Raw genomic sequence first — 115,853 nt, forward strand, 5'->3', positions numbered from 1 at the left:
CTGCAAATCATTTACTGTCAAAGCATGGAGAAATGGCTTGTTAAATAGCATTCTGAGTTTTATAAACACACGCATACTTAGAAAACAGAAATACTTAATAACCAAAACATTTTCAAGTAAATAAGCCCGTTGCCGACTGATGAGCCCCTTACGTAATTGTGTACATTCTTTACAGCTGTAGTTAAAAGAACCAAACCCTTTTTTTCTACTTTTGTATAGATTTTAGTATTTTTCTGGGAAGAAAAACTTTAAAACTCATTTGAAAAAAAAAAAAAAAAAAAAAAAAAAAAAAAAAAAACAATCATTGCTCACGCTGGGTGGGAGTGCTAGAGACATATCAGTTAAGGGTGGAATTGGTTTATTGGGGAGTCTGACCAAGTAACAAAAGCTACCAGCCGATCCAGTCCTGTTCAGTTTTGAACAGTGTACGATGGGCCCCTGGATTGTATGTTTACTGCAAGGAGGTACAGAATCGATAGCAATGGGTGGGTGCATAGTAAACAAAGAACTCAGTAAAGGAAGACACATTCTGTCATGAATGAACAGGTGTGTCAGTCACTACAGCTTGTAAAATTCTCAGCATTAGTAAAGGGAATAAACAGAAGGTGAGAATTTCATGAAAAGAAACATAACCAGTCAATGCTATTTTCCATTAAAAAGTGATGAAAGCCCTTGTATAGGAGAAGGTAAAGAGTTTTGGTCAGGACGTTGAAGAACAACAGGAAGAGTGAAGTTCAATGCAAAGGAAATTGTGTTTGGAAACATTCGTGAAGCAGAAGGGAAAAGGCAAAGTGGATACATTTACATAAGAAATTCTTTCCAGTTTGAAGTATAACTAGCTTAATTGAAGGAAAGAGAACCAGCAAAATCCTCCAGGATCTTCTGGTGCTGTGTGAATCTTGGCAGGGTAAGCAAACATTCCCAAGAGCCATCTTTTATTTTGTCTCCCTATCCAGTAGATGGTACAGGTTCTGCCAAATGAAGGTGGGACTCAGGTCCCTAGCCCAGGGAGAGAGAAGAGAATAGGGCTCAGAAACAAGCTAGTGGGAAGAACCCTAGGGGGAGGGTGGCTTTCAGATGACTTGGCGGAGAGGTAATACATTCCTTCAGCTCACTGTGGTCCTGCACCAATCAGCAGCTGAGCCAGTGAATTCAAAGTGCATAACCCCCCTCCCCCCAACCCATCCCACCAGAAGAGCAGGATGCCATAGTCCGAAGACTGCAAAATCCAAACAATGTAGCAACCCACAAAGCATAAGTGGGGGAGGGTACTTCTGTGGGGAGATATTTGGGATTAAGAGGGGACACTGTCTTTTTGGGGTTCACAGTCAACAGGACAATGCTAATCCCTGAGCTGGGGGAAATACTTTTCAGTCCCCAAAATGTTCTTGTGACTTCCTTTCCCAAGAACCTTTCTTCCTTCCTTCCTTTCTTTCTTCCTTCCTTCCTTCCTTCCTTCCCTTTTTCTTTCCTTCCTTCCTTCCTTCTTTCCTTCCTTCCTCTCTCTCTTCCTTTTTTCTTTGTCTTTTTTTTTTTTTTTCTGTTTCTTGATACCTTGTTTTCTATTACACAAGGCCTAAGAGAAAAGAGAGCAAGCTATGTTCTTCCTCTTGATTTCTCTCTGAGTAGAGAAATGTTTGTTGGAAGGGGCAGTATCATGTTCTAGACTTTACTCCAAACACATTTGAAAGAATGAAGGCCTTTGGTTTCTAATTCTTTCTCTCTTAGATTAGTTATTCATTAATTCATTAAAAAACATTCACTCCAAAATCAAGGTGAACCAAGAACACAAATTTCCAGATTCTGTGTGCACTAGATATGCATTGCTGTACTGTTTTTGTTGTATAAACATTTTAAGGAAATTTAGCATTTGAAAATATTGGACATTGGTGATTATAGAATATTCTATGCTAAAGTTTGGTTTAATAAAATATAATGTTTTAGTTCACAAGTAAAGGGCTATATAAAGTATCATTTTTCTAATGGTTTTACTCATGATAATATGATCCACTTTGTTCTAAGATTGACACATACAAATTTGAGGCCCGGAAAGCAATTATACCTGCTAGGAATATGTTAGAGTTAAATTCAGGGCATTTCAAAGACACCACAAGCATGAAGGAAGCCTCATCATTGAGCTTGAGGACCACTTAAAAGTGGTGCTGATGGTGTCACATCAAGTAGTAATGTATACTGCCTCATTTGCGTCTTCTGTACAAGCTATAAAAACTCATGGCATAGTGTCATTACTTTCTTTTTAAAGCATTCATGAAAAAATTCATTATCTATCACTCTGATTTTAAATTCAATTTTTATGTCATATATATATATATATATATATATGCAATATATAAAATCTCTTCATACAATACAAAGTGTGCCAATTCTCCAGGTTAAGTTTTAGATATGCTCCCCTGCCAACTTTTATATAAATTCAAGGAGAGGATATGTGGCCACAACTACATGTGAGTACTGTGTACGCTATACCCCCACCCCCTTCCCTTATGTATTACTTTTAAGAAGTCTTGTGTAGGGCCGAGTTGCTCAACAGTAGCAAACTTAATCAACTTCTTTTAAATTAAAGAAATTATACTCCCAGATATTAGCTTTGTTTACTTATTTTTGGCTCTTATTCCACAAATGACAGCCTGGTGCCATCTCCCTGACAACATAGATTTAAGTCATGGCTCGGGTGACCAAGACAAAATTCTTAAGAGTCATGTAAAATTAATTTAAATTGAAAAGTATAGATAAAGCATTTTGCTGTTCTATGTGACTGAAAGAACTTTTTTAAAACCTTTAAAATGAAATAAAAACTAATTTTGTGTGGTAACGTATGGCCCTCCTTGTTACATACTTTTTGATGTCACTACTTTGTTAGATGAGGTAGTTTGCCAGCAGTGCTTTGAGTAGTGCTGTTTGGCCTGATCTTGTGTTGGCTTCTGGACACACCTTTAGTCTGCTGAAGTAGCAGGTGCTTCTTTTGACTTACTTAGGGTGTGGGATGGGAGAACAGCAGTTGACAGGTGACAAAGGTGAGACCCAGTTTTACCTGGTTGGGTTTTCTCTATTCCAAGTAACATCAAACAGGGATTTTAGCAACACACTGTTAACAGCCAGACTTTAAAAATCAAGTGCTCAATTGTTAGATGATTCTAAGTGATTGTTCAGGGTCTTTTCCTGGTACTATTTGGTTGCCCTGCTGGTTTTATGTTTTCCTCTGAAGAACTAAGACCTATGCATGGAAGAAGTGGATTAGGAGTCAGATGGGCAGACACTGTCAGAGCTAATTTACTAAATGTAAAAGATGAACATTATGACTGTTTGGAGCTGGGTGTGGTGTTGTGCATCAACAATCCCAGCACAGGGGTGTTAGCGACAGGGGCATCACAAGTTCCCAGCCAGCCTAGGCCACAGAGTGAGAAAGGCAAAACAAGTTCACTTTTGTCTTTGAAAGGGCTTTATGGCCAATTTCTCATGATGAAAATATCATAGTAAATTATGTAGATCAGATTTACTTTACCAGTGTTTGAGCTCAGCCAAATGAATCTGAGATGAAAGCAAATAGTATGAACAAGTCAGGATTTCCAGACAAGAAAATGTCGTTTTTTCACTCCAGTACTAGGTGCTGGCATGGTTTCTGTGATTCAGGCAGCCTAGGGTGGGTAGCAATTTTGAAGGAAAATGGTAGCTTAAGGTGTTGAATAAACACGGGGCTTAGATTTGTCTCAAGCATATCTGAAAGACATCATATTGATTTCTAGGAAGTTCCCATAGGCTTAGTTGCTGATCTAAGACATAATGAGGGGAGAAAATTTTCAGGGCAAATGTGACAATAGAATCTACAACATTTTAGGCAGTTTTCATGAGTCCTGGGATTACCCTATGCTGTGGGCGATGCTGAATACCTCTTATTTTCCTATGGTCTCTTTTGACTTTGTGAGTGATGAAGTAGCCTTGAGCCAGTGACTGAGACAGGAGTTTTCCTGTCTGCCTTGCTACTAACTGCCTAGCTCTGCCTGGCCCCATCTCATAGTACTGAGAGCTTATATCAAATTGTTAAGGTTTTATCACCTTCCCAAGACACTTAGGATCCTTGGCAGAAAACTTTTGCTGTCAGTGGCTGTTCAAATTTCTTTTACACAAACAGCTTCTTAACATTTGATTTCATTGGAGAATAATATTTACATTTCACGAGTAATATGATGAGCAAGTCACACAGTCTCGGGAAAGGCATTGAGTTGGGGGAAGGTATGACTTAGGATCATGAGGGATCTGGTGAGAGGTTCATATCTTCTACTGAGCATTCTGTAAGTCTCATTCTTAGGAGAAAGGGATCTTCAGAAGGCTCCATAAGCATCTCCTCGGGTAGTCACTGCAAATGTAGGGTAGACCTCATAGGCTGTATATGCTGCTAAGTCTTGTCCAAGTGTCACTGCTTGCTTGAGTTGGGCTGCAGACACAGGGGCAGTGGCACTGGGGACAGCATATCCTGGAGGAGGAGGCAGAGAACATTTTTGAAACAAATTCAGATTTCCTCCCTTTTTGGCACATCATTTTCTTTTAGCAATATGAAGAATTAGCATATTGCTTAAAGCAAATGATATGTATAATGAAAATGCACTCTGAGAAGATATAGTCTGTCCACTCAGTTGTGTAGAATAGCATTGGGTTTTTGTTTGGTTTGTTTTGATTTTTCTCTTTTAGGTTTTCAACACAGGATCTTTCTTTGTAGCTCCTGGAACTCACTTGTAGACCAGGCTAGTCTGAAATTCATAGAGATCTGCCTGTATCTGCCTCTTGAGTGCCAGGATTAAAGGCAAACACCATCCAGCTGGATTAAAAGATGGAAGACTGAAGATGACATTCTACAGAGGGAACCAACTTCCCTGTGTCAAGCTTACTTCACATCAGCAAATAGAGACATCAGAGAGAGGGTTCAAAGAACAGAAAGTACCGTATGTTGCTGGCCAGCAACACAGAACTTTCCCAGGGATGCATATACAGAAATGTATACATGAGGCAGGCTGTTGAGGAGTTGGCAGGCATAGGAATGGTTGGTTCGATGGGTCTGGTTCTGCTGAATACTATACTGTCCTGAAATCTCACTCTTAAAATATTAAAAATGTCAGGGCATGATGGTTCATGCCTTTAATTCCAACATGCTATGGAACTGGGGACAATGGCAGGAGAATCTCTGAGTTTGAGGCAGCCTGACCAACATAGAGAGTTCCTGGATAGCCAGGGCTACAGAGAGAGACCCTGTCTCAAAATAATAATAATAATAATAATAATAATAATAATAATAATAATAATAATAAGTAAAAACTTTCACACAAGGAGAATAAATAGAGTCAGGGTATACCAGTAGAGGAGATATTGTACTGTTTTTAGGGTGGCTTAATCATCACCATAAAACAAGTAATTTTTTTTTTAAAAAGATTTTTTTTGTTGTTAAAAACTGCCCATCACTCCTCCTTCTCTAAGAAAGAAATCATAGAAATACCACCATGCACAATAGCCACAAACAACATGAAATGTCTTGGGGTAACTCTAACCAAACAAGGGGAAGACCTGTATGAAAAGAACTTTGAGTCTTTAAAGAAAGAAATTAAAGAACATACCAGAAAAAGGAAAGATCTCCCATGCTCCCATGCATAGGTGAGATCAACTTAGTAAAAATGGCAATCTTACCAAAAGCAATCTACAGATTCAATGCAATTCCCATCAAAACTCCAGCATAATTCTTCACAGACCTCGAAAGAATAATACTCAACTTTATGTGGAAAAGCAAAACACTCAGGATAGCAAAAACAACCCTGTACAATAAAGGAACTTCTGGAGGCATCACCATCCCTGATTTCAAGCTCTACTATAGAGCTATAGTAATGAAAATAGCTTGGTATTGGCATAAAAACAGACAGTTAAAAAAAAAACCTGCAATCTGGTTTATTTCTATCTATTACAGATGCATAAAAGATCTTTCATCACATGAATCCTGAGAATTACACTTTTGGTTTGCTTTAGAAAAGTAACGCAAATCACACTATAAAAAAGTCTTTGGAACTGGCACAAAACATTGTTGTCATGTTAAAACATCAGTAACTAATGGGAGTAGCCTTATATGGATACATGGAGGTTTTTTGTTTGTTTGTTTGTTTTTGATAAAAGTTAAGCATGCTTTTCTTCGCTCTCTGGCCTTTCTTACTTTTTTCTGCAGGAGTCTCCCTGCCCCCAATTGCCTTTGCCAAGTGGCTGTATGGACCTCCAGAGCAAAAGGCATGGCTTACTTTCCTTTTCCCCTATATCCCTTTTGGAAGCTGTCCAGATTTACAGCTTGCTTACATCTATCTATCTATCTATCTATCTATCTATCTATCTATCTATCTATCTATCTATCATCTATATGTTCATCTTAATATCCAAAGTGACCGTTCTCAAGCTTTCTTTTGAATCCATTTCTAAATTCTCAGATTAAACAGACTTAGAACCCTTAATGGGAACCCTGAATTTCTCTGGTAACACCAGTCTTTCAGGGAAAGACTCTGTCTCAATAGATGAAGTAGAGGGGTTAGAGAGATGGCTCTGTGGTTGAGTAGGACAGACTTTGATTTGCAACACTCATATTGGGTACCCAACTGCATCAACTGCAGCTTCAGTGGATTTAACACCTCTGGCCTCTTCAAGAACCTGCACTCATGCACACACACACACAAACACATACACACACACAGGTCCAAGTAAATCTTTATTAAAAAAAAGAGATAGAATGTTGATGGGAGATGCCATTCTGTAAATATGTTTCTCTTATTGGTTAATGAATAAAGCACTGTTGGCCAATAGGAAAGCAAGATAGGTGGGACTAAAAGACTAGGAGGAGAGAGGAGGTAGTAGGGAAGAGTTCCAAGATGGAGGATGGAGAGAGAAGAATGCCAGCCTCTTTCTCCTGTAAGATAAGACAATGTGGAAGTACTTAGATTAGTAGAAATGGGTTAATATTTAAGACAGAGCTAGCCGATAAGGAACTAGTAATCGGCCAACTGAATTATATCAAGTACAGTGTCTCTGTGTATTATTTGGGGCTGGCGCAGCTGGGCCCAGGTCAGCAGGAAAAAAAATACTCGTAACAGAATGTGATAGAACAAAGCAGCTGACCCTGACCTCTGGCCTCCATAAACACACTTGCACACAAACACATACATACACATAAATGCACACATTTGCATGCACATACAAGCATATAGACACAAATAAAACATAAAAAGTGGAAATAAACTCCAAACAACAACAAAAGGTTAACCAGTAGTGGCCAAATTGCTTATCCTTCCCAGTCCTAGGCTTCTGTATCTGTAATATAAAGGGATTATGTTCTTAAACAATAGTAAAGTGCCTCAGGTGTCACTGGGGAAATATAAAGCTTGCTGAGCACTTCAGTGGGTACCCAGCTCGTAGCAAGACCTGTTAAATACCAGTTAATAAAAATACCAAAGTCTCTTAAGGGGAGGGGTAAAAACTGCACCAACCCGGACTCAGGGGGTGTTGACTCAGTCAAGGTCACACCACTGCTTTATGCGGAGGCAGATGGGAGCCGGCTTAGGCCGCTCTCCTTCAGTTTCCCATTTCTTTTCTGTTGGAGGATGGCACAAGTCTGACTTATTGTAGGTGAGCTCCCTACAAAGAAGGGATCCCCAGACACTCTGCAGCTTCCAGTTTCTGGCACAGCTGGCCCCCATCCCCAGTACCTGGGAACACAGTGGCAGGTGTGGCTGTGGCTGCTGTAGTCCCAGGGTCACCTCCTTCTGTGGGGATGCCTAGGGTCTGTAGAGTGTGCTCCGCAGCATATGTCTTTGCTTCATCCACGTAGGCGCTGAGCTTCGGAGGTGTGAAAGGGTGGCTAGAAAACACAGCCAATCATGTTAATTATTCAGAAACATAAGCGCCCAGTCAGTTAAAAAAAAAAAAAAGATAGCCAAAGGCAATTTTAGCTTTTAATGATAATCGGATGATGGGATTATATATATATATATATATATATATATATATATATCCTTCTGTTTACTGTAAAAAGCTTCTACATATACATATACACGATACACGGGAATATTTGTGAATTGATCTAGCACCTTGGTAGTTGGTGATATTCCTGGGGAACACTTGTAACTTTTACTAAATGACTCTTTTAAGGTTTGAGTGGTCCCTAAAATATATAAATGCAGCCTGGAGGTAAATCCAGAAGGTGATAGCCACTAACAGATGAGATCTTTGATATAAAATTTGAAAGGTGGGTCAGAGGGTTATGTAGTAAATGACAACTTCATGAGGGTCACTTGTATCGACCTAAATGCTGCGGGAAGGAACCTGTTATAGTCCTTTATTCCCCTTTGATCTCTACCCAGCCTTAGTCAGTTATCCTAGAGTCTTCATGTCCTATGAAAATGCTATCTTACAGCCGGTTAGGTGAGCATCTTGCTGTCTCATTCAATTACAAAGGAGTAGGTAGCAGATTTGAGTATGCCATTTGAGTGATGATCAGATACACTTAACACACAGGCTAACCTCACTCTAAAAGTTCTAGTACTGGGAGCTGGGAAAAGGTACCCACATTGCAGGATTCTGGCTGGCCAACGCTGGGATAGTTACTTTGTATAGGAATAACTGTCTTTGATCTTGTCCAATGGCAGAATGCAGCTGGTACACTGGCTGTCCCCAGTTATTTTTCTGACAGATTTCTTCTAGTATCTACAAGAGTAAGAGAGAGAGAGAGAGAGAAAGATTTCTCCCTCAAATGTCACATTTGCATTACTTCTCTAACTTTTAATCTCCGAGTTCTGATCTTCGGTTTCAACTAATAGAAAAGAGAAAATGTCATGTGGTTTAACAACTCATAAAATTTAACTTGAACTCAATCTGAACTTCACTGAAACCATAAGCATCTTTTATAGTTCATAAAATCATTTACACACCGTTTACTCCAATAGTTTTAGTTCATTTCATTACACATACATATCAGACATACACACACTTACTAAGAACTTAGTAATTCTTCATATTTTTTTTTGTGTTTTTATTCCAGTTTTTAAGAGATTGGTACTATAGCACTGTGTGGATGGATTTGCCTATTATCCCTCTTCCCCCAAGCCCTTGCTCACAGCGGCTTAGGGAAGTTAATTAACCAGAGACTCTATCTTTACTTTGTGCCAATTGTCATAGAGTTTTTGACTTCACATGTTTGAAAAAAATTTTTTTTTTGATTTTGAAAAGTTCCCAAAATTTTATGTTCTGACCTTATTTCATTTATTTTTGTTTTATGTATATGTTTTGCTCACATGCGTGGTGCCTTCAGAGGCCAAAATATCTGAAACTGGAGTTGTAGACAGTTGTGAGCCACTATATGGGGATCAGGAACCTGACTTGTGTCCTTCACAAGAGCAGCAAGTGTTCTTAACCACAGAGCTATCTTTTCAGGCACCAGTATTTAATAATAAACACTAATAGCTATTCACAGTGGTAATTTTTAAAAATTACTTGGTGATGTGCACTTTTATCTATTTATGAGAATCCATTTTTATTATCCATCTGCATGTTTAGTTTTTCCTGCTGTAATCACCCCAAACTGAATCTTTTCTCAAAAGATTCATGTGTACTTTACCCTAAAGCCAGTATTGGTGGAGGGGAGGTCCTGATCTTCTATTCACAAACAGATTCAATATCAAGAAAAGAATGGTACAACAGAATACTAGAACAATGCCTCCTATCTATAGCTCATTGTTCTCTTGTTAACCCAGCTGCTATCTGCCACAACATTTCCATGTTATTAATTTGAAGATTGTGCTTATTTTTTCCATCATTAAAAAGCACTTGGTATCATTGTCTGTTGTTTATAGAGCATGCTCTGCAATAGCCAGCTTTTGCTGGTAGATCAGCTGTCTGTCCCTTTATGCCAGTTGAGCAAACATACCAAGGACCATGGCCTACTACAGCTGCTGGCTGGGCAGGGCATTTCTGAACCCTGTCTACTGGCTAGAGATTCCTACCTCTGTTCCAGGGGTTAGTCTCCAGCCACAGTGGCTGGGATGGCATGGTCTTCAATTTTCCAACCATGGTTATAAAAATTCAGAGACAAATTAGTTAAATACCTCCCATTATGGCCAACTCCCTACCTCTATTCAATGTATTTTTTTGTTTATATATCTGTATTATTCCACTGGGTTGCCATATAATTTATGATTGCAAGGATTTTTGTTATATTCTTTTTAGCATCTCTAGTGTCTCCCACTCATGGTAAACTGGAGAAGCTCAAGAAATGCTATTTTTTAAAAGAATATTTTTCTCATGGACCCTCAGACTGATAGCTGGGAAACCAGCATTGTACCAACTCAGACCCCCTGAACGTGGGTTTCAGTTAGAAGGCCTGGGCAGTCTAAGCGACCTCTGACAGTGGAACCAGGATGAATCAATCTCTGGTGCACAAAAGGACTTTAGAAGCACATTCCCCATGGAGGGATACTACCTTAGCCTAGAGGCAGGAGGGAGGATCTAGACCCTACTCCAAATGACCTGACAGATTTTGATGATCCCTCCTGGAATGTATCACCCTCCCTGTGGAATGGAATGGGGGGAGCATGGGATAGTAGGGGAGGTTTGGGATCATGGGAGGGAGGGACAGAGAGGGAACTGAGATTTTATATATATATTTTGACCAAATGCAAAAAATAAAATAAAATCTAACATTTATGTAATTTCTTTAAAAAAATACTTCTCATTTACAACTGCAATAGACATTCTCCTATTTATTGTTTTCTTAATGCCTGAGTAGAGTGTGAAGAAGCATTGAAGAAGCATTATTTAAAGGAACATGAAAGAAAAACAGCATCAACCCACTCTTTCATTTTCAGACCAAGTTCTTGGACAACAACTTGTCCCCTTGCTCACAGCCTGAGGTTCTTTCTTTCAAACTGTAGCTCTGCAGCAGAGTCCTCTGCACCTACAGACTGTAACTCTAGCCAGTCCCCTAAAGTGTCTTCAGAAGGAACAGCATGTGATGCACACTAATGAGATAACCTGGGCTTACTTAGCAGGGACCAAGTCTGTTTTAATTTTCAAACATGGTATTTCACTTCCCTGTTGGAACAACCTTTAAAACTTTCAGTGTTTCCCCTAATAAAACAACCACAGCCACACAGACATGTGGAAACACTGCCTATTAAATGAAAGCAAATAGCAGTTACCATCATGACCCTGCCCAATGAAAAGCACTGTAGAAGACTCTATATGACTATAGTTACAGATTTACCGAGGTTCCATGGTAGAATGTTCTCTCTTTTCTTATAAATTTTTGAGATTATAATATAATGATAACATTTTCCCCTTCCCTTTCCTCCCTCCAAAGCACTTCCACATGACTCTCCCTACCGTTCTTCAAATTCATGACCTCTTTTTTCATAAATTATGTGTGTGTGTGTACACATACATACATACATACATACATATATATATTCCTAAATAACCTGTTCTGTCTGTATGATGTTACTTGCATGTATGTTTGCAGGACTGACTGTTTGATACTGCACAATCACATTGGTTTTTTCTCCCCTGGAGAAGGCTACTTTTCCTGCTCCCAGCTTTACTCAGGAGGAGGTTGAGGTACAGGGGACTTTTCCCCATCCACTTTGCTGTGCTCACTGTTGTTGTTCCTTTAATGCCATGCTTCCAAGGAAAGCCCTAAATAGTTCAAATGACTCCTCGTCTCTTTGGTTGTTGACCAACCCGCTTTAATAAGTATTTATGTTGAGCTGCAGTCTTCTTTTCATTTAAGATTTTGGTTGACATTCTTTTTAAAATTTTTTTTGTCCATTTGTTTTGCATTTTGCTGGGTTGTGATTAAATGAAATGAAAGTCCATTCAGTGCCAGAGTATGGCAGCAGCCTTGGCAGCTCTCCTGAGAGTGTTAAGCTGATTGTCACAGAACAGTAGCCCAGGCAGGGATCATTTGAAGGATGGTTCCTGGCCCAACTTAACCACCTCTGGAGTGATATTACCTACCTGAGGAGCAAGTTTAATTCCTTGTGGCTTTAAAGAGACAGGATTCATCGGGGTGAGTTCCATCCCAGGAAGAAGGTCATAGAGTTTGTCTTCTCGCTTGTCTCCTTTGACCTGGTATCCACGACCCAGGCCTGTGTATGCCAAATACCCACGGCTGCCCAGTCCTCTCACTCCCGCAGCCCCTACAGGGACATTCATGTAAATTTCTAGGAATGTAAGAAGGCATTAAACCGAATCAAACCACCAGAAAATCACCCTGAATCTTACTGTAATGGAAAAGTTAGCCCGAGTCACACTGATTACTGCCCTGAGGATGGACAGATAACTAAAGATTCTAATGCAATGAAACTCAACATCAGGTAAGGCTCACTGCAGACTCTCACTTTATTAAAGCTACTTGAGAAGAAAACAGTCCCTTCCAGGAGACTGAGAAATACACAAGTCATTTAAAACTTTGTCAGAGAGAAAAATATTTTAGTATCCTTTTATTAATATTTTTTTGGAGATTCACTAAGATTCACTATGATCTTATTAAAACACCCCAACATGATATGACCACTTAAATTATAGTTAGTCTGGTATAGTATAGATTATTCTATTACTGACATTCTGTCAGTAAACCAGAATGAATTTGACTATCACATCACCAATGAAGCATCAGAAAAACATTTAGAAATCATTTTTTTCTTTTTTAAGTTCACTGCTCTCTCTTTCTCTCTCTGTTATACATTGTCAATGTGGGGCTTACATTTCCATTGAGTTTCATACATAGATTCCTTTTGATTTTTGTTTTGCCACATTGCTACATTGATTTCCTATTGGTGACATAAAAGAATAAACCATTAAATTGATCACTCTTCACCCATAAATATTATTCATTGATTACTTTTTTATTAAGGCTATATATTATTTTCCCTTGGAATGGAGTTTGGTTTTTTTCTACATCACAACTGGTTGACAACATGTAAGATATGTGGATTAATTAATGATGTATTATATATATGCATAATGTTTCGGTGGCATAATTTGTTATAATGTATAGAAAGTATTTTGGATAAAACCTTAATTATTACTTTTACAATGCAATTTTGGCAGGGGTCATTGTATTGTGAGCGTAGAACTTTTAAGTCCATTGAAGAGGTCTTTAAATGCTTAATTCGTTTTTCCCTGAAAAAGAATGCAACACAGTAAGGTACTTGTTTCTATAGTAATCTGGATGGGCCTCTTCTAAGTTATACCCAAGAGTGGATTTAAATTCATCATTTATTCCTATTTTCCTGATTGCTGTCATATGGGGAAAATAAGATTGGGATCCAGATGATGTTAGCCATAACCATGAAAAACTACAGTGGAAGATACCACAAGGCAGAGAAAAAATAGCTTCATATATATGTATGTGTACATATATATGCATATATATGAATTTACTGAGCTCAGTGAGATCTATTTGAATTTATTTGGCTTCTTATATGCGAAAGAAACATTAATTGTCTTAATAGTTTTTTTTTTTCAATTTCATCATATGCAGCCAGAGGTGGTACAGTTCTTAGGAGGCAAAGGCAGACATTGTGAGTTCAAGGCCAGCCTAAAATATATAGTAAGCCCTTGTTACCAACATATAGACAAACAAATGGAACAAGAAAGGTATAACACACATATCTGGAAGAGTGTTCAGATGAGAACACCTTATATGTATGAAACATATGGTTGTTAATTTGTGATTGGCACACAGAGGCGGTGTTCATAAAGTCAGCATCAAGTACATATATGCCTTCAAGTGATTTTGCTATTTGAGGTGGTTTCCGTTGGGCCATACTTCTCTCCCTTAAAAGTTCTGTAATCAGTCTAATCAGGAACATATTAGTGCCAGACAATAGTCTAACAGAGAGGAAGAAGCGATGGATGTGGCATTGGGTTCTATTCTGTGCATATTTCAAGGGTCCGTGGAAGGATCTAATTTGTATAGACACATTCATACCAATTTCTGACAAGTATTTTTCAATAACCAGTTGTAATGTGAAAAAATAGATTCCTATAACATAAGAGATACTGATATATTTGATTTTTAACAGTTTTCTAGTATTTTTCTCCCAATGAATCCATCCAATCTATCTAGGCTACCACAGCTATAGTCTATAATTCATTTGAACTAAGTTTATCAATCATTTGAAATTTAGGAGTCATGGTAAAAACCAGTACTAAATAGCATTACCTCTTACAGAAGGGGCCCGGACGAAGGCCCTGTTGCTGAAATGTCCTTTGGTAGCTGGGAAATGAAGACTTGGAATGGCTGCATAGGCTTGTGGGGTATAGAAGACAGGAGCTCCAAGGTAGGCTGTGGTGGGGTCATAAACATGGCCCAGAGGGTAGGTGTATTCTTGCATCATGGTGTTCCTAGCGCCTGTGCCCCGGGTGTACCTAATATAACTGTCCTTGTCCACTGGCTTGGCTAAGGTTACTTCAATTGGGGAACCATCCAACACCTGTTGTAGACAGCAAGGAAAACACAAACTGAAAAGCCATTCTGACAACTCAGTGTCACACAACATGTCTACTATTTGCTGTATTTTCACTGACGTGCAATTCTTCACGTTTTTGTCTCTTAATTAGGTTCATGCTTCTGTATCAGTTGACTATTCTCTGAGTGGTTTTGTTGCTAATTGCACAAGATGACAACAGGTTTAACAATGCTAGGTTGACTACTGAATTTACAATGCAGAGACAACCAATGAGTTAAAATTATTCAGTGTGTTCTGTTATGTATGTTATATGTGTTTAAAATTACATAGTTACATAAATAGAAGTTGGTGATCTTTATGGTTGGAAAACACATTACACAGCACAATCAAAAGAAGATGATGGAAACCATTAAAGATATTTTATCATTTATCAATACCAGTATAATGAAATCCTGTCAGGCCTTTCCAAATGGCTCATTAGAACAGCTACACAATCAGTTAGTATAGTTAGTATTTCCTGGGGAGGGAGAGAAGCCTAGGTAGATCCTACTCAAGGAAGAGGAATTTACTAAACTGTTGCATTGTCCTTAGAATGCAAATGTTTGCCTTGCCAAGAAATTGGGAGCTAAGGAGCAGTGGTGGCAGTGTTTGGGATATTGGTCAAAGGGAGACTGAGAACTGTCAAGTTGGGTACAACTTAAAATATACCCCCAGGAATTATTGCAGTAGCCAGGCAGGCAACATACACCTTTAATCCCAGCACTAGGGAGGCAGACAGGAGGATCTCTGTGAGTTTGAGGCCAGCCTGATCTATAGAGTTCCAGGACAACTAGGACTACATAGAGATAACTCTCTGTCTCAAAATCCAAAATAGATAAACAAATACATAATTAAAAAAGAAAAAAGAAAATGAAAGAAATTTTGTAATACCTGGATGAGAAAAAGGCCTTGGTATGGAGATCAGAGAAAAATTCCCTTTGTTAGCTTTGTGAGTCTTGAAGATTGAAATAAGATCACCAGACTCATTACACGTACTTTTACCCTCTGAGCCATCTTGCTAGCCAGCCTGTGCCATTTCACTGGTCTTCTTGAACTATAAATATGATCAATACTTTACAATAGACATTCAAAGTCTCACTTTGTCTAATGAGTATAAATACCCATAGGTATACTAAGAAGCCTAGGAATTTTTTATATTATGCTTAAACAGCAGTTATTAGTATTTACTAATAATATTTATTAAATGCATAATGAGCTATACATTTATGAGCATTGTTATAGAAATGTTTGTATACACTGGACACAATTTGACCAGCCACCCCAAGCTTCTGTTACTGTCTTGAGCTACTTTGGAAGAAAGCAGTGTATTCAAGTTTATTGATAAATATACAAGCAGTTTAAAATTTTTTTTTGGGAAAAGGCATTTTTAATTATCCATTTGTTAATATCTGTAGGTTCACTAAGGTTCACTAAGCACTAAGTATATGCTTATTAGAACATGGAAAAGTAATATGACCATTTGAATCACAGTTAGCTCTGGTATAGAGATTGTCACAGTGAATGCCAGTAAGTCAGAATAGAATTTGACTATCTCATCCCCATACCTTCCCCCACCACGATGGACTCTCTTAAACGCTGAGCCAAAATAAAGTCTCTTTTCCTTGCAAACAAAACAGAACAAAACCAACAAAAAAATGGCAAGAACTTGAGCAGTTTCCCCCACTGGAAGTATTGTGGTATATTATTTAGTATTGGGTTTATGATTGCTGGATCTTCTCAATAGAAACTATGTACATTTAGGCATGTTTACTAAGAGAAAGCTAGCTTATGAATGGTTTTAAAGAAGTAAGATTTTATATATTTTTGAGATCAGCCCTTTGTCGGATATAGGATTGGTGATCCAATTTGGATCCCCTTGATCTCCTTTTGTTGTCTTATAGCATTAGCTAGAACTTCTAGTACAATATTGAAGAGATATGGAGAGAGAGGGCAACCTTGTTTTGTTCCTGATTTTAGAGGAATTGGCTTAAGTTTATCTCCATTCAGTTTGATGTTGGCAGTTGGTTTGCTGTATATTGCTCTTATTATGTTTAGGTATGTTCCTGTTATCCATGACCTCTCCAAGACCTTCATCATGAAAGGGTGTTGAATGTTGTCGAAGGCTTTTTCAGCATCTAGGGAGATAATCATATGGTTTTTCTTTTTCAGTTTGTTTATATGGTGGATCACGTTGATAGATTTTCATATGTTAAACCATCCCTGCATTCCAGGGATGAAGCCTACTTGGTCATGGTGGATGATTTCTCTGATGTATTCTTGAATTCAGTTTGCCAGTATTCTATTCTGAAAACAGCCTGGTATTGGCACAAAAATAGACAGGTAGACCAATAGAATCGAATTGAAAATCCTGATATTTACCCACACACCTATGAACACCTGATTTTTGACAAAACAGCTGAAATTATACAATGGGATGAAGACAGCATCTTCAACAAATGGCGCTGGCCCAATTGGATGAGGGTATGTAGAAGACTGCAGATAGACGCCATGCACAAAAGTCAAGATGAAATGGATCAAAGACCTCAACATCAATCCAGCCACATTGAACCTCTTAGAAGAGAAAGTAGAAGGTACCCTTGAACAAATTGGTATAGGAGACCGCTTCCTGAACATAACTCCAGGGGCACAGACACTGAGAGCAACAATTAATAAATGGGATCTCTTCAAACTTAGAAGCTTCTATAAGGCAAAGGACAGAGTGGACAAGACCAAACGGCAGCCCACTACTGGAAAAATATTTTCACCAATCTTATATCCGACAAAGGGCTGATCTCCAAAATATACAAAGAACTCAAGAAACTAGTCAACAAAACACCAAATAACCCTATTAAAAAACTGAAGAAAGAATTCTCAATAGAGGAAATCAAAAAGGCTGAAAGACACTTAAGAAAGTGCTCCACATCCTTAGCTATCAGGGAAATGCAAATCAAAACAACTTTGAGATACCATCTCACTCCTGCCAGAATGGCTAAAATTAAAAACACCAATGACAACTCATGCTGGAGAGGATGTGGAGAAAGATGAACACTACTCCACTGCTGGTGGGAGTGCAAACTCGTACAGCCATTTTGGAGATCAGTATGGCGGTTCCTCAAGAAAATGGGAATTAGTTTACCACAGGACCCGGCAATCCCCCTCTTAGGCATATACCCAAATGGTCCACATCCATGCAACAAAGACATTTGTTCAACTAGGTTCATAGCAGCACTATTTGTAATAGCCAGAACCTGGAAGCAACCTAGATGCCCCTCAATTGAAGAATGGTTAATGAAGATGTGGCACATCTACACAATGGAATACTACTCTGCAGAAAAAAATAATGGTTTCTTGAAATTCGCAGGCAAGTGGATGGCACTTGAAGAAACCATCCTGAATGAGGTAACCCAGTCACAAAAAGAGGAACATAGTATGCACTCACTCATATGAATTTTAGCCTTAGATCAAAGGATCACCAGCCTATGATTCACACCACCAGAGGAACTAGGATACAAGGTGTATTCTAAGAGATTCATATAAAGTCCCTCACAGAACCGGGAAGGGACAAGTCCCCCAGAGTACAGGAGAAGTGGGGGGGGGTTGCGCAGTGAATGGAGAGAGAAGTAGGAGAAAACGAGGGGGAGGGAAGGAAAACATGTGCGACCAGGAAGATTGAGCCTGGTTAGGAATAGAAGACAGGAGAGAGAGAGAGAGAGAGAGAGAGAGAGAGAGAGAGAGAGAGAGAGAGAGAGAGAGAGAACATAAAAGAGGTAGCCAATATTGGTTTGAAGATAAAATTAAACACAAAGAAAGGTCTAGAGAACTACAAGACTGCCACCAACTAACAATTTGAGCTTCTGTGGAAAGACTACCATAAATGCCCTTCCCGGAGAGTGAGATCAACAGCTAACTTATCCATGGAACCCTCAACTAATGCCTGTTGGAAATAGGAGCAAACACCCATACATAAACACTGAGTCGAAATAGAACCCAGATGCAGATGGAGAGGACAAGACCAGGTGGCAGAAACACATAGAGTCAGCTTACCTGAACAAGGAGGAGTTAACGGGCCACCAGACTGATAGCTGGGAAGCCAGCATGGGACTGACTCAGGCCCCCCTGAATATGGGTCTCAGCCAGAAGGACTAAGCAGTCTAAGGGACCTCAGACAGTGGAGCCAGGATGTATCCCTGGTGCACAAAAGGACCTTGTGAACACATCCCCCATGGAGAGATAACTGCCTTAATCTAGAGACATGAGAGAAGCCCTAGTCCCTACTTCATATGACCTATCAGATCTACATGACCCCAACTGGATGGCATTCCCCTACATATGGAATTGGGGTGGGGGGAATGGGAGGGGAGGGTGGTTAGAGTGCACGTGAGAAGGCAGAGAGGGTAAAAGGGAAGGAGGGAAAGAGGGATGGAGGGAGGGAGGGAGGGAGGAAGGAAGGGAGGGAGGGAGGAAGGGAGGGAGAGGGAACTGGGATCGACATGTAAAATAATAAATTAAATAAAAAAGTGCTTTGACTCCAAAATTTAAGTTCAAGGACAAGAAGTTACTGGGGAAAAGGATTTCTATTTTTCTTTCCACAGAAAATGAAAAGATGTGGATTCCTTCCAGACTAATGTGGTTTGATCAAGCCAGACCGCCTGAAACAGAGTACCATGTGATCCTACATTCAAATCATCTGGACAAAGCAGCCTTACAGACTACAGCCAGGATTTCTGCATCTTCTTAGAACCCCCCATGACAGCTCCCCTTACCAGCAGGAAGTAGTTTGGGAAGAACGATGCCCAAATTCCCAAATATTGTCTATAAATGTTTGTTTTCATTTAAATGGACTTGGTTATATAAAATAAATAAATAAAATAAAAAAGAAGTAACATTTTTATGACACTAACATGATAATCAATGAAAAGTTATATTTTGGTCATAGGTACATTTAAATAAGAATTGATTTTACTTTATAATCTTAAAGTCCTTTTTTTTTTTAATTTTTTAGAGTAACCACTTTCTTCAATAGAGGACTTAAGAAGTTGATAGTCCCTAAGGCTGCACATGCCCCAGGCTTCCCTGTGTGTGAAGGAATCTGTGCTATGAAGCCTTGCCCTTGTCTTCCAGATCCAATCCCCGCCAACCCACCAATGTCCAGCCTGCACCCTGCTCTGGTGATTACTCCATACAAAGCACTCTGTAGTGCTCCTGGGCCTCAGTCATTGGATTTCAACAAGTAACTTTGGGTGAAAGGATACAGAATGAGAGAACAATGAATTTAGGGTGTGTTTTCCTGGTACCCGCTCTGAGAGGTCATCTTGGGCCCACTGTATTTCTTGACCAAAGGTGTTTCATATAAAGTCTCAGGGTGGCATGACTCTAGATCAATGTTCCCATCCAAGGGACCAGTTCTCCACAGTTCTGTGTCATTTCAGTATTCTACTAATTCTCCGACTTTTTCCTGTGCTTTTACTGTAAGAATTCTGTGAGCTCTAGCATCCGACACTACATTTTTGCATCCCCTTTCCTCACATTTCTGGAGTGAATTCCTTGCCACCCATCATCTACCAGAACCTGGACTGAGAAGATTCAGTGGGCACAGCAGTCTTTGGTGCATTCTACTTTCACCTAATTTGTTATCCTCAGATTTTCTCCAGATCTTCTCAAATTCTGCCATGAAGACAGATTTGTCTGACTGTAATTCGCCTTTTGAAAGTGTATCCAATTTTCATAGGTTCTTTTGCACATTATCTCCTCATCCATGATGGTTTTCTGAATGTTGATGATCCGTTTCTTCATTTAAACTTTATACTTTTAAATGATTTCTAATAACATTGAGCTGACCACTTTGCAGAGGTGTTTATAGCCCTGTCCTAGTTCTCTAGACTCTCAGCTCTTTGATAAACATCCTTTCTTTGATTAGTTTGCATCCTGGACACTACTAGCAAATCAGTGGCCCATAGACAGCTCTCTCTCTCTCTCTCTCTCTCTCTCTCTCTCTCTCTCTCTCTCTCTCTCTCTCTGTGTGTGTGTGTGTGAGTGTGTGTTTTGATTGGACTGATGTAATGTACAGGTTTCTATAGACAAATGAACACAAGTAGTACAGAAGTTGATTTTTCTCCCACACCCCACTCTTGACAAGGAGAAGTATTCTAAGCCTCCATTTTGGAAAGATCAAATACTGAGCGCAGAATGACAACTTCCTTGACATTTTTCTGACCAATATCATAAATTGCTGCATTATAAAATACAGTAATTTAGATAATTGGAACTTGGGGGGTATGGTGGGTTAAATGAGAATGCCCCCCATAAGCTCATGTGCTTTCATGCTTAGTCTCAGTTCATGAACTGTTTGGAAGGATTAGGAGCTGTGGCTTTGTTGAAGGAAACATGTCACTGGGAGTGGCTTTGAGGATTGAAAAGCCCATGCCAGAACCAGTGTCTCTCTCTGCCCCATGCCTGCAGATCAGGATGTAAAGCTCTCAGCTACCTCACCAGAACCATGCCTGCCTGCCTGCTGTATGTTCCCTGCCATGATGATAATAGACTCACTTCTGAAACTATAAATAATACCCCAATCAAATGCTTTCTTTTCTAATAGTTGAGTTGGTCATGGTGCTTTCTCACTGCAACAGAACAGTAACAAGGATGGGGAAACATCTTGAAAAACTTTAATCCTCTCTTCCTAAGAAAATTGGAGGCTGGTGATGACTTGTCCAAGTCAGAAAAAAAATGTGTTAGGATTTGCTACTTAGCTACCTCTTTGCTCTCTTTATCTTTTTTTATGTTATTTCTCTTTTGTGCATCCTCAGAAGACAGATGTTGGAGATGAGCAGAGCTGGAGTAAAATGGACTCTTGAGATCACTCTTTGGTATAGGATGTCCATACCAAGATTGGATGGGATCTGTATATATTTTCTTTTCTCCTACATTACCTTGCCATTTAAAGCTTTCATAGCTTCAACCGCATCTTCTCGGTTACTGAAATGCACAAAAGCATAGTCTCGAATCTTCTTCACCCTTTCCACAGAGCCTGTAGATATAAAGCCAGCAGCATTGTTAGCAAACTTGAGACAGTGATGTGATGATCTTCTAAGTGTATAAGCACCTTGTGAGACTCCTTTGTGTATCAAGGTTTAAAATTCTGTATCATCAACATGAGCTTTTGCTTGCCATAAAAATACTTATAATCTTATTAATTAGAAATAGTCATGCTTTATGTTTTCTAATTCCTAGATTATAAGAATGGTATCTTTTTTCATATTACAAAATATAAAATATAGTAGTCTACAAAGGTAAAGCATTATTACATTGACTTGAATCCAATTTTTTGGTTGTCATAATCATACACATATATTTAATTCATTTACTTCAAAGTACTGTTTTATCTGAAAGGTTCAAAGAAAGGTATAGGAGTAAGAAAATGCGAGTGGAGCTAGGCAAGGTGCATGTAGGTATTACCGCATGCATGGAGAGGAGAAGCAGTTATAGCCACTGGCTGCTGAAGTCTTTCCCTATATTCCGTCATAGAGACAAAACATTGCTGTGCAACAATTCATGGGAGTGAGGGAAGGTAGAACTTCTCAGTCTATCCCCATTAGTCAAATTTTACCCCAGGAGTGTAACCCTTGCCTCCATGTCTGGGTTAGTGTGGTTATGTGAAATGCCTGATGCCAAGTTGTAGCATGGATTTATTTGTTAAATCATAAAATACCACCCCACCAAGTCCTGTGCTAGAGAATTCATCCAAGTCTGCTGGATGGGCAATGTCACAGTGAATCTGATAGCAATCTGTGACATCCTATACAGTTCAGTACTGTTTTCTTTATTTCCAAAATGACATAAAGAAAAATGTTCAGTGACTTTTCTCAAGTTCATTTGCTGGTAAGTGATCATGATTTCAAGTAGTCCGATTCTGGACACTGAGGAAGACTGAGGTAAGGACTAACTTGCTACCATTAGAAATTTTACACTCATACCTCTGAAAATACCCTACTTTATTTTCTATAAAATGGTTTTGGATTTTGGGGAGACGTTAGCAATGTGGCACATTAATTTTTGTTTAATTAATTTTACTTTACTTTTATGTAAATATTAGGAGACTATGATTTGGACAAAAGTAGATTGATAATTCACAAGGCACACAGCTAAGGTCTAGAATTACATGTCTTATATTCTTTATTAATAACTTTAAGTTAAAAGATTGTTGCTTCTGGAAGAACATCTGAAGTCTAAGATAATTTCTGTCTGTATAAAAATGTTGGGAAAAGCTAGATGTACTAATTCTAACTTGTTTCTGCATATACCCAAGGATTTTCTATAGACACCAGTTACACCACTATAGAAATAGCAAAATAAAACAAGATCCATTTTCTCAGAAATGATTACATATGATACATTTACACAAACTCCATTTAGTCTTTAAAGAGACCAGAGCAGACTTCCATCTGCTCATATGGAAGGATTCAAACCCTATTGTCTGTTTCTAAAATCTATAACAGGATAAGATGAGTATCTATTTAAAGTGTCTCAATTCACACACAAATGCAAGTACTCCTGTATCCAGAGATACCTGGAAAGGTGGAGATCAGACTGCTAGAAATGGTTACTTCAGGAATGGAGAGATGTATCGGGGAGAATGTAAACATTTCAAATATTTATTCTATTTTTAGTTGCATGCATACGTGTGTATGTGTCTGTAGTTATTTGCCAGTGAGTGCAGATACCTGTGGAGGCCAGAAGAGGCTGTTAGATCCCAGGGAGCTCAGAGTACCCAATGTGGAAGCTGGAAACGGAATTGGGGTCTTCTCCAAGACAAGAGCAGTACAAGCTTTTACCACTGAATCATCTCTCCAGACCCAGGAATGAAAACATTTTAAGTGGCATAGTTTTATAAATATTAGCTATTTTAATTTAGTTTATCATGTAAAAACATCCAGAAAGCAGCATACTCCATTCTTAACGTGGAATGACTGCTGTGTATGTTGATGGTAATGTGTGAAAAAAAAAGAAAAAAAGGTAGTTATACCAAGATGCTGGGTGCTACCTTTTAATTGTAGCTGATAACTTGGTTTTTAAAACAAACTTTTTGTTTAGTTGTTGCTTTAGTGGAAACTTGTTTCTCTATCACTTGAGCATGCTGATTATCTTCCAGCTTACATTAACCTGGGTGTCTTTTAAGCATCTAGGTTTTTTTTTTTTCACTTAACCATAGTTCTCAGGGTCCCTGAGATGTCATGCTATTTTCAGGAAAAAGAGGAAGAGGAGAAAAATCCATCCTCTCCCAATCAAAATACACTTCTCTCAGACTCAAGGCCACTAAAGCATTTAATGCTGGCACTTCTACCACCTGGTCCAATGACTACAAATTACCTTCCTTTGGGACAATGGGTGGCAAGTAATCTAAGTCTAAAATTTAGAACTTTGTAGTAATTTGCTTCTCTCTTCTCTAAGTAGTCAGCCCTTAGCTTCTATGACAGTCATTACACAGAGCAAAATCACCCGGCTAGACTGGAAAAATTAAATAAAGGCATATGAGCCCACGAAGCACAGGGTGCATAATTAACTAAGCTTTTAGGTCTGTCTCTTCATTCCTTCTCTGTGGCACAGAGTGATGACAATGGCTCCATTCCATGGCTTGTCTTGGTAAATGAGAAGAAAGGAGTTAGCCAGGATGACCTTCCATTCCATTCTGCTCCCCTGATCTATCTATAGTTTTCCGAAGTGGGGGGGAGGTGGATGGGTAAAATGTTTGCTTCAGCCACAAAAAAAATATCACCTTCATTTATCTCCTGCCTAGTGCCAAGGACACAAGAGCTAGTCTCTCAGTAAATACACACAGAACCAAAGTATTATCAGTCCATTTCCATATGCTCCCAACACTCACATTAGTCATGTAGCATTTATGTTGATAATTGGTTTGGGTGTTTTGAAATTTTTGCTAATGTTTCCTGTTTTGGAGCGATAATATTCAGACACCTCTGCTTATGGAAAGCTTCCTTTGTGAACCTCTGATCACTAAAAGTCAATTAGAATGTATGGGTTTGAATATCATAATGTCGGTTTCTCCCACATAAGAACTAACCAGACCTAGCCATACTTAAAGGCCAAACAAGAACCAGCACATTCAGGGTTATATGGTTATAGCTTCTATATAATAGCAATGGCAATATACCTCACATTAGAGCTTGCAATCATTTCCCGTGGGAAGTCCATCAGCAAAGAACTAGATCTGTGCACACAGGAATAAGAAAAACAGACTCAAGGTATAGTTCCCAATCCACTAGCGTTAGCTTCACCTGGGAACTTAAGAAATACAGATGTGTAGACTTAACTAGGTGGGTGAGTAATCTGTGGTTTTAGCAGCCCACCAGGTGAGTCTATTATTGCTGAACAGTTTAAGGAATCAGATTTTGTAGAATAACAACTTAGACTACATGAGAACAAAATATCGATGGTCCTGGGTTTTTATGGCGATTGTCATTTGTTTTTCCAGAGTATTGATGTAGAATTTTCCCAGAGCAGTCAGGATTCAAATTATATTCAGGAAAAAAAATATTTTCAGGGAATATTCAGGTTCCTCCAAAAGACCTAAACTTTAAAAAGAAAATTTTAATAGTTTTTCTTTTTCTTCAAATGTTCTAGTATAGCCTCAGTTTACCAGATCCTTGCACTGGAAAAGAAATCTGTGGCTTTAATTGTTTTCTCTTTGTAGGACAGATATCTTCTAGTTGTTCCTATTCCTTTGTAGCAGGTGAAGCAGGAAAATCTATCTATCTGCACATTGTAAACATCATAAAACCCTGAGGGTTGTGCCACTGGCCCAAAAAGTGCCTTAGAAATTAGGAAACACTTTAGACTGAAGATAAAGAAGAATAATATAGTAATGCTGGTGATGGTAGTGGTTAGCGACATGGGAAGAGGAGGAGGAAGAGAGAGGAAGATGCAGGGAAAGGATAAGTTAGTATTCATTGTTTTTGTATAGCTTCTAGTGTACCAGTGTCTAGTAATAAATAAATGCAATGATAATAAATAAATAATAAATATCAAATATTAATAAATAAATAATAAGTAATAAATACATAATGAATGTGCAGGCTGGACCAATAACCATTCACTGTAAAAAAAAAGTCAGTCTTTGGCGGTTTCTCATTCCAACCTCTTTGAACAGAAAAGCAATATTTTAATTAGACGAGAAAATAAGTATTGTTCATTCTGCGGAAACAAAACATAACCCAGAATGGGTGAAACCTACACATACATACTAGCTCCTAGGCCTACACAACTCCAGTGCCTTCCAGCACTTCTCTTTCTATATGTGACTTCTCTTACACACGACTTTTCTCTTCATTCCAAGAGTAGGATGACTTAGCTATCACTTTTCTGTAAATTCCTTCCATGCACAGCTCACATCTGTTAATTCCTCCCACAGTGCATGGCATGTTGGAGCTACTGAAGGGGCAACAGCTGCATGAATGAATAAGTGAATGGAATGAGGATGGGTGTGGGGGTTCATAAAGCTGTTAAATCTGGGGTCTTCCAGCTGCTAGCTGTGTGACTATTCGACTGCTCTGGGCTCTGGTTTTTGTGTGTGGAAAATAATAGACACCACGAAGGAACCTCCACGCTAGGGTCATTATGATGAATAGATGGCATGCAATGTGAACACACCCACTCTAATTCTAGTGGATTTGTTTGTGCAGTTTCTGTATTAGTTATGGATTCACAGCTGTTGGTATGTAGCCACACCATGATACTAAATGTCAGGAAAGTAAGACTTCTTGAGGCTGAAGGAAGATAAATATTTGAGAAGTCTTTAAAAGGAAAAAAAAAAAAGGCTATCCCTGCCAATTATCTGCAGAGCAAATAATAAGCTTATCATCCTATTGTACATGTAACATTGTATCCACTTACATTTAGAAATAGACAATCTGAGAATGCGAAGACTGTCAGAGGCTTAACATAACAGCACCACAGCCCACACTTGTCAGCATCCTATAGAACTTGCCAGAAGCCCAAGAAATTCTCAGTTGTGGGAAGATGTTTCTATAATAAACACAGGCTGGAGTGACTGAGTATGTTCTCAGGCATACTGATGGACATGACTGGAGATAATTTTGGCTGTTTTCTGGGGTAGGCTGTTATAGCTGGCATGTATAGGAATGAACCTTGCATTTTGCTCAATACTCTGAAATCTACTGGATTGATTCTTATGACCAAGGATTATTTGTTCCAAAATTTCAGTAGCAAAGAATTTGGGAAACCTTGTGTTGGTTAGTAAGGGGCAGACATCACTAACAGTAAATATTTACCTAGTTCTTAGTCTGAAGGTCTGGGGACAGAGGAGTTAATTAAAGGAAGAAGAATGCATAGAGTTTAGTTTTGCATAAGTAATATGTTACTCATTAAATAACTACAAAGGTAAATATAAATCACAACATTCCTAAATGCTGTAGGACCATATATCTCTTTCTGATCCAAAAATGGAAAAATAATTGAACAATATGCAACCAATTAGGAGAAGGGACCTAATGAAAGATTTTTTTTTTTTTTTTTAACATCATGGGTAATAGCTTCTGGCCCAAGTGCTTTTAAAGTTCATTTTGAAGAAGTAATTACACATGTTTCCTACCTGGTTTAATACTGTTGAATTCTTTTTCAATTGTCTCTTCTGAGGTAGACAGCATGAGGTTTCTTACGTACAGGATTTTCACTGAAGACATTGTGTCTTCATCAACTTCGACTTCTGGCTCTGCCCAGTCTACTGCAATAGGATGTCCCCACAACTGAATTCTTCCTGTTGACAATGATCAGAAGAATGATTAATTATTTAGAAATCACGACATCATCTCAGCTCACACTGATGGCCTTTTAAAACCGAACTGACCGTTAAGGTCTTAAATGACTAAGACCACTAAAAAAGATTATTATTGATTTTAAGGCATTCAAATAATGCAAGAGTCGGATAGAAGAGACTTCCGTGTGACTAGTGGCTTATCATAATGGTTGAATGCAAAGAGAAGTAGGATGTGGTTTGAAATGGAGGAGTGAGGAAGTGGTGGGCACACTGGACCCTCAGGACAGCTTTTACAAGGAGGGGGTAGTTTATAAGGTGAGCTAATAAAAGGGAAGAACAGCTAAGAGTGGATTTAGTGCCCAGACAAAGAGTCTGACTGTGAAGCATTAAGAGGTCATTGGGACAGCATCTGCTGCATCTGCTGTAGTTGAACTATATTGTCTATCAGCCAGAGACCACCAATGATACATACATACATATATATTCATATGTATATGAATATGAGCAAGGGTGGGTGGGACCAAGCATTCTTTGTTCTCTCTCTTTCATATTTGATCCAGGGCTCAGACAGGGTTCCTCCGTCTGAACACGTGGAATTTAGGCTCTCACAGATAACTTATTTGTGAAAATCCTGATTCAGAGAAGACTAAGGAAAAGTTGATGGTAAGAAACTTATCTCGCCTTCAAATAGCAGTTGTCCAAGTCAGCACACATTCCTGTACTCCTACAGTGGTAACTTCCTGGATGTTCCTCACTATATTGTGAGCCTCTCAGCTCTTTCTTATCATGACCTTGTGGAAGGAGGGGCAACACCTGGTTTTACAGCTTCAAAGTGGATCACTTGACAGTGGAATTTCCTTTTATTACTTCTCTCCCCTTTGAACTTTGCCACCCAGCAACCATGCTCCTGGAGGTTCCATGTTGAAGAGGTGGGAAAAGATACCAACTTGATTTTCAAATTTTATGGGAAATCTGGTTTTTTTTCTTTTTTCTTTTTCTCCATTCATTGATTGGAAGCATGCTGTATCTTGCAGAGAGCACAGAACTTGAGAGGGGAAGTAAATATCCATCGTTTTATTCCTTGAAAACCAATCATGATTTTTGACATAGGTGCCAAGGGCAAGCAACACAGAAAGTATCGTCTTTTTAATCAACGGCACCAGAGAGAATTGGGCATAATCGTACTTTGTGAGGCTGAGGCAGGAGGAGCTCAAGTTTGAGGTCAGGCTGTGCTAAATAACACATTTAAAAAACACAACAAAATTAGTGGGTAAAATGGATATACCAATCCACATGTAGATATTAGGCCTTTATTCTAAGATGTATAAAAACAATAAGCCAGGGGTAGAGAAATGATGTTTACTACTCTTCTGGAAGGCCTGCTTTCAGCTCTCAAAACCTACAGGGTGGCTCACAGCTGTCTGCTAACTCCAGTCCCAAGGGATCCAGCACCCTCTTCTGGCCTTCACTGGCACAGGGCACTCACTTGATACATAGGTATACTTGCAGGCAAGCCCTCCCACCCCCCGCCCCAACCCTGGACACACACACATAAAACAAATAAATAAAAAAAAATACTAACTCAAATGGATAAAATACCTACATGTCAGAATTGAAACTATAAAACTACTAGAAGGAAACACAGCATAAAAGTTTCTTCACATCAGTGTGGGCAATGGTTTTTCCTTTGGCAATGATTCCAAAAGGTGCTGGTAATAAAGTAAACAGAGCCGAACAGAGTCAGATGAAACTAAAACATCCGCCCGGCAAGGGAAACAAGGTGTAAAGAGACAACCGAGACAACCTAAGAAGACTTTTCAGTAGAGGAAAAAAAATCTGAATTAAATGGCAAAATATTAAGTCCGGGCCACTAAGAGGCTCAGATGATCTCTCTGTGAGCCTTGGTCACTGGCTGGCACACTATGGGAAAGCTGCAACACAGAAAAGATCCATCACTTTAATAGATTTGGTAATTTCTAGATCTTACACAGTCTCTCTCAACTCAGAAGTTGGCATCTAAATGTTGAAATCTTCTAAAGGACTAACCCTGCTACTGTTTTGTTTTGCATTTAAGAATGCATGCAGGAATTCAGGACCCAGAAATAAACTGACATACTCACTCATTGGTACCTAATTGTTGACAATGGTGTCAAAGCACCTTAAATTGGAACCTGAAACTACTAGTGGAAAACAGGGAATACACCTCGAAAAGAACTTTCAGAATAGAGCTCCAATGGCTTAGGAACTGGCTCCAAGAATCAGCAAATGAGTTCATAAGAAATTAAGAAGTTTCTGCATGGCAAAGGAAACTATCAGCAGAGCAAGCAGGCACCCTCCCCACCCACCCGGGATGGGGGATGGTAAAAATTGTTACCAACTATATTTCAGAAAGGTGGCTAATATTCAGAATTTGTAAAGAAAAGTAAAAAAACTAAACACTCCCCCAAACTGACAGTCAGCCAAAGTGATAACAAGCAGAGACAGTTCTCAAAAGACAAAATAGAAACAAAACAAAATAAGACAACAAACAACAAATGGCCAGTAACTATTTTTAGAAGTGTTCAACATCCCTTGTACCAGGAAAGCATATACTGAAAGGACTTTGACATCAGGATCTGATAGTAAATGGGGGAAGAGGGATCTTTATTCACTGCTGATGGGAATACAAACAAGATAGCCATTATAGAAATTAGTATGGAGGTTTCCACATAATTTAAAAGAGTACTACCGTATTTTTCAGCTACAACACTCCCAGGCATGTACAAAAAGGGCTCCTCAGTCTACTGGAGGTTCTGGCATGTTTATTACTGCTCTCTCTATTCATGATATTAAGGAATAAGAACGAACCTAGATGTTCGTCAACTGACGAGTGCAGTTATGCGATGGAATTTTACTCAGCTGTAAAGAAAAAGGAAATTAGGGAACTTGTAGAACAATGGATAGATCTGTGTGCTGTTTAGTTGACAGAAACTAGAGACACCTGGGAAGAGGGTGTCTCAATTAAGAAACTGTCTCTGTCACATTGGCTTGTGGGCATGTCTAGGGAGAATTTCCTTGATTGCTAGTTGATAGAGGAGGGACTAGCAGCCCCTTGTGGGTGGGGTGACACCTCAGGGCATGTGGTCCTACGTTATTTAAAAATGGTAGGTGGACATTAGTCAGCAAGCAGGCCAGTATTTAGTGTTCCTTTGAGATCCCCCATTTCCTTTTCTGCCTCCAGCGTCCTGCCTTTGATGGGAAGCTATGAGCCAAACGAACCCCCCCCCCCCACCAGTTGGTTTTGGACAGTATTTTATCACAGCAGAGACAGAATCTGGAAGGTTCGGTATTAAATAGGGGGACCCAAACTCAGAAAGGCACAAACTGTGTATTTTCTCACATGCAGATCCTTGGAATGTGTATGCAAGAGTCTGTAAATGGGTGTAAATGTGGGTGAAGTTTGAAAACATGAAGAGAGAGAGAGAGACAGAGAGACAGAGAGACCAAAAGAAGGTTACAAAAAAAGTTCTGAGGAGTATGAGTAGGGTAAAAGGTCACATGTGATGAAAGAGTGGATAAAAGGCTAAAGTGACATTATGAAGGGGAACCAGAGGAGATTAAAAAAAAGAAGATGGGGAGAAGGTTCATCAAACACTCTGAAAATGCCACACTGATATGTAATGCTTTGTATGCTAATTTAAAAAGGCATGTATAAAGGGCTAGGACATAGCTGCGTGGTAGAATGCTGGATTCTAGATAGCTTACTCAGTTCACTCAACAGCACCTTTTAAAAAACCACAGCCAAGGAAAACTGTATGAGGGCAAAATAAATCCAGAGTTTTGTTGTTTTCCTCTAATCTGATGGGTCTCCAGTTTTCATAGGAAGAGCGGGACATAATGCCATGCTAGGTTAGTGGTTCTCAACCAGTGGGTCAGGCCCCTCAAGGGTCAAATATCAGATATTTACATTACGGTTATTAACAGAAGCGAAAAATTGTGGTTATGATGTGCCAGTGAAATAATTTATGGTTGGAGGTCACCACAGCATGAAGAGCTGTGTTCAAGGGTATCAGCATTAGGGAGTTCGAGAACCACTGCTCTAGATAGTTTCTTCCATTAGCAGGAATTCATGTTAGCACCTGACTGTGTACGTTTTAATGAATATTTTACAGTAAAACAAGGACCTTTGAGTGTTTGCCTGTGTTGGTCTGATCCAGGCAGTGTTGCAGGGTTATTAAACTCAAGAATTGATGTGGGTGCCCATACATGTGGCTGGAGCACTGAGCAGGTTTTTTTTTTTTTTTTTTTTTTTTTAAAGAAGAATGTTTTTGTTTCTTCTCTCCATTTTGATGGTAATGTTTTAGAAATGGAGAAACACATTGATAGCGTGTCTGTCAGTTGTCCTTGGGATGGTGTACTACAGGCTGCTGCATGTCTACACTATGACGGGTTGAATATAGGCCAGTTCTGACTAGCCTGTGCATTTAATCTACATGGGGTTATATCCAGGATGAATCAGTTTAATTTTTTACCCCTTTTTAATTTTTTCTATTAATTTTTTTAAGATTTATTTAATCTTAAGATTTCTCACTGAGGATTTTCTGTAGGATGGCTATTGATCAGAGTTCTCCTGATGCACTGATGTGTAACTTTCCAAAGCACATCTGGGAAAACTTTAGGGAACTAAAAGAACCATGAGAAACATGAGAAAGACAAAGGGCTTAAAGACAGCCTAGAAAACGAAGCTCAAACACTACATATGGATGCCTGCAGTCTGCACATCTCAGGAGGGTGGAGCACAGCGTAAGTCAGGAGGGATGCTCACCTGGCAACAGCCTCCTCCTAGCCATGGCGGCTGCGCGGTGACTCTCATATTCCACAAAGGCAAATCCCCGGTTTTTGGTTTTATCTGCCGCGCTTGGGTAGACGATGACGTCAACAACTCCTTCCGTGATCTTTTTCATCTCCGATAAGATTTCTTCTCTCTTTTTGGTTTTGGGGATTCCTCCCACAAACAATCGACAGTTGTCCACACTGGCACAGACTCCTAGGAGACGTCCATTCCTAAGGGCGAAAAAGGAAGCTTTTTAGTAGGTGAGAATCCATGTGTAAAGGAGGGTGGTGGAAGAGACTGCAAATATGTACCACTTTCAAAAACTGTTTTCTTTAGGGGGCCGAGGATGTTTCAATACAGACTGACACTCCTTACCCCTTTTCTTTGATGGCTTCAAACTAGGGGCTTGTGGTGCCTCTTAGATTTGGCCACTAACCTATATATATATATATGCAGTCCTGACCTCTGATTTTTTGTTTTTTGTTGTTTTGTTTTTCTGAGACAGCGTTTCTCTGTAGCTTTGGAGGCTAGCTCTTGTAGACCAGGCTAGTCTCAAACTCACAGAGATCCTCCTGCCTCTGCATCTTGAGTGCTAAGATTAAAGGTGTGCGCCACCACCGGCGTGACCTCTGAACATTTTTTAAATATATATTTATTATTTTTTCTTATTTTACATATAGATCCCAGTTCCCTCTCCTTCCCACACCCCCTGACTCCCTCTCCCATCCCATTCTCCACCCACTCCACAGGGAGGGTGATGCCTTCCAGGAGGGATTGTCAAAATCTGTCAAATCATTTGGAGTAGGATCTAGGCCCTCCCTCCTGTTTCTAGGTTAAGGGAGTATCCCTCCATGGGGAATGTGGTCCCAAAGTCCTTTTGTGCACCAGGGATAAATCCTGGTTCCACTGTCAGAGGTCCCTGAGACTGCCCAGGCCTTCTAACTGAGACCCATGTTCAGGGGGTCTGAGTCAGTCCAATGAACTTTTTAAGAAAGAAAAGTAGACAAAAAGCTTATCATCACCTGGTCTCTTCAGACTGGATGTGGGTTCACCACTTGCCATACTAGGCCCTGTTCCCTACTTCTCCTACTTACCATGTGCCACTGGGGTTTGCCACACCTAATGATTCATGTACATTGTCACCAGGCAGACAAGCTGTTCTGATTGATATATGATTACTATTAACTCCCCCTCCCAATAAAAGCAAAATTGAAAAGAGCCAGCAAGATTGCTCAGTGGGTAAAGGTGCCTGTTAATAAACCTATTGATCTGAATTCTATCTCTAGACTCAATGGTGGGAGGCTAGAACAGATTCCCATAAGCTGTCTTTGACCTCCACACTCATGGTGCACATGCACACACACAAAGTAAATTAAAAAAATTAAATAGAAATAGTCTCTTGTCTATAACAGAAGATTTTCCTATGCTATCTTAGTTGTCTCATAGAAAAGAGCCAGCAGGATGAGCAACATAGGTATTATTTCTGTTTTATAGACAATGAACTCGAGATTCCAAGAAATGAAGTGATTTGGTTAAGGGCCTTATTGATTGGTTCTGAGAGGTGAAATTGGCCTCAGGGACTCTTGGGGACTCTCTTTATTCTACTTTGAGGTTTTGCCTATTATGGATGGAGGGTACCTTTGCTGAAACAGATAGCTGACAAAAGACTAAATAGTGCTCTAGCAAACAGAAATGAGGCCCAAGCCATAGGTAAATCCGAACTGTAAATAAGCAGTGTCTTGCGGCACTGGCATGTTCTAAGGCAGCTCAGTTGAGATGATATTTTTTTGTGCCTGGACATTGCCTCATTGCGTACCACAGTACATTATCCCTGGCTCTTTTAAATGCCTTTCCAAGTTTTATGTGTATGAGTGAGTATTTTGCCCACACCTATGTGTGCAGAAGATGGTTTTGGATCCCCTGAAACTAGCATTTCAGACAGTTGTTAACCACCATATGGGTGCTGGGAACAAAATCAGATCATTAACAAGAACAGAGGTGTTCCTAACTGCTGAATCATCTCTGTCTCTTCCTGACCCCTGGCATTTGATCACTTGGTGTGGATGAACAATCGTCAAGTCATCCAAAAATGTCTTCTTTCTATGTGACTTTTAAGGGTGGACATTGTTGCTTCTGACTGAGAAACTGTAGTAAAGGGAAGATGGGCTTTCACATTGAAGGATGCTCTGCAGCCATTAACAATAGTAACATGGACACGTTTGGCAGTTAAGAAGCACTCCACATCACACTGCTCAGTTTTTAAAGAATATAAGAACAAATATGTGGAGCCATTCTGTTTAAATAATATGTAGAAAATCTGAAAAGACAATTGCCAACATAGTATCATAGGCACCAATGTTGTGAATGAATAGTTTTTTGTGTTTTATTTTTTTGTTTGTTTTGTTTTGTTTTGTTTTGTTTGTTCTCTGTGTAGCAGCTCTGGCTGTTCTGGAACTCACTTTGTAGACCAGGCTGTACTCAAACTCACTGAGATCTGCCTGCCTCTGCCTCCAGAGTGCTGGGATTGAATGTGTGCTCCAACCACCACCTGGTGTGGATGAATATTTTAACTTTTATACTATTTGCTTTTTTGATGTTTTCTATGTGTTAAATATTAAGTTGTGGCTTTTCTAAATAACTTGAATTACTGGAAACAATGGGGTATCTTTAACAAAAATTCTTTGTCCTGAATAAAAGTTCTTCTCTAGGCAAGTGGGAGACTGGTCTGCTTTTCTTGGAACTAGTTGTTCTTGATTGTCAGGGGACACTATCTGACTATTGCTTATCCTTTACAGAGGAGCCAAGGGAAGGAGTCAGAATCGACAAACCCACCTCATTCTGTTGACATTTCCCAGAAAATGTGGTTTCTTGGGTGGGGGTGGGGTTTATAAAGTCATCTTCCTGTTGGTTTTGTTTTATTATTTCATTCTGTTTCATTTAGGCAGAAGCTCAGACTGCCAGTCCCAAACTCACTATATAACCAACTAAGATCCTGAACTCCCAATTCTTCTGCCTCCCTTTCTCACATGCTGGGATTACAATTGTATACCACCATACTGGTTTATATGGTCCCTGGGTTAAAATTCAGGGTTTGTGCATGCTAGGCTCTAGCAAATGAGTTACCTCTTTAGCCCTAGTTATGTGTATTTTAAATTTTACTTAAAAAGCATAACTACATCTCCCACTTATTTAGAGATCATATTTTTGATGGGATGTCCTGGTATCAGTTGCTAGCAGGAGGAGTCTAGAATGTCTACATTGTGTGACTGGCAATATCCTTTCCCAGAACTGCTTGGAGACAAAATGCAATTTCTCACAAGCTTAGGACATGACTTTAACATCTGCAGAAGCCAGGCACTCAGAGGATGCTCCCTGAATATTTGATGGGGAGGAAGATGATGCGATAACCGTGGACCTTTCCTGGGCAATAGCCTCATCCATCCCCTGAGAAATAGTGGCTGACAGCACAGTATAGGTTCTTGTTCCTTTCTGGAAGAAAGGTTTTCTCTCTAGCAGACTGACCAAGGCAGAGCGGAAGATGTGAAAGAAGCTCCGGATCTCTTCCTGACTAGTTCATGTTGAATTCACCCCCCCCTCCTAATTTGTAAAGGTCCTCTGTTTCTTTACCTTGCTTCTGGCTTCCAGTTGGAGATTGGCCTGTGATATTCATTACTTTCTCTTTTCAAATTCTTTATCTTTTTTTTCCTTTTCTTTCCTCCCCACTTCTCACTACTGTAATTGCCAGTTATCCTACAGAGCACCTGGTCCTTTGAGGTGCAGCAATTTAAGTATATTGTCTTAGTTTCCTTTTATGACATCCTGTAAGTTTTATAGAAAAGACAGTGAGATTCAGGAGGAGACTGTTAATGAACAGTCATCCCAGTAGTATTTATTTTCCAAACCTTCTCTATTTTCAGTAGTATTGGCTGGCCCAGTGGGTAGCCATGGGGTGAGGGGATATAGCAAGCTGTCAATCTCCTACACAACTAATTCCATGTGCATTTCAACTCAAAAGACACTTTGGGATAGCCCTTATTGATAATGTGTCCATATTTCACAAAAGACCAGGGAATGGGAATCTTCCCATTGCTGAAACCATATAACTAGGGCATGAATTCTGCTTGAAGGGCTACCTTAAACTAGCTGAGCTGTTTCTAAAAATAGTTTACCCTTTAATATTTTAAAATATTTGTTTTTTTAACTTTATGTATATGTGTGAGTACCTGCATGTATCATATTTGTGCCTGGTGCCTGTGAGGCCATGAGATAAAGTTGGATCCCTTGGAATGGGAGTTACAGGCAGTTGTTCTTCTCCATGTGGGTGCTGGGAGCTGAACCCAGGTCCCCTGCAAGAACATCAGGTGCTCTTTAACCACTGAGCTATCTCTCCAATCCCCTGAATGCTTTTATTTACGATTTCATTATAACTTAACTTTTTATAATTCTGATATTAGAAAGCAACTTTAAATTATAGCTTTGCATAGGTCTTTGCACATTTGTTAGTGTATATTATTTTTGTATGATGTTTAGAATGCCTCTGTGTGAAGGGGCCAAGTGCAAGGATAAAAGTGATGTTCTGAGAAGTCAAAGGCTTTTACCAAAGGGAAAAATATTTTAGGTATCCTGATTGTGAATACAGTCTACACCCCACACAGATTTCTTTTGAGTTTGTGGAGATATGTGTGAAAGAAAAGGTATTTGCACTTCCTCTCAGACTGTTCCAGAACCTAACCTTAGGGCTGACTAGCTAGGCAGTAAAGGTTGCCACACCCAGTCATTCTTCATGTGGCTAAAGCTGGATTTTGGGGGTGCACACCTTTAATTCCAGTACTTGCAAGGCAGAGGATGGCAGATCTCTGTGAGTTCAGTGCCAGCCTGGACTACAGAGTCCAGGATTGCTTCATAGGATTATAAGGATGCTTGTGACCTAATGTACTTTCATATAAATGGGGAAAACATTAAAGAGAAAGCCACTCTGTCAGCATTTATCAGATTTAGGAGTCTGCCAATTTTAAGTTTTACCTTCATTACAGAAAAGGGATAAATGTGGAACTCTGGATCTTTAGCTGTGGTAACTTTTATCATTGTTGGCTGTGACATTCTGATGTTTTCAAAATTCCTTGAATTATCTCTACAGTTAAACCCAGGAAATGAATATAATCTCCATTTTATAGATGAAAGTTGGGCTGGAGAGATGGGTCAGTGGTTGGAGCATGTACTCATGAAAAGGACCCAATTTGATTCCCAGCATCCATGTAGGATTGTTCACAACCACCTGTAAGGTCCAGCCAAAGTAGATCAGATGCCTCTTCTAGACTTTTGAGGCATGCAGGCATGCACATATGCGTGCACACAGACAAACATACACTAGCTAAAAAGCTAAACTACTTGCTGACCCTTAAGTGAAGCTTGGTTGACCCAAAGATTGGCTGTTTCAGTAGTCCTCCCCAGGTGGCATGGGGCTTCCTTTAAGAAAGGATTTATGGTTTTGTCTCAAGTGAAGTTTAGAACCCAGACAGTTTTATAAAAACAGATTATTGGTTCTATAGCACCAATTATATCCATAGAAACGCTGTAACTGTGACTCTTCTCCTGCTTTCACTCCCATACAGTCACACTAGATCTTGCCTGGGATGTCTAATGCACATCTTTGAGGTCAAGTATCTCAGATAGAACATTTCATATGCTTCCTGCTCTCCTCTGGTCTCTCTATCCCAATAGCACACCCACTCTCACGGATACTTGAACCCAAATCCCATGTTATATCCCCCAGTTCTGGATGTGCTCACACTTTACATGCCATATCTGGTCATGATGTTCCCCTCTTCCAGCTTCTCCAGTATGTCCAGTTCTTAACCCTTCCTGTCAGTTTTGCTGGTGATCCCTCATGGAGCGTTCGTCACTCCTTGTCTAGGTCTAGAATGTACTTCGGCCTTCTATGTGGTTTCCCTCTTTCAGCCCCAGCTTGACAATAGTTCTCTGTCTACCCAGCAGCCATGACAATGCTTCAAAACACATAAAGCTAATGAAAATTCTTTTCTGCTTCCACATCTTTATGTTAATCAATTCTGGTCCTTCAGCAGGGCTGATGTTCTCCAACTATACTGACTTTAGCCATCTTTTCTGGTTAACATTTTCTTCCTGTCTTTCAAACATATCAAACATCAAATCTGTTTTGATTTTAGGAATTTTGTACTTTCTATTTCTTGCTCCCCCCCATTAGTAATCTTGTTTGGATCTGACTATCTTGATTGAATTTTTTGTTCAAATATCAGGTTTAATTTTACTTTCTCAGACAGTATTTTGTTAAAACAGCCAAATTCAAGTAGCAGAATGCAATCTATCCCTCCTTAGTTTTATGTTTTCAACTTCTTTATTTCATCTTTTGTGTTTGTGTTCCATGGGAACAATGAATACTTTGATATATTTCTAACCTCTTGAGCAGTATTCAATACATATTAAGGAAATTAGTTAACTAATAAACTATATCTCTGTGAACTTTAACACCTCACACAGTAATGAGATTAAATAAATGTTTAGCCCAATCATTTTCACCATGGAAAGATCTAGCATTTTATTTCCAGTTTGGCTAGCTTGTGCACATAAATTTGATAGGAAACAGACACAGGTGAATTCCTAGATTCAGTCTTAGTCTAGAAGATGAGGAACTTACCTAATTTCATAATTATTAAGTTGCTTGATTGCATTCTTGGCTTCCTGCTTATTTGAGAATGTTACAAATGCATAGCCTCTGTTGTTGCCATTAAAATCCATCATCATTCTCATTTCATAAATTTTACCAATCTGTAATGAATAGAAACAAAACATTCCTATTTACAGAGTTATATTCCCAAATGTACATGTGGACACACACACACACACACACACACACACACACACACACACACACACACACACGATGTTTACTGAATTGTCTCCTGCAATGTTTGACACTTGTATCCACGGGAGATGGTTTGCATTCTTTCATGGTGCCTTCAGATTAGTTATCTAACTCTTGAGGAAAAAAAAATTTTGTTTTTTTGAGACATGTAGTGAGATATTCCCTTTGTCTGCTTCTGTGGCACTGACCACGCCCATTTGGGGGTGGAGCCAGGGGCGGAAGTGACCTGTGGAACTAGGTCTCAGGAGGAGCCTGGGAGCACTCTTGCTGGCTTGGTAGGGAGAGGAGAGCATCCGGTAGAACTTGCTGGTGTTCATCTGTCTAGGTTGTAAGTTATTTCTCCCTGAATAAACATCTATTCGGCCTATTTGTTTATCCTGACCCTTATTATACCACGATAGAGACAGGGTTTCTGTGTGGCTTTGGAGGCTGTCCTGGAACTACCTCTTGTAGACAGACCAGGCTGGTCTCAAACTCACAAAGATCTGCCTGCCTCTGCCTCTTGAGTGCTGGGATTAAGGGTGTACACCATCATAGTCTGGCAGGAAAAGCCAAGTTAAATAAAGAAAATATAGACAAATGGTATTTCAGCCTCAGCTAGTGAAATATGCTTTTGAACAAATGACCTTTGTCATACAACTATCTGGAGATTTATGTAATGGCTTAGGAGCCCAAAATGCATTTGTCATCAGAAGTACATTTTCTTGCTAGATTCACCCGTGCCTTCTGAGTTGTCTTCTAATGTCTCGTGGATTGACCTTTACTTGGTTATAGACTGTCACTGACATTTCAAACAGGAAACAAGGATGCTCATTGGGGACCTGCTAAATTAACCTCCTGGTTGTCTTTTTCCTGCTGTCACGATGTCAGAATGAATATAATGTACCTAATATGGAAGTCTCTTGTTTTAGCAATTTCTAGGTTGAAAAGGAATGCTAACCTCAGTACAACTGACAGGTCAGAACTTCATAGCTCTCCATCCGTTCTATTGTCCTTCTGCTTGCTCTTGCTCTCCTGCTCCTGTACTCCAACTATCAAACTAATCCAAGCTAAGCTGTCTATTACCTGTAACTTTTGTAAGCAGGGTGGTTCAAATACATTCAGTAGATATGTGAGAGGAGATGTCAGGAAGCCTGCACATTCCTTCTGTCTTGGCTGCCCTTGGTTTAGCCTCACTCTACTCAACTCCAACAAACTCATTGAAGAGCATCTATTTCTTCTTGGTGAAAGAGGGAACATTTCTTCCAGTTTTATGTGTCACCCATTCTCATTTTCGTGTTAAGAATAAAAACATGTGCAGGATTTGTGCTATGCCATCTGAGATTCTGTGTATAAAATCGGTGGCTTTGAACCACAGACTGCACATGGTGACAACTTATTTTCATCATTTAGGGGAAGAGGCAAATTCTCATGCTAAATGTGCTTGCTAGACAAATATACCTGGCAAAGTATGAAAAATTAACTTTAAGATTGTATTTTTTCTAAAATTTTGAGAATAGTGTCAAAATGCCATTTGGAATAAAGGAAATGTTTCCCTTAGTAATCATATAAGGATATTGAATAATCATGTTCTTAATCTGTTCAGTGCATTAAGTAAGATAACCTTACTTAATCAAGTCTACTTGCAGAAGAAAATTTTATTTGAATAAATATGTACAGGCACAAATTTAAGCCATGACAAGCATACATAATTTCTTATATGAAATGCTGCACTTTATAAAGTCATATTAGGATGTCAAGTTGGAGCAGTATCTTATATTTGACAATTGCTACACTGTTCTGTATTGTTAGATACATTGAATTTGCAGTGATTCAGATGCCAGGAGAGAGATGGGGAAGAGAAATGAACTTGAGAGTTGTCAGTCATTATTGTTCAAGTTATCAGTTCAACATGGCAAAGAGCTGGACAAAGGCATCAATAGTAAAGGGGCAATGGTTAACAGATGGGAAGGTTTTAATGCTGTCCATATTTGATGTGAGAGATATGGGAATCATCAACCTGGGCCCTGGGGAGATGGCACAGTGGGTGAAGTGCTTGCCTTATAAGCACGAAGACCTATGTGAAGCCAGATGCAGTAGACGACATCTGTAATCCCAGGGCTCCTACAGTGAGCTGGGAGTCCTGCACAGGAGAAATCCGGAAGCCCAAGAGCTAGCTAGCTTTGATTATGCAGTAGTTAACAATAAGAGACCCTGACTCAAACAAAATAAAAGGTGAAGTTAGACACCGATGCTGTCTTCAGACCATCACAAATGTGTTGCCTTAATCCATACCCACACACATGGGCATAAATACACACCACATTGTATACATACATACATTTTACACAGAGCTTTAAAAAAAGTTGAAAAATAGTAAAAGCATACTAAAGAGAATAATATTTTTCTCCTGAAAGAAAAAAAATCTAATTTGGACTCACCTTTTCACACAATGGTATGAGTTCATCCTCAAAAAGGTCCCGGGGAAGTTTTCCAATAAAAATCTCACAGCCCCTTTCTGGGGGTGTAGCATCCCAGCCTGGTGGAGGACCTCCATATTTTCTTTGCCCATTTTCCTTTGTCCAGGGAAGATGATGGAAGAGGGAGAGAAGAAAATATCAAAATCTTTAGTTTGTTCTCCTTATTTTTTAAAAAAATATCACTTTAGTTAAGGACTATTTTAGGGAATATTTGTCATTGTCAAGTAATAGTAGTTGGCTTGTAGAAAAAAAATGTTAAAGACTTGTCTATGAGAATCTTAACACTTCTCTGCCTCAAAGGCTTGCTCAAGATAAACGTGACTGACGCTTGTAAAGTACTGAACAATACAAGAAGTTATTCAAGGATGCCTTTATACAGCGTCTCATGGGCCACAGTGTTTTAGAGTGAGTGTGCACTCTAATACAGAGAAGTGATCCAAACCCTATGGGTCTACACAAAGGCACAAGCAATTTTTTTTTGTCATTTCATCTTACTGTAGTAAAATACTGAACTCAGTCCCACCTTCTTAATGATTAAAGAGATAGGTTGTCCTATTGTTGTATAAATGTCCCAAGGTAGGCCATCACGTGATCTGACTGTCACTGAGATCTGGGCTCTGATTTAGCTTTATGGTTGTGTGTAGTGGCAGCACACTTAGACTCCATTCATTACTCACTAGCTGTGGGACTTTGGGCAAATAACTACCTCTCAGAACCTCACTTTTCTCATGTGCAAAGTAGCTGTAACAACTGCCTTTGTCCAGAGGGTAAACTGCATTAAATAGGCAAGGTTGGCCCTTGGCCCTTAGCCCATAATCAATACTCAGCTATTACTGATTTCCTTCTTCCCTCTTCCATAAGCCAAGCAATATAGAGGCCATGTGAATAGAAAAACATGAAGTTAACACCTAGGGAGGTCAACTGGATAATTTTGGGGGGGGGTTGCTGCTGCTGAATGATTTAAGTCTGTTTCTAAAGGTGACAGTGTGGTAAGATGTTTCCTAATGCTGTTTATGGGGGCGGGCAATGATGTTCTCAGTTCAAAGAACACTGACTTCTCTATTTCTCTCAGACCTCTTTTTTTTTTTTGGAGAGGAATGGCACTAACATTTTCCTTCAGTGGCAACAACCTGTTTTCCTAGGGGTTAAAGACCAAAGTGCGGGCATAGTCTGGTGCTGCTGGTCTGAAGTTCATCTGTTGAAGGAAGATAAACAAGCCACAATGCACTTCAGCATAGGTGGAATACCAGATCATTATGTTTTAGTGTGACTATTAAAGGTTCCAAATGATGACATTCATTACAAAAGTCACCATTAATATATTAGGTAGTTTTGTGCCAGGATGCATGGTGTTGTGTAGCAAACATAATATACAGAGTGGAAAGGAAAATGGCCCAGTGTATCACTCCTGTCGTCCTCAAGAGTAATTGCTGGCAGAAAATTTAATCTGCCTTACCAGCTGTTTTCTGTGTATACTTTTGAAAGGTATCTTTTAGTTTAAGAACATCATTTTGTGAGGCAACTGCTTATCATTAAAAGAAATAAATAAATAAAGCAGCTTGTAACATCACTTCTAGGCTCTGTCTATACCAAATCATTTTAGAAATGATTTATTTACTTTTATGTGATGAGCAATGCCTTGTTTTCCTGCATGAATGTCTGCATAAGGGTGTAGAATACTCTGGAACGAGTTAAACAGTTGTGAGCTGTCATGTGGAAGCTGGGAATTGAAGTCGGGTCCTCTGGAAGAGCAGTCAGTGCTATTAACCGCTAAGCCATCTCTCCAGCACCAGTTTTCCATTATTTTGTCAGAGCTTTCCCTAACAGTATTTAAAAGATGTCTGCGGTCAGATACACCTTTTTATTTTGAGTTAACTTATATGATGTTGTCTTAAATAATACAACAAAGGATGTATTGCCCTGGTTACATTTTGCTTCAAGCCACAGGACATGTTTCATCTTACTAAATCTTTAGAGCTTCTCCTAGAGAACACTTGTAATTTCTTATCCTATATTCTTAAAGGGTTATCTAGCAGCAAAACTTTAATATCACCACCAAACCTGAGAAATGACGTATTTTATCTTAGTAAAACAACAACTCCCCTGACAATAATGTGGTATCTGTGCCTCAACCAAGCGTTTTCTAAACATGTCAATTTGAAATTTGTGAAGCTGGTTTTCTAGCTAATGCCTGGATATCAGCTCCTGAATGCTACATAGTGTTCTAGCCTCAGAGCTGTGTCCTGGCACAGGAACGATTGCTGTCCCATTTTACAGAAGATACAAAGTCCCAGAGTGATTTGCTGAGGTCATAGGGTGGTTATGCAGAGAAGCCAGGGTTTGAACACAGAAAATCAGCCTGAGTTCATCAGCTTAATACCTACATATTATGGCCTTGATGCTGGAATGCCTAGGAACTTACAACCGACACAGACGTTAAACTCAGTGTATGAAAATGTCTGTCTTGCCATTAATCAGAAAGTGATCTGCCTCACATAAAACTCTTTCCAACTTCCAATCATTCAGTTACACAAAATTTTGGGGAGAACGTATCTCACTCTGATTGTATAAAAAAGGGTATATACCCTCTGTAATCAATCCCCCTCCCCACCCGGGGCCAAATCTCGCCATTTGGGTGACAGCTATCCCTCTTATATTCTTTCTTGTGCATTTCAGATATTTATAATCCTAACTAATTGTTAGAACACACAGCATAGATTTGTTCAATATTTTTACCCCTTAGATTGAGGGAATCAAAGTCATGTTCCACAATGGTAAAGCAACTCTTCTGGAATCTTTGATCACATGAGTGTTTTTTTTTTAATTGAAAATAAATAAGAAGTGAGTAGAGTGACCTTTTAAGGTTTGTTCCCATTGTCTTGGTTGCTGTAGTTGCAGAAAATAATAATGTATATGAGTATGAGAGCTCCATTTGCTTATGTGATTAAAAACTTATTAATTATGTTTTTATGGTTTCTATAAACACATGAAAAATGTCCAATGATAGTCTTAGGGATTGCAGAGTCCAACCAGTCTAGAGATGCTCTGAAGTTCAAGCAATGGGGAACATTTGCCCTGGGAACCACCCACTAGGCTTGGAATGCACCAGCAGAAGTCCAGAGCAATTTGAGGCAGGCTCTGGGCATTAGTCACAGGGTCAGAATAGCTGTCCATCACTCTGCAAGGACAGTGGACTGATATTTCAGGCCCTATTTTTATAGCTGAGGAGTTTAAAATAGGTAAAGCCAGACTAAATCTGTGCCTTTCTCTCCTGGCTGATGCCCTCAGGGCCTTACTCTCCTCACTAACCCAAACATATTCATAGTTTAGAAAAACAGACTAGAAATATTTTCTTAGAGATTTTTCTTTTTAAATATGAGAGAATGTTTATCAAACTCTGGGAATTTTACCTTTCTTTACAGCCACGTTTTTCAAACCCCTTTCTGTTTCCACAGCCACATAAATAGGCAGAAAACTTTGAACTGTCTAATTGAAAACTGAAGACTCACCCTAGTTATAAATCCAGTTTCTTTTTTAGGTATTGCATGCTGAGGCTGCCTGGTAACTTAGCTTATGTCAACAGTGTTTAGAATTCTCCTCCCCACAGATATTTCAAGTTCTTCATGATGAAATTATGGCTACCATCTTCTCAACTTTGGTTAAAACCAGATAACTGTTTAATAGGTCATTCTGAGCAATAAATCTTAGAAATAACGCTGAAAACTGTTTATTTTGTCCATCATGTAGCAGAATCTATTGTACACTGGGAAACTCTATCTTCTGGAGGCTTCAAAAATGTCAGCTATTTACTTTTCTAGCTTTTGTTGCAGCTTGGACGGCCATGGCTTATAGTGTAATAAAACTGAGTTCTGATCCAAAATCTGTAATAGTTCAAAGTTGAGTGAAGGTGGGTAAATTTTCTCATTGTTATAAATTTGATGTGATTTTGGGTATCATTCATAAATTTTCCCTTAACCTCGTTCTCAAAATCCAACTTTCATCAGCATCTAGGCATGGAGCCTTGTAAAATTTAAATACATGTACAATGCATGTTATATATGTAGTATATGCATTTATAGTATTTATAATAAGGGATATACATGTAATGTATAACATACTGAGTCCATGTAGAGTTGCTTGTATGTATGTATGTAATAATAACAAGGAAGAAATCATGAATATGAGAGGGAGTTGGAGGATGGGAAAATTTGGAGGGGAAGAGAGAGGGGTGGACATGATGTCAATACAGTTATGAAATTCTCAAAAAATTTAAATGAAAAATAATCCAAAGTTTTAAAGATTTAATACCATTTTAACATAAGACTTTCTGTTTGACTAGCTAGAATTGACTCCTGTTATTTGCACATAAAAATAATGTCAACAAAGCAGTAGTTGGCTATCAATAAGCCAGGCATTACATAAGTCCTCGAATGCATCAACTCACACAGTCTTCCTCATGTGTGAATGACATACCCTAGACACAGAGTCCACCTAAATTCATGCACATAGTATTAATGGCAGAGACACAAGTGAATCCTAAGACCACGCTTTTAGTTTCAATATTGTTCTTCATGGTTCATACATTATTAGCCTGTACTCTCATTTTATGGGTAAAAATCAGAGGATTGCTATGCTCTGCCCACCTATGGTTCTGGACACTCATCTTGATGCATTGCTCCAATATCTAGGTGCCTGTTGTATTTTAGATATAAACTGGGAGGCACTTGGCAGACACAGTCATGTGTTTTGGGCTTTTACCATCTGTAGTTTAAGCAGTAGCCTCTGAGTATAAACTACCGATAGTGACTTCCATGTAGGGTTGCATCAATAAACATGGAGTACTGAAAAATTTGGTGTCAACAAAAAGTTTCTTGACACTCAATGACCAAAAAAGAATTCAAAAGCAAATGCATGATGGATCCCTGTTTCTGGGAGGGCTCGCCTGTATTGCATCCTGAAACTTTGCTGCAGCCCTGTTTGTAAACAGGCAGCATGTACGCTGTCCATTGTGCATGCCAGCATGTGCTCAGTGCCACTGGGCATTACCCAATACACCTGGGCTCAGATTCAAAACTGTCATATGTCACAAATTACAGTGTTTTGTACTTATGCACAAAAACTTCTCGTTTGGCAGAAACATGGGGAATGACAATATTTTCTTACCCTCATCCCTCAGCATGTGAGCGTTAAGTTAGTATATCTTTGGATTTTATTATGCTAGAATGTTTGATTTTAAAAATTTCTGTTTGAGTTACTGACTTGTCACGTTTCATAAAATAATCATTAGACGAATTTTGGCTTGGTTTTGGGACGCAATTTCCAACCATTTCTGAAATGGCCTGTCCTCTGCTATTTTGTACTATATGTGTGCATGACAAGGCATTCTCAGCGTGGGTGATTACAAAATCAAAATATCAATCAATTCTCAAAACCATTAATGATGCTCTGTGCCTTGCAGTACCAGATTTTCGGCCAAGAAGATTTAATTATTGATGCAATGCAAGCACACTAGCTCAGAGATATGTTTGCCTTCATTTTTGATCAACGATGAAGTTGTGTGTATATGAAGAATACTTTTTGAAAAAAAAAATAGCACTTAGGAAATTCTTTAAATTGTCTTAAAGCAAAGTCCAAAGTTAAAAACTCCCATCTGTGTTTCTGAAACCCTAACCCTAACCCTAACCCTAACCCAACCCTAACCTGAACATTTGGGTCATGAAGTTCATACTAATTTTTAAGTTGACAAAATAGAGCGCCTCTGTGCTTCTTGTCTGAGGAAGCGTACCACACTGCCTAGCTTGTGCTGATGCTGATTCTTCTGCTGAAGATCTCTTGTGCTAAGTTTCTGTTAGGGGATTTAAGGAGCGATTCAGTGCTATTTGAAAACAGCGGCAGGAGCGCAAGCATTTCCTTGGATGATGGAGTTCCCACAGATGTTGGACCAAGTGGTTCATAGAACTCTCCCTTCATTTGGAGGCTTACACCCAACACCGGCATCTTTATCTAGAAGAAGCAAGTCTCCTTTGAGCTTTGAAATAAAATTGCCCCGTGAGTGGCTGCAGAAGCAAGCGTGAATAAGCTCCTATCTCCAAGAGTTTGACTTGTCCAACTATGTATTCATAAGATGGACACAGATGATCTAAATCCTTGAATAGCCCAGGAAGGAGCGGGTGGTGAGAATACACAGCAGAAGAGAAAGGACGAAGAAGCTGTGTTTTATCATGAAGTCTAGTTTCTATCTCTGTCTTTAGGGTTTATGTGCAGTGACAGAAAAGACTAAGTCAATGCTACCCTGATTTTTCTGCCTGCCTCTTTTTAAGCCAGTGCAGCTAAAGGAAACTGGTCACCTCAGTGGTCCCCACGTTGCTCTTTGCAGCCTTTTGTTGAGCTTAATTCTTTATTTGATAACCTTTGTCTTCTTCTACAGTTTCTGCTTTCATGTGTGTGTTAACAGGTGTCTGTGCAACTTCTTATATGTTCTTCCTATGCCATGTGCGTGGGCATCTCCTATTGTTTTACTTCAGTTTGTATACACCCTTCAGTTGACGTGAATCTCTGCAATCAGTATAGTGTTGGGTCTTCTGTTTTTGCATCTAGACTGTCTTTTAGCTGAAAACTCAGTTCATTTATATTTAAGTTAATTACTGATTTTTAAATACTTATTACCTTCATTTAGTTGCTTTGTAAATTACTTATTTATCCCTTCTTTTACTGTATCCCCTTTGGTTAAATAGTGTATCTCTGATAGAGTACTCTCATTTCTTTGTTTTTAAATGTATCTGTAATCAGTGTATTTTTTGTTTATTTTGTTTTGTTGAGATAGGGTTTCTCTGTGTAGCCATGGATGTCCTGGAACTCACTCTGTAGATCAGGCTGGAGTTGAACTTAGCGATCTGCCTCCTCTATCTCTCACATGCTGTGTAATGAGCTTTAAAAAAGATTAATTTTAAATTTATGTGTATTTCTAAAATGCCCTATGTATATGGGTCTTTTACATGTAACATGTAACATGTGTGTGCCTGGTATCCATAGGGACCAGAAATGGGCATTGGATGCTCTGGAACTGGAGTTATAGATGTTTGTTAGCCACCATTTGGGTGCTGGTAATCAAACTTTAGTATTTTTAACCACTGAGCCATCATTACCTTTCCAGCTTCCTGCAATGAGTTTTTACTTTGTAATTAGCAAGAGGCTCATAAAAACAACTCTATGGATTTAACATATTATTTTTAACCAATAACTGTGATCATGTTTTTAAAAGGTAATTGCTAATGTTACTATTTATACCTTGGTGTTACATATTACTCATTGCTATTATTATTGTTATTATTACCATCAGTAGGACCATTACTATTTTTTGTAGAACTGGAGGTGGGTTAATCTTCTGGAGTATTCTGAATTGGCCTAGTATTTACCGGCGAGTTTTTAAAATTTTTTAATGTATTTACTTTTTTTCCTTCAGCAGTTTTCATGTCACTCTTTATCATCTTTTTGTCCTCAAGATCTCTCTTTAATGCTTCTTCTAAGAGAAGCCTGATGATCATGACTTCCATCTGCTTCTCCCTGGGACACCCTTGACACCTCTGTCTGAAGGCTGCTTTTACTGGACACAGTATTCCTGACTAGCAGTTTGTCCCTTCAGAACTTTGACTATGTTATATAGTTTTATTCTCTCTCGGCTTGTAAAGTTTCTGATGCTAAGCACAACTGACTCTCTTGTACTGCTCTTCTGTTGATGCTCTTTCAGGATCCTCTTTTTGCCCTACCTTGGCGGTTTGATGCATCTAGCTGAAAGGAGTCTGGTTAACTTAGGTTGGGTTGCCTTTCAGAGGGCATTGTTATTCAAATGAGATAGATTTATGCTGACATAATGCCATTCTTTTTACTTTACAGCATATATATATATATATATACATAATATATATATACATACATATATATATAATATATGCTTATTATTGCTTGAAAATTAGAATAAAAACATATAATTATTTGGGAACCCTCTTAACCAGAGAGCCAACATGTAAAACTTAAGGGTAAAAAATAGATGGAGGATTGTTAGCTAGGTGTTGGTGGTGCATGCCTTTTGCCTTTAAGGCAGAGCCAGGTGAATCTCTGTGAGTTCAAGGCCAGCTGGGTCTACAGAGCTAGTTCCAGGACAGGCTCCAAAGCAACACAGAGAAACCCTGTCTTAGGAAAAAAAAAATAAAGATGGGGTATTGTTACAGTAACTAGACACATGCATGCCCTATTAAAGGGAAGTGAGGCCAACTTGCATCATTTTAATGTGGCATTCTTTGAAACAAATGTCTTCACTTCCCAAACATGTTTCCCATTTGGTGAATATTTTGGTTAAGGTGCAGTTCCCTGTGGCAGCAGTGATGGCATCTTCGTGGCTCTTTGAGATGTTCTAACAGTGACATCTTGTCTGAAGAAGGTCACCTGCTTCTGTCATGCAACCTGGTTTATGATTCAAATCCTAGGAACTGACAATCTTTGATTGCCGCTGCTTTTCTTGCTTGCTTCCTGTTTTCCAATGAGAATAATCTTCACAAAGGTAGACACCACAGTCCTCTTTGCGGAGTCAATCAATGTATCAATAAGAGGCTAGGTACTTGAGTTAGCATAAATGGGGGAAATAATAAAGGTTGCATCTACTTCCCAGAACAAATGGCTGATTGGGGTGTCTATTTAACATACCAAAGCAGACTAGACTGCCAGCTTCTCCCAGCATCCTTCAGTCCTTATCTGTTACAGGAGCAAACCTGCCTCCTACCCTAATCTTCTCTAGCCCCAACCCCTCAGGGAGTGAGTGGATTGGGCTTCCCTTTCCTCAGTGACTCTTCCCTATATAATCCAGTCATTTTGCCTATTCTAGTGTTAAAAAACCCTTTCCCCTCTTGGCCTCTTGGCCCAGACAACTCCTCCTGTTTTGTAGTGATTCCTCTCTTGCTTTCCCTTTCTTTCACCGTCTGGGTTAGTCTGCCAGCCACGTTACACTTGAACTCTTCCTCTACCTACTCTCTTCCTTATCTCACAATAAAAATCTTCTCCACACTTTACAAGTGGTCATGTTATTCTCCTTTTTATTTCTTCTCCTCCTCCTCCTTCTTCACTGCTAGTTTTGGACATACCACTTTTTATTTATGTTGGAAAAATTTTCTTAAAAATTGTGGTTTAGTTTATGGAACAGAGTTCTAGATTAAGGTTACCATTTGAGATCAGAAAACACATCAGATAGTTGACATTTTAGGCTTTTAAACAAAATATTAACCCTTTGAAATATAAAGCCCATTTGCGTACAATGTTGAGTTTAGATACAGACTATAGCTACACTTGACTGTTCGCCAGTCTATGGTGTGTAATCCTAGGGCAGTCTTAACTGTGAAGAGAAGGTTTGGACTCTTTCAATATGAAACAAATATTAAACAAAGATTTGCTCAATAACTCCAGATTAAATAGTGAAATTCTCTCTATGAAAACTGTTCAATTTTCCCATGAGTAATTATTATAAATTTTTCTACTTTAGGGTACTTTCCCCCTCAAATAATCCATAGTCACTGTGGAAAGACTGGAAAATAAAGAAAATATCAGACATGAAAAAAAATGTACTTAGTCAGAGAGAATATTTTCCAGTTTTAAATTCATGTATAGATAATTTCTTAAATGTTATCTAAAACATTCAGGTTATAAAATTAAATGTTAAGGTATAGACACTTTTCCACGTCACGTTATTCTTAGTTGCTGGAGTCAGTTTATTGAATGACCTGTTCAAATCTTTTCTTGACTATAGGAATCTGAAATCTCCTACTCTTGGAATGCAGGATATTTTCCCTTGATTCTCCTAAAAACAATATTTGCTGGCTTTTGAAATCTAGGAAATATAACTAGGTGTAGAAAATAGAAAAAAAAACAAAAAAACCTCAAATAACCTCACCACCCAGAGGCAAAGGCTGTTTAAACTGTAACACTGCAGCACAATTTCCAGATATTTCTATATCACGTAGTGCTGCTATGGAGTTTAAAGTTTAACTCGTTACCTTTATACAAAAGTTTTGAAGTAACAATTATTTAAATCTTTCTGTTTTAAGAATGCAGCATTGTGTTTCTTAGTCCCCAAAGGACTTTGATGAAATGTTCAGACACTAATATCCAAGAATATTCAGTTATATAAAGGGAGATGTTACAACTTCTGCTCTTAATCCTCATAAGCACGCGTTGTTGCATCAGTTGCCACATTAAGGGCTAGCTTATGTTATTAAGTAACTTGTAAATTCTATTTTTGATAACTGTGTTTGTCCTACTGGTGATAAGAAAACACAAACCCGTCACCTCTGTGCTTTGAATGTGATACCATACTGGAAAGACACAGAAAAGCAATTCCTTCAAGTCAGGAGTTAACTAACACCTTCATTTTTTGTTCAGAGATTTAAAACAAACAAAAAACAACAAAAAGCTGAGGCTGTCTTCTGACTTTTTGGTATCAGTCATTCTTTTATCCCAGCAGAGGAATGCTGAAGTATTAGGAAGATGAAGGAACTTTTCTTAAATCATAGAGCCTGAGGTTTTGTCTTGGTACACAGGTCTATTCTTTCACCTAAAGAATTCAATTAGCTGACCATGAGCACACTCAGACAAAATCAAGGCTAAAAGTGTAGGGTTGGACCTTACTGACTTTAGGGGAAGTTAAGGTCTCCAGAAACTAGGAAACTTGTTCATGATCATACACTTCACATTTGATAAGGAGTAGGTGAGCTTATAGGCCTTCTGATTGTGTCATTTCTATATTCTGCAGCCCAAATCAGGAGAGATTTCTGATTCAAAATGATTTATTATGCATGTATTTACATATATCACATTTATTGGAACTATTAGGACTAAGCAACTAGTTTTTTGGAATGCTAGCCTTCCATGTTATTGGAGAACTTCAGACTCAATAATCATTCTGCTATCAAAACATACTTCAGTAGAGCTTCATTAAGTTCCAACAAGGTAGTTTTTGAAGGCCTAGATATATGTACTTCTAAAATGACTATCATGGCTTATCTTCCATCTTCTCAAGAGGTGGCTGCTATCTAGATGAACTCAGTGGAGGAGAGTCCTCTGGCAGGGAAATTGGGCTGTGTCTGTGATCATACAGAGGGTCACTACAGCTATAGTTCCTCAGATCCCTGGGCCAGAACTGGTGAAGCATAACCCCCTCCCTGCTCTCTTTTGCTTCATCCATCCTGCTGCTTCAAGGCCAAGTGAGAACTTGTAGTTAACAGAGAAGGACTAGACCAGGAAATAGAAATTCTTTCCTACTCTGATACCTATAGGAAGGGGCAGAATGTTGACTCATAATAATTATATTTGACGGAAATATCATCATTTTCACAAGGAAACTCTTATTACATAAATATTACTAAAATATTATGAGGCTTACCTAACCCTATGTGGGGGGGGGGTGTGCCTGCTTAGAGAATAAAGTTAAACGGGCAGTTTATGATGTAGGAGTTTCCACTTAAATTTTGCTTGTTGATAACAGTGGCTATGCAGTCATAATTTATTTAAGCATTTCCTTACTTTCATCTGCTTAGGTTTGTGATAGCAAGGTATTCTATGGTGTTTTTGACAGATTTTTACTTACTTCTATCATGTTATATACCACCAGAGAGGTGAACTACTCTTATGTGCCTAAAGATTGACTAATAGGTTCTAAAAGTGGTCAAATCCCTGAATAAATGTTTCAGGCCTGAGGATATATATGATATATATATATATATATATATATATATATATGTATGTATATATATATATGCATGTGTGTATGTATACATAGATATATGTATATACATATATATGCATGTGTGTAAGTATACATAGATATATGTATATACATATATATGTATGTATTTTAAAATATTTATGGAAGAATTTATCGATAAAAATTATGAAAAACCATCTTATTTTTTAAAAAAGTGAGACCATCTTTACAGTTAACTGTGCTTGAAGACATGTGAAAAACAAGTTACATTAAACTTAATTGCTTTATAGACTAAATTCTTTAGCACTGTCAGTGATTGTTTTAGTGTAATATAAAGATACATAAATATTTGAATTATCCATTCATTTTAGAGATAAAAACTTTTACAGTTCATTGATTCTAAAATAGCTCAGCTTTTGGTAAGTACTATAGCAAATATCTCAGTGTCTCCCTTGACTTAATGAAACTTTAAAAAGCCAACCATGGAATAACAAAAGCTCATGAAACATTTAAAAAGAAAAAGCTTGAATAGCACTCTTTATTGGAATGAAAAATATAAATCATTGAGGCATTGTATCATGCATAACAATGCATATATGATTTATAGTATTAGCATAAGTAAACCTAGGACATTCTTAATAATCTAACAATAGCACAGCTAATAAAAAGCAGGACTGGCATGTTTTATCCCTACTTAGATGTACCATTTGTGTTGATAATGGTTGGTGGATTTGAGTTTGTTGGAAAAGTATGTGGGTGAAAATCAGTGGTTGGTGAATCCACAGTGTTTCACTACTAAAGGGGCATTGTGTATTCTGAGATAATTTTTATGTATCTAACACCAGACAACTCCTTAATGTTGCATATATTCCCTAAAAGAAATTACCACAATGACAATGAGCATATGTAAATAATTCCTAACAATTAGCATTTTGTGGCCCCTGTTTTGTTTTTTCAATGGGCCAACATGGACAGACATTACTGTTATATGCTCTAGATTGGACAAGCTGGAATAGCTCAGCTGACCAAATGTTACCTTCCTGGAAGCCACATCTTGGAGTTTTCCTTCATGTGCAAGGGCCTTTGTTCTCTACCAATTCCTATAACATTATCTGAGTTCACCCTCACTAGGAACTGTGGGTTCTAGCTGCCTTTTCACATGGTAAAATGTCCTTTCAAAACTATAATAGTCTCTGTGACTGTGGATAATGGTTCAATTTTTCAAGAAACAAGTTAAGGTTGAGTGTATAATCTAGGGGAGAAAGAATTTCATCTACAAGGTCACCTTCAGAGCTGAAAAGACAGCTCTGTGAGAAGTGTGCAGGGACTGCCTGAATTCTGCATCAAGGGACACTAATGTTTCCAGGACTTTGAATTCAGTGTCAAGTCTCAGCAGACATCACAAGAAGTTCCTACCTGGACCAAGCTATATCCTGTGCGCTGGACCAATGCGCGGAGGGCTGCTTCCTTCTGGGTGCCGCTCAATCCATCCCCGGATTTGTGATTTGATTCCATTGACAGTGATTATCAGCAAAAAATCAGGTTAATTAGGGTTGCTCACTGAAACCAAATTTAAGATAAATTAAGTAAATTGCTATAGCCAAGTCCACAACTGTCCTTCATGTGAAGAGCATCTTTAGGATAGGCCTGTAAGTGAATCATTAAGGTTATAGCTGCCAGGAGCTTCATTCAAACAAGCCTTGCCAAAAGTATTTAAAATTATGCTTTTATAATTATACATAATTTTAAAATGTTAAACTTTTAGAAACAAAAACTGAAGAGTACCCATTCTCTAAAACACAGTACATTCATTCTCAATTCAGTTACCTTAAGATGTTGCCAAATATATAACCAAATTAGTTTGTGCCAATTAAAAGGATGCTAAGGGAGATGGCATGAAAACCTGAGTTCAAGTTCCCTGAACCACGTACAAAGTTTGTATCCTTAGTACCATGCTGGCATCTCTGGAGCTTGCTTGCTACTAGCCTAGCTCTGGGTTCAGCAACTGACCCTTTTTCTATAAAATGAGGTGGAGAGTAATGGAGCAGGGTGCCTGATGTCTTCCTCTGGCCTCAAGTGTATACTTGCCCATTATACACCTGTGCATAAACATGCATATAACATATTCAGATAGAGAAAGAGAGAGGGAGAGAAAGAGAGAGAGACCGAGACAGAGAGAGAGAGGAGGGGGAGAGGGAGAAGAAGAGGGAGAGGAAGAGAGAGGGAAGGAGGGGAAAAGGGAGAGAGGGAGGAAGGAAGGCTATGATATATTTGAGAAGAAGATGCTATCACTAAATCAAGTGTACTAAGGTAGGAAGTCAAAATTCTGAGGTTGAGCTTCAGTCATCTATTCCAGATGACACATGTGTTTCCAGAGACATTTGCCTATTGATTTTATAAACAAAACTGGATAAAGGACTTTAAAAATCACTTGTATACATACATACTATCACATTTTTACATATATAAAAATTTAGAACAAAGGTTTCAGTGCTTACGACTTATAAAAGTGTTGTTTTATTTTTTAAGAATTTAATTGTGTGTTTGTGTGTGTATACATACATCCATGAAGCACACACAGAGGTCAGAGGACAACTTGCAGAAGACAGTACTCTCCTTCCACCATGTGGGTCCTGGGGATTGAACTCAGGAAGTTAGACTTGGCAACAAGTGCCTTTACCTATTGAAACATATATACAAAGGTTCTGCCCTTGTTTTTAATCTTGATTTTCTATCTTGGTTAGGAAATTAGGGTCTTTAAAGCATAGTTATGATTTGAGATTATCTGGCAATTTAGGTTAAGTCATGTGGCTTTACTACCACAGTTAAAGTACATACTGTTCTATGGATACTAAAATATAGGTGAAACTGTTGGTGGATACAGCTATAGAAATTGCTATGAAGTAATCTTAAACATAAATAAAACTGTAAAAAGTATTTTGAAGTCTTATAAACTATTGCAAGTGTTACATTTAGTCTAATGTTAGTTTCTTTGTAAATGTTACTAAATTTGGTTTCTTGTTAGTCGTCCCCCCCACCCTCCCAGATGGGGTTTCACTGTATTGTTTTGGAGTCTGTCCTGGAACTAGCTCTGTAGATCAGGCTAGCCTCGAACTCACAGAGATCTGCCTGCCTCTGCCTTTCGAGTACTGGGATTAAAGGCATGCGCCACCAATGCCCAGCAAATGTTAGTAAATTTGCTAAATGTCACTAAAGTTGCTGTTTAATCAAGAAGCCCTCAGATCCTTCTGTTGTGCTTTGCTTATCCCAGAGGACCAGGAAAGACATGGAGGATCAGATCTGGTGAAATTATTTCTATGTGTGTTAATAGCGTTAATAGCTTTGAAGGCAAAGTCTACAGTCTGTTTACTAAGTTGTAGGTTTTCCTTTTCTAAACTTCAACATTTCCATCATGATTATGTAATCATGATGACTTTGCTTTTTTCTTTTTCTTTTTTGGAAAAACCTACCTTCAGTTTGGGTTAATAATTACTAAAAGCAATGAAAGGAATTTTGACATCGCCAAAGCCTCTCACTCTGTGGGAGTTTACTATGAAGTTCTGAAAAGTTCTTTACAAGGTCTAAATCTCAAATCCCTGGCTATCAGTACATCAGAATGAGAGTCACAATTTGCACTGAAAGACGCTTTATGAATTGGGTGTATTTTTAGTGGCATAGAGCTTGATTAATATGTATGAAATCCTAGGTTTAAACACCAGAACTCCCAAACAAAACCCAACACAACACAACCCAACACAACACAAAAAAGAAAGAAAAGAATAGGGTTGAAGAAGTTTGTGAAAGGAGCAGAGGCCTGGTCATGGGGACTGATTTTCTCAGTGCCTGTATCTATCCAAACAGATGAATTCAATGGCAGCTAGACAGATAGCCCAGTCTGAATTTCAAGGGAGAGTTCCACTGGGGAGACACTGACTTGGAGCTGATGCATGACAGGGTTTAGTCTTAAGACGGAATGAGCTTGTGTGAGGACTTGGTAGAGGTGGTATATGTAAGGTGGATCTCTAGGTAACTAACTTCTAGAAGCCAAGAAATAAGGAAGATTCAGCAAAGAAGACCTAATGGAACAGTATAAGGGCAAGAGAACCAGGGGCTGAGGTGGTTTAGAAGCCAAGAGTTCCGAGAAAGGGGGAAGTCAGCTGCCCAAGGCTCACTAAGCAGGCACACAGATCTAGGAGGAACCTCTCTGGTCTCTTTCTGATTATCAAGCTCTTTGACTATGTCTCATCTGCAGCAATGATATGCCACAGTCACCCTGGGCGTAATGAGAGTAACATACTGACCCGGGTTTGGAAAATCTCTGTGCCAGCTAGAGTATCACTAGGCACAGGATCACAGCATCTGTCCAGAGGAGGCAGGAGAGGCAATGTGATTGCCAAGCACCTCCGCTCTCAACTCTCAGGTTCTGCGGTGAAAACTTACATGGTTTTGTGGAACAGTGCTGTTACTCAGTTCAGATACAGAGAAGAGTGAGATACAGCAGAAGTTGATGGAAGAGAATCACAGGTAGCATTATGAGGAAGAATCGTACATTTAGATGTCCACTCAGAGAATCAGCTTTTCATTTGTGAATTGTGGTAAGGAGTAGTCTGCGGACAAGTGGCTGTAGTGAAGATGAATGAGAAAACGCTTGCGATTTGTTTTGTTTAGGTCTAGCATATGTGTTTCAATGTGATTTAATATTCCTGCTAATAAGTCATAATGGAGGACAGCTGTGAGATGGAGGGGCAGTGGAGTTATTCCAGAAAGGCCTTACCCTCATTTACTTTCTCTTACAGTGGTAAAACCATGACCAAAAGTGATTTATGAGAGAAAAAAGGGGATTTATTTCAACTTACAGGTTGCATTCCATCCTTTAGGGCAGTGCTTTTCAACTTTACTAATGCTGCAACCCTTTGATACAGTTCCTCATGTTGTGCTGACCCCAACTATAAAATTATTTTGTTGTTACTGCTTAACTGCAATTTTGCTACTGTTACGAATTGCAGGATATCTGATATGTGACTCCCAATGGGGTCACAACCCACTGGTTTAGAACCACTGATTCAGGGATTTCAGGGCAGGAACTCAAGCAGAAACCATGGAAGAGTGCTGTTTCCTGTTTAGCTAGATTTTTTTATACAGTGCAGGCACAACAGCTTAGGGATGGTGCTTCCCATAGTGGACTGGCCCCGCTCATATCATTTAGAAATCAAGAAAGTGCCCAAAGGACAAGCTGGTGGAGGCACTTCTTCAAATGAGGTTCCCTTTCCCCAGGAATCTAGGCTGTGCCAAGTTACAATAAAAACTAACATGACAGACTCCCTGGACAACCTTCCTTTGACAAATATGGTGAAGGGAGACAATGATATAAAACCTCAAAAGTCTTTGCTTGCACTACCTAGCTACCATTTAACAGTCTCTGATGGATCATTGTCTCCACATTCCCTAGGACTATATTTTTCTTAGGAATGAAACTCTTAGCTCAAATGTATATTGCCTACTGAATTAACTATTTAAAAGTGGGCTCCCTGATCTGAGTGTGGTGGTCATATCTGTAATCCAAGTCTATTGGGCAGGGGGCTGCAGCAATGAGAATCATGAGTTCAAGGCTAGCTTGGGCCATGTAAGGAGAACTTGTGTTTAAAGAAATAGAAGCATCCCCCTTTACTCTTCTGCTTCCATGCCAGGAGAAGCCCTTTGAGCCTCATTGTCTATATAGAAAATTAGGATAATAGTATTTCTTATTTCATAGTTGTTTTGAGGATTAAACATTATAATAAACATCAAATGCTCAAAATGGTCTCTGGCATTTAATACCCACACAATGTTGGCTATTACATCTCTACATATAGGTCTTATGTCATCGGCATGGCACACCAGCATGCTTCCTTAGATTTCCAGGCTCACTGCTTACAAATTTCCTTTTCCATGTCTTCCAGTTTTGCTGGCCTTGTTGATCCCATCTAGATGTGGTTGAAAGCCATTTGCTTTGTGCTGTCTTTGACAGCCTCCATGGAAAGCCTGGACAGCTTTGTATTTCCACACACAGTGATGTAATGCTCCCTTGCTAGCATTCTCACTGAACTCTAAGCTTGCTAAATGAAAGGGCTATCTTGTGTTTGTAGCTTGCCCCAAAGACTTGATGTTATGCCAAGTGTTCAGTAGACATTTAATGAATAAACAGAAGAGTTGGGATGAACAATTTGATAGATTATAGTGACTTGTGCTCAATCAGAAGTAAAATGAACATATCTACCAAACGTTCCTGTAGTTATCAGTTCTCATTATTTTGAGTAGCATTTTGTAGTTCTACCCTAGAATAAACTAGTTTTATGTAAGAAGTTGATTTTTTGATTATTTCTGTGTGTGTCATACTTATGATAGAGATGAGAGTAAATATTTTTCAAGGGTAGAGTAATTAAAGCTAGACATGTTTTGTCGTCTAAGAATTTATTACTTTACTTCTACCATATTCATTTTCATTGATCTAGAAGGACCTAGAAATTGTTGTTCAAGATTTCTGCTACTCTAAGAGTTGAGGGAGGTTTGGAATAGGACTCATATCACCTAGCTGGATTGCTTAATACAGTTCATACAGCGTTCACTGCTGGGAGGGGTCAGAGCTACAGGCTGGCCACAAGGTCTCTGGTGTCAGTGGGACTTGGGTCAGTGAAGGTGAAAGTAGGGAGCAGAAAGAGAAGGAATGGTATCATGGAGAAAATGACTTTTTAAAATCTTTACCTCTCAAACAGAGATTCATGCTGTTAAGCAGTTATAACTCTGGCCCATAGTTACTGTGTCGCCCACTTATTTGATGCTTTGGGAGAGATTGGATGAGGGAAGTGAATGGGGAGAAAGACAATTTATGATCTGGTCAATAGTGGTGAGGGATCCTTCTCACTGAGTAGGAACTTCAGGGCTGTGGTGACATCAGACCCCATGTGCATTTGAAGTTGGGGAAGGTTTCACAGGCTGTTTGGATGTCTCTAAGCCATATCCATCTTTCTCTAATGTTCTCTTGTGACCCAGTCTTGCATGTCATAACTGAGACTTACATAGTCCTTATGAAACATGCACAACTGGTTTTAGCAAGAAATTTAGCCTTTTAAAATACCTCCTGAGAATTTCACAGGGTTCCAGATTGTACAGAAAAGAAAGGTTTGTGATAAAAGTCCGTGCACACTCTTGGTGATGCAAAGTAAATATTACTCAATGAAAAAAGCATAAAGGAGTTCCAAAATTCAACCTAGAAAAATGTTCGCAAATGCAAGCAATAGTTCATTTGAGTATAGTCATGAACCACAGAAAAACTATTAGAGAGTATGCATATACACACATATTCATATATGCATACAAAAGGTTGCAATAGTGATTATGCAGATTAAAGAAATAGAGGCCATGTATTTGGTATTGGGAAGGACTGGAGGGAGAAAAAGGAAAAGGGAAAAATTATATAATTATATTTTAACTTAGAAAACTCAAAAGCACTTTTAAAAGTCTTTATATGTCATCTTATTATTTACAAAAATGTATCAGTGAATTTATCAGAACCATATCCCTATTATTAAGACATCAGTTAAAATGGATGATGCTTTAGTTAGTGCTCAGATAATCTTAAAATAAAAAAATAAAGATGTTGTTTCAAAGATCATGCTCATTGTACTTGTAATGGACAAAACCTTGTCAGAAGTGAATTCCATATTGTTTGAGAACAACATATTTTGATTTCTGTTCTTCTACCATGATTTTAACTTTCTGGATCCCAGTTTTCTTTTTAAAAAAAATATAGTATAAGATCATTAAAACCTAACTGGACGGTTTAAAAAGCAAAATGACTGAAACAGCAAAATGATTGAACAGATGGGGTGTGAGAGCCTGTAATATGGCTGGCATTTGAGAGATGCTCATCTGATATTTCTTTTCTGTTCCTCAAATACTGCTTTGGTTGACTCAGACACCTTTTGTGAATTTCCCATTGGTTAGTGTCCTTGCCAGTCATTGTCAATTGTGGGAGAGACGTAGTCCTGGGTGTGTAATGCTGAGTTCCTTTAAATTGCTTCAACAATCAGTACATTGTGCTTTTCTTTGTTTCAGGAAAGTCTCTAAGTCCACATGAATGTGTTTTCATCTCTCACAGAGCACATTAGTGTTGTAAGGAAGCTTAGACATTTCTCAAATATTCAGTGATGAAGAGATATTTGAATGGACAGTGGTACAGATCAGGTTGATAGTCTAGAAAAGACAACTGAGGTAGATTTTTTAAAAAATATAATTGAAAGCTAGGTTATATAAACAGTGTGTGATCAAATTTCATTTACGTTAAAATTATATTCCTAAGGTCTTTGATTATAAAAGGCTAACTGGTTAAACTGGGTGGTAGGGAATTTTTTTTTAATTTATTCGTTCCTACTTATTTGGCTGTTTTTACTTTTCTGTATGTATGGCATCTAAAATTTAAAATATGAAAAATTCAAAGTATATGAATACTTGGGGAAATGGAATTTTCATTATGAAATTAGGTCAAAATTATAACCTGAAATTTTTGCTTAAAACAGAAATCACTGCAAGTAAACACTCAAGGGAAGAAGCTAGGAAAAAATCATGGACTAATAAATAAAAGCAGAATTAATAAAGCAAAATCCTATAGACCCCGGCACTAGGGTAAACGATTATGGGAAATATGAGTCTGCAGGAGTGCTGCAGGCCGTCCAGGTAAAGAGAAGTGAATTCTTACAATGAGAGGAAAGTCCATAGGCCCAAGCTAAGAGAATATATCCTTTAGTAATTTGAAAAATACAGATACATTAGGTACTTAGAAAACTATGATTTCCTTTACAAAATTGTTTCAAGGATAAATGAAAGTTCTAGATAAACTAATAACCATTAACTTGCAGTGAAACATTCAATGCTATTTTTAAATAACACCAGAACCAGATAGTTTTATTAGGCATGCTTCATGTGTTATCAATGAAACTGGGCCTGGAGAGATGTCTTAGTGTTTGAGAGTATTTACTGCTGTTGTAGAGGGCCACAGTTCAGTTCCCAACACCCATGTCAGGATGCTCACAACTCCAGAGAGATCTGATGCCCTCCTCTGGGTGTGGGTGTTCTCACACATCACAACATACGCACGTGCACACGCACGCACACACATGCACACACACGCACACACATGCACAACACACACTAATAAATAAAATAATTGTAGAAAAAGACAAAGACATAATTCTTTTATTACAGGAAGCCCTTTGAAGAGTAGAAATGTTTGAAGGTGCCTCTGTGGACATACCAGAGCTCTGACATAAACCATACAAATGTAAAATAAAATAGAAAACTGGTAGAAAAAAAAGATTGCACGTGAGTGTAAATATGAACTCACAGCACTGAGATTAGAATGAGATAGCATCATTATAAAGGTGCAAAGATTACTGAACATTAGGGATTCTATTAATTTAATTCTCTTCACTAATGAAAACACTGATGATTTTCATAGTAAATGAACAAGTGGTACTGAGGAAAATGATATCTACATTAGTTTAAAAATAATGAAGCTTTTCATGAGTGAGGAGTAGAGCCCCAAATCCTTGAGTTGGTAAAGACACAGCAATCATGTCACATTAGAGCAATGCAGCATTCCTTCTTATTCAGAAGCAGTAAATCAGCTCTATAAAACTGTATTGCACTACTCAAAGCACGCTGCAAGGGAAAGTGGACATGTTCCATAAGAGCACAAACAAGATGCAAGGAGAAAACTACCAATAAAGGGAAATAAGAATAAACATAATGAGAAATGCCTGAAATCATATGAAAAAAAATGATAAAATCCATTAGAAAGCCCTAAAGATTTGTTTAAGTAAAAAGTTTATTATTCAATGAAATCCATTCTTCTTCATTTTTTAATATTGCTATTCCAATTTAGATTTCATTATTTTATAATTTGAGAACTCAATTCCATAATTCTTTTGGCAGTAAGAAACACACAATGAATGTCACAAGTTGTATTGAACACATGGAATGATCTGGAACCAGTCTAACCAACAATCCTAAGAATAGGAAATCAATGGCGCAGAGTCAAAAGCCTTGAGTCATAGTTGTGTTTAGATTGCTTTTGCTAATAGGTGATATTTCAGATCACAGGGATGTCCTGGACAATTTGAGAAAGAGATAAAGTTGGACTATCACCTCATAAACTATGCTCAAGTTCTAAGAAGATGAAAGAGATAGATAACCTTTAAAGGCATTACATAACTACTAGGACACAGAGAACATTCTACTCTTGTCTTTCAAAGTAAATGTAAAAATTTACAACAAAAAGGCTGGCAGATTTATCTGTATAAAGATCACAAGTGCATGTAATTGCAATGTAACCTCAGCAGAGACTAAAGTAAAATGATTGTCATATAAATAGTAGACACAAATGATATTTGTAAATACCAAGAATACGTTTAAATCATTAACAGAGAGACTCACAAATGAGTGGGCAGATGAACAAAGGGAACAATGGGTCAAAAGGAATAAAGATAACTTTAAAACTTATAGTTTACACATGACAATCTTTTTTTGTTTGTCTTTCAAGGCAGGGTTTCACTGAGTAGCCCTGGCTGTCCTGGAACTCACAAAGATCCACCTGCTTCTGCCTCCTGAATGCTGAGATGACAAGCATGTGCCATCACTCCCCAGGCTTACACCTGATAATCTTTAGTGAGCAAGTTAAAACAATAAATTACTTATTTTTAGCTGTTACATGGCAAAATTTTAAATGATAAGTAAGAATAATAAGCAAATCCAACACATGCCATGTTTCATGTTTAAACATTATTTACTTGTTCTCTGTAAGAACTCTATGAAATAGGTGTTAACATTTCTATTATTAGGGAGAAAATAGTAATCCCAGGAAGAGAGAAATTAGTTGATATGTGCAAGATGCCCTGGGTAACAAGTAATAGACAAACAATCTAATAAATCTAAATGTCCAGAGGCTCGGAGTCTGTGCCTTTAATTACTGAATTTCCCCCCAATTGTCCTATTGTTTTTCTGTATTAAAGATGTGGGTGAGGTTTGAGCAGAGCATACAGTCTACCTTGCTTCTTACAGAGCATTGTTGTGAAGAACACAGATATGCAGGAAGGGCAATGCTGTGAGTCTGCCTTCTCCTCCAGAGACACAGGGGCTTGTTCAGCTAGAGCATTATGTAATTTGACCCAGACTGAAAATATGCTATTGTATTAATTCTTTTGACTAGGCCATAGTAGATTGTGTGATCCTTTGCATATGATCCACTGTGAACATACAGTCACTATCAGCCCTCTGTTAGACACTGACCATTTCTCATCCAGATTCTAGCAGGCTTTCATGGTTTACCCTGGGGTATATCATTTGGCAGGATGTAATTATCTTTATTTTATTTTATTTTATTTGTTTTTTTTTGAAACAGGGTTTCTCTGTGGCTTTGGAGGCTGTCCAGGAACTAGCTCTTGTAGACCAGGCTGGTCTCGAACTCACAGAGATCCACCTACCTCTGCCTCACAAGTGCTGGTACTAAAGGTATGCGCCACCAATGCCTGGGTTATTTTTATTTTTCAGTTTGAATTAAAGCATTAATTTCCTTCCATGACTCCTGAGCTCTTTTGGACTATAGGAAATCAGATAGAAGGAAGTCAGCTAAGGGCTAAATACTTGATGCAGTAGTATGATGTTGGGTCACCATGACCACAGGACCTTTGCACAAAACCAGACATGACTGCTTTGATACTGTTTTTCCTCTAATGTCAGCTGTACTGATAACTCTTCTTCCTTACCCTGCCTCTTGCTCCAGCTCCAGCTCCTTTGCTGATTCTCATGGCTAAGAAGTTACTTATTCCATTTTTGGGGAGCAGTGTTGAGAGACACAAGTTTCTAAGGAAACATTATTATTAATTATTATTATTATTTGCAGAGATGTTTGGGCCATTAATACTTTGTTTATTGCTTGCTAATGAATGCTTAAGATCCGTAGTCTTCCCTGGAAGAACTTGAGCTAACTAAACCAACATACTGAAGAATTAGCTTAGTAATAAAATATCTACAGAGAAAGATAACTATATGGGGTAACCACTGGAGCTATTGACCTAGAGGTTATTGGAGAAAAATAATAAGCAGATATCTCATCAACATGGTATTTTGTATATATTTTATATATGAACCAATGTGTGAATGAATATATATATACACATTTGTTCTAAATCAAGGCTTAAAGCATGCATAGTGAAGAGAGAATATATTTTCCAATTTTTCTTTAAAATTTTTACTGTGTCAAAATCAGGAATAAGAAACAATGTAATTCCAAAAGGTTACCAGACTCTTGAGAAAAATTAAACATAACCATCTAGGCAACTGATTGTCATTTTGCAAAACAATCCTGGTCGTAGAATTTCCTTTTTGTTTGGGGATAAATAAAACTTAGGTAATAAGATTAATCTCTTTCATTAAAAAAACTGTCTAAAATTATTTATTCTATGGTCTAGCAGAAAAACTTCTTAAATCATAGTTTCATTAAACAGATATTATAGAGACAGGCTTTATCTGCTTCAAAGACATCTCACTGCTTATCTGTTTGAAACTTCCTTTAGATAAAAAGAGAGAAACCCTTTAAATCCCTGGGAATTAACTTGAAACTAAGTTACACAAGGCAAGACAAGAAGAGGAAACATTAACTCCTACACATCTCAAAACAGGACTTTGAGATTTAACTGTGTTCTTAAAGGTTAGCAAGTACCATTCAGAACGCTGAACCTCAGCCTCCTCCAAATTTATCTTGCTCTAGGAAACAACATCACCTTAATCATCTGCTCAAACAGAGACCGCCTAGCCTGAATGAATTCTTTAACTGTGACTTCCATTACTTGCTTTAAAACCTTATCCTCCTACAGTTAATTACACAGTATCTATCTGGTCCATTCTAGCCATTAAAGTGTCACTGCAATAGAAGCCACCCAACAACACTTATGAGATAGTGGGGATCTGAGAAGAAAGAACAGACTCCTATTTGGAGTTAACTCTGCTCAGGTGTTATCCTGACTCACCGTGTGTGTGTGTGTGTGTGTGTGTGTGTGTGTGTGTGTGTGTGTGCATGCAGCATACTCGGCATTAGAATGTAAAAAGAACGGAATTTTCCTGCCTACAGGAAGCCACTAGTTTACCATAGTTAATAGGCATACAGTTTTAGGAAAATGAGAGACTTGTGAAAAAAAAAGGGTGATTATTTTATCTCAGTTTGCAAAATCTGGCAACAGTTCCATTTATATGTTATATGGTAACCCCAACTTCTTCAAGGGTGAGCCCAGCATTGAGATCTAACAGAGACGTTGGCACCCACATGCCATTTAGAACAGGGGGATCAGCCTTTTGTACTTGTTTACAGGAATGGTCAGCTGCTAATTAATGTGGAACTGGGAATGGAATGAAGATGGCTCGAGACCGTGTTTCAGACTATTGGAACGAGATAAACTGCTAGAATTCTCCATAGCAGAATGGCACCACATTGTTTCACATAGAAGGAAGCATTTTCTTGATTTCCCTTAGTGGATACTCTTCTGTATTCTTTTTTTTTTAATTTATTATTTTACATGTTGATCTCAGTTTCCCCTCCCTCCCTCTTTCTTACCCTCTCTGCCCCCTCACATGCACCCTGATCATCCTCTCCTCCCCTCCCCCACCCAAATTCCACATGTAGGGCAATGCCATCCAGGTCGGGTCATGTAGATCTGTCAAGTCATTTGAAGTAGAGACTAGGACTTCTCTCCTGTCTCTAGGTTAAGGGAGTATCCCTCCATGGAGGATGTTTCCACAAGGTCCTTTTGTGCATCAGGAATACATCCTGGTTCCACTGTCTGAGGTCTCTTAGACTGCTCAGTCCTTCTGGCTGAGACCCATATTCAGGGGGGCATGAGTCAGTCACATGCTGGATTCCCAGCTATCAGTGTGGGGGCCTGTTAGCTCCACCTTGTTCAGGTCAGCTGTCTCTATGTGTTTCTGCAACCTGATCTTGTCTTCTCCCTCTGCATCTGGATTCTAGTTCAATTCAGTGTTTAGGTATGGGTGTTTGCTTCTGTTTCCAACAGGTACTAGATGAGGGCTCCATGATGGTGGATAAGTTAGTTGTTGATCTCACTATCTGGGAAGGGCATTTATGGTAGCCTTTCCACGGTTGCTCAAATTGTTAGTTGGCGGCAGTCTTGTAGGTCTCTAGACCTTTCTTTAGGTTCAGTTTTCTCTTCAAACCAATACTGACTCCCTCTTTTGTGTTCTCTCTCTCTCTCTCTCTCTTTCTCTCTCTCTCTCTTCTGTCTTCTATTCCTATCCTGACTCAATCTTTAGAAACAGAAGGTTCATTGCCAAACTCTTTTTACAAGGCCACAATAACCTTGGTACCCAAGCCTCACAAAGACACAACTAAGAAAGAAAACTACACACCAATATCTCTGATGAACATTAATGCAGAAATACTCAATAAAATACTGGCAAACCGAATCCAAGAATATATCAGAGAAATCATCCACCATGACCAAGTAGGCTTCATCCCTGGGTTGCAGGGATGGTTTAACATACGAAAATCTATCAATGTGATCCACCATATAAACAAACTGAAAAAGAAAAACCATATAATCATCTCCCTAGATACTGAAAAAGCCTTTCATGATAAAGGGCTTGGAGAGATCAGGGATAACAGGAACATACCTAAATATAATAAGAACAATATACAGCAAACCAACAGCCAACATCAATCTGAATGGGGAGAAGCTTAAGGCGATTCCTTTAAAATCAGGAACAAGACAAGGCTGCTCTCTCTCCCCATATCTCTTCAATATTGTACTTGAAGTTCTAGCCAAAGCTATAAGACAATGAAAGGAGATCAAGGGGATCCAAATTGGAAAGGAAGAAGTCAAACAGTCTTTATTTGCAGATGATATGATAGTTTACATAAGCGACCCAAGAAACTCTACCAGCTGATAAACACCTTCAGCAAACTAGCAGGATAAGACATAAACTCAAAAAAAAAAAAAAAAAAAATCAGTAGCCCTACTTTATTCAGATGACAAAGAGGTTGAGAAAGAAATCAGAGAAACTCATCTGTATTCTCTCCTTGTAGTTCCAATGCTCCACTTAGCCTTCTTCTGGCCCATCTTCCACACTTAGTTTTATCTTCTGGGGTATATACTTCATGAAGTTTCTATGCTTGTGCTGGGGACTGATCTGGGGGCAGGATAATGTATTTAATGCCTGCATTGTTACCAGACTTATGACTAATATCTGCTTCAACAATAGCCTGAAGTTTTATAAGCGGCTTTGGTTGCTGAGAGTGTTGATTTTTCTGGTTGTCACCATGTAGATAGCAAAGCCTGCGGGATTTGTTATTCTGGTGTAAAGATTCATCTTTCCACTTTGCTTGCTTTAATTATTACCCAAAATCCTTCAAGTCACTGTATGCTCAACAATCTAGAAGTCCTGTCAGTGGGAGAGGGCATTTATCCCTTGGGAAAGCTGCCACCGAACTGTGGGAGGTGGCTACAAGCTCAGATTTGCAAACTGGGGAAGAGGATTCTCTAAGTTTCTCAACCTCCTTATCCCATCCTAAAAACAATTCTCAATGTTCCATCCCATCGCCTGTTTCTCCTAACCATTGAAGCATTGTGTTCTTGGCATAAAATGTGAAAAGAGTTATGGCTTTAATATCTAAGGCTGGCTCACGCTTGATATTGTCTTACACAGTTCATATATATTTTTTGCTCTCCTTTGCAAAACAATCTTGATTTTAGTAGAAGTTAAGTAATTGGCCCATAGTCAGATGAGTGGGCCAGGATATGAGTCTAAGCCTTCTCAGTCTAGAACTTTCCATTTTAACATAATATTTCCCTCTGAAATGTCAGCTCTATGTATTACTGGACTTTAATCCTTTGAAATTCTGACATAAATGAATGATTATTGTTATTATAGAACATATTTTATTTTATGCATTATTTCAGAAAGGCAAATAAGAATGAGTTTGTAGACATTATAGGTTTTTTAAATTTAATTTTATGGGTATTTTTCCTCATGTATATATGTATATTTGCACAGGCCAGAAGAGGGTATTGGATCACTTGGAACCAATGTCACAGATGATTGTGAGCTGCTGGAAATTGAACCTGGATCCTTGGGAAAAACAAACAGTGCTCTTTGTGTGTGTGTGTGTGTGTGTGTGTGTGTGTGTGTGTGTGTGTATGTGTTTTGACACAGTGTTTCTCTGTATTGCTTTGGAGTCAGTCCTGGAACTAGCTCTGTAGACAAGGCTGGCCTCAAACTCAGAAAGATGTGCCTGCCTCTGCCTCCCCAGTGCTGGGACTAAAGGTGTGTGCCACCAAAACATAGCCAGCCAGTGCTCTTAACTGAGCTATTACTCTAGCCCCATTATAGGGTTTTGAATGAGTGTGTGTGTGTACAAGGTGTATATTTGTTATGGTATGGGTGTGGAATCTGAGGATGATTATCAGGCATCTGTTCATCCTGCCATCTTTCGCAATATGAACATCAAATTCACATCAGTTGAGCCCACAAATGCTCTTGCCAGCCCTGCTATACGTTTTTTCCACTATAGTTTCTTAAAGGACTACATAATAGCATTCTCTGCACACGACACCTGTGTTTGCTATTGCAAGAGAGTGAGGGACATGCTGGGTTCAATGTCTGGTATATGTGATACAACCTTGACAAATAAGAAGTATCACACAGACACCTGCTTCAAGTCCCTCATTCCACTCTCCCCTCATGTCTTCTCCACTATCCAACTTTCCTTTTCCTAATTACCATTCGCACAAAGCTTTATCAGACTTGTTTCTGTTGAGGCTTTGTGAGCTACAAGCCACATTCTTCCTCCCAACTAATTTGTTTCTCCAGAAAACATCCGACAGAAAATTCACTCTTTTGCTAAATGAACCATACTCTATTCAGGTCAATGGAGCTGCTCATACTTGGGAACATTTGAGTCTCTATGTAAAGTCCAAAATTAATGTGGTCTCATCCAGGATTAAATGTGCAGACATGGGGCCAGTTATTCTTCCTACTGTGAAAAGAGCATGTTCTCCTGGGAGATGCTACATCATCTTCTTCCAGACACTACCAGAATGTATGGCAACTGCTTCCTGTTTTCAGTGATGGCTCTGTGGCTGGTCCTGCCACTGTGTTAACAGGACCTTCACACACACACACACACACACACACACACACACACACACACACACACACACACACACACACACCTTCTGTGAGTGGAACCTCTTGGACCCTAAGTCACAACTGTGTCTCCTTTACCTGAGTCTCTGCTAGGAATCTGATCATAGAGAGGAAGGTGAGACTTAGTGAAGAGATGGATCCTATTAACACTGGAGGTCCTATTAATCTTTCTCTAAGAATTTGCAGAGAATAAGTGAAATTAGAAGTGTGTACAGTGGATTGTCATATGAAGCAATGACACATTTGAAGGCTGGAATTTTGTACTTTGATCCTTACTGTTTCTAAAAAAGACGTTTTCTATTCTTTGGACATTAACTTTTTTTTCTGTCAAGAGATCTCAATTGTCTTCCCATTGCCCTTGGTTTGCAAGCTGGTGCATGTAGTGTGGCTTCTTCATGTTTCTTCATGTTCCTAAGCCTTTGTTTCTTATTGGAAAAATGATATGATCACAATACCTATTTTGCAGAGGTATTAAACTGCTTCACTGAAGTATCTAGCATGTGGGAAGAGTCATGGGAGAATGTTAAAGTTATCATTAATGCCACTATTCTCATAATTACAGTTTCCCAGTTGTAAATGTTAAGGAGTAACTGCATCCTGCTGGGAATGTGTGGGTGGGCTGGGCAGCTCCAGAAAAGAAGATTAGGAGATTCTTCTGCCAACACTCTTCATTCCCCGCGGTATTGGATTTAGATTTCTGACTTCCAGAACAAATAATCAGAAGCAATAGGGTTTGAGTACATCTAATAAGTCTGTTTGCTTCATGCTAACGGTCCCAGCCCAGTAGATAAGTGCTATGTAGAAGCCCAATAAAACAGCTAGTGGGATGATTACTAACACTACTAGAAACAGAAAACAATTACATCTGTCTCTAAGTAATGCTTCACAGTCTCCCAACAGTCTGCCAGGAGATTTTACGATTGTCTGCTCCTGGATTTTTTTCTCCTGCATTATCCCACAGTATTGGAATGGTTCAGTTTGTTTCAAGACTGCTTTCTTCTGGGGCCTCTTTGGAACTGGGCTTTCATTCACATTGATGTGTTCTTACTTTATTGTTTCATTTATCCTCTTAACTGATTGATAGTCAGTTGATGTCTACTAGAACCACCGAAGACCTAGGAGTCAGTACTATTCTGCATGAACAGATGAAATTCTCTTTATCTTGAGTGCATGGAATGGTAAATCCAGACTCAGTTACCATAAACCAGAACACGATAAAGTGAGCATGAAGGAATTTGACACCAAACTCATTTAAACTCTTCTGTATGAAGTATTTTTGAAATGCGTATTTGTTACTGCTGCTTGCAGATGCAGTAGGATGGTAAGCAACGCTATGGGACACTTTTTAAGGAATTGCTGTTTAGGGAGCCCCTAGAAGTCTGCACAGACAGTACACTTTCCTTTCTTTCATCTTGGTTGTCTACCAGAACTGGATGAAAAGACTCTGCTTCTGATGACACCATACATCTCGGTTGTAAGATATAGAAAAATCAAACTGGAACAGGATTAGATGTTTCCACTCTGCTGGATAGCTTGAAGGTGCCAGAAACTGCTACTTAGACTAAAGGGGAGAAAACTCATTAATGTTCTTACTCCATTGTCTCCTTAATGATCTACCATACCAACCTATCAAGAAAAATATGTTCCCATATACAGTAGTGACATGATGGTTATGGGGGTAGCCAAGCAATCCCAGGTTGTAATTTGAAGCCTCCCCCAATAAGGAGAACTCATGCTTAGCACTGTAAACTTGGCTAAAAACAAAACAAACAAACAGAAATTAAACAATCAAAAAAAAAAAAAACCCACTATCATGTCTAGAGAGGTCACAGTCCCTAGGGGGCCAACATATTACTTATTTTTAGCTAAACACATACAGTGTCAAACTGCCTTCTATACATGTACACTCACACACATAGATAAATGCTATGCTTGGCCCTAATGCAGTGATTCTCAGCATGTGGGTCCCAACACCTTTGGGGGTGAATGACCTTTCCACAGGGATTGACTGACTCTCAGATATCCTGTATATTAGATATTTACATTACAGTTCATAATAGGAACAAAATTACAGTTATGAAGTAGTAAGGGAAATAATTTTATGGTTGGGGTCACCACAGCATGAGGAATTGTATTAAAGTGTCACAGTATTGGGAAGGTTGAGAAGCACTGTAGTGAGATAGTCACTTTGTCTGCACCTGTGGCACTGACCACGCCCATTGGGGGGTGGGGACAGGGGCGGGTGTGACCTGGGGGAGCTAGGCCTGGGGAAGGGGCCCACAGTGCTCTCTTGCTTGCAGCACAGGGACGGAAGAGCATCTGGAGGCATCCTTGGGGCCAGGAACCTGCTGGTGTTCACCTGTCTATGTTGTAAGTTACTTCTCCCTGAATAAACACCTATTCTGCCTATTTGTTTCTTCTGATCCTCATTAAACCACAATAAAGCACTGTCCTAAGGAAAGAAGTCTGTCTTTTCCATGAATAGCAGTGAATGAAGAGACTCAGAAATGCCAAAGATTCTGAGAATAAGTGATTGAAGGCTCACCCCTAAGCAGTACTTTTATATTACTCCAGTTATGGCTTGGGGGTCGTTGAGGAAGAGGGCATCAGCAGAATGTAGGAGCAGTAAGATAGGGGGAATCACTGTAAAATGCCATTCTCTAGAAACAATATGGCTTGGTAATCATGAATCCATAGCAGCTACAGTTACTTGAACTAGGTCTTCATAAGACAGGCCTTGCCAATAACCAGTACAACATGGAGAAGAAGCTCACAGGGCCCTACTCCTTATCTCTAAACTGGTACATTCTGGGAGAGTGGGAACCATTATTTTCAGCTGTGTAACCATTGCTGAGCCAACTAGGCTCCAAAAGTTATTTCCAAACTCCCCATCATAAAAACAGCCCAGGCAAAACTCTGTGGGTAACAAATCAAACAAATTGACTTGACTGTAACAAAAAGACTACCAAGACAGGGGTGGAAGAGACAAGAGAGGTGTAGGAACAAGGAGGCATTTGGAGGGAGGATAGTTAACACTAGAGATGTTTGAAAAAACCATATAGCATCATCCCTGTGGAATGGGGGGGCACGGGATGGGAGGGGTTCAGGGGGTATGGGAGGGAGCAGGAACTGGGATCGATGTGTAAAATAAGAAAAAGTAATAAAAGAAAAAAGAAAAAGCCATATAGGAACCCATTTTATAAGCTTCATATATACAAATATATGCATATGCATCCATATACATATAAAGTGGTCAATTTGGAGTTATTCTATGCATATCATCAAAACAAATTATATAACAATGTCAAAGAATTAGTGAAAATATTTTAAAAAGAGAGAGTAGGGTGAAAGCAACAATATATGTGTGTATGTATGTATATATATATATATATGTATATATATACATGAAATTGACAAAGAACACATTTAATCAATGAAATTATTATTATTATTATTAATTATGCATGCATTTATGTGTGCAATGTATAGGAATGAGTATGGACATGTTCATGCCAGAGAAGAAATTTTGGAACTGAGTTCTTGCTTTCCATTATGTGTTCTGGGAATTGAACTTGGGGTTCAGGCTTATGCAGTGAATGCTTTTCCCTGCTGAGTCATTTTGCTGGCCCTTAAATACATTTACAAACTAGAATATGCTGTGGTAATAACGTATTAGAGTATATAATTCCCATACTCAGACCTAGTATTTTTTGAAATCAATTGAGCATCCTAACCAATAATTATTTCCTAGTTGATGGAGGAAGTAAAGTCATTACTACCTAATTGGAAGTGGGATTTTATAAAACTATAATCAAATTTGCTTATTTAGACATTATATCTTGTTAAACTGTCATGTGCTAATTCTCATTAAATGTATTATTTACTGGTGCAGAACACTCTGCAAGTCCAGGGAGTTTTCATATCTTTATGACTCTTTCCTCTCAATATCGCTTGAAAACAACCCCCACTGGAAGAAGCAAGCCTGGAACATGTCCACATTGTTAATATTGATACACATAAAATTTTCTCCACAAATCCACAGAGAAAAAGCTTAGCTTAGACGTCTTTTAAAATCTCAAATTAGGAAGGTGAGTGTATCAGTACAGGTTAGTGAAGGCCATAAATTTTACAAAAGGAAATGTAGGTGGACCTCTGAATTTGTGGGTTCCCCATACATAGATTCGGTTAACTACAGATAAAAATATTTGCAAGAAAGGCATCTGTATTGAATATAAGCAGACATTTATCTTGAGTAACATATAAACAATGCAGCATGGAACTCTTTAATATGTTTACAAAGTGCAAGGGACAGGATGTAGCCCAGAGACAGCTTATTGTATGTGAAAGGATGTGCACAAGCTATATGCAAACATTGTGCTGTTTTTATATAGGGAACTAGAGTATATGAGGATTTGGGTAGCACAGAGGTCCTGAGTCCAATCCCCTGTAGACAATTACCAAGGTATGACTAAAATAGCCTTTTAATTGAATCCACCCAAAATATTCAACACAAAACTTTGGTGTATTAAATGAAAATGGTCAGTCATGAATTTATACAAGTAACATTATAGGGTCTGTCTGAGAATGCTGTGTTTATACTCTTAGGAATCTCTGTCTGTCTGTCTGTCTCTCTCTCCATTGCCTATCTCCCATCTTTCTATTTACACACACACACACACACACACACACACACAATTAAAAATTATAGGCCATGCATTTGAGAGAGAGCAGTGAGTTGTACTTGGGATGAGTTGGAAGGAGGAAATGGAAGGGGAAAACGATGTAATAAAATAATTCTAAATGTTAAAAACTTACAATCTGTTTGGAATCGGGTTGATGGCTTAAAATGATAAATCAACTTTCCTGATCCCTTTGGTGATAAATGTTTGTTAATGACTAGATTAGCAGTTTTAAGCTAGGAAGCAGATGGGATTTAGATGGTGAATATGGACGTCACTGCAGGAATAAGGCATCTTTCCCAACTGCCTTTCCCGGGGAAGTTTCGACTGTTAGAATTGCACTTGAGAGAAACCTAGTTACTGTGTCTATGGATAAGATAAAAGGAAGCTTATCTTCTGTCAATCAATACCTTCTTGTTTGAGCTTACTGAGTCATGTAGAGACTCATGTGGTAATGAAAGCCATTGGGCAATAGTACCCAAAGTATTACCCAGTGTCCTAAGGGATGCTAGTGTTTTCAGATAGTTACTGAAATAGCTTTTAGACCAGCTGTCTGTGTAATGGAGTTAACATACACAGTGTCAGAGCCTGAAAGTATGGGTGTCAATAAAAGCTTGTTGAGTTTTCAGTAGTAGCTCTGAGAAAATAGTCTCTAAAGTAAAAGTTATCCAGTTTGTAGTTGTGTGGTGTGTGAATGTGTGTGTGTGTGTGTGTGTGTGTGTGTGTGTGTGTGTGTGTGTGTGTGTGTTAGTAGGTTCTCAAGAAGTTCAGTGGCTTTTGTAATTAAAGGGTTTCTTCATATAATTTTCTATTTTAATATAATTGTTTTGAGAAAGCTAGTGGTAAATTTGGACAGTTTAAGTTTTTTTCTGGAAAAATTGTTATAAATGGGAAAATAGAAGGGAATCAACTTGCTCTTAAACACCAGCACTCTGCTTATCTATCTTTACAAAGTTCTATAGGCAGATCACATATCCGTTTATCATCTAAAGACTCTGAACTCTCGAGAAGCCAAATAATGTCACAGCTTCATAAGCCAGGAAGGTTTGGAGTGACATTGCAGCCTGGTTGTGTCTGCAGAGGAGTCTGGCGTTCTTGTTGTAATTAATTTTAAAGACTCTAATTTGGGCATGGCTTTGTTGGGTGGAAGAAGATGAAAGTATATGAGGTCTTGGAAGTTCTGACTGAGATCAATCTAAACTTGATGATTTCACTTGATTCCTGTCATCTTGAATACTAGACATGGGCTATGAAAGTGGTCTGTTCTTAGCCTGTAGCCTAAGGAATATAACTTTGGAGAGATGTTGATAGACAATTGCTCCTGGAAGAAGTTCTCTTATACAGTACAGTTAGGAAACTGCATTAGCTGTTCTTTTGGCTAATTGCAACAATAAAACCCATGTGCACATAGTAAACCCCAGTGACTGAGTAGAGTGTGCACACATGTTCTGGAATTAGACTACCTGGCTAGGTCATTTGACTATGCCACTTGCTTTTAACATTGAGCCTGTTAAGTAATTTGTCTATACCTCAACCTAATAACAGTATGGTATGTAGTTAGAGTAATAATAGTAGCAGGGTGTTCCAGGAATAACATGAGATTAAATTTATAGAGAATGCTTAGAAATGCAATTGATAATGTAATATTGTTATATTGAAGAGCACCCAAATAGAAAGGAGAGCTGCATTCAATTGTCTAATATCACTTACTCAGCAGGTTTGATTGACTATTGAGACAGCTGTTTATGATCCCTTCTGTTCCTTAAGTGCAGTGCTGGTTATGTTGATTAACTTGTCATTTGTTTAAAATGGCTACTCATGATTTTGTATACATTGTGTCATTCTGTGAATATCACTTAAAACAACTTCTTAACAACTGTGTTTTCTCTTTCTCTTATACCTAACACACAGTAAATCATATACAATTTTTTAATGGAGAAGTACCAATATTATTCTAGAAATGGCCTGAAAAATAAACGAGAAGTATCTCCTTCTCTGTATTGGCAGGGAAATCCCTAATTACTCAGACAAGTAAGCGATTTCCCTTTTATTCCACATTTACCCTCTCACTGTATGCTGCTTAGCACGTTAGTGTTTCAAGCTAGTCTAACTCATTTGATGCTCCTTATACTGAAATTTACCAATATTTGGTTTATAAAATATTAATCTCTTGGGTGCACAAATGATTTCTCAGTTTCTATTTCCTTGCAGAATCACCTCTGTAACTGTCACTGGGACAACCACATGTTTAATAGGGCCTCTCTGTGGCACTCACTCTGATCATGGTGAAGCCTCGATCAGTCGGAGATTCGAGATTCTGATGGAACACAAAATGCCCTGATCTACACCTTCCTTAAGACCATCACATGTGGGTGCTTAACTGTCTTTCAGGGGTGATAGAAATAGTAATGTAAAAATATGTGTGCTGTGCTGTGTTTGCTCAGTCTGTGAAAATGACCTAATAAATAGCTACCTCGAGGTTAAGATTTAACACACTCAAAACCAGTTATTTTTCTATAATGGTCTTTGTTTTCTTTTCTTGCTAGCATTAAAAGCCAACAGCTTAGGGTGTTATTTTGGTTAGCAGGTTAATGGCAGAAGACAGCAAGAATTCATCCCAGTTCTGTCCTTGGGGTGGTAACATACAGAAGTTAACTGAATAGATAGGGTCTACAGTATGATAGGAATTAGGACTGATACACAGAAGTAAAACAACTTCTAGAGATGTTAAACTATGTCTTTTGTTAATTACATTTCTGTTCCCAGGTCTTAGGGATCAGGGCAGACAGTAAAACACAGCTCTCCTTGACTCTTAATAATCTGGCTGGAGGTAAGGGTTGTAGCACAGGAACCCCACTTTTGAAGCCACAGTTATTACTCCACTTTCCACAAGCTTAGAAAGCACACTAAATCAAGGAATAAATCATGTCATTCATCTCAACTTCAGATTATAGGATCATTCCAATTTTTCAGTTGGTTTCATTAGTAGAAAAGCAAACGACAATTCTCTGACTTAGACTCAGGGGTAGAAAAGAGCACAGGTTGTTTTCACGCATTCTCACAGATACCACAACACAGAATTGAAACAGAAAATACAAAAAAAAGCATGGGCCATACCTGAGCAATTTCTGAGGTTCCCCACCCGGAAAAAGGTTCCTTGATTATGGCGAATTCAGCGTGCCACTTTGGTTATAGTCTAGTCATCGTATCAAACTCCAAAGGTTCAGTGGCTTTAGGTTTGGTTTACAATTCCCCGGAGTTAAACTTTAACTCGCCCTGTCTCTTGCATCTATGCAGCCCTTTGACCAGGTAATTGGGTCACTATGACCTAAACAGAAGCTACAAGACTGTCTTTCTCTCTTGTTTACAAAATGAAAATATGTTTTGAAATGCAGTCATTGGAGTCAATTCTCCATGGATTTAAATGTAGGATTCACCCCATGTTAGGAAACTAAGCTTTTTCTTTATGTGGTCACCTTATTTATCTTCTGGGTCAGAGTGATAAAAAGGGCAGGGTAATTTAGGAGACCACTCTGTTTGTCACACTTTTTCTATTCCTGCTTTACATGGAGTAAAGTATGGCAGTTTAGGCCAAGTGTGCAGATTAATGCTGGCTTACAAACACAAAACACACAGAGCTTTTCTATAAACAAGTAGCTGAATTTAGGCCAGTGCAGGCTGGGGTAAACAGTTCACAGACGCTGCTCATTCAGATTTGAAGAGGGAGTTGGCTGTTCAGTAAGAAACAGTGCTGCTGTTCACTGCTGGGAATCTCAGTTGTAACCATGTTTCTGAAAAAATAGGTAATTTCTAGGTTAAGGGAGTATCCCTCCAGGGGGAATGTGCTCCCAATGTCCTTTCGTGTACCAGGAATACATCCTGGTTCCACTGTCAGAGGTCCCTTAGACTGCCCAGGCCTCCTAACTGAGACCCGTATTTAGGGGGTCTGAGTTGGTTCAACGCTGGTTTCTCAGCTATCAGTCTGGGGTCCATGAGCTCTCCTTTGTTCAGGTCAGCTGTCTCTGTGGGTTTCTTGACCCCTTTGCTCATCACTCCTCCCTCTCTGCAACTGGATTCCAGGAGGTTGCCTCAGTGTTTAGCTGTGTCTGCTTCTGTTTCTAACAGCTACTAGATGAAGGTTCTAGGATAGCATAGGAGGGAGGGAGGGCCTAGACCCTACTCCAAATGACTTGACAGATTTTGCTGATCTCTCCTAGAAGGTTTCACCCTCCCTGTGGAGTGGGCGAGGAACAGAATGGGGAGGGGGAGACATGGGAGGGTGGGAGGGAGAGGGAACTGGAATCAATATGTAAAATAAGAAAAAACAATACTAATAAAAAATTCAAAAAGAAAGAATAGGTAATTTGTACTTTTTAAAAATATAAACTCTAGAGTTAAACTATCCAGCATGAGTACCAGTCTATATAAGAACCCTCAAAGGATTAAAAAAAAAAAACCTATTTACAAGATAAAAACAACCAACCCCTCCCTACTTTTGAGTGAATTTTGTTTTAATGCTTATAAAACATAGGAATTAAAGGATATATTTTCCCTTGCCTTCAGGTCAGGTAAGAGAAGTCTAATTTCTCAGGAAGAGATTGGGACGTCTTTCATCTATTAAAAAGATGAGAAACAAGCAAGGGATGACATGTGGAACATGCCTATGATTGCAGAGGAGAGGGCCGAAGGTCTATTGCAGTGTTCATTCTGCGCAGCCTTACTGATTCTATCACCAAGCCTTGATTGACCTGCATATTTTTTCCCCAGTGAGTACATACCTGCCCTAACAAAAGCACATCTGGAGTTATTGACTTGCCCTGGAACTGTACGTGTAGAGGTAGCATTCCCTGCTTCTCATGTATAGACGGTCACATGTATAGACATCTCTACTTATTTCTTCTAGGGAATGGATGTGCTCACCAACAATCCTCTTCGTTTTGCCAGGAGAAGCTCCATCTGGGCTTGTCTGGCTCCTATATGAGTGAGGAACTTTTACTTTGAGTCTGATCCCACAAAGAATTCTTGATATTGTAAGACTGAAGGTCCTGGCAGCAGGGAGTATCTGATCCTGTGTTGCTAAGTGAGGATTAAGAACTTAAAAACAAAAACAAAACAAAACAAACAAACAAACAAACAAAAAACCAGGAAAGCAGGGCCCCTGAGACAATTGGTGGAGACAGCAAAGCATAACAAGAAGAAACGGGAGAGATAGAGACAGACAGACAGACAGACAAACCGACCTGCAGTTATTTCCTAACAAACCTTTTCTTAGTTGAAAGCATATTGAGTTAAAAATGTGCTTCCTATGACTAACTCATGGAATGCCACAGCTGAACAGTAGCATACAGAGTCGGTTCCCTCCTGACTGTCCACTGACTGGGAGTTGTGACCCTAATACCACTGCCCAGCATCACTTGAGAGTATCCCGTGACATAGCACTAGGAAAAGATCCAAATATGAAATTCAAAGTATGATTTTTTTCTGGCATGCATGTCACCTTTACAGCAGCAAGTAGTTAGATGTATCCAAGTGGAGTCAGTGTGAGGGAGGGCCAGTTTTGATTAACATCCCAGTTCGGGTTGCTGTAACAGAATATGACACGGTGGGTGGCTTTCACAATTCTCACTTTTTCAGGGGTCTAGAGGCTGGAATTACATAATCAGGTGTCAACAGGGGCTCCTTTCCTCACATGACTTTTCTTGGTATGTGACCATGGAAATAGAGATTTTGTTTGTTTTGTTTTGCATTTTCAAGACAGCGTTTCTCTGTGTAATAGCCTGGCTGTCCTGCAACTACCGGCTTTGTAGAACACCCTCTCACCCCAACTACACCCATGTTCAGGGCCCTGGTTCGGTCTGAAGCAGGTTCCCCAGCTGACAGACCGAGGTCCATGAGCTCCCATTTGCTCAGGTCAGCTGTTTCTGTGGGTTTCCCTAGCATAGTTTTGATCCCTTTGCTCACCACCCCTCCCTCTCTACAACTGGATTCCAGGAGTTTGGCTTGGATGTGAATCTTTGCTTCTGTTTCCATCAGCTACTGGATGAAGGCTCTATGATGACATCTAAGGTAGTCATCAGTCTCATTATAGGGGAAGGGCATTTAAGGTAGCTTCTCCACTATTGCTTAGATTCTTAGTTGAAGTCATCCTTGTGGATTCCTGGATATTTCCTTACTGCCAGATTTCTCGTTAAGCCCATAACAGCTCCCTCTATTCAGGTATCTCTTTTGTAAGGCATTTTTTAAAATTAGTGATTGATGGGGGAGGGCCCAGCCCATTGTGCATGGTGCCATCCAGGACCTGTGGTTCTGGGTTCTATAAGAAAGCAGGCTGAGCAAGCCATGGGGAGCAAGATAGTGAGTTGTACCCCTCCACGGGCCTCTACATCGCTCCTGCTTCCAGGTTCTTGCCCTGCTTGAGTTTCTGTCCTGACTTCCTTCAATGACGAACAGTGATATGGATGTGTAAGCCAAATGAATCCTTTCCTCCTCAACTTGCTTTGTAGTCATGGTGTCGCATTGCAGCAACAGAAACCCTAACTAAGACAGGAGGGAAAGGAAAACCACTTTATTTTGCTATTTGAAAGAACGCACAAGAGACATGAGGGCTCACATACCACATGTAGGCTGCTAGCAACCACACAAATGAAAATGTGCTTAGCACAAAGGGTAGCACCAGTCTGCCTGATCCTGAGGTAAGATGTTTCAAGAGGAAGTCACCTTAAGGTTGGAGATGTCTCCCAGATTGCGTTGGATTTGACCAACTATAACGCTTTTGGGTTTGTGTTGCTGAAAATCTTTTGACTTAGCTGCATAGATTACTCCTGGCCCATTAACTCCACACAATACAGCAACATGGGCAGATGTAGCCAGCTGACTTTACAGCCTAGTCCAGAGCTGTTCACCAGCTTGCAATATGAGTTCTGCCTTAAAGGCAGTTACTGTGGATTGGGTCACTGTAAGGGATGGCAGTCCAGCAAAACATGGAATACAGGCACACACATTTCAGCAAGACCTTCTTTGCATAGTTCCTCTGAGTTCAAATGTCCGACTAACTTGACTAAGGACTTCATAGCACAGAGTTGGTTTTTGTTTGTTTGTTTGTTTGTTTTTAGGAAAGAAAAGATGTTTAGTAAAGAATTAGGTTGCGATTTCCCCCATTCTTTGAACTTGAAACATTCTTCTGTATCTGTGGCCAGAGAAAGAGTTCATGAATGATTTTTATCTCACTTAAGGCCATGCTCGGTATCAGACAAAATGAGAAATAGTTCTAGGTAATGCAAAGAAACCAGAAGAATTAGCGCAATTTCAGCCTACATCTAAGTTCCAGCAAGATGGGTCTTGTAATTCCTAAATCTTCACTCTCTCGTTTGTTGAATTGGGGGGGCTTCTCATCTATATCCAGGTGTTGTGAGCACAGCTTGGGGATACACTCTAGGCAGTGGCCTGCTGCTGTGCTGAGCACAGGTGCATTCCTTCCACATTGCTTTCCTTCATGGTCTAATGGTGGCGGAAACTCAGCATTAGAGATCTGATCAGTGGCCTTTGGAGCCTACTTCCGTGACTGATTGTTGTAGATGAATTTCCCTACCAGAATGCTTAGGAATAATAATAATCCAAACAGCACCTACCTCCTTTTTCTTCTGTTTATTTAATAACATATCTCAATGTGTTAGTTACTTTTGTGTGTGGGGGGGGCATGACCAAGGAAACTTATAAAGGAAAGGATTCAATTTGGGGCTTGTGGTTTAAGGGGTTACAGTCCATGCCTATGACAGGGAGCATAACATCGGGCGGGGATGTCCTGGAGCAGGAGCTGAGGGCTGGCTCACATCCTGATCCATAAGCAAGACCCAGCGGGAACTAGGGAAATGGCTTGGGATTTTGAAATCTCAAAGCTTGCACCCAGTAACAGCATACCTCCTGCAATAAGGCCAGACCTCCCAGTTCCTCCCAAACAGTTTCAATTGAGGACCAAGTATTCAGACATAGGAGCCAAAGGGGACTGGGACTGTTGTCATTCAAACGACACACCTAGTTGCTGGGTTTGTCTGTTTTCCTGTTGTTTTATTGTTGTTATTGTTGCCTGTTTTACTGAAGACTACATAAATTTGACAGTGTTAGTTTTGTTTGACTCATTCTTCTCATATGTTTCAGGCATAGTAAAGGAAGAGGAACAATGGGAAGTGACTGGAGGTGGGGGGAGGGGGAAGGGGACAAGGGTGGGGAGGAGGGGCTGGGGGATGGTGCCCTTGAACAGACAAGGAGGCAGGGAATCAAGTAGACAAACACAAAGACAGAAGATCTCAGTGTGGCTCCAGCCTGAGAGTCATGAGTCTGCCTGGGAGGCTGCTGGATGTGCAGATTTCGTGAGGCAGGACTGAGTTTGCACTTTCCTAACAAGCTCCCAGGTGATGTCAAGGCTATGTGAGAGAAAGTGCTGATCACCACTGTAAGAATAAGACAAAGGGATCTGTTAGTGCAAGCTTTATAGGTGACTAGACAACATATCAAAGTCAAAGAACTGCTGAGAATAAAATAGAGAGGGTAGAAGCCCGAAGGGACCAGCAAAACTGGAATTCAGTGACTACCAATGGAGAGACTAAGAGACCAAGATTAATGTATGGCAAAGCTGACTTGGAATGCTGCATTTCTCCTAGGAAAATAGCAGAAATTTTTATTTGTATCAAGGAAAAATGACACCTTTGGCACTGATTCCAACATTATTAGATTTCAAATTTCAAATGAGAAATTATGTATATTATTCAACTTAAAACCTACATGCCCTGGCACCTTCTGAGGGCTTCAGAACTTTTTGGCAGGCAATACACACAAACTGAAGAGTTTCCTAGCTCTTGGCACTGCTTTTTGTAAAGAACCAATTATGCCTGTCAAGTGAAATATGCATCTGTGATAAAGTGACAGACCCTTAAATATAAGTACACACACACACACACACACACCCATTACCCCCCAACACAGGTAAAGAGACAGTAGTAGAGAACATGTGTTTAGGATTCAGTAAGATTGTACATTTCCCATTTGTAGATTCCATTTTTTGCAAGGTTGTGTTTTGACTGCAACATCAGTGTACTAACATTACACTGTAATGTTAAGATGGGAAGAGAATAAATGAGGGCTTCAGCCATAGGCCACTGCTATCTACTATTCTTACTGATTTTAATGGCACAAGAACAGCCATTAAATTTGCAAAGCTGTCAGGAATTGTATCTCATGGACAGATTCCAAATTCAGTTATACTTTAGGGGATGCTGAAGAGGCTGGTTTATTTGCCCAGTAAGAATTTTATTAGCTGATTGTCCAGCATATAAAAAGGAAGCAAACAGATTCAATACCTACTTGGTGTCTGTTCTGTAAAAGGCTCCTTTTCAGGCACTGGGTAGAACATGGAGACAGAACATCTGGGTGCCAGCTTTAGGGTGCTTACAGCCTTGTGCAGATGCTTAATACAGGTGCTTGGATAATTAGTGTAAGCCATACAAGTATACATTCTACTAGAGAGCCAACTGGGGGTCAGGAAGTTCTCAGGAAGCGGGCTTTTCATCACCAGAGATGATGAATCTGACTTTGTACTCAGTAATTTTATCAAAGCATAAAATACGCACAACTTTGATGCTGGTGTCACACAAAATTTATATTTCATCCAGCTGTTTATCAATTATATGGTTCTCAAAACACCTACAATTTTACAGTTCTTTTCTATGGCGAGTGAACAATCAGCATCATTGTACTTTTTTTTTCCTGAATGAAGCTAAAACAGGAACTGTTTTGGTAGCAAAGAGCTCAGACTAAGAAAAGTTAAGAAAGTTATAGTGGAGTTGTTTTGTAATTACGAGACCTGGCCACCATTCACAAAGTTTGGTTGTGAGAAACAGAATAGGCTGAACTTGTTTCACACTCCACCCCTAAGAGCATTAGACTTACAGTAGCTGACTACACCCGCCATGTGAAAAGAGGTCAGTGACAAATTTAGGTTCTGATTAAATCAGGTAGCCTGGGAGGCAGCCAGCCTATCATGACAGCACAGGGAGAGGGGACAGAAGGGCAGAGAGGGTGTGTTTCCTTCTCTCTCTCTCTCTGCAGGAAGAGTCTATTCATATATCCTCAGTAAAAGGAGAAGTACTCGAGTAGCTTTAAGCCCTTTAAATTTTATTCTTCTGTGCTGCAGGTAGTAATGTTGACCCTGTGTCAGATAGGCCAAGACTCATATCTAGGATTTATTTTCCTCATCTTAGTGTTTTCACAAAACAACTGGGTTTCTCTATACCTAGAAGTGGGCCTAAAAACCAAAGGCCTTCAGTAAGTAAGCTTTTGAAGGTTCATAGCATTTGAAAGTTCTCTTAGGAGGAAGTGGGCCACTATCTAACACAACATCTGGAACCAAGTTGCAGTCTAGAGATGAAGGTTGCCTGGCACTGTTGATCATGTGGTTGGAGCAAGGTCAGCCACCAAGTCCCTTAAGCTTAGGGGAAGTAATTGTTCTTTGCTTGACCCTCTGGAATTTGTGCCCCATCTCATCCCATATCTGCCTTACTGTTCACTTGCAGTTCATACAATCCCTGTGGAGAGGATGGGTAGACTCTGTGAGCATCCTCACCATCTTCTGGGCAAAGCTCTGACCAGCCTCACATTAGACTTACCTTGTATGTCACATGGAATCAGCAGGTGGCTAGAATGTGTTCAGTGACTCTGCTTGTTTTGGCCACATGTTCCTCAGCCAGTGTGATGGTTTTGAATGAAAAATGTCCCTCATCAGCTCAGATGTCTGAACACTTGGTCTCCCCTTGGTGGCACTCCCCTTGGGGAGGTCATGGATGGCTTAGAATGAGTGGCCCACTGGGAGGAAGTAAGTCACTGGAGAGGGCTTTGAGAGTTCATAGCTTCATACTTTCCAGTTTACTTTCTCTGCCTACATGTGTGTTTCATCTCTCAGCGTCTTGTTTCAGCTCTCTGCCACCATGCCTTCCCTACTATTATGAACTTTTGGAACTGAAAGCCAAAATAAACTCTTTTTCCATAAGTCACTCTTGGCCATGGCGTTCTCCTACAGCACCAGAAAAGTAACTGATACAGGCAAGTGTGAGCCAGTCCCAGCTCCCATCTCGGAGTGACCTCTCTCCTCAGTAGTACTAAGGAAAAGTCCCTTCCTTTGACTGATTTAAAAGTCCTCCCTGTTTTGCTTCCCAATGTTCACCTTTCCTACCCAAGGTGGACCATGGTAAGAGGTCCTGGGGAACAGGCCCACAGCCCAGGTATAACTAGTGTGACAGTTGGACTTTGTTCTCTGCTGTGATGGTCATTCTCACAGAATGCTGCTTTGAATACTATTATCCAATGTTCCCCTTTATTTCTAGGCCTTCCAAGTGCTTGGTCAGAAGTAGGAAGTGGATAGTTGGTTTGCTGTAGGGGTAAGCTTTCCTTTCAATAATATGTGGCCCTGCCTTCTTGGTTATTCTTCCCTTCATAGAATAAACATGTGAGTCTTAATCTTTGGTAGTTACTTCATAGGAGCACAAATGCAGAGACAATAGGCTAAATAAAAGAATGTCTGCTTAGATTGAAAGTTTTAAATAAATGTTTGGATCAGTATATCTGTGGATTCAGACTATAGATTTTGCATTGGTCTTCAAGCCAATTGTTTTGGCTCTAATTCCTTCAAGTCCCCGTGAATAACAGGTTGCCTCATTCATTCTCAATGATTTACTCAAGCAGGCAATACATTTTCATTTTGGTAATGATATTAATATTTTAACTTAAATTTTGAAGATGAAATAACAGAATTAAATGATAGTTTGATGAAGACTTAATCAATCTAGAAAATTTGTCTGATTTTTTGATACGTCCTAGCTCTGTTACTGTTAACCCCAAAGATGGAAGGAGAAAAACCATTAACCCAAACCATCATGGCCAAATAAATTAAAACAAATTTTTTTTATTTGTGTATATGGCGACCTCTCTAAGGTGGGGTTTGAGAGATCAGCATGGGATGTGAGAAAGACAAGGCTTTTATAGCTTAGGGTTAGGGATTTCCAAATTGGGGATTTGGCAGACAAAATAGATGGGGTTACAGGAGCAAACCATCATAACAAGTTAATCCCAAGGACTTCCAGAAACGAAAACATGGTTGCGATGTGGGTATCAAAACGACTTGACAGATTTTGATGATCCCTCCTGGAAGGCATCACCCTCCCTGTGGAGTGGGGGGTAGGCAGAATAGGAGGGGGTTTGGGGGGCATGGGAGGAAGAGGGAACTGGAATCGATATGTAAAATAAGAATATATGTATATATACACACACACACATATATATACATATATACATACATACATGTATATATGTATGTATGTATATATGTATATATGTATATATATAAAGATAGCAATAACAATCCCCTTTGAAACAAAGGTAGGTTTGCAAGATGGTTATAAACAACTTTTGAAACAAAGGTAGGTTTGCAAGATGGTTATAAACAACTTTTGAAACAAAGGTAGGTTTGCAAGATGGTTATAAACAACTTTTGAAACAAAGGTAGGTTTGCAAGATGGTTATAAACAACTTTTGAAACAAAGACCTGGTTGCCATTCCTGGAACAGGTGGTAGAACCATTTGTAGTTAAGGGTAAAGGGAGGCAGCATAGCTCAGTCCTCAAGAAACAGAGGGTTAATCATAAACAGGAATGAACTTAGTTTGTCTTTACTACAAAGTGGCTTTTAAGCCTAAAATGGAGGCAGACTAGTTCTTCATTACCTCTAGCATTTCATGTAAACAAGAGCACTTTCCAAAGTCATGAATGGCTGCTTGTTCTAAAGTTTTAGGGGGCTGTACACATAAGAAGGGTGGCTAGGCTACTTGATCCTACTCCACGGAGGCTGGGGATTGTTCCCTCAGCACCTCCAAAGACAGATCTTCCTCCTTGGATGATACCAAGGGTGTTGGAAATGTTTATATATTCTTTGTGAGCACTAGCCATCATTTGAATTTATCTTCACAAATCTGCATGACATCTGAATTCTTGACACATTTCTTGAGAATTAATATTTTTAAGTCTATAGAAGTCTGGTTTTTTGGTTGTGGTAATAGGCTCCAGTGAATCAAAACTAGAAGAAAAGGACATTTTAAGTGTATTCTGGGTAGTCACCAGAAGCCATTAGAAAGTCGGGGAAGTATGCGCTAAACACAAGGAGAACAGTGGAAGAGAACCTTTGTCCAGGTTCCCATTGAAGAGGTGGTTTACTTGGAAAGCTAGAACTGCTATAGCAGCTTTTCCATGAGTAACTTTAAAACATTCTTTCTCAACATTGAGATTCAAAGGTCTGTATATGATTAATCTGTTACCCAGTTATTAGTCACCTTCTCCTACTTTGATTTCTCAGGATGGGAAAATAGTGACAGGCATATTATTTTTAAGAAGGGAGGTTATTTGAATGACAGACCACTGTTGCATATATGCACTGTAGATGTCACTTCTGCCAGCTAGAGTGTAAAGGCAAGAGTTGCTTAGTGTTTTTGGGCTTCGTTCTTTCCAAACTACTTCCTGCTGGTAAGGGGCACTGTCTTGGGGAATTGGAAGAAGATTCAGATATCCTGGCTGTAGTCTGTAGGGCTGTTTTGTCCAGCTGTTTTGAATGTAGGATCAGCTTGTACTCTGTTTCAGGTGGTCTGGCGTGATCAAACCACATTAGTCTGGAAGGAATCCACATCTTTTCATTTTCTGTGGAAACAAAAATAGAAATCCTTTTCCCCAGTAACTTGTCCTTCAACTCAAATTTTGGAGTCAAAGCATTTTTTTAAATTTATTATTTTACATGTCGATCCCAGTTCCCCCTCCCTCCCTCCCTCCTTCCCCCCAGCCCTCCCTCCCTCCTTCCCTCCCTTTTAACTTCTCTGCCCTCTCACATGCACTCTAAACACCCTCCCCTCCCATCTCCCTACCCCAATTCCATATGTAGGGGAATGCCATCCAGTTGGGGTCATGTAGATCTGACAGGTCCTGTGAAGTAGGGACTAGGGCTTCTCTCCTGTCTCTAGATTAAGGCAGTTATCCCTCCATGGGGGATATGTTTGCAAAGTCCTTTTGTGCACCAGGGATACATCCTGGCTCCACTGTCTGAGGTCTCTTAGACTGCTCAGTCCTTCAGGCTGAGACCCATATTCAGGAGGGCCCGAGTCAGTCCCATGCTGGCTTCCCAGCTATCAGTCTAGTGGCCCTTAGCTCCTCCTTGTTCAGGTAAGCTGTCTCTATGTGCTTCTGCCGCATGGTCTTGTCCTCTCCATCTGCTTCTGGGTTCTAGTTCGACTCAGTGTTTATGTAGGGGTGTTTGCTCCTATTTTCAACAGGCATTAGTTGAGGGCTCCATGGAGAAGTTAGTTGTTGATCTCACTCTCCGGGAAGGGCATTTATGATAGCCTTTCCACAGAAGCTCAAATTGTTAGTTGGTGGCAGTCTTGTAGTTCTCTAGACCTTTCTTTGTGTTCAATTTTATCTTCAAACCAATATTGGCTTCCTCTTTTATGTTCTCTCTCTGTGTCTCTGTCTCTCTCTCTCTTTCCTATCTTCCATTCCTAACCAGGCTCAATCCTCCTGGTCGCACATGCCTTCCTCTCCTCCCCCTCATTTTCTCCTACTTCTCTCTCCATTAGCTGTCCTCCCCCACTTCACCTGAGCTCTGGGGGACTTGTCCCTTCCCAGTTCTGTGAGGGACTTTATATGAATCTCTTAGAATACACCTTGTATCCTAGTTCATCTGGTGATGTGAATTATAGGCTGGTGATCATTTGATCTAGGTCTAAAATCCATATATGAGTGAGTACATCCTGTGTTCCTCTTTTTGTGACTGGGTTACCTCATGTGTATAAATGTTTGTTTTCATTTAATTGGACTTTGTTATATAAAATTAAAAGGAAAAAAAGAGTTGCTTAGTGTCTATCCCCAAGCCTTTCTTGCCATACTGTACCATTCTCTCTCTGTTCTATTTTAAAGTCTGACTTCCTGAGGTTCCCTTTATACAATCTCCTTTCTGTGATCCTAAAACCAATTTTCATCTCGAAGAGCTATCTCTGAAGCCTTCTTTTATATCTGACACAAGTCTTACAGGTATTGCGGATTATTCAATAAGGACAAACACTTTTTTTTCCTACAAATAATACAGTTTTCTAAAATATCTTCTGGGCTTGGAATTTATCAGGTAAAAATGTCAGGACTCTGGGGACTTGGAAAATGGCTCGTCAGTGAAGTATAGGCTCTGTAATCATGAGGACCTTGAGTTTAGATTCCTAACACTCAAAAGAAAAGCCAGCTGCTGTGGCATGTGCCTATACACTGGAGGATCCTGAGTATCTGCTGGCCAGCCAGCCCAACCAAATTGGTGAGCTCAAGGAGAAACTGTCTCAGATAATAAGTGGAAAATAAGATAAGAAGATATTGAAGGTCAACCTCTGTCCTCCATGCATGAATACTTATACATACAAGTACACATATATAACACACAGCCCAACACAGCACACAACACACACATACACCAGGACTCTGGCCTAGAGTCTATTTTCTCTCTGTGTGTTTATGTGTATGTGAGAGAGAGACAGAGACACAAAGAGACAAACTGTTTTAAAGAGACAATGCAACCATAGAAAAGAAACAATTGTTTTGTGAGGCAAGGCTGGTCCAGTCTTGTCAGTTAAAGAGGGGACGATCTAGAGCCCTTGGCTCCTCCCTGGATGCATTGTGAAGAGCAATTGTAAGCACTCATCCTCTTAGCCTACTTCTCTCTATGATGCTCAATGTTCCAGCTACAAAGTACTAGGCAGATGGGGATCTCACGAGCACCTCTTATCATGATTGCTATCTAAGTGGGCAGTTGCAGTGATGAGCAGATCTTCGTGAATTTCATTTTGTTTGAGTACTTATTCAGTTCTGACAGCTGAGGTTCTGAACAGAAGGTGAATAAAAGACATGTGGGAAGCAAGTAAGTGAGTGACGAAAATGGATTTGAACTGAGAGAACATAATAATTGGAGAGGAAAGGAGAGAAAAGGCTAGCCATGCTTTATAAAGATATTCAGATATTTTATGGTATAGACTAAGAGGCTGGGTTGGCTAAAGATCTTTCATTCACATGTGGGATTTGAAGAAGCTGGTCTCATAGTTGTGGGGAATAGATGAGTAGTTCCCAGGAAGGGTTGGGGAGGGCCACCCAAAGAGGTTGGTTAAGGAGTACAAAGTACAAAGTTAGCTTAAAGAAGTCAATTTTGGATAAGTATGGTTAAATATGTTCAAAATAGTATAATGTTTTATCTATTAAGAAATAGTAAATATATGCACAGAAATTTTAAAGTAACCCTTCTATCCAGAACCATAAGATATCCCTGAACACTTGGGTGCCTTGGTGTTCTCTGGACTCTGATGATTGAACCAGGAGGAAGATTTTGACCATAATATACCCATGCATTACTCAGCCAGAAAACATTACAGCTTGGCTTAAGAAGATTAGCCAAACCAACCAAATTCTGATTGACAGCCATTCCCAATTTTTCTTCCTTGTTTATATTTGCTGGGGAACCAAGTGGGCACCAGTTGGTGATGGGCTAGGTGTTAACATTTTGTGATATAGAGATATATTGGATGTTGGCTCCAGTGTAAGGTGAATTAGATGAGCCACTGGTGGAGACAGGAAGATCAACTAAACTAAGAAATTAGAACCCTGGGGGAGAGAATGGGAGAAATGAATAACCATGTTTGGTTATCTTTATTTCTAATTAAAATGCCGCTGATAGAGATTGGGGAAATGATTTAATATGCAAAGTGCTTGCTTTGCAAGCATGAGGGTCTGAATCTGGATTTCCAGAGTCCACATAAAATCTGAATATAGAGTATGTGCACCTGTAATCCCAGGGCTGGGGAGACAGATACAGGAGGACCCTTGGCGTTTACTGGCCAGCCTAGCCAAACTGGTAAGTTCCATGATCAGTGAGAGACCTTGTCTCAAAAACTAAGGTGGAAAAACAGAGAAAATACCTGATGTTGGCCTCTGGCCTTCACATGCACACAGATATAAAACACATCTGTAAAACACACCACACACATCTGTACCTGCCACTAATGCTCATTTATTCTTTTTGTGTCATTGGTCCAGGGGATACTTATATTCCTGCCATTAATTCTAGTTTTTAGTTATGTTAATTTATTTATTTCTATTCCTTGTAACCATAAGAGAGACACATTCCCTAGGGTACCAAGTGCCTGATCACTTGAAGTTTATTGTTATAGACCTCCTATCTTGTGATAAATTTTATCCTTTTCCAGGGTCCTTTTGAGAGTGAGGTTCATTGAAAAGTGGTAATTATGACTTCTTATATGTATTCTGCAAGAGTAGATTCTCAGTCTATGGAAATGGGTGAATTATGTGTGAAGGAAAATAGTTTTTCATGCATGTATGTCTTGTCAATCAACCATGTGTACACCAGAGGGAGCCAGATTCCTTGGAACTCAAGTTATAGATGGTTTGTTAGGTGCCATGTGGGTAGCAGAGAACAAAACCTAAGTCCTCTGCAAGAGTAGCTAATGGTCTTAATCACTGAACCTCCTCTCAAACCCTAAATGTTCCTTATTTTTAAGCTACATCATAGGGGAAAAAGGCACTGTGGAGAACAAAGTACAAAATGAGGAAATCAACTTGGTGAATTCCAAAATTCAATGATGATGTCATCATTCTGGGCAAAATGAAAGTAAGAATATAAACTATTGTCTTGAAAGTAGAAGTAGAGTCAAAGAGCCTAACACAGTGACTTACCTCCAGCAAACACTCAGTAATTTTCAAATGATTAATTGAAACCAGAGAAAATAATGAATATGGCCTCCTTGCTGTTGATACATCACAAGAAATCCTTGAAGACCGTTGAATAAACAAAGACCCAGAAACAGTCTTATGCTTTTTGTCAGTGTTCTATTGCAGTGAGGAAACACCATGACCAAGGCAATTTCAAAAATAAAGCGTTTAAGCTGGACATTGTTGGTATACATCTTTAGTTCCAGCACTTGGGAGGCAGAGGCAGGCAAATCTCTGTGAGTTCGAGGCCAGCCTGGTCTACAGAGTGAGTTCTAGGACAGGCTCTAAAGCAATACAGAGAAACCCTGTCTCGAAAAACCAAAAATAAATAAATAAATAAATAAAACATTTAATTGGGGGCTTTGAATCTATAGTCATCATGATGGGGAGAATTGCAACTGGCAAGTAAACCTTTGGGAAGGTAGCTGACAGTTTATATCCTGATACACAAGCAGGAGGCTCAGAGTGAGCTAGACTGGCCTAGCATGGGCTTTTGAAATCTGGAAGCTCATATCTAGTGGTATGTCTCTTCCAACAAGGCCACACCTTGTAATTCTGCCCAAACAATTCCATTAACTGACCAAGCATTTCAAATATATGGGCCTATGTGGGACCATTCTCACTCAGATCACTAAACATGCCTTTTCCTCTTACTCATATGGAGATTGAACAGCAAGGAAGAGCTTTATACAATATTAAACACAGGCTAAGGGCTTTCCACTTAAAGAGCCCTTTCCTAACTATTAAATAAGTAAAATAAGAGTTTGAATATGATTTGCATTTCTACTACCTTTACTGTGTAGAGAAGGCAAAGTGGTCGTCAAGACAGGGTTAGATTAAATTGTTCTGGGTTTGACATAGTAATACATAATTTAAAAAAGTTGTTGTGTTCTCTGCTTATAAAACCTTTAATCTAGGCTGAGAACAGATAGCAACAAGTTTTAGTAGTATTATTAGCTGCTCAGTGCAATTACATGTTCTAAAATTATGATTCTAAAATTACTAGTACAGAATTTAGGACACTGTTTAGATTCCAGGTCAGTGCTCCCTCCCTCCATCCCTGAGAATTTTCTTTAAGAAATATCAGCAGCCCAGATCTTCTGTAAGAATAAAAGAATTTTGAATGGAATTCAAGCATTAGTTGAGTGAGAACTGAGTTCTGTCTCATAGAAAGATAGAGTTTAGTCTTATAGGTTTGCTGGGTGCCTGTCATTTTAGGAATGTATATTCAAAATTATATGAGGGAACAGAGAAAGGAAGAAACAGAAGCTGTAAAACCTTAGACAAACCAAGCTGATAACTGACAACTTTCCATGGGATGGCACACACTTCAATGTGATACACAATTAAAATATGTTTTTGCATTTGAAAAAGAATGTCTTATAAATTGATAGTGTTTAGTTGATTTCCATAAGGACTTTCAACTTCAAAAACCTCTCTAGGCTGGAGGTGTTGGATGCAGGTGTGGAGGAAGGAAGCCTGCCATTAAGGAAGATCGAATGTATAACAAGGTGGTCTTTGGAAAGTCTCAGCATTATAGGACTACTGACTACTAGGCTTCTGGGGAATTTCTCCTGCTCTTTTTTCCCCCTCAATCACAGAACCCTGGTATTTTTTTAGGTTATAGAATCTGTGGTACCAGCAGAGACAGAATTGGAAAGTGTTTCAGGGTGACAAAGAGATGTGTGATGAAAGGTACCAACATCAGTGTTGTGGAAGATTACTGTGTAAAGATGTGTTACATTTGTTTATGTTGCAGAATATTACTTTAACTATGTAAAGGCATGTTACATTTGTTTATGCTGGGTTTGTTTAATGATGGGAGATGTCATTCTGTAAATATGTTTCACTCATTGGTTAATGAATAAAACATTGTTGGCAAATAGGAAGGCAAGATAGGTGGAACTAGGAGACAAGAAGGATTCTGGGAAATGTAGTAGGAGTCAAGATGTAGAGGAGTAAGAGGTCTGTACCATCTCTCTGGTAAGATAAGACCACATGGAAACACTTAGATTAATAGAAATGGATTAATATGTAAGACAGAGTTAGCCAATAAGAAATGCTAGTAACAGGCCAACAGCTTTATATATAATACAGCATCTCAGCATCTCTGTGTGTTATTTAGGGCTGACACGGCTTTGGGACCAGGTTGATGGGAAAACTGCGTTTAACAGTTTAATGTAAACATGTGTTACTGTTGTTTATGCTGCATTTGTTTAATTATATAAAGATGTGCTGCTTTGCCTGCCTAAGGCACCTATTGGTTTAATAAAAAGCTGAATGGCCAATAACTAGGTAATAGAGGGATAGGCAGGGCTGGTGGACAGAGAGACAAAGTAGGAGGAGAAATCTTGACTGGAGCAAGAAAGTGGGAGAAAGGGAGGGAGAGACTGGGACCAGCCAGGCAACCACCAGTCAGCCAAACAAAGAGCAGAACATACAGAAATAAGAAAGGTAAAAAGCCCAAGGCAAATGTAGATGAAGAGAAACAGATTAAGTTACAAGAGCTAGTGGGACAAGCTTAAGATAAGGCCAAACATTAATAACTAATAACTTAATAACTAATAATAAGTTTACATGTCGTGATTTGGGAACTGGCTAGTGGCCCAAGAGAAAGCGTGCTACACATCAGAGGCATGGACTGCTTCATCTTAATATTCTCATCTGTGGATCTCATGAAATGATTCCCAGATTGTTTCTTGTTAAGCCACTTTGGAGATCCCCAGCATGAGTACCCAGTGATTAGGTAGCAACAAGACTGTCCCTGAGGCATGCCAGTCTTTTTCCTGTTCAAGTCAGGCCTTCCACCTCTCATGACTGAGCTTTGACTTCTATTTCGGAATGTTATTATCAAATATATAAACTCTTCATTTTCTTGTGAAACTGTTCATGGAAAGCTTGCTTTCTGCTTCCTGTGTCCTCTACGGGGTCTCTTATGACAGTAAAACTAATTTTAAATGTGAGTTTACTCAAACGAAGCTGAGTATTTTCTTTCTGGAATGTTTATATTTTAAAGACATACACAGGGGTAGGAAAGCCATTGAAGGGGTGACAGAATGCCTGCACTTGGGTGAATGTGAGCACTCATGACACAACCATTACCTGGTGACTTCTCAGGCTCTGTGGTTACCTGATTCCGGTTTCCTTGAATGAAGAAGAGTTGACTGAGGAGGGAATAAATTTGTCAAATATCCACTTTGTAGGCAACTATCTTAGGGAACTTCCACAAGCTAATCTTATTATTCCTCAAGAGAGTTTCGAATAAGGAACTGTGATTCTTAGTCGAGAATGAAGACAATTTGGGCCTTAAGGAATTAAATGACTTGACTGAAGATAATGTAGCTTAGCAGTGGAAGAGCGGTCATTCGAACCTAGATGTGCTTTGTGCCTTCCTCATCCCTCCATTGGCTCTCTTACTCCTTCTTAGACTTACCGTGTCATAGGAGCCAAGGGTCAAAGCAGTGTCTCAGAAGGCAAAATTTTATCCCCATGAACCTTGTATTAATGAGGGAGACAGGTAATGACATCAGTGAAACAAAATTGAACAGAGCTTAATCACCACAAGGAGTCAGGATTGTGTTTCAAGTATACAATGGGAAACTGGTGTTTTAAACCAGGATGGCACGATCTCCTTTCTATTAAACAAAAATGACACTTGCTGTTTGTATTGGTAATGGCATAGGGAAATGGTCCCTGATTTTTTTTCATTGTCTTTCTCATTAACCTGCAAAAGATTGCTAATTGCCATACCCTTGACTTAGGATTTTGGAAATAACCATTCTAAAATTTGCCCTTTGTGCAATTTTAGTTTCCAAGTCCATTTTAAGGCCTGGAAATATAAGCCTTTATCTGTGATGTGATTTCAAAACAGACCAAGATAGCACTTAGAGCAGAACTTTCCCAGCATCAGGGAATCTGAGCTAGTCATTGTTGGCCTAAGAATGAAATGTGCTCATTAACCAAGAAAATTGGAAACTAGGCAGCACTTTCCATTAGCGTGCTCCTTTCTGAAGCATTAATAGACCTTGCCACTGCTCCAGAAACTATTAATAATTCTTCCCTTGGTGCCCAATACAATACTAGTGACCCACCATGAGTAGGGCATGCAATTAATTTTTAAAAAATTATTCAGAAAGTATATATATATATATATATATACATACATATATATGTATATGTATAAACACTAATATAAGATTTTAGTTTTGAATATTAGAAACTATCATGCATTTATTTAGCAGAGACAAATACCCAAGATGTTACACAGTAGCATTTGTATTTTGTTATTTATTCACTTACTGCTCATTTGTAGAGTACTAGGGCTGGAACCCAGAGTCTCATGCATGCTTATCATGTGCTTTACTTCTGAGCCATCCTAGTAGCTTACTCCATACAGTGGTGTTCTATATAGCTACAGGGTAAAATTGCATCTGGTTCTTGGGGATCATCTGACTCAGAGAACTATCAGGAACCCAGGTATGTTTTCCCTCCTCCCTTCATCCAAGCCTTGCCTCTGTTCTCTACTATGGAATCAAGCTAAAGTATCAGTCTGCCAGGCAGACACAGCTCTGTCTGTGATCATGTTACTCTTTTCCCCTTAATCAGCAGTGAATGGTTAATGTGACTGACTGCTCCAGTTGTCTGGGATTGTCTGGGTTTTGATATTACAAAGTCTGTTCACCCTATTGCCTGTAATGTGGGTTTTTGGAGTACATATCCTAGTTCAAAGGAACTGGGACCTGGAAAGTTCCAAACTGAGTGCAAATAGATACTTTATATCTGTTCATGCAGTCTTGTCTAGTTTGATGTAACTGATTTTGTCTAGAGTATGTAGACAATAAGCTACATACTCTAGGACGTCATTTCCCCATTATTATTATGCCACCTCTACTGCAACAGATATAGTGCCCACTAAACAAGACAATAGACTCCTCTGTTTCCTTTAATCCTGGAGAAAGGGTTTTACTATGGAGCCCAAGCTGGTATTGAACTTGTGTTTCTTCTGCCTTAGCCTCACAGGTGCTTTCACTGGAATTTGATTTCACTGGAATTTCCAGGTGATTTCACTGGAATTTGCCAACCTGCCCGGATGTTTTTCCCCTCTAGTGAAAGATGGCAGATTTAAATCCAGAGCTACTTAGTTTTGCTTCTGTTACCCTTACAGTTGGATGTCATTGATGAGAAAACTCTGAGCTATGATCAGTAATTCCTCATTCTATTCTCAACTACACAATCTCAGAAAAAACAAAGTAATTGTCAGTCTCGGGTGTTGCCTGGTTGTTACCTCACTCACTCATTGCACAGAGATTCATTTGTATTATTCTGAAGGTGTAAGATGAGACTAGTAATGGCCCGGTCTCTGATCTCCACAGAATATATCATCCATCTTAAGGTGTTAAGCCTTATATTCTTTTACTCTTAGCTTTTTTACCAGACCCAGAAATCACTAAATTAAAAAAGAAATGTGTATAGTATATTTGTTTTATCCATCTTTTTATTTGATTATTGTTGTTATATGTATACACCCATATATATGTACATATATATACATTCATACATATATATGCATACACACATACACACAGACACACACACACACACACACACACACACACACATATATATATATATATATATATATATATATAAATAACCCATTAAGTGTTGCTCATATGCATATGTTTTTAAGGTGGTGGGTAACCAATTAGTGGATTATCCTAGGGAAGACTGATTCTGTTGCGGAATATTATTTTAAGGTGCATGATTTTTGTTTATGCTGCATTTGTTTAACTCTGTGAAGCTGTGATCCCTTGCTAGTCTCAAACACCTGATGGTCTAACAAAGCACTGAATGGCCAGTAGTGAGGCAGGAGCAAGGATAGGCGGGGCTGGCAGGCAGAGAGTATACATAGGAGAAACAAGGAAAAGGAGGAGTAACAAGAGAACAAGGGAGGAGGACTTCAGGGGCCAGCCACCCAACTACACAGCAAGACAGGGAGTAAGAAGGAAAGAAAGGGATACAGGAATAGAAAAGGAAAAGCCCAGAGACAAAAGATAGGTTAATTTACGTTAAGAAAAGCTGGCAAGAAACAAGCCAAGCTTAGGTAGAGCATTCATAATTAAAAATAAGCCTCTCTGTGTGATTTACTTGGGAGCTGGGTGGTGTCTCCCACCCCCCCCCCAAAAAAGCCAAGATAGTGAAAACCTCACACAGCATAATTCTCCTTTTCTCAGGGGTCATTAGTTGCTTGAATCACTTCATCTCTTTACCCATGTTGAATGGTGTTGTCAAAGTTAACTTAATGTCCAATTTAGGCTTCCATATTAATGAGATCTCATGGGTGGAACTTCCTTGGCCTATACAGAGGATACAATCTCCGGAACAGATATCTTGGGTCTGTGGATTTCAGGTCTTTGTGTACTTTAATCTGTGATGTTCTCTGAGCTTTAGGTGTAGGGTCTGTATTGTAGATGTGTCAGTTGCTGTTGAGCAGCCCATAGTCGGTTCTTCTCCGCATTCTGCCCATTTGTGGTTTTCTGTAATAGTATCCTCCTGCTGCTGTAAACAAAGAAGCTTCTTTGAGGAGGCATCACAGACAGGTTAAGTGTTTACAATAATTTGGGAATTACACTGACTTTGGAAAGTAGCAACAGTAGGTTCTGACTTAGGTTTCAGTCTCACCAGGCATGGGCAGTTGGGCTCAGTTAATAGCATCAGCCATGAATTCCCTCCTAGTGAGTTGATCTGAAGTTCATTTAGAAAACTCTTGGCTACTCCCAAGTTACAAATGTCACTGTTCCATCTTTGTTGATAACTTGCCATGCGAGCCTTTGCAGACTTTACAGCTCAATAGGACTACTCATTGCTTTTCTCCTTTGGCAACTTGCATAGCATCTTCCAGTACTAAGAGAACTAGTCCTCAGGAGGGTGGCTTCTATATCAGTCTTAGCTCAATTCTTCCAAGTCTCATGTCCTAAGAGTGTGGCGTGGTCTTACCTTTAATTCTGGTAGGGAACCAAGGGCAAGAAAAATAGCCTATATTGTTTAGGAGCATCCCTTAGACTTGCATTATCAACAACTTGAAATTCTCATGTCTAGTTCTGGAGTTTTTGTGAGATAGTCTATGGCTTTTTTTAGGGAGAATTATGTGTTTATACAGCACAGCCAAGTTTATTTAAACTAAATTTATTAAAACTAAACATTTATTATATACATAATACATATTTAAGGTAAGCATGCATATGTATAAACGTGTATATATATATGATTAAATTTTACAAATAATTTTGGTAAGCTAAAATAATATTTACTATGGCTTTTCTCAATATCCTTAGTGTTATCTATCCATCCCCTCCCTCTCCTTCTATCCTGACTTCCTTCTTAATTAAAGCCCTTCCCCTAATTTTCCCAGTCTTCCCTTTGTAGGACCTGTATCCTGCCATTCCCCTCTCTAGAGCATCCCTTCCCTCTGCCTGATTTCTGCAGTTATTTCAGGTTATATATTCACATCTAAAGAATGAACACTAGGATTCCAAACCAAGGGGATGTGTGATGTTTGTCTTTCAGGGTCTGGGTCACTATACTAGATGTAATATATTCTAGTTCTATTCATTTACCTGCAAAATGCATGATTTCTTTTTCTTTGTGGATGAATAGAATTCTATTGCATATAAGCACACATTTTTGTTATCCATTCATCAGCTGAAGAACATTTATTTTGTTTCCATTTCCTACCTATGAGATCAATTTAATTATATGTGACCCTGTAACTGGGGATTGGGATGGCTTTGGTTTTCATCTTTCTTTTCCACATAAAAAGTTTTCTTACTTTTACACTGTCGGGAAATGAAATGAAAGCAAAGGACTGGTTTTGTTCATGACTTTCTTTTGGTGTCATACCATCCTTTTAAACACACAGGTACAATATGCCACACACCCTCTGTGTGAATGCAGCACAGCCATGGTGATATTCATGTCATTGCAAATGCTCTTGGGCTCATACTCTGGTCATTCTCATTAGGATGAGTAAATGATGTGTCAGGATCTAGGAGTAGAGCATTGGCGTGTTTTTCTTTAAACTTTTTGGACAGAAATCTTAGAAACTCCTAATTCAGTGATTCTCAACTTCATAATATTGCAACCCTTTAACACATTTCCTGAGGTTTGGTGACCCCAAACATAGAATTAATCTTTTATTGATACTTCATAACTGTAATTTTGCCACTGATGAATTATAATGTAAAAAAAAAAAAACCCGTGTTTTCCAATGGTTTTAGATGGTCCCTGTGAAAGGGTCGTTGGACCTGCAAAGGGGACATGGCTCAGGCAAGAACCACTGCTCAGCTGATAATAAAATTTCATAGCCAAATGCAGACCTTATACAATTTTATAAGGTTTTATTTGAACCCAACACCTCTATTCATTTATGTTTTGTCTGTGACTGCTTTTATCCCATGAATCACTGTATTATATCTGCCTAGAAAACCTGAAAATTTTATTCAGCCCTTTGTAGTTAAAGTTCACCTCTTAGTGATATGTAGGATAAAACAGAATTATATGAGGCATAGTGTTACATTGATTTTCACATTAATTTGGTTCTCATTTTACAGTCTTGAATCTATCTGTCCTAAAGAACCCCTTTCCTTTACTAGAATACCAAGCAGTTTCTCTGTGGTCAGTCCTTTGCATTTGTTACCTTTATTTTCTGGAATTTTGTGGTGCTTTGAAGAAAATGGCCCCCAAAAGGAATGGCACTGTTAGGAGATGTGGCTTTGCTGGAGGAAGTGTGTCATTGTGGAGGTGAGCTTTGAGTTATGCTCAACTACATCTAGTGACACAGTTTACTTTCTGATCGAAGTGTAGCCGGCATCACGTCTTCCTGCACACTACCATGCTCCCCACCGTGATGATAATGGATTGAACCTTTTGAACCACAAGCCACCTCCACAATTAAATGTTTCCTTTATAAGAGATACCATGGTCATGGTGTGTCTTCACAGCTATAGAGACCCTAAGACAGAAGTCGGTAGTAAGAATGGGTTATTGTTGTGAAAGGCCATGCCATATTTTTGTTTGGAATAATACTGACTTTGGCAGTTTGGGTTAAGAAAGAAATGGGATGATTTAGGGATTGCTTAATAGGCTGTACTAGTAGGACCATGGAAGACAGTGGTGCTGAATATAATTTGATGAACGGGTGGGAGGTGAGGTGCTATCTTAAGAGGTTTCAGAAGAGAAGGATTTTAATATGTCGCCTAGAGATCTTCTTGTGATATTTTGGTGAAGAATTTAGTTGCCTTTTGACCTTGTTCAAAAAGTCTGCCTGAGGCTAGTGTAAAGAGTCTGGATTCTATTGGCAGAGGAAGTCTCAAAACAGACTCTGTTGTATGGCTATTAGTAGCAACTCTAATGGAGATTTATAATGAAAAGGAGCAAATTGAGCAAATAAAAATACAAAATTTACAGATCGAGAAAAGAAACACCAGGAAGTGGAATAGAGCTAAATCATGTGTCCAAGGAGGGAAATAGGCCAAGAAATGGAATAAAGGGAACGGTGACCTCAGGGAAAGACCTCACACAGCTAAGTTTCCAACTTGTGAGAAGAAGTTAAAGAAAAGGTATAGCTGGGCTTGGTGGGTGCATGCCTTTAATCCTAGTCCATGGAAAGTGGATCTAGTTTGAAGCCACCTAGTCTAGGGATTCAGTTTCATAACAGCCAAGCTTAGGCAGTGAAGGACAGAAAGCTGGTGAAGATGTAATTGAACAAGGGGTTCATGTTCCAGCCCCCATAAGCAGCTTTGGCAATATGGTTCTGGAGTTAAGGATAGAATAAAGGGGCTATGGAATTTTCCCCTCAGATAAGGAAAGCAGATAATGCCAGACATGTTTCAGGGGTCCTAAATGGAGGCCTAGAAGAGCCATTATGTGAAGTTATGAAGTTGAAGCCTGGATTGCCTTAGAGAATCCAAGATGCTAAGAGCTACCAGTGTCATGGGATACTCAATAACATCTACGTTTCTGTTAAATAGCACATTTGTGTTCATAAATAGGGATATTCACAAGTCATTGTGTTTTTAGTTTTTATATATTTATTTGATTTATGTATATGAGTGTTTTGCCTGAATGTAGTACATGTATGCCTGGTTCCTTCACAGGCCATAAGAGGGCATCAGATGCCCTGGAACTAGAGTTATGGATGTAAATGCTGGGAACTGAACCCAAGTTTACCCTCCCACACACATGCACACATGTGTGTATGAAAAATTAAAAAGCCCATACTGCTGTTTTTTAAATAAAAAGGATTGAAAATTTAAAAAAATCCCTATTAATAAAAAATATGTAAAGTTTGCGCTTTAACCTCTAGCTTCCTTTCTCTTTGTCTAGACACAAGTACTACCTAAAAAAAAAAGTATTCCTTCAGAGCAAGCATCTAAATAGTATGTTGTTGGTATATCTTTTCTATTCAACTCAAAGGATCAAATCTTACACATGTCATAATCCTGGGTTGTTCTTTCCTTTCTGACAGGTTGGTTAATCTGCCAGAACTGTGCAGTCCATAATTTCATCACCTTCAGATCTCTGTCTGAGTGTTACCTCCTCAAAGAGACCAGCTCTTTCTACTCTCTACACCTTCATCCTACTTATTTCCTGTTTCTTTCCCAGTTAATTGTTCCAATACGTATATGTACAAATATATATCTATTTGTATCTTCTGTTAGAACACTAGATAGATATATTTGTATCTCCTCTTAGAATCCTAGCTTTCAGAGAATTTGCTCAGGGTCATTGTCCTTAGCACATAGAATGGTGCTTGATACTTAGTAAGCACTTGATAAACATTTGCTCAGTAAAAGACAGAAATAATGAATAGCCACTCATTTGTAGTAGCTTTTAAGTTAAATTAAAGGCTAATCTGTGGCTTACTGGTGGAGCTTGACAGAAATTACCTTTCTTCTCAGTGAGTCTTGGTACAGTCTACAGAACTCTCAGTAATAGATTTAAAGCCTTAATGTAGTTTCATAAAGTTGCTTATCCCCTTGGAAAGTGAAGCAGATGCTTTCAGAGCACAAGTCTTCTGGGTGAATGCTGAGGAGGATTGGGGAATAGTACTTATCTATATGTCTGGGTCCACTTTTCATCTGGTGACAAGGGAGCACACCGTGAGGTTCCCACCCACAAATGGAATGTATCATTTGCCCTACAGAGAGAGCCTAGAGCGCTTTCATGGAGAGCATCATAGGCTGAAGGAGCCTCTTCCTCAACATCCCAGAATGCAGGTGCTAAGCTTTCTATGACTTAACCATCAGAATCCATCCAACGTGTACAGCTCCGGAGAGAGTACTCCAAACATCACATTTGCATGGGCATTTAAAATGACTACATTAAAAGAACTTTCAAATACCTTTCCTTCACAGAGCTAAATAATTATTGTGGTAACCTTTTGATCGAAAAATAGTTTTAATGTAAAGTAGGTGTTTGCTTGAGGTAGCTTAAGTTCCACACAAAGACAATTTTCCTCGTGAATCTCCCACCCTTGAACGTCAGCAGTGCACTGTATAGATAGACCAGCTCTAACCTATTACCTGTCTATCTAATCTTTCTGTCTGTCTCTTTATTTGTCTATCTGTCTATCTATCTATCTATCTATCTATCTATCTATCTATCTATCTATCATCTATCAATTATTTTATTTGGGACCTCAATATGTGGCCCAAGGTAGCCTAAAACCAATGGCAATCTATGGCTGTCTGGGGGGGGGAGCTGCCTCCAGCAGCACAGAGCTTTGGAAGGAATCCATAGACTGCCTAAGCTGAGATTTTTCTGTCTAAGTGGATTTAGGGAATAAGACACTCACACACCCTCTTGATGGCTTCCTCCTTTATCATCTGTTCTCTTGCTACTGTATACTTGTTTCTACAGTTTATATACCCCAACAAAGTTTTTCAAGCAATATAGGAATTACAATGTGATTCTATTCTATTTTTTTCTGTTTTTTTTTTAACAATCTTATTTTGCATACCAATCCCAGTTCTCTTTTCCTTCTGTCCTCCCATTCCCCACCCTTATCCACTCCTCAGAGAGGGTGAGGCCTCACATGGGGGATAATCAAATTCTGAACCATCATTTGGGGCAAGACTGAGGCCTTCCCCCTGTGTCTAGGCTGAACAATGTATCCCTCCACAGGAAATGGGTTCCAAAAAGCCAGTTCCTGCACTAGGTATAAAAACTTGTATCACTGCCTGTGGCCGCACAGACTACCCAAGCCCCACAACTGACACCCATGTTTAGGGAGCCTAGTTCAGTTTTATGCAGGTTCCTCAGCTGTCTGTCTGGAGTCAGTGAGATCCCACTTGCTCAGGTCAGCTATTTCTGAGGGTTTCTGAGGAGTGCTTATCACTCCTACCTTTCTACAACTGAACTCCAGGAGTTTGGCCCAGTGCTTAGCTGTGGATCTCTGCTTCTGTTTCTATCAGCTACTGGATGAAGGCCCTATGATGACATTTAAGGTAGTCATCAATAGCATTATAGGGGAATGGCATTTAAGGCACCCTTTCCACTATTGCCTAGATTGGGGTTATCCTTGTGAATTTCTTGGTAATTTTCCTAGTACTAGATTTTTAATTAAGCTCACAATGGCTCCCTTTTTCAAGGACATTCTAATTTTTAAGTGAATGGTTATAACAAACACAGGTAAAAACATGTTTTTCATTTGGTTTATATGATTAAACATTTTAGGTATTATAGATGAAAAACAAATAACCCCAAGGATCCACATACATTCATACCCAAGAAACTTGTTATAGATTAACTGTGTAGGCAGAGAAGGTATTTTTCTCAGTTAGGCCTTTCACTGGCAGGCTGCATTTTACAGTTACAAAGAAAGGTCCAATTATTTTATTGCTTATCTTGAAAGGTAATCTCAAAAAGAATCTTAAAAGAATCACAAACCTAGACTTTTATGTATAAAAAAGAATCAGTTAGTTCTACTTTAAATCTCTAGGGTACATATCCACATCTTTAATAGTTTTTTCATATCAGGAGATTGAGGACAGAAATGGGCTAAATGAATTAATCATCATCTTTGGTCATCAACCAATCCCAGCAGGAAAGTTATGACAGTCAATCATAATTGGGCTACTTTGTTCCTGTATCTTGATCTTAACTAGTTCTTCATTCAACTTTCTGCATTCTAGTTCTGCATTCTAAAACTTTAGATTGTCATCTTGGGTTTTTCACCTCAGATCTATTTAACAAAAGCATCTTAGTCTAACCTTGTCATTTGCAAAGCTTTGTGTCAGATGTGATGCACTCCAAAACCTGTGAACCCGTCTCCCAACATTAAAGTTAAAAGGATTTAAATTAGCTGGGCTACTGGGATTCAAGTTTTAACTATTAACTTTAGCTACAATCTATGAAGCTCCTAGGGTGAAACTCACAGGCCATGGCCATTTGGCATTCCCTTGTATTTATTTTTATTCATCAAAATTCTGTATGAGCTATCATTGCTATTATCAATTAGATAGTACAGATCTGGAAGTATCATCTTGACAATTCACAGATGAAAACACCCAGTAGAATGAGATGTCTGTGTGAGATAAATACACTTCATTCAGACAGTGGGGATCTCCCCACACCCATAGCAGCAACAAACATGTAGAGGCATAGCAGAAGAAAAAACATTCTGGGGTCTAGTGGCCTTCCCTAAATGAGATTTACCCATCAGAGAGTTGCCTCCTGGTGGGCTGACACCTTGAACTTCAATTGTCAACTGCTACTCCTCTGACATGGCCACCAGCAGGAGTTCTCATGTCTCAGCCTTCAGAATTACATGCTTATGATTGCATGGTCATAGGTTTATGATACTACGCCAGCTCCTAGTTCTGCTAAGCAACTTTTGGGTTACATCTAGATTTTCCTAGCATGCACAGGACTTCAGTGAATATTCTTATTTTTCCCTTTTGTGCATATATTTTTACTTGCAAAGAGACACTGGTCTGGTTCGAGGCCTCTGGTTTTTGCTGTGCCATTGATAATGGGCTCTCACTGGAACTCCTCTTTGATATTCTGTTGTTGCCCTGTCTCATGGAGATCCTTCCTGCTTTGGATTCTGCAGGACCAGCAGATTCTAGATGTAGTAGATATTGGGTTGGGCCAACTTATAAGCCTGGTTCTGGGCTTGGGTATTTGCAGAGCAAGTCAGCCCACCAGCTCTCCCCTGTCCTCACCATCTTGGTAAGTAGGGCTGTGCATCCTCCATGCTGCCTTGGATGGATTGACCTGGGCATGTGTGTGGGTTTCCTTGTCCTACTCAGTCTGTAATGGCATTGCACAAGACCATACTTTTTTTTTTCCATGTCAGGGGCAGACTGCCCAGTCATGTGTGTGGATCTCCTTGTCCTGCTCAGTCCATAATCGAGTGAATATTCTTATACACACATATCTTAGGGTAATTCTGTAAGTATCTTCCAAAAGAAATCTCCAATAGATGAAAGATTTTTGAATATTTTGGATTTTTCCTACTGAGAATTTCTATAGCAATGAGAATTTAGTCCTTATTTTTAACTCTACAATTTTTAAAATTTACCTCTGATGGAAATGAATAAATATCACAACTTCTGTGATTAACTTTCTTAAATGGGATTTATTTCTTCTCGAGATCATTATGCACTAACTAACAATAGACACTTTAAGTTTAGCATCATGGCATTACATAGAGATTTAAGGGCTGTTGAATAGGATTAACATTTAATCCTTAATTATTTATTGTTATAGTTATAAAACTAACATCCAAAGGAATTAAAATAATTTTATTATAAATTTTCAAAACTATAAAGATTTGCACAACCCATAACACACTTTTAGGTTATCAAGCTTTAAAAAATTGCAATGATATCAAGTTCATACATTTTCACTTCATATTTCAATTTATATTATTTTATCACTTGGCACTTAATGCCCAATGAGCCCTCTTGGTCTTAAAAAATATTTCAATAACACCCAACATGCTACTCTAGTAGACTTGAGTTAGATACTTACTGATTTCCAAATTCGGGTTATTTTCCTATATATAGATGTACATGAGATCATTATTATTAAATTATGTATTACAGACTCTTCAGCTCCCATCAATTACCCACTTCTAAAATAAGAAATTTGTTTTCTTCTGGCATAGTTAAGCGACCATTATAGGGGTGATGAAATATTATGTATTAACAGTATAACAAAGAGAAGGCCAGCTGCATGGGCTGCATCAAACTCAAATATATTTAAGGTATGGAAGTAAAATAAAGTGTGTGTAGATTTAATATCTCATTAGGTTATATGCTAATGTATAGAAGAACCATGTAATTTTGATGATAGAAAATTCTACCTTGAAATATTGAACTTTTAATTGCATAATCACAATTCTACATCATTTTTCCAAAAGCACTGGATTTCAAGTGTTTCAATAATTCTGCATTAAATTTTAGATCCCATGTGATTTTACTCATTCCACTAAAACTTGTCATTTATTGTGGTAGGCACTGTCTTAGACATATATGACATGGCTACAAATATTAATAATATACTATGTGAGTACTCATCTATCAACCTGTATGTATATAATTTCAGCCTTCACAACAATCCTGTAAGATATGTGGTTACTAAACATATTTCTCAGGGAGTCTGAAGCACAGAGACCTGTCTAAGGGTTATCATAGCCTAAATAATGTACACAAGAGGATGGTAGGTTGGCTGGGTAACTTGAGAATCCACACTATTAACAATACCCACCATAACCATCACAGGTAGCTAGTTTTTACCCCCTCAATGGTGTCATCTGTTGCTATTCTTTCCATAGAGCCCACCTTTTAAAATTAACACACACACACACACACACACACACACACACACACACACACACACACAGAGCAAGCAAACAAAGAAAATGTAAAAACCCAACTAACCAGACAGAAGGAATGATAAAAGTTTGGAGATCAGTAGCCAGCATGCTTTACTGTGCCCTCTTCATGTTTAAAGTCCTTCACACATTTTGAAATATCACCCATCTTCTAAAGAGAAATGGCATTTTCATTCCATCCAATATATTTCTTCATTTTTCATTACATCTGAAAAAGTCACCACTTTCTGAACTTTAACTTTCAGATTCTTTAACAGAGAGAAAATATTCTTTCTATCTTTCCAAACAAAAGCAATAAAAAAGGAACCAACCACTAAGACAAAATTGAAACTAGAAGAAAATTATTTTGCCTTCCATTCAAGTCTCAAATCCTGAGCTCACTCTACAAGAAGAAATGAAATGTTATTTTTACCAAACTCAAGGTGTTGTCTGCATAGACCATATTTCATGTTCTGAAGGAATTTTATTGAGTCTGGTGGCAAGGACAGCTTTTAAAATAGACAGGTGGTGATTATCTCTGTTAGGGTGACTTCTGTAGCAAAGTTGAATTATTTTCTTCTGAGCTGAACACTTTTGCTTTCTTACTTTTGATATTCCCAAGCAAAATGAAACATTACAAAACAAGGTAGAAATAAACAGAAAGAGAAGCACTTAACTCCTTGAAAAACCATACAAAAAGACTTAGCTGGGGCTAAAATGGAAACAAGAGTAATCATACAAGCTGCAAAGCACATAAGAGGCTAAAGTTTTTATTCTTTGTTATTAGAACCTATTTTTCTAAAAGAAAAGGCTGTAACTCGAGAAAGGATCTGGGAATACTTGACTGACATCAACATTGCCTCAAATCTGTCTTTGTGTAGGATGCATTAGTTTTTTGGCTTAATGGCTACAATTCCCCTTGCATTTGACGAAATAGCATTCCGTGTTGAGGAAACAGCCAGGAGGAGTTGCAGTCATAGATCCATTTTGTTGCTGACTAGTTCACTTTGTTGGGTTCTCGGGAAGACGTACATTGCTGTGTAACCTCAACTTTTTGTAAAGACCAGTGGCTTGCTGATCACAATATATCCTTGAGTTTCTGCCTAATAGTGAATTATGTAAAATGTACAAGTTCATAGTCAGAATAAACCTCAGTGTTCATTTAACTAAACCTATTCATTTTACAAAGATAACATAAAGTGTAATGCTTTTTAAACAATGTGTCCTTTTCTTTAGCTTAAAAAAATATTTATTCTTTGACAGTGTCATGCATGTACACAATGAATTTTATTCATTTTAACCTGCTACAACCATCTTTTATCCTCCCACTGAAACAATTTTTCTTTCCATGAAACCCTCTCCCTGATTCCAAGTGTTTTTCTGGTGTGATCCTTTGGGTTTAATTTGGGTTGCTTGCATGAGCATGGCTGGAAGGCTATTTGCATGGGCATGGAATACTTACCAGTGGCTTTGCCACCGAAGAAAGCCACACCCTCTACCCCAGCCTCCACTAACTGTCAAAGGCTCCCATAAGCCCTTTCCCCTCTCCTGATCAAATGTTGATAGCCCCATTCTCATTCAGATCTTTGTGTGAATTCATAGCTGCAATGGGCATGGAATGCCCAGAAGACAATCTTTGCAACAGACTTCCCTATCCTTTGGCTCTTCCATAAGGGAGGGAGACGATGTGGGTAGGGAGTTCAGAATGAATCTCTAATTTTTGGACGAAGATTACAACCATAGTCTGGTTCCATGTGCCCAGTGTCCACACCTGCAGCCTGGAGTCCTATTATCAGAGACCACTTCTCAGTGTTCTTTCTGCCTTTTCCTAACTGGGTTGAATTCGCTCTTTTCTATTTCAAATCGTATTGGCCTTTGGCTGCACTGTTTTCCCAGTCTTTTCTCAGTCAACGATTATCCCGTCTTGTATATTCACTAATGAAATAGGGCTTCCCCCAGCAAGTCCCTCCATCCCCAACTTTAACACCTCTCTGATTTGTTCTCTTGATGCTGATGTTTTATTTGCCTATCACTTTCTCGGTGGTATTCTGTAGGCCCATGGAGGGCTTCACCTCTGAGTAATACTTCTCTGTTCTTCCCCTGCATAGCTCCTACACAGATCATATTCAGTCCACGTTGGCAAATGAATGTGGATGCTGTGGATGGATATGTTATTTCATTAAGCTGGGTCAGGTGAAGCTGTGGTTTATGGGTAAGGGAACTGCAAGAAGAGATCAAAAGATTTTCTGCTGGGAAGACAAACTTTAATGTTTTCCATTTAGCCCTGCTTCCTGGCTGACTGCCAGTTTGGGGTCTGGAGAGCCAATTTCCACCACAAATGGGACCATTCTTTTGTTCTTTGGCAAAGATATGTACAATTCTAATCAATACAGGCACAGAAGGGCCAATGCAAGATGGTTAAGGCTGGAAAGAGTCATTATAAGGTTGGCAAACTGTTCCCTTTTATAAAAGAGGAAACAAGACTTGCTTGGTCAGTCAATGCATTAAAATGCTTAAAAATCTGGAGGTGAGGGTTTGAGCTAGTCACACCACCTGGATATTTAGGTAGGTGACAGATGGTCCATCATCACATTTTGCAAACTTGCCTAATATTGCCTTATTTTGAGTACCATAGGTTTGATTTGTTGCAGTAATGCTCAAGTTCTACCAACTTCCATTTTAGAGACTAGGAGAGAGCCTGGTTTTCTATGGGTGTTAGGGGCTTGCTTTCAGGAAGCCTGTGAATCATGGCTAGCACCTATCTAACACATTCCTGTTGTTCAATGGAGTCACTGGAGAGGACAGATTGAAAGCCTTGTGATTTCTTTAATTGGCCTAGACCCTACTCCAAATGACTTGACAGATTTTGATGATCCCTCCTGGAAGGCATCACCCTCCCTGTGCAGTGGGGGAGGGGGTGGGATGGGAGGGAGGGAGTACTCGGATCGATATGTAAAATAAGAAAGAGATAATGAAATTAAAAATTCCTATGTTTTTATTATGATCATAGGAAAAAAAACTAGTTCAATAATTTTTTATCCTTTCTTGAGATCATGGCTATTTGCAAAAATCTACTAAAAAGACTTAGATGGATCACTTTATAGAACTACACAGTGTTCTATTGCACAGACATTTCTTTATATTTCTTAACCAACTTTAACATTTGGTCATTTAGGGGTTTCTGATTTGTCTGTTTTGTATATATAGTGAGAATGTTACAATATTTCTTCAAGATATGCTTGGAGAAATCAAATGATTAGTCACAGGGTAGAAAAATTTGAAAGTAATTGATACATGGTTTCAAACTGAGAAACTCTCAATCTTCTGGTCAGCTGAGTTATCATGAAAGACTGTTGTTTCTCACAGCTTGTATAGCTATTTTAAAGATACCCTAAAAAGTCAAGCATAGAGTTACTGGTCATACAATATGTATATTTGCTTGGTTGATGTTTGGCTTTGCTTTAGTTGCACCGACTGAGCTCTTTACAACTGTTGTTGAAGCTACACTATAACTGAACATCAAATTTCCTTGAATAAGACTTGGTGGGCAATACAGATGAGTAAATCTGCTATTTACTGTTTCTGTCTATTGAAGGTTGTGTGGACCTTCTGATAGAACCTTCTGTAACATTTTGAAGAAATTGGGATTCTTGACATATGTAAACCATGGTGGCAATGACAGCAGTATAGAGGTGTGCATGTGTGTTATGTGATAAGGATGTAGCTAGAGAGTTACAACCTCTCCTTACCTGCTAATATATTTAACCATTGGGCTTTTGGATACATTTCCATGATCATTTCAACTTCCTACTACTGAACTAAAAACGTGGGTTGAACTATGAGCTCTGCCAGCCTTTGTAAACTGACCTTTGACCAAGATTTTCACTCCCAAGAATTCTCAGTCTCATTTAAAAGAAGTGTTTGCTTTATTTGCCTGTAGAATTATAAATTGGGATAATTGAGAATCTTTTTTAAAAACATCTCACATTCTTAACACTAGATGGAGTGTTAGAGTTACCATACTCACTGAAGTAGTGGGATAGAGCTCAAAGCACATGCAAGAATAACTTACCCTGGTGATTTTAAAACTACATGTGTTTTACAGCCACCTCCAATTGTATCATAAGAGTAGTTTTGCTCATAAAAACATAATTTGGAAAACAACAGAGGTGGAAATCACTCAATCTCATTGCACAGAAGTAGCCATTGCTATTTGGGGTAGATTTTCTTCAGACATTTTAGAACATTCATAAGCATTTACTGCTAGGTAGATACAGACTTTTGAAAAATACCAAATATATATCTACATATATATTTTTTCACAAAATATATGTTTTTATCCAACAAATCATACCCATTTTTATAACACTAAAAGTGCAATTTTATACAAAGCAGATTTACTCAATGAATTACTTCATTTATTATTGCAATCTTAGCTTGTCTTTGAATTGTGCTGTTACAAACATTATTGAGATTATTATAATCAATATCAATACTTTTTATATGTTTTCAGTTAATTTAATTTTTAAAAAGTCAAATATACAATTACTTGAAATGTGGACACTTTCACTTCTAGATTGGCTGTAAAATTATGAACTAGTTTTTTTCCTGTCATTGCATAGATTACATAAGCAGCCAATGTTCCTAATACTTAAACCAACACTGAATGTTTTCATTCATTTGAGTGATTTTAGTATGAAAAATGAAAAATTGATATTACATTGTTTTATCTTGTAGTGTTTTGTATTTATACCTATTAATGAGATAACTCATTATTTTTCTTTTAGCATTTATTCTCTATTTATGAGCCATATGTTTGGGTGACCTGTTGATTACTCCTTTGTGATAGTTATCAGAGATCCTGTTGTGTTCAAGACATTAATCTTTCATGCCTTTTGTGTTCTAAAACAGTTTTCTTCTTACTATTTGCTATTTTGCTTGCACATACCCTGTGTCTTAGGCTTCCCAGCCTCTAGAATCTGGAGAAGTTGATGTTTTGGAAGTACTTAATCTATATTCTATTCTAATTACCCAAATGGGCCATGACATTCCTCAATGGGAAATTGTATCATTTCTGCAGTCCTATGTCTAAGTATATGGCCAGTGGTGATTTCTTAAACATTTGGTAACCCACCCACCTATCCATACATGTATCCTTCCATTCAAAACATATTCTTCAATACTCTCCAGGCACCCAGCTCTGGTGGACAGATGTGACTCCAGCCAATATAAAGCAATATACATTGAGGAGGAAGTATATGCAAACATGAGTCAATAATAATTGTATATTTCACGTAGCCTTTCAGAAGATACTACTGTGAGACTATGGAAATGCATAGCAAAGGATCCTGGCAGAGATAGCAATTAGGAAACCTAAATCCTGACCATTGGGTAACTCTTAGGAAGCAGATATGGTGGAGAGCCTTTCATGCCAGGGATGGAATCCCTGAAAGAATTGTAGCTACAACAAAGGAACAAACATTATGCAAACTGGAGGTAAGGTGGACAGTGCTGGACTAAGCACATGAAATATCCTCCTAGGGTTCTAGGAGGGTTAGAGAACTTGGTTCATTGTAACATAAAGACATTGAAAGAGCAGATTTTTGTAAACCTCACTGTTACTATAGTGTTGGGACTGGATTGAAAAGAAGCAAAATTAGACAAGGGGTAGTGTATAGACTATTGCAGTGAACTGGGAGAATAATAGTTCCAGTGTGAAGTAGGGTTTTAGCTGTAGAAATAGAAAAATGGCTTTAAGATATGCTGATAAAGTGAAATTGACACAGTAGTTTGGAAATGAGATGGGAGTAGGATATGTCAATGATGGCTTCACTAGTTTATGGCTTTTGCAACTGAATAGACTTGACCTGGAATTCCAAGGAGAGTTCTATGCATATGTTTAAATACCGTTGGTCCATGCCTACAAAATACCCCATCCAGGAACTGCAGCAATGTACATGATAGAGATTATAAGGAGGAAAAACATTTGGAGAAAAGCACAAGGCCTGGCCCTCAGCCTCAAGGATACTCTCAATTTAATGGCTAGGCAGAGGGCCACAGGCTTGAAAGAGAACACAAAGAGCAGCCACAAAGGTGGTAGGACATTGGGAAGCTATAGTATCTCAGTTCCACAGGTAACCACACCCTACATTCTGTGCCCATAACCCCCATCATAGCTACTGGTCAAGGACTAGGCATTTGCTCTAACTACAGCTGTTCTGCAGGCTAATGAGAAGCACATGAGGCTTGCTGACACAAATATTCTTCTCAGCACAAGCTCTTCAGTGGTAAATGGGATTTTCAGCTTCAGAGATGTTGAATATCAGACCTACCGAAGAAGAGAGTCCTTAGAAAGGAGAGCCACCACCTGCCAGAGACACTCCCTGCCCCAGGGAGAGAAGAAAGGGAAAGGCATCCCCCCAAGTCTCTGCTGTTCAAGGTTGGGGAGGAGGAGGACAACCTGGAGTACAGAGTTATTTTGCATTCTAAACAATCTTTCATTCTCTGAATGTTTCCCTCCTGTGTAAAGCCAAACTACATGGCTGTTTATAAGTTTGTGTAAACATAGGTCCTTGATGATCAGTCTCACCATTCGTAGTTGAGCATTTGTTCTCCCAGAAAACTGGCTGCAGTGGCAAACTGAGCATCTTGCAGCTTAAGCTGCTCGCTTGCTCTCTGTGTTTGGGTCCTCCCAAGAGCTTTTGTTTTCCCAAGTTTGTTTCACATGGATTTCATCCTCTCTGTCTCTACCAGCCCCTTCTGATTATGTCCACATGTATTGGGTTGCTTCTTTTACGTAGGAATTCAAGTAAAACTCAGAAACCGTGACCTACTAGCTCTGGAGTCATTTTACATTTAAAGGAACATGGGCCATTGCAATCTTATCTCTTTAAAACAGGACCCAGCATTTTGTATACATCTACTCTTATCAGACCCCCACCCTCTTGAATTCTCTAGCG

General features: G+C 39.0%; 1 protein-coding gene across 3 annotated transcripts; it reads right to left on the minus strand.

Moving 5' to 3' along the window:
• Positions 1-4,291: 4,291 nt before the first annotated feature.
• Positions 4,292-78,380, minus strand: A1cf (APOBEC1 complementation factor). Of its 3 annotated transcripts, none has more exons than XM_051199918.1 (12): positions 78,293-78,380; positions 54,666-54,809; positions 41,465-41,599; positions 38,817-38,947; positions 32,135-32,373; positions 27,166-27,330; positions 21,470-21,567; positions 14,255-14,525; positions 12,043-12,224; positions 8,603-8,739; positions 7,743-7,894; positions 4,292-4,492 (listed from the first exon to the last, which is right to left on the minus strand). In XM_051199918.1, exons 2-12 carry the CDS (start codon positions 54,762-54,764, stop codon positions 4,341-4,343), a joined length of 1,761 nt encoding a protein of 586 aa, XP_051055875.1. In that variant the 5' UTR covers positions 54,765-54,809; positions 78,293-78,380; the 3' UTR covers positions 4,292-4,340. The 3 variants fall into 3 exon arrangements, with proteins under 3 accessions (XP_051055875.1, XP_051055874.1, XP_051055876.1); XM_051199917.1 differs by having other exon boundaries at positions 12,043-12,248; XM_051199919.1 differs by lacking the exon at positions 54,666-54,809 and having other exon boundaries at positions 12,043-12,248.
• Positions 78,381-115,853: the final 37,473 nt, after the last annotated feature.

This window comes from Phodopus roborovskii, unplaced genomic scaffold (assembly GCF_943737965.1).
Source record: "Phodopus roborovskii unplaced genomic scaffold, PHOROB, whole genome shotgun sequence".
NCBI lineage: Eukaryota > Metazoa > Chordata > Mammalia > Rodentia > Cricetidae > Phodopus > Phodopus roborovskii.

Coding starts and splice junctions, on each gene's coding strand:
- A1cf (XM_051199917.1), bottom strand. CDS start 54,764: ATGGAATCAAATCACAAATCCGGGGATGGATTGAGCGGCACCCAGAAG. Junction 38,948..41,464: donor TCATACCATTGTGTGAAAAG/GTGAGTCCAAAT, acceptor TATTCATTACAG/ATTGGTAAAATTTATGAAAT. Junction 7,895..8,602: donor GCCAGCCAGAATCCTGCAAT/GTGGGTACCTTT, acceptor TGTGTTTTCTAG/CCACCCTTTCACACCTCCGA.